The sequence below is a fragment of the Mytilus californianus genome, unplaced genomic scaffold (genome assembly GCF_021869535.1).
Source record: "Mytilus californianus isolate M0D057914Y unplaced genomic scaffold, xbMytCali1.0.p SCAF_2, whole genome shotgun sequence".
NCBI classification, from domain to species: Eukaryota; Metazoa; Mollusca; class Bivalvia; order Mytilida; family Mytilidae; genus Mytilus; species Mytilus californianus.
The window spans coordinates 107705086-107815843 of NW_026262668.1; the positions used below are offsets into that span (position 1 = coordinate 107705086).

Here is a 110758-nt window from a genome sequence, read left to right on the forward strand (position 1 = left end):
TCAAGAAAACTGAATATGCTTTCTTGTTGCAGAGATCACACCTAGTTTGCAGAATGGGAAAGGAAGTGGCAGATGTGTTTCAATTCTGAAAAAAGCAGTCGTTTCAGGGCGACTTCAACTTTACCAGGCGTTTTGCACACTACTAGTACATTGACACACTGTTGAAGCAGAAGATAATGAAACATACCTTGGGGTCACCATTAACAAAGATATTACCTGGACAGAACATATCAACCAAAACATCGGTAAAGCCTCTAAGACACTTGGCTTGTGACGGAGAAATTTGAGCCGCTGCAATCCAGCAAAAAAAAAGCCAAAGGCATACTCAACCCTAATGAGACATACCCTGTAATAAGCTTCTCCCGTAGGGAACCCATACCACATCACCATCACAAGATATATCGAACAAGTACAGAGGCGAACATCTCGCTTTGTTACAACTGACATCAGGAAAAATCTGGCCAGGTTGTGTTGCAAAGTTACTGTACCAACTTCAGTGGTAATCACTACAGCATAGACGATGGAAACAAAATATTTGGCTGTGTTATAAGATTCAACACCAATTGATTGCCATTGATCCAGCCAAGTACTGCATATCTGGTGAGAGAAGAAACGGAGGCAACCAAAAATGTAAACAAATTAGAATGAAGAGAAATGTCTACCTTTTCCTCTACAACAAGATAATTGAACAGTTCACCAGAATATGCAATGGAGTCCGGGTCATCAGCGGACTTTAGGGCCAGAGTACATACCACATCTCGACTAAACAGTAGGGTAACCAGTGTGCATAGTTGTAAATACATACATCACCGATTTTACATTATGGATTTTAACGTTTGGCCAATTGAGTAGCCTCCTGTCTTTTAGACATGTGCCCGAGTCAATTGACATTTGTATATGGAGGAGCCTGGCATCCAATGGTTGTTGTTGATTGCTGTCTGTCGTAACTGTTTGTCATTAAATGTTGTTTGCATAAATCAGGCTGTTATTTTTCTGATTTGAATTCTTTCAAATCTTGTTCGACCATGATAGTTGTCAATATTACCTCTTTATTTTTATACTTCTAATTCTGATTGAAATTCGAAGTAATCTTTTGGAAGTTTTGTCTAAGTTTCAATTTTTAGTAATTGTGCAGTCATGAAATTTGGCCTATATAGGGTGATACCCATATCATTCCGTCATTCTGAAATTAAACATTATTTCTGATTTTTAATATGCAGTTATATGATTTTTAGTACATAAATGTATAATGAATGAGTTTGCACCTTTGTCCAAGTAAGGTTTTGAAAAGTCATAAAAATTGTACTCGACAGGACTTTTTTTGTAATGCATGGAAATTTCGATCTGATTATTGGGTACATTAGTGTTTAATGATGACTGAATGAACCAATTTGCATTTCCTTCCTCTTGACCGATTTTGTGCAGATTGAGGCCCTGGGACTTAAATTTTTCAAGAAAATTGTTCTTGATCGAATTTATTTGTAATGCATACAGATCTGGAGCTCATTTTCAATGCACTATTGTAAAATGATGACTTGCATGTATGACATTTGTGTTTTGTTTCTGCTGACAGGGCTTTTACTGATTAGACTGCAGATGGGGGCAACCTACATTTTTTGTCTTGACTTGTACAGTAATTGGTGTTGATGACGTCAGATCAATGATTTAGCATCTCACAAATTTCATAGACACTTGACTATTTCTGAAGACCATATGCTGACCCCTTGATGTCTATTTATTTTTGCCTCTTTGGGTTGCTGTCTCATTACTTAAACCCCATTTCTTATTTTATAAATAAAAAAAAATCATTTAAAATGATGTGCACAGTTTATTTTACTATTCTTTTTGCATAATGAAGCATTTACAAATAAAGTTAAAATGCAAAAATCACATATATGAACTACACTTTATTTGGATAAAAGGTATGTACATAAAAAATTAGCACTTGACACAATCTAATATGATATAACGATGATCTGCTAACAATAAGAGACGAAAAGTGAGATTTAAATAATCTTTCTGAAAAAAGGATCATTTATTTATCTCAAACTTCAAGCATGCTCCAAGTATCCTCTCATTCAAGTTCTTACCAATGTATTGAACATATTTTAGTAAAAAGAGCTTTCATGATGAGAGTTCTTGAGATATGCTTCAAGCTAACTTTCAGGAAAAAATATATCAAATTTCCAGTTAAAATCATGAATTTCATAAATTAAACTGTATATTATACCAGATATAACTTAAATAGCAACAACACTTTTAAATAATCATTAAATATGTTCTTGATTAGGTAGTGATTTCAAAATAATGATTTTCATAACTTAGTTAACTATGGTTATTCAATTTACTATTTTAATTGTTTGTAGAACTATTTTCATAATATATATTCTGTTTAGTATTTCATATAAATCTGAATATTCAAAGGGGGTATTTCACTTATAATTGGAATATCTTTAATAATATTGAATTCATAATAAGATTATTTTATTTCATTTCATATTATCATTATACACTATGATGCAAGCTTCTCAGCAGTATAGTTTGAAATATTTGTATCATTAATACACTATAACTCTGAATTTTAGTTTTTGATCTAATTTCACCATTAATTTGTGAAGTTTTTTATTGATTATATTTTAGAAATTTATTGAAGCTGGTTACAGACATTTATGCTATTTCTTGTTTAAGATATTTTAAAACCCAAATTCTGAACACATATGAATAATGCAGTAACATTCATGTAAATGATGCTAGTCTTGTCTTAATATAAGATATACCTTTAAAAGATATTATTGATCTTTTGAAATATTATTAGATCTGAGTGATTTGTAAAATAAATGACTCTTAGCTTTTCTTTTGTTCAAACTGTTAGACATTACAATTTTTCAACAAGTCCACATATGAAATAAAACCGACAGATATTGATACATGTAATACATATGACATGAACAACTTCATATAAAACCAATGCTGTACATCCTCTTTACTGCAAAATAGATATGTACTCTATATAAAAATTGTATGAAGAAGTTAAGCAACATAACATGTTTATTGTTTCTTTTGACACCACAAAAACTTTATACCAAGGACCAATCAAAGTTCAAGTATTGACCGACCTCCTAGTAAAAAATGTTTGGTTGAATTGGGAATTTCTGTACTTCTGCCTTCTACAATTATAAGGTCAACATCTTGCTTTTGGTTTAATAAAAAGATAAACAGGCAAATTAAAGGTTTGTATTTACCAGATCTTGTTAAAAATTATTAGGCTATTTTTAGAATCGTATTAGCTAAATTAGAGAAGTCAAAAGACATTGCCACAAGAAAATTCAGACTAGAAATGATTGCACATTAATTACGGTTTCTAAGATTATAACACTACTACTTTAATAAATTTGAACAAAAATATCAGAACAATTTGCATTGTTTGCATTGCATTAGATACAACAGCATCATTGAATAATACAATTGTTTTACAAAAGAAAATATCGTCTCCACAACTGCAAAACAGCTACTGCATTTTTACTGATAAAAAGCATGCTAAAGTTCCTTATATTAATCCTGCTTTGACATGTAAAAATATAAACAATCTGATTTTTGTTCCATATAAATAAAAACTGTCAACACAGAGATATGTCTTGTCTGTTTTGCTGCAATGTCATGTCAAATTACTGTATGAGAATGGATATTCATTTATAATCTGTTTTGTTATTGTCCTGAAATTGCATGAAATATTTGTTACTTAATGTTAAGCAAACAACAATCAATCAATCTATCTAATTCATTAAAAAAGAGAGAAAAAAAAAACCATTTAAACAATGTAAAAAGTCCCTGGCGCATGATTATGGGACTGAGCTTCATGTTATTGTTAATTCTTCTTCATAAATATGCCTAATTAGAAAACTTCACATTTGAACAAAATGACAATTTTAGTTATCGGAACATGAATGGATGGAGGGGTGTAATCCTGTACTTCATGCATAAAATGAGATCCATGGATGCTAATGCCTCTGTCTGTTACATGTCAATTGTTCATTCTGAAACGCAACTTATTAAAAAAGTTGACAGTAGGTGTTGTTCACTATGATTATGCAGAAAAGCAACACCAATATTACACATTATGACTATTATGTTCCATATAAATAAAAGAAAATATCCAATTTGAAGTGCCAAACAGGAGAATTACATAGATGAACATATTGAATAATTATACAGCAAATTTTACCTTTTAATTATATATGATGTACTATATATGTTTATATCAACCAAAATATATAAACCCTGAATTGAAACATAATTTATACATAAAAAATGCTGATGAGCAAATATAAATATTCTCAGTACAACATTATGCACAATGTACTATGAAGAAAAATAAACATATGCAGATGACAGGGTCAATATATGTCCAGCATACTAAAATAACTGTATGAACTCTGAACCAGAACACAAATCATCATTAGAATCCACTGAGTTCTACATATCAATTATATGTTGAACTGGATCCATGTCCGACTGTGAATTCTGGAACCAGACTAAAGTAATGTGGGAATGTGACATTAGTTACAAATCACAATAGAAATATTTACAACAGGTGGGTTAACTTAATGACTATCTGTTTAAAAAAAAGCTTGTAGTGTAAACAAATGGCAATGAATGGATAAAAATTGCAGAAAATAAGTGAACTGAGCATTTAACTTTCTGAATATATATTGTCAACAAGCAGATAAATAACAACAATTAGTACAACAAGGTTTAAAATGTCCTACACTTATTTTACGAACTTAGAACACAACAATAACAATTAAATATTAAAACAACACATCTGTGTAGGATAATACTGTACAATAGTAAGTCTGCCAGATAGTGGGCATCTGAAAGCTGTTAATATCATAAAAGGCATCCGTACTGATCATACGATCACTGAATGAACATCGCATTATAAAAATGATGACATGACTTTGGTAAACTTTGGAAACAGGAAATATTTAGTGTATTGTAGTAAACTTTTCCACTTACAACATATACTTTGCCTATGTATTTAATATACCTATCAAAATGCATTTACCTTGGATTTTTCTGGTGAAAAGATGATAATGCAAATTGATTCAAGTTGCATCTCATATAATAAATGCATTATTCATCCAATACTTACATTAAAATACCACTTTGTTTGTCAATCTAATACAGATAACTTTTTAGATGAAATACCTTTGTGAAATATAATTATCTTTAATATAATTAATAATTGCACAGAGATTAATAGTTTATAGAATGACAATGATAACAACAGCATCATAACCCAAATAACTTATAATAATGGTGTTACAACAATATGTCAAGTTTTCTCAATGTTTCACCATATAACTTATCTGGCTTAACAGCAGGATGAAACAAGTGGTAACACTACTAGTACAATAATGCAACATAAAATTTTCCTAACTCCATCTTCCCACCAGTATAAAAAGTTGGTCTACTAATTCATTATAATCTTATCTTTAAAAAAAAATAGTAAATAAATTTACATATTACAAAACCACCTGCCACACCACAAATATAATATCATACTATGAGAGCCTACATTTTCACAGTCAGTGATCAACTAAATTCATACAACTTACATTAATACAACATCTGCTAGAGATGAATGACCCACTATCAAAGTGTAACCATTTTGGATCTTTGAGATATAGACCTCACCCTAACAATTCAAACATGTCCAAATGTTACAGATCTATGTTATACTACAGAAAACACTGATATACCATACTGGGTTTCTGACTAATGTCAACTCAGTGTGACAGACAGGCCATGTCGAAACTTTGCTGAACTATGTTGTTGCATCTTAGTAATTATTTATCAATGTGTTTCTGAAGGACCAAATTTATTTCAAAACTGAATTGTTCATATCCTCCTAAACCAACTACCCTGTTTATACCATATACCATTAAATAAGTATCTTTGCTAAGACTTTCCACCCAAAACCCCTTATCTGACTACAAATTGCCATTCCATGTGTTATCAGTAGTCATATGAGTCTACATGTTGTCCTATCTGCCTTAGATGCCATGCAATAAAACGCTATAGAAGTTGAAATTTCAATAGGTATCCTCTTCTACTGAACACCGGTAGATTAAAATACAGTTTTACAATCCATAATATATAGAACTACTGAATCTTTTGTGCATATACATTTGCACCATATATAATGCAACATATTATTATCATTTTTGCCTTTTTGATATTTTTTCTTCTTTTCATTGAAAAAAATTACTTTTAAAAATTTATTTAAATTCACAGCAATAACAGTGAAAATCAATAAAATAATAAAAACCAATTTACTAGAAAACCTATCAAAACTGCAACAAATGTTTAGACTTTATAAACATACAATCTTTTCCTAACAAGTAAGGCTTATTTTTCCATTGCATCTTGTTCAGGTCTTTTTCACTTGAAAAATTAATATGAAATAAAAAAATAGGGCATTACTACTATTAACTGATTTACTGTTAACCTCTAATAATTATTTAATATTAGTCATATATGTTACAAGTATACACCAAAGACCAGTTCTGTGTTAACACTACCAAGAACCTTAGAGATACTAAAATGGTAACAAATAAATAATGGCAACTTTTGAAATCATAGCACAGATGATGCATCAGTGTTAAAACAATAATTATTATGAATGATTATCAAAATAAAAAAAGATGAAAACAATAATGTTGTATCAAGTTCAATAGATGCATTATATAGCTAAACAAAATATCAATTCCAATGAAAACTGCATTTGTTTTTTAGACAAGTTCTATAATAGGATTTCTTTCTAAGAATTTAGTTGTATTTATGCTAAATCATGACCACACATCAGTTTTTCATTAAGCTCATAACATTCAAAACTTTTATGCTCATGTTCTATGGGACTTTTAAGATTTTATTTGCTAAATGGTGTTATGACCTTAAATCTTAATACAAGGCTTACTTGTGTCCAAGCAACAAAGAACATTTGATTAAGAATTGGATGCAAGAACAGACATTTATGATGCCCACAGTCTTATCAATGCCCAGTCGCATAATGCTGGTACTATTTTCTTGCAGCAGTATAATTGTAAATTGTGTTAAAAAGTGACTGTGCCATCTTGTTGATAAAGTTTTCAATGTTAAAAGTCGTCCTTGTTTATGGCGACTGAAGCCTGTTAGTTTCCTATATGCTTTCATTTCCCTCATATTGATTTTCTAAAAAAAAAAAACACTTAAAAATGTCAGTCAATATTTCATTATTTTCAATTTTTTTAATAGTTTATACATGTACATGTATATATATATGTATAAAGGTATGATAATGGCCAAAGAGAATTTTATCCAAACATAAATAGATAATTAATTGACTGTTAACAAAAACTTCATACAGTGAAAAGAAAAATAATTTTGATCAATATATTCATTATCTAAAATAAAAAAAGTCATGTCTCATAAAGTGGTTTAACTATTATGAAATATAGTGGAAAATATCATTGTTATTGTGAAACAAAGCAAATACTAAAAATAATGATCTTAGAACTTACAATTAAGTCTTCATAAATTTAAAAACAGCAACATGTGTCCTCTTAATCTATGAAAAATAAATAATTCCTTCAGAAAATGAATTTCTATAAATTCTTTTGCCATTCCTCAAATTTGTTTTAGGCTTTACTTTTTTAATTTAGTCTGGGCTTTTCTTTAGGTATGATAAATAAAATCTGACTAAAGACTAACTTAAATCTTAACTTTTTTTATCAAAGCTCATTTAGCAAATTCAATTTTTTTCTCACAAAAATAAGTTGTATTTATGAGTCTGCTTTTATGGTAAAAAAAGATGTTTGTGGAGACGACAACTTAACATGAGGTAGTACTGTGTCTTCAGGATTTTTTGTTTTAAAAACTGCAACAGTTCCCCCTATAAGTATGCAAAGATCTAATAAATAAAGTAATAACATATCAAAGAAAATAAAATCCTCCGATGGGCACAGCTTGATACGACCGCAGAGGTCAAACCCTGAACAGTTGGGACAATATGGACACTACATTCAAGCTTGATACAGCTCTGAATTTTGATTGGGATTAAATATTTGACACAGCATAGGTTTCTGACACAGAATTAGTGTGGCCAAAGAACTGAAAATTTTGATATTGAACTTTTACCTATTATAGTCCAATATCCAAAATCTAAATACATGGTTAGATTCAGCAAATTAAAGAACCCCAAGAATTCAAGACTATAAATTAATCCCAATTGAAAATGGTCAAGAAATAAGCAATTTATACAAAATATTAAGTATTGTTTTTTGGCCCCTTTTTTCTAAACGGTTAGGGCCATAACCCCCAAAATCAATCTCAATCTTTCTTTTATGGTATTGTACAATATCAGAGAGATCCATAGACTTATACTGAAGCTATTGTTTGGAAACATGAAAATCCTAGTTTTTTGGCCCCTAATTCCTAAATGGTTAGGCCATAACCCCCAAAATCAATCCCAACCTACCTGTTGAGATATGGAACCTTGTGGTACAATTTCATAGAGATCCATACACTTATACACAAGTTATTGTCCTGAAACAAGAAAAATGCTTGTTTTTGGCCCCCAATTCCTAAACAATTAGGACAATAACCCCAAAATCAGTCCCAACCTTCCTGTTATGGTATGGAACCTTGTGGTACAATTTCATTAAGATCCATACACTTAAACTTAAGTTATTGCCTTAAAACCAAATGTCTTTGGACAAGGACAATGACGGAGACAACGTCATAATACCATTAGATGACTGCAAAGATTTTGTGGTCTATAAAAATAAAATAATTTATCAAAAATGTATAAAATCTAAATCAAGATAAGAGGTTCGTGTGAGCCTGTATTGCCTACCTTGCCTAATGATGTCAAATCAAAAGGATTTATTGTACAAGATCTCAAAGTCATTATTCCTAAAAAAATTAAATCTGTTTTACCTTGTTGTTTCAGTCTTTAAAATTTTGTTTCTTACAACAGTGTATAATGGGTGTATCTATGTGCCCCAAAACAGCCATGCATTAATCTTGTTAGTAAGAAATCTTTGATCTTGATACAGGCTGTGCTAATCTTGGTGAAAGTGGAACATGGTAAGAGATTTAAATAAATGGGGAATGTGTCCATGGGACACAGATGATGCCCCCACTTGCATATCTAATAAAGTTATAAAGGGATATAACTGAAGAACGGTCAAAGTGACGCTACCCTAATTTGTACTTGATCTGAGTTTTGTGGTAATAAGTATTGTGTATAAGTTTCATAACATTTGGTTGAGGCAAACTAAAGTTAGAAAACGGAAACGAAAAAAAATCAGCAATTTTTATGCTTATATAAAGGGGCTTAAATTAAGAACAGTAAAAGTGACGCCACCCAATTTCAAACTTGATCTGTATTATGTGGTAATAAGCATTGTGTATAGGTGTCATAATATTTGGTTGAGGCAAACTAAAGTCAGAGAACAGAAAGGAAAAATTCAGCAATTTTTATGTTTATAAAGGGCATAACTCAAGAATAGTACAAGTGACGCTACCCATTTTCAAACTTGATCTGTGTTTTGTGGTAATAAGCATTGTGTATAAGTTTCATAACATTTGGTTAAGGCAAACTAAAGTTAGAGAATGGAAACCAGCTTTGGGACGTTCGTACATACGGACGTACAGATGGACAAGGGTAAAACTTAATAGTCCCTCCGCTGCGGCGGGGGCATAAAAATACACTTCTTATTATTTGTGCCAATTTATGTTTCAAATGAAACAGAAATTTTAGAGGAAAAATTCTAAATGTTAATACATGATGGTCACAAATTAAAGTTTATAACTCATACTGGCTCTATTAACTAGGTGAACCATAATAGACTTGTGTGACCACGTGTTTCACTTAATCGTATCAAACATTTTAGGATTCTTTTTTTCAAATTCTTTACCCATTTTGTTTTAAAGAATAAATAATTTACTAAAAGAGTAATGCTGAAAGTAAATAAGCATTAAGGCAACATGCAACAGTATACATCATGATACAAAATATTTTCTTTACATTCTTTTAAATAATAAAAGACAATGCTTCATAAATTAAATGACATTAGTGCTTCAAATGACTGAACTGAAGATATTTACAATGTTGCAATCTCATTATCATTATATACAAAATTTGTCGTTGGATATTCTACAATCAAAACATGGGATTTTCTCCAGCTGGAATTATATAAACCTGACGTTCAGACTCTTATTAGTTATGATGTTATGGAGTCATTGACAAGGTTTTTCACAACCTTTGTTTAGGCACTGAGTATCATTTATCATGATGATTACAGGCTGATGATTGGTCGGTGGGTAAACAGTCATCAACTGATGCCTTTGAAGTTGTATTTCTTGACAAAAGTTTCAAAGCTTTTTTGCCATCATGATGATTGGCTATATGATTAGAGGAAGCTGTATCATTACTATCAGCTTCAGCTTCTTCGCTTACTTCTTCTTCTGTAGAGCTCCGTATATCTGTGATTTCCTGTAAATAAAAATAATAATCAGAATAAAAATATAAACTATCTGCTCATATCTATAACTAGCTTGACTAAATTGGTCTATATCATATTAAGAGCATCTTCTGAAATGGTCAGATTGTCAATTTGTCAGATCTAAACCACTGAACACTGTAAACAGCAGAATACAATAATGGTAAAGTGCAAATGATGACAAATAAATATGACATCTTTCAAGTAACTGTTCTTAGAAGAGTAGATTGTTAAGGACAGACAACAGAGACTGTTACAGTGTGGTGGGGGACACAAATCATTCCTTTAAATCATCTAGTCATAATGAGAAATGTCTGGACAACTTTGGGATTTGGAATAACAAAGTGACATTTATATCACAAGAGTTCACCCTATGCTTGTCACGCCTGCTTTAAGGATCATGATTGAATTTATATTAGCGTCTTTAAGATAAAGGTTTTACTACAAGTATCACATAAACTGAATTTATAAATGATATATGTAAATGAGGTCAAGGTCAGATAAAACCTACCACACTAACATGTACTCTTTACAATCATTCCATACACCAAATAAAGTTGACTAAATGCTTAAAAGTATTTGAGAAAATTACTTAACAAAAAAATATAAGGTTGACCTTCCTAAAAATTATGAACCCTACCAGATGGACATTAACACTTTACAAACATTCTATATACCAATTATAGTTGACCTATTGCAACTCAAGTTTTTGTGGTTAGGTCTTTTTCTCAGATACCATACAGGTACAGATGCAATTACAGTTGACCTATTGCATCTGTACCTGTATGGTAATTATAGTTGACCTATTGCATCTGTACCTGTATGGTAATTATAGTTGACCTATTGCATCTGTACCTGTATGGTAATTATAGTTGACCTATTGCATCTGTACCTGTATGGTAATTATAGTTGACCTATTGCATCTGTACCTGTATGGTAATTATAGTTGACCTATTGCATCTGTACCTGTATGGTATCTGAGAAAAGGACCTAACCACAAAAACTGGAGTTGGCTATGGAACCATGCATACGAGGTCAAGGTCAGATGAACATTGCTAGAAGTGCATGTGCACCTTACAATTATTCTATATGCCAAATACTGTTGTCATTTTGCAGTATCTGAGATATGGACCTAACCATAAAAACTTAATGTTGACCAATGAACCATGAAAATGAGGACAATATCATATAAACCCAGCTAGATGGACATGTACACCTTACAATCTTACTAAAACAACTACAAAAACATAATGTTGATCACTGATCCATCATATGAAGCTGAGGTCAAGAGAACCCTGTCTAACATGTAGACCTTGCAAGGATATGGTTATCCTATTACTCATAACAAGTAAGAAATTCAGTGGATCCTGAAAATTAGGTTAAGGATGTGTGAGTGCTTACAATGCAATGTTCAAATTAATTGACATTTCAAAGAGACATGATTCATGGAAAAACATTAACTATGCAATTTTTGATAAAATTTATATTTCCAAGGGTCAAAACTCCTTGAAAAATAGGTTATCGGCACAGATTTTCTAAAGGGGCCTCAGTGGCCAAGTGGTCTAAGTAGTTCACCTACTGTATCACTATCCTGTCAACACTGAGGCTTTGAGTTCAAATCCTTGTCGACTTTAATCTTAATTGACTATATTATAGGATTGTCCTTATTCCTGCTGAAGGTCAGTTGATATCTCCGGGTCCTTCCACAAATGAAAACTTAGAGCCAGGAAACAGCCGAAAAATTTGGCAAGAATTGTACACGAAATTTTGTTTACAAGACCAGACAGACAGAAAGATCTCTGGTATTTTTATGTCCCCCTACACCTCATCCAGGGGGAAAATGAAATCTTTACAGGAAATATTGCATTATTGTGCAACCACCTGTCAGTGATGTGCTAACAGATCATGGATATCAGATTTTTTTCATACAAACCAGTGTAAATGCATAGAGAAAAGCATCCAAGGTCAGTTTTTGGAGGCACTGAAAAAAGTCTAGCCAACTAATGGTGGATTGATGAACATTAGAATACAACTACATGCCTTGGTTATTTAGCAGCAGAAGCATAGAGGAAGTCAAGATAGGAACACTATTCATGAAGTTTCTGTCAAAAGGCCAATGTTCCATAACAAGTAGGTTAATTGGAGTGAAAATCAATTCAAGCTGTAATACCTAGCTATCCATATAAAAAAATTGAGACTATATAATTCCCTGTTTTGTCGTTGGAAGGAATTCATGCAAATACAAACTAAAACAAACCTAACTTAAGCTATCACTAAAATTTTCTATGTTAATTGCAATGTTAAATTAAACAATACCATGCTTGGACCTGCATATCTGCATACAATTGATTGAGGTAACATGTATACTGAAGCATAAATGATCATTTCCTTTCACTGAAGGCAAGAAATCTTTGATGAAAAATTTGAATGAGCACTGTAAAATTTACAGCTATCAGTAAACAGGAGGAGTTTGCACGGCAGATTTTATATTTGCTTACTGTATACCCTATAACTCAACAAAATTAAGCTGGAGACATATATAAAATCATTCCCTTGCACAGAAGCCAAGAAAACTTTGACCAAAAAGTTTTCTACACAAGATCTTTCAGATGGATGGAATGACAGACTGAGTGGAGCAGTTTCTAGACCTGCTTTTGCCATTGGTAACGCAGGTCAAAATGCCATAACCTTTTTAAAACCTCATTAAAAATTATGAACAAGGGATTCATATTAATTTTGGTCAAATGTTTCATCCTATCTAAACTTATATAATATTTACAACTACATACACTTATTAGGCAATAATATTGTTATGTTATTTGTTTTTAGGCTTTTGGTCTTGGCATGCCTGAGGAAGGTTTACGTTAAAAAAATTCTGACTGTGTCAAAGTTGGAGGTGATATAACCGAATTAACTAGACATCATTGAGATGGGATGCCATCTTTGTGGGCCCCGCTGTGAATAAGGTGTGGTAAAAAATTTGTATCTTTACCATAGGACATGGGGTTGTCAACTGAAACCAAAGTTTTTGACCTTGACCTTTGACCTAGGAAGTTGTACATACATTATGACACACCCTCTGGTGTTGGTTAATATACATGTCAAGTATAAACTTTGATTTCATTACGGTTCTCAAGATATAGAGCGGACACAATCTTTACCATAGGACATGGGGTTGTCAACTGAAACCAAAGTTTTTGACCTTGACCTTTGACCTAGGAAGTTGTACATACATTATGACACACCCTCTGGTGTTGGTTAATATACATGTCAAGTATAAACTTTGAAATCATAACGGTTCTCAAGATATAGAGCGGACAAGATCTTTACCGTAGGACATGGGGTTGTCAACTGAAACCAAAGTTTTTGATCTTGACCTTTGACCTAGGAAGTTGTACAAACATTATGACACACCCTCTGGTGTTGGTTAATATACATGTCAAGTATAAAGTATGAAATTATAACATTTCTCTAGAGCGGACACACCTTGTTACAGACGGACGGACAGACTGTTCACAATAGGGTGACCTGCCATTAGGTGGGGCCTTAATAAGCTGAAATTTTACACTGAAATTTGAACATTACTGGTTATTAAAGATTTCCCTTTTTTTGGCTATTCTAAAGTTGAGGTTATACCAACAAAAAAAAATGCTCTCCACCTGGAGCAGCTGGATACGACTGCAGAGGTCGGACTCTTAACAGTTGGGGCAAGTACAAACACAATATTCAAGCTTGATACAGCTCTGAATTTGAATAGTGATTAAAATTTAAAGATTTGACACATTGTTGTTTTCTGATACAGAATAAATGTGGTCAGATAACTTAAAAATTTGAAATGGGACATTTAATCTACAATATCCAAAATCTAATTCCATGGTTATTTTCAGCATATAAAAAAAAAACCATGAATTCAAACAAAGTTTAATTTTGGACCCTTTGGTCAGCAATATGGACGAATTTGAAAAAAGGGCCCACATTAAAAATCCAAATGCACAGTTAGATTCTGCATATCATAGAACCACCAGAATTCAGTTTTTGATGAAATCAAACAAAGTCTAATTTTGGACCCTTTGGACCTCAATGTAGACCTATTTAAAAATGTCCAAATATCCAATATAGTAGTACATGGTTAAAACCTCAAACAATTCAAGACTTTAAATTAATCCTCATTGAAATTGGTTAAAAGATTTGTATTTATTTTCAATTGAAGATTTCTTTCTGTTGTGCAATACTTTGCTGTTGCACAATACTTAGTAAATCTGTTTACAAATAAATATAATAATACTTGTTTGGTGTGTATCTCCTACCATATCAGTATTTGTTGTTTCTTTATATAGATCAGAAATAATTTATGTTAGAACCAGCTTAGACAGTATTAGAAAAGTCTTGTTTTTGGTCCCTATTTGGCCTCTAGTTTCTTAACGATTAAAGCCACAACCCACAAAATCTTCCCAAACCGTCTGTGTGTGGTATGGAACCTTGTGGTACAATTTCATAGAGATCCATTCACTTATACTAAAGTTATTGTCTGGAAACCAAATGTCTTCGGATGACGACGACATGATAGCAATATATGATCGCAAATTTTTTGCGGTTGTATAAAAACCATATGGTTTACAATCCATGACATAATAATAAAGGCATTGTTGTAAAAAAAATCATAGATATATGCAAATACCAACTTAACAATTTACCATGATGTTTTTCTATATGAACAACACCACTCATGTCAAAATCTATTTTGTATTAATTAACATGCATGCTAGTGGCCGTCTTAAAGTTGCAGTGAGGTGAGAGTTTTTTTGCTCTGTGTTGAAGGCCTCCCTGTGACTTTGAGATGAAGAACAGCAATAAAAGTGCTGTTCCTTTGCTTTTTGTGTGTTTTTTGCTGTGCATGTACTGATTTTGTGTCATGGATGGATATTCCATATCTTTTGTTTTTCTATCAATATTTCTGACTCACAAATATGTGTCAAAATATGCATTTTTTGTTTAATTTGAAGAAAATCAAATGTATGCTAATTTTCTGCCTCAAAATTTTCGTCAACTTTCATAATATTTTATATTCCTTATGATTCAAACTTTCCACATACTTATCAATGATCCTTACGCAAAAAATCTACTCATATGGTAAAAATTATCATTTGGTCAATAAGCCCCTTAGCACACCTCTTTAGAAAGTTAAAGGGTCATAATTAGTAAAAAAAAAAAATCAGTTGAAACAAAACTCATGTACGGTATTAGATTTGTTAATATTCAATACACTAAAACATATAAAACACCAGCACAATATCCACAAGAATGTATCACTCACCTGGCATTATTGAATACAAAAGATACAATGCAACAATAAAATATGTGTTACATCAAAACTGTTGTAAGAGAACGGAAACCAATTTCGGGACATACGGACATATGGACAAAGGTAAACTCAATGCCCCTCCAGTACGGCGGGGGCATAAAAATAGGTTTGAATTGAAATTTAGGCACAAAAATCCCTGCAAGGAGTTAAATTGACATTTCATTTATATTGACTTATTTGTAGATCTTGTGTTACTCATCATATTTTGTGGTTCAAAGTTTCAGTCTATTTATTATTTTTTCAGATACAGTCTTGGGTAAAAACACTAAAATTGGTCAAAAATCACCAATTGAGCAATAACTCCTGTAATTATAAGTTGACTGAAGACTTGGGTCATTAGACTTATAATGGTAGGTCTTATCTTCCTTATTATTTTTGCAATTTAAATTTTCTCTCTGTCTTCTATAGCCTGCACCAAATAACCAAAATACTGTTATCACAGAGATTATAATATAATGTCTTGCTTTTTTGTAATTTTGATTATGTAAATGTTGAAATTAAAATGGTAATACTTAACAAGTTATGCTAATATTCACAGTCAATGAACCATGACTGAGGTACATGGCTAAACCATCTCCATGTAAATGAGATGCGCCAATGCTAATACAACTGCATACCAAATATCATTGACTTATTATAAGTTGTTCCCTTTAAACAAACCTAAACACAAACATTAACTTGTAAACTATGTAAATGTTTCAAAGTCAATGAACCATGAAGATGGGTGGAGCTATATAATCTCCATGAAAACGATACTTACAAATGCTAATAAATTTGCATACCAAATATCATTGACTTAACATTAGCAGTTCATCTTAAACTGATCTTATCACAAACTAATAGTAATACATGTAAACTAAGCAAAAGTTTCAAAGTCAATAGGCCATGACTGAGGGGATGGGGCCAAATATTCTCCATTGAAATGAGATGTGCTAATGCTTATACAACTGAGTACCAATTAACATTGGCCTACCACTAATGGTTCCCCTTGAACTGACCTAATCACAAACTAATACATGTTAACTAAGCAAAATTATGAAAGTCAATAGACCATGACTAAGGTGGCTGAGCCAAATAATCTCCATGGAAATGAGATATGCCAATGCTTATACAACTGCATACCAAATATCATTGACCTACCACTAATGGTTCCCCATAAACTGACCTAATCACAAACTAATACATGTAAGCTAAGCAAAAGTTTCAAAGTCAATAGGCCATGACTGAGGGGATGGAGCCAAATATCCCATTGAAATGAGATGTGCTAATGCTTATACAACTGAGTACCAATTAACATTGGCCTACCACTAATGGTTCCCTTTGAACTGACCTAATCACAAACTAATACATGTTACCTAAGCAAATAATCTCCATGGAAATGAGATGTGCCAATGCTAATACAACTGTATACCAAATATGATTGACCGACAACTTGTGGTTCACCACAAACTAGACCTAATCACAAACTAATACATTGTTGAGGCTGCCAACGCCGTGGACGCCGGAAACAGCATACCTATGTCTCGCTTTTTGACTCTGGGCTGACTAGTCTTTGCTCTCAAAAACTCATAAATGCCATATGATTATATAGCAGAGAAGTAGCAAATACCAATTTTCAAAGCTTAAGTTGGACTCAGTCAGAGATTTAAACCACAACCTCCCTCACTGGAAGTATGCACTCTCTTCTAAGAAACCCTCATTTGGAGTTAATCATTTTTCGATATAGTTGTTTAAATATAAAAATAAGGAAATGTGGTATGATTGCTATTGAGATAACTATCCACCAACTTTCAAATGAAGTGGATGTAAGCATGTAAATGTCCAGTAGCATTGAACTCTATGGGATATCATTGTCAACTTCTTTCAATGAAACTACTGTTGTAAATCTTGGATAAAAACATGGCCATTTTTTCTAAATTATTCTTGATCACATTTTCATTAACTGAGTTGACTGAAAAGACATTACTAATTACAATATGTCTGTTGTGAACTATTTAAAAGATCTCTGAAACCAAAAGACATATTGGAACCAAAGCCACAATCATAAAACTATTGTCAATGATACATCTGACCATCTAATAATATAACAAGAGTGCACACGCTGAAATGTCTCGCCTTTTTTACTAATCATTGATATTATGTTGATAGTCCTAAATATAAAGCTTTATTACAACTGTCACATAAACTTAACATTAACCAAGTAAACTAAACATTGACCAATGAACCATGAAAATGAGGTCAAGGTCAGATGAACCATGCTAGGCAGGTATGTACAGCTAACAATTCTTCCATTCAACAAATATAGTTGACCTATTGCTTATAGTTTAAGAGAAACAGACCAAAACACAAAAACTTAACACTGAGCAATGCAATGAACCTTGAAAATGAGGTCAAGGTCAAATAAAACATGCGTGACTGACATATAGATCATAAAATATTTCCATACACCAAATATAGTTGAACTATTGCATATAGTATTAGAAAAAAAGACCAAAACTCAAAAAACTTAACTTTGACCACTGAGCCATGAAAATGAGTTCAAGGTCAGATGACACCTGCCAGCTAGACATGTACACCTTACAATCATTCCATACACCAAATATAGTAGACCTATTGCATACAGTATAAGAAAAACAGACCAAAACACAAAAACTTAACTATAACCACTGAACCATGAAAATGAGGTCAAGGTCAGATGACACCTGCCAGTTTGACATGTACACCTTACAGTCCTTCCATACACCGAATATACTAGACCTATTGCTTATAGTATCTGAGATATGGACTTGACCACCAAAACTTAACCTTGTTCACTGATCCATGAAATGAGGTTGAGGTCAAGTGAAAACTGTCTGACGGGCATGAGGACCTTGGAAGGTAAGCACATACCAAATATAGTTATCCTATTACTTATAATAAGAGAGAATTTAACATTACAAAAAATTATAACTTTTTTTTCAAGTAGTCACTGAACCATGAAAATGAGGTCAAGGACATTGGACATGTGACTGACGGAAACTTCGTAACATGAGGCATCTATATACAAAGTATGAAGGATCCAGGTATTCTACCTTCTAAAATATAAAGCTTTTAAGAAGTTAGCTAACGCCACCGCCGCCGGATCACTATCCCTAATCCCTATATGTCGAGCTTTCTGCGACAAAAGTCGCAGGCTCGACAAAAATAAGGAGATGTGCTATGTCATATCCCCCAAAGTTCAAATGAAGTGGATGTAAGACTGCTATTACCAAAAATATGACATATTGACTGTAGAATGTTATGTCAAGATGTAAAAGTGATCACCACCTCAGTAATAAAATCATTACTCGTACCAACATTACTAATCTTAATGCTATCTGATCAACAAATTTAAAACAAATCTTTGTTGAGGAGAATCCATCCATCAATCGCATATATAAAAAAAAATGGACTATTGTTCAATCAGAGATAATGGAGGAATAAAAAGACCATCTTAACATTTTTCCTGGGCAAAGTATAGTTCATCTTATAGTTCATTTTGGCTAAGTAATTTCAGATGTCAAAATGAAAATGTTAAAAGTTAACGTTAACTTAAGTTAGAAATTCTCTAAATAAATATTTGTAGTAACAACAAAAAACTCTAAAGACAACTTTTGTAATTTGAAATAGCCATGGGTTAAAATATATATAGTGGCATAAATATCCATTTTTATTAGCATCCAAATTAAGGTTAACCATTACAAATCTGAGATATCTAGGTAATAAAATGCTTCGCTGAGCACAGCCAGATACGACAGCAGAGGTTTAACCTTGAACAGTTGGGGCAAGTTTGGATACAATATTCAAGCTTGATACTGTCTGAATTTGGATTTTGATCAAATTTTTGACATAATATAGGTTTCTGACACAAAATAAATGTGGTCAAAGATCTTAAAAATTGGAAATGGGACATTTAATTTACCTAGAATTGTCTGATATCCAAAATCTAACAACATGGTTAGATTCAGCATATAAAAAAAACACCAAAAATTTAATTTTAGTTGAAATCAAACAAAATTTAATTTTTTACCCTTCAAACCTTAATATGGACTAATTTGAAGACAGGGCCCAAAATAAAAAAATCTAAATGCACAATAAGATTCAGCATATCATACAGCCGCAATAATTCAGTTTTTGATGAATTCAAACAAAGTTTAATTTTGGACCCTTTTGACCTCACTGCAGACCAATTTAAAAATGGGGCCTAATATCCAAAAAAGTAATACAAGGTTAGAACTCCCAAAAATTAAAGACTTAAAATTAATCCCATTGAAATTGGTTAAAAGATTTGTATTTATTCTCAATTGAAGATTTCTTGCTATTGCGCAATACTGTGCAATTTAAGATTTCTTGCTATTGTGCAATACTGTGCTATTGCGCAATACTGTGCAATTGCAGATTTCTTGCTATTGCGCAATACTGTGTTCAGGGATGGGCACGATTACTGACAAATGTAATCGATTAATAATCGATTACATGAAGGTATTTTGTGCAATCGATTAATAATCGATTACTCAGATTTTTGTATGTAATCGATTGCAATCGATTACTTTATCAAAAGTAATTACATTACTTTTCGATTACTGTCAATTATATGCTTCAAAATTAAAAAAAAAAATAAAGTAAGTTAAACACTATTATGTTGATCAACGTTTGTATAGTAGATATCTAGAACTTTACCAAAAAAACAGCATTTAAATCATTGTTTCCAAATTATAAGTTGACAGTTGTTATCTAGATGGAATCTCTTACTGAGGATCAGAATTATTAAAAAAATCTTGAAATTTGACTTTCAACATGAATTAGAGATGACATTGCATTCCATCAATCACTTATATATATGTTTAAGGTTTTTTTCAATAATTTTACTTTCATACTGACTTAAGTTAGCTTTTTTGTTTTTATTCATTTAAAGCAGGTATATTTAAGCATAGTTATTTACAATGTTGGAAGTTTTCTCTGAAGAAAATATAAAAAAGTAGAATTATTAATTAGTTCAGCTAATTTTAAGGATCAAAATTTATAATTATAATGACAGACATGATTTAATCCTTTTGTTGGAAAACCACCTTAATTATAGGTTATAAAACTGCCAATGGAGTACAATTTATTACCTGGGGCAAAATAATGTAAATCTCCATCTTAATTAGACAAACAGTAATTGAAATAAAAACAAAGTGTGTGTCTTATATAGTGATTAGAAGACTTTGATCATCTGATAAGTAAAGACAAGAAGTTTGTTAAGATTTTTTTATTCTATAATAAAATTATAAACAGTATATATTTATAGTGTCAACGAGGGATACATGTATCTTTTTCTGAAAAAAATTTCAATGCATAGGCATTGGTCATGTTGGTTCATTGTTAAAAGGATTTTGTGTACTTATTTTTTATATACATGTATATCATAACATTATAAGAAATCAACTGTTTATCTTTTCTAAGCTTAAATCTTATTGAAAATTATGCTTTTAGGAAATTTAATACAAATAAGCTTACTACTTTAAGGAAGTACAGAACTTAACTTAAGACACATTCCTTATTTCAAATCTATTTTCTTATTTTGATATAAAAGGTGTTGACTTATTGACAAGCACATTTTGCTTCAAAAGCTAGATATAAAGTAAATTATGGTAGGGGATCTGGTTGATCATAATGCAGCTTGAGACAATAGATAGAAATATAAAGGCAGTTGATAAACTCTTAAGTCATATCAGTACTTCAAAGTGATGAATACATACACATATTTTCATTTAAAATAGGTTATATTTCATCAGACTATTTTACTAAAGTAATCGAAATGTAATCGAAAGTAATCGATGATTACATCATGATTTTTGCTGTAATCGATTAAATTACGATTACATGTAATCGAAAATGTCTTCGATTACAGATTACTGTCGATTACTGGAAAAAATGTAATCAATTACAATCGATTATGATTACAGATTACGATTACCCCATCCCTGACTGTGTTGTCACCCAATACTGTGCTATTGTGCAATACTGGCCAATTGAAGATTTCTTGCTATTGCGCAATACTGTATAATTGAAGATTTCTTGCTATTGCATAATACTTTGTTGTTGTGCAATACTATGCTATTGCGCAATACTGTGCAATTGAAGATTTCTTGCTATTGCGCAATACTGTGCAATTGGAGATTTCTTGCTATTGCGCAATACTGTGCAATTGAAGATTTCTTGCTATTGCGCAATACTGTGCAATTGAAGATTTCTTGCTATTGCCCAATACAGTGCAATTGAAGATTTCTTGCTATTGCCCAATACAGTGCGATTGTGCAATACTGTGCTATTGCGCATTACTGTGCAATTGAAGATTTCTTGCTATTGCGCAATACTGTGCAATTGAAGATTTCTTGCTATTGCCCAATACTGTGCTATTGCGCAATACTGTACAATCCTTTGAAATTTCAAAAATTTTGAAGAAAAAAAATATGAACCCCCCAAAAAAATCCCCCCAAACTTTTTGAACCCCCTCCACCTTGGAGTAATTACCCCCAAATTAATCCCAACACCCCTTTGTGGTATGGAACCTTGTAGTACAATTTTAGAGAGATCCATACACTTAAACACAAGTTACTGTCTGGTAACTAGAAAAATGCTTGTTTTTGGCACCGTTTTTGCACCTAATTTCTGAACCATTTGGACAATTACCCCCAAACTCAATCCCAGCCTTCCCTTTGTGATATGGAACACTGCGGTACAACTTCTGAGAGATCTATACACTAACACACAAGTAATTGTCCTAAAACTACAAAAATGCTTGTTTTTGGCCCCTAATTCCTAAACTGTTGGTACCATAACCCCCCAAAAATCAATCCCAACCTTCCTTTTGTGGTATTGAACCTTCTGGTAAAACTTCTTAAAGATCCATTCACTTTAACTAAAGTTATTGTCCGGAAACCAAATGTGTCTTCGGACGACGCCTGAATTATTTATTCGGACAACTACACCATAGCATTATACGACGCAAAACATTTTTTGATGTCGTATAAAAATGATGGATAGAACAATACAAATATGAAACATTTGGTCAATTCTTTCTTTTCTAAAATACAATTTGTACATTCAAACTGAGCAACTAAGGGTAGAGGAAAAAGGAGAAAGGGATCATTTATATACTGTAAATTCATATGTCTGCAAATACAGTTTGAAACCTGAAAAGTACAAGGATTTGTGTAGTTAAAGAAATTGGTTTCTGCCAATAGTCAGTGAAGAATGATCTTTTGTTGGTTTATGCATCATGCTTAGTGACAAAGGTCGTCACTGAAATTTGGACAACTTGAACTTCATTGTATTGATAAAAGGCTTTGGTTAAGTTTTGCATTAAGGTCCAGATCTAAAGAACTACAAATCAAAAAGTAATGAACTTTTGTCTGAGTCAATGCACCATGTTTTGTGACAAAGTTCAACATTAAGATTAGATTAACTTAATATTCATTTAACAAAAGAATGGCCTTGGGTTAAGGTCCAGATCTAAATCAACTGTCTTCATAGAGAATACACCTAGATTGATCAGACGTCTACTGGCCTTTTTTAAGACTTGTTGGGGCCCTAAAAAGTCCAAAAAAGGCCAGCAGACATCAGAGTATCTCAGACTAATAGAGGAATGATCTTTTGTCATTTGATGCATCATATTTGGTGAACTAAAATATGGTACACTGACCTTCATCAATGATTAAAAAAATTCAAATAAATAAATTATGGATGTGGGGATAAGATGTTGTTTAAGATTGCTCTATTTCTTTATTGGACTCAGTTATCCTTTATTTATGATGCAGAGTTATACATTTCCAAACAAAATATACTAGTGATTTATAATTATTAAAGAACAAGAGTTGAAGTAAAATAGATTATAACTGTTTCTTCTTCAAATATTCATATATATTATTAGTATTCAATGTCATGGAAAATAAAAACTAAGATATTTTGTATCAAGACTATCAAAATCTTTTACATTCATATATATAGAAGCAGTTGATAGAGTACTGTATAGAGTACTGTGGATTCATTATTATTCGTGGGATACCAGTTATAGTGGATTTCGTTGGTAATCAAGAAATCAAATAAATGTTCAACAAAGAACCAAGTTTTTATAGGCTTGTATGCAGACTTTGGCGAAATCACGAAATCAAATATCCACATTAAATACCAATTTTCCTCAATCCACAAAAATTGATAACCATGAAAATTGATGATTCCACAGTAACTGTCAAAGAAATGTCACCATGACTTAAATTATATCTTAACCCTTCTTTTTTCAAAAAAGATATTGACATAAAGTATTAGATGTTTAGATGAATTGTGGTTTATTGTTCAGTGGCCAATATTACTTGCATATCAGGATGAGAACATGTTGATATTATATGAATATGAACCCTGCGTTGTACTATTCCAACACATTGAGCAGGATTTAAAACATGTCAGTACACAAGGTTACTGTCTGTAGTCAGACATGTCATCCTACCCAGACATATAATTCCGAGGCTGTGACGACCAGTCTTTGTTCTTACTCCTAAATGCCATGTTGTTTGCGGAAAAGCACCAAATACCAATTTTTACTCAAGGCAATTCACAAAGTATTAGAGTTTACTTGCAGATCATTTCATTACACCAAGAAATTCTTTTTACATGATAGAAAACTATATTTTTTAATTCTAAATGATAAGTTTATATAAGCAGTCTGATTTGTGTAAAAAATGTGATTTTGTTAGAAAATGTTAAAAATTTCTAGAATAAGTCAATATAAAAATATCAAGTATCTTAACATGCCATATGATTTTAATGTATAAATGATCCCTTAAATATCTTCTCACCCATAATTTAAAGTCTTTTTACTAAATTATCTAAATTCTAATTATTAAAACAGACTTATATCATATTAAGACTATTGAAAATATGCAGAGAGACTTCATTAATATAACACTGCAGTCCACTATTTAGAAGAATTTTGTGTGCTCAGTTTAAATGTGGGTGAGTGAGATAGGAAGGTTTATTACTCTCTATCTCACCTGATTGTCCTGTAAATAAAAATAACAATCAATTATAAACTGATCAAAACAAACAACAAAAGATTCTAACACACACTTTTACACTGATATACACAGTTCTTATATTAACTGATCATGTCATATGTTTTTACAAAGGATTGTACATTAACATTCTCAAATTCTGACAATGGGGGCATTTAAAACATGGTAAATATTTCATTGATTTCAATATAAAAAGATTTAAAAATAAATCTAGAGGGAGTTTAATAAACCAATCTCAAGTTGTTTTTTAATGAATGAGTTACAATGGTCGATAAGAGGTCAATTGGCATAAACGACCTCACCAAACAATCTGTTCTTACTGTGAAGTCACAACATAAGCATTGTGACATAGGGAATTTACAGGAAAGTGCACAAATTCGAAAGTTGTCTATAGCTTACAATGAAAAAGAAGATGTCTTTCAAGGAAGACATGTGTTGTCTATACCGTTTACTAATACTATAAGCAGAATTGGTGAAGTCCACATTTTGGTACAGAAACCCAAAAATTCACTCGGATCAAAAATCAAAATATCAAGTGCACAACTTCAATTAGATATAAGAAGATCTGAACAATTTTCCACCCTGTCCAGAAGAAGATTCTTTGCAAAAATGGTTTATTTTTAGCTGTTTTACAGTTTTGGATAAACAAACTGATATATGAAGAAATGGCAAAGTCTGTGTTTAATGGAATTGGAAACCACAAAAATTACTTAAAAATAAATTAAAATAGCTGGTGCACACTTTCATGTCCTATAGAATCTGTGCAAGTTTGGTTGATTTCTGTCCAGTCATTTTCAAGGAGCTGTGGATTAACATAGTGTAACACAGACACCAATGATGCAAGAAGACAGAAATTATTGCTACGTGTCACTACAAAATTGCTGTCAAGCAAAACAAGTTTAAGTTCAGTTCTCAAATTTTCACTGACCTACAATCATTTAACTTTATGTTACAATTTATCAAAGGAAGTATAACAGCCTTTACCAAAAGTAGATAATTTGACCTATATTTATCACTTCAGGGACATAGGATCTGATCTCAGTTACTAAGTGACCTACAATCATATAACTTTGTGTAAGGACAAATAAGCGAGAATAACAGCCTCCAACCAAAAATTGGTCATCTTCATGTACTTAATTTACTTTTGAACTCAGTTGTGAGATACTAACTGACCTACAACAACATATCTTGATGTAAGGGTATACGGTGGATTCATTAATATCTTGATGTAAGGGTATATGGTGGATTCATTCTTATTTGTGGGATACCAATTTTCGTGGATTTCGTGGGTTTAGGTAAACCACAAATTTAAATATTCAAAGAAGTACAAATTTTATATGCAGACTTTGTAAAAACCATGAAATCAAATCTCCACTAAAATACAATTTTTCCTCAATCCACGAAAATTAATGAATCCACAGTAACAGCCTCTCTCCAAATAAGGTCACTCTGAGTTACATTTGATGCTTCACTAACCTTGGTCAAGATTAACGTCTGATCTTAGATTTCAGATATCAAGTAAATAATAATCATACAACTTGGTATTAGGGTGGACCTATAGGAGCATAATCGTCTCCCACCAACAGTTTATAAACCTTTTGCAATAAGGATTATTACTGAGATACCTAATATATTATGAAATTGTTGCTCTGCCACATTTTGTTCATAATAACTTTCATTTCATGCTTTTGATAAAGGTGCACTTCTCAGAAACATACGGTAGTATACCTATGTCATTGTATCACACAACATCATGTATATAGTAAAATGTTGTTCAGCAATGTAGGAGTCACCATGACCTACATTTCAAGCTTAGTTGCTGTAATAAAGTTTTGCGTTTCTGTCCCTTTAAAAGTAAACTGTTGATACAGAGATATGTCTTGCCTTTATGTAACTTGTATAGTATAATGCAATTGTTGAAGTTAAAATAGCAAAACTTAAACATGTTAACTATGCAAAACATTCAAAGTCAATGAACCATGACTAAAGGTGCAGGGCCAAATAACCTCTGTGGAAAGGAGAAATGACAATGCTTATACCATTGCATACAAAATACTATTGACCACTAGTGGTTACCTTTAAATTGACCTAATCACAAACTAATGCATTGTAGCTATGGACACTGTCTTCGCCATTGGAAACAGCAAGCCAAAGTCCACTTTTCAACACTTCAGCAACATTTTGGTAACTATGACTGATGATAAAGACTATAAGAGTAAAATGATAACAAGAAGCTGTCAGAGTGACAGCAAACCAGATTTTCCTGCAGAGGTCGAACCCTGAACAGTTGAGCAAGTATGGACACAACATTTAAAACAGCTCTGAATTTGGATTGTGATTGAATATTTGATACAGCATAGGTTTGTGACACAAAATAAATGTGGTCAAAGAACTGAAAAAAATGAAATTGGACATTTACCTATTATGGTCCAATATCCAAAATCTAAGTACATTATTAGAATCAGCATATCAAAGAACCCCAAAAATTCAATTTTTTGATGAAATACTTATTAATTAAAACAATTTCTGTTCAAAGGGAAATAACTCAAACCTCTTTCAATGAACCAGTAATGCAAATCTAAAATTAGATATGGTTTCGCCACTAAAAAATTGTTCTCTAAAATTAGATATGATGTTTTCAAATTATGATCAAATATAATTAATAGTTCCCAATATTTTTTCTTTCATTTGTCACAAACTAATATCTTATCTGCAACTTATCTATCAACGTCAACAACTTTATCTACACAATGTAATGTAATGAAATATATCCTTTAACAAAAATAGATTATTACCTAATGAAAATGAAATTTGCAAATCTGGACACCCAAACAGGATCAAGTAAAATTTAAACATTAACACACACAACAAAAATAAAATACCACATAACAACTGTGACATCTACCTTCAAAACACACATGACTTAAAAAAAAATAGTTATGAAGAAATTTTTGACAACTCCTGACTAATCAATTGAACAGATACAATCATTGATAGACTATCTATACATCTCAGCTATACATAAACTTATTAATTTCTGTTCAAATGGAAATAACTCAATCACATAATAAGTAAATTTGTGGTTTCTAAAAGGGTCCAAAATTCAAGAACGAGATAAGCTAAAGTCGTGAAAATTGAACTTGACCTTCATTAAGTCACAGGAAACAACATATAAAAATTTGAAAAAATTTTCATCAAAGCGTTTTCATGTAAATGAACGGACACTGTTTGGCAGCCTAAGGTTACCATGCTAAAATTTATTCATTTGTACATGTATTTTCAAACACATTTGAAAGTATTTTGGAGCTACACCCCTTGATTAATCTTTTATCTAAATTATACACTTAAAACTGTGCTTATATGGTATATGATATTGAACAATTATTACCCGTTTAAAACTAACCCTGTTTAATGGAACACTTTCTGTGAAAGAGTTATCTCCCCTAACACTATTTTTCTTGTTATAGTATCTCCTTCATAAATGTGAAAGATTAAGCAACCAACAATCAATCAATTACAAGAGGCTCTCAAGAGCCTGAATCGCTCACCTGTATTTCAGAGGAGAAGATTTTTAAATGTTAGCAAACTTGAACAAATTGTGTAAAATTGTCTTTAAAGGGCAATAACTCCTTAAGGGGTCAATTGACAATTTTGGTCATTTAAATTTTTTGTAGATCTTATTTTGCTGAACATTATTGCTGCTTACAGTTTATATATCTCTAAAATAATATTCAAAATAATAACAAATAAAATGCTTTGCTGGGGCGCAGCTTGATACGACCGCAGAGGTCGAACCCTGAACAGTTGGGGCAAGTATGGACACAAAATTCAAGCTTGATACAGCTATGACTTTGGATTGTCATTAAATATTTGACACAGCATAGGTTTCTGACACAGGATGAATGTGGTGTAAGAACTGGAAAAAATTTAATTTACCTATTATGGTGGAATATCCATAAACTAAATTGTTTGTTAATTTCAATATATCAAAGAATATGTAGAATTCAATGTTTGATGTAATGTAATAAAGTTGAAATTTGGACCGTTTTTGTTCAATGTGGACCAATTTGGTAACATGTATAAATAATCAAAAATCTAAATACATGGGAGCCCATTTAAATACATCATAAAGGTATTAAAATAGAAAGTGACATTATAGTCATGGCTAAAAATAAACAAAAATCCTTAATCAGCAACATTTAAAGTAATATCTAATAAAATGCTTCGCTGGGGCGCAGCTTGATACGACCGCAGAGGTCGAACCCTGAACAGTTGGGGCAAGTATGGACACAACATTCAAGCTTGATACAGCTCTGAATTTGGATTGTTATTAAATATTTGACACAGCATAGGTTTCTGACACAGAAAGAATGTGGTCTAAGAACTTGAATTTTTTTAATTTACCTATTATGGTCCAATGTCCAAAATCAAAATACATGGTTAGATTCAGCATATCAAAGAACCCCATATATTCATTTTTTGTTAAAATCAAACAAAGTTTAATTTTGGACCCCAACTTGGACCAACTTGAAAACTGGGCCCATAATCAAAAATCTAAACACATGTTTAGATTCAGCATATCAAAGAACCCCAAGAATTCAATTTTTGTTAAAATCAAACTAAGTTTAATTTTGGACCCTTTGGACCTTAATGTAGACCAATTTAAAAATCAGGACCCAAAATTAAAAATCTAAATACACGGTTAGATTTGGAATATCAAAGAACCCCAATAATTCAATTTTAGATGAAATCAAACAAAGTTTAATTTTGGACCCTTTGGACCTTAATGTAGACCAATTTAAAAAACGGGACTTAAAATTAAAAATCTAAATACACGGTTAGATTTGGAATATCAAAGAACCCTAATAATTCAATTTTTGATGAAATCAAACAAAGTTTAATTTTGGACCCTTTTGACCTCAATATGAACCAATTTGATAGCGGGGCCCACAAATAAAAAATCTAAATTCATGGTTAGATTCAGCATATCAAAGAACCCCTTATATTCAATTTTTGTTGAAATCAAAAAAAGTTTAATTTTGGACCCCAACTTGGACCAACTTGAAAACTGGGCCCATAATCAAAAATCTAAACACATGTTTAGATTCAGCATATCAAAGAACCCCAAGAATTCAATTTTTGTTAAAATCAAACTAAGTTTAATTTTGGACCCTTTGGACCTCAATGAAGACCAATTTAAAAAACGGGACCCAAATTAAAAATCTAAAAACACGGTTAGATTTGGCATATCAAAGAACCCCAATAATTCAATTTTTGATGAAATCAAACAAAGTTTAATTTTGGACCCTTTTGACCTCAATATGAACCAATTTGATAGCGGGGCCCACAAATAAAAAATCTAAATACATGGTTAGATTCAGCATATCAAAGAACCTCGTATATTCAATTTTTGTTGAAATCAAACAAAGTTTAATTTTGGACCCCAATTTGGACCAACTTGAAAACTGGGCCCATAATCAAAAATCTAAATACATGTTTAGATTCAGCATATCAAAGAACCCCATATATTCATTTTTTGTTGAAATCAAACAAAGTTTAAATACTGGACCCTATCTTGGACCAACTTGAAAACTGGGCCCATAATCAAAAATCTAAACACATGTTAAGATTCAGCATATCAAAGAACCCCAAGAATTCATTTTTTGTTAAAATCAAACTAAGTTTAATTTTGGACCCTTTGGACCTTAATGTAGACCAATTTAAAAAACAGGACCCAAAATTAAAAATCTAAATACACAGTTAGATTTGGAATATCAAAGAACCCCAATAATTCAATTTTAGATGAAATCAAACAAAGTTTAATTTTGGACCCTTTTGACCTCAATATGAACCAATTTGATAACGGGGTCCACAAATAAAAAATCTAAATACATGGTTAGATTCAGCATATCAAAGAACCCCATATATTCAATTTTTGTTGAAATCAAACAAAGTTTAATTTTGGACCCCAATTTGGACCAACTTGAAAACTGGGCCAAAAATCAAAAATCTAAATACATGTTTAGATTCAGCATATCAAAGAACCTCATATATTCAATTTTTGCTAAAATCAAACAAAGTTTAATTTTGGACCCTTTGGACCTTAATGTAGACCAATTTGAAAACTGGATCCAAAATTAAAAATCTAAATACACTGTTAGATTCGGCATAACAAATAAATAAATGTGATCAAAGATTTTACAAATCTAATGCGCCATACTGTGCAATTAAAGATTACTTCTTGAAATTTTTCAATATTTGAAATTTGAAAAAAAAAAAATAATTCTTTTTAATTTCTGAAATCTGAAATGAGAAAAAATTGACCCCCCACAATTTCTTTTTATCCCCCCCCCCCCCCCTCCTTTTTTTCCCCCAAAAAATTCTTTCCCTCAAGATATGGTCATAATCTCAATTCAAATTTCCAATGGAGTTGGCAACCATAATTACCCATTTAAATTTACCATAGTGCTAACTTAATCTATTTTATAATAGAATATAGTGTCAAATCTTTCATATGGATTTTTTTGTAAAAAAAAAAGATGCAACATTTGCAGATATTTTTACTGGTCTTCCTTTATAAATATGCATTTCTTTAAACATAATTTAAAAGCAGTGTAAGGGAAGTAACCAAAACGTTGTATTTGGATTACCTCCCTTACACTGTTTTAAATTATCTTTATTGTTCATTAACCATTACTTTATACATAATTTAAAAGCAGTGTAAGGGAGATAATTTCAATGATGTATTTGATTTATCTCCCTTACACTGCTTTAAATTATGTTTTGTACTAAAGTATTTGTCCATTAACCAGGACAACCTTGTTTTTCCCCCTTTTTTGCCCCTAATTCCTAAACGGTTTGAGCCATAACCCCCCAAAGCAAATCCTAACCATCCCTTTGTGGTATGGAAACTTGTAGTATAATTTCAGAGAGATCCATACACCGTTCCACAGTTATTGTCTGGAAACTAGAAAATGCTTATTTTTGGCCCCTTTTTGGCCCCTTATTCCTTAACTGTTGGTACCATAACCCCCAAAATCAATCCCCACCTTCCTTTTGTGGTATTTAACCTTATGGTCAAATTTCAAAAAGATCCATTCACTTAAACTAAAGTAAGAGTGCGAAAACCAATGTGTCTTCGGACGACGACGCCGGACGACGACGACGACGCCGGACGACGACGACGACGCCAACGTCATACCAATATACGACCACAAAATTTTTTTGCGGTCGTATAAAAATAAAATTCCTTTGTAACCATAAAAGCCCATTTAAATACATCATAAAGATATTAAAATAGAAAATGACATCATAGTCATGGCTAAACATAGCAAAAAACCCTTAATCAGCATCATTTAACAGTAATATCTAAAAATGGAAATTACATCATAAAGGTATTAAAATAGAAAATGACATCATAGTCATGGCTAAAAATAAACAAAATCCTTAATCAGCATCAGCAACATTTTATAGTAATATCTAAAAATAAAATTCCTTTGTAACCATAAAAGCCCATTTAAATACATCATAACAGATATTAAAATAGAAAATGACATCAAAGTCATGGCTAAACATAGCAAAAACCTTAATCAGCATCATTTAACAGTAATATCTAATAAAATGCTCCGCTGGGGCGCAGCTTGATACGACCGCAGAGGTCGAACCCTGAACAGTTGGGGCAAGTATGGACACAACATTCAAGCTTGATACAGCACTGAATTTGGATTGTAATTAAATATTTGACACAGCATAGGTTTCTGACACAGAATGAAAGTGGTCTAAGAACTTAAAAATTTTCAATTTACCTATTCATACATGTGATGGACTGTGAAACTCAAATCAGGAGATTGGGAAATTTTGGTCAGGAGATTAGGACTCAGATCAGGAGGTTTTTAATCGACATTAATTTTGTTGTAAATGTAACCGTGTGCTGTAAAAATGGTCTTTTAAAGTGTGTTTTCTTCAACTTTCCAACCAATTTATTATGTTTATAGTTCCCTTGTACTTATAAAGTTTCTCCATCTTTATATTCTACATGTTCAATTTAACATTGTTTTTTTCCAGTATGTTCTTTAAATTTTTTACTTCATATTCTATAAAACAATCATTGCAACCAGAACATTTGTTTAGCTGTCTGCAAATAGTTTTTATTTTTTATTTTTTTCTCTTGCAAATAGTTTTTATTTGCAAACTCAGAAATTCATTCTATCTGTAAAATTCGGGTCATAGTTATTATATAAATTTCAATTTAAGCCTTAAAAGGAAGTATAGAATCCTCAAATAATTTTCAAATTATTATTTTTTTATTTGTCCTAAGACATTTAAAATCATTTAATAACCATCCTTTTATGATTATTTGTTCAATTTATATTTTATTTATATTCTTTAAAAAATTTTCATTATTAAAAGGAAAGTAACTTAAAACAGGATAAATCAAGGGAAGTAACCCAATAAATACACAGTTTTTGTTACACAACGGCAGTTAGCCTGAGGTAAAAATCGTTGCTTACCAGTATGTTTGACACCCAAGCTGACAAGTGAAGCCATATAATTATGCATGTTAATTGATTTACAGGTAAAATATAACTTCAGGTAATGTCAGTTACACCAGATGCCTGAGATGTTATGTTGGGCAGAAATTTTTCATTCATGAAAAATTTCATACACGGGATTTTTTCAACGGGAGGTCGGGAGGAGACCCCTGAAAACGGGATTATTGTACTCCCATCGGGAGGTTCACATGTATGCCTATTCAAACCATATCATTATTATTTGCTTTTATATATAAATCAGAAATAACCAATTTAAAATGGAAAATGTTAAAGAAAAAAAAGGAAAAAATAAATCCCCCCCCCCCAATTTTTTGAACCCCCTTATGATTCATCGCCCCCAAACTCAATCCCAGCTTTCCCTTTGTGGTATGGTACCTTGCAGTACAATTTCAGAGAGATTCATACACTTGAACACAAGTTATTGTCTGGAAACTAGAAAAATGCTTGTTTTTTGGCCCCTTTTTGGCCCCAAATTCCTAAACGTTTAGGGCAATTACCCCCAAACTCAATTCCAGCTTTCCCTTTGTGATATGGAACCTTGCAGTACAATTTCATAAAGATCCATACACTTACACACAAGTTATTGTCCTGAAACTAGAAAAATGCATGTTTTTTTTGCCCTTTTATGGCCCCTAATTACTAAAATTTTGAGGGAAAACCCCCAAAATCAATCCCAGCCTTCCCTTTGTGATATGGAACCTTGTAGTACAATTTCATAAAGATCCATACACTTACAAACAAGTTATTGTCATGAAACTAGAAAAATGCTTGTTTTTTGCCCCTTTTTGGCCCCTAATTCCTAATATTTGGAGGAAATTACCCCAAAAAATCAATCCCAGTATTCCCTTTGTGATATGGAACCTTGTAGTACAATTTCATAAAGATCCATACACTTACAAACAAGTTATTGTCATGAAACTAGAAAAATGCTTGTTTTTTGCCCCTTTTTGGCCCCTAATTCCTAAAATTTGGAGACAATTACCCCCAAAATCAATCCCAGCATTCCCTTTGTGATATGGAACCTTGTGGTACAATGTCAGAGAGAACCATACACTTACACACAAGTTATGTCTGGAAGTTACAAAAATGCTTATTTTTGGCCCCTTTTGGCCCCTAATTCCTTAACTGTTAGTACCATAACCCCCAAAATCAATCCCCACCTTCCTTTTGTGGTATTGAACCTTATGGTAAAATTTCAATGAGATCCATTTACTTAAACTAAAGTTAGAGTGCGAAAACTAATGTGTATTCGGACGACGACGCCGGACGACGACGACGACGACGACGCCAACGTCATACCAATATACGACCACAAAAATTTTTTTGCGGTCGTATAAAAATAAAAATTTCTTTGCAACCATAAAAGTAAAATAGAAAATGACATCATAATCATAGCTAAAAATAAACAAAAAATTTTTTTATTGGCAAATTTTAAATGGAGTTTATTATACTAAAACAATAAATTTGCAACCATAAACATGATAAAACCCCATTAAAACACATCATAAAAGTATTAAATAATTCAACTACATCATAAGGCTATAAAAATAGAAAATGACTTCATAGTCAAGGCTAAAGGTAAACAAAAAACCTTCATCAGCAAAATTTTATATTGGCAAATTTCCAATGAAGTTTATTACACTAAAATTGTTGGCAAATTTCCAATGCATTTATTAACAATAAAGTTATTGGCAAATTTCCAATTTACATAATTTAAAAGCAGTGTAGATGAGATATTTAAATGAGTTTGAATTACCAACCTTACACTGCTTTTAAATAATGTTCTTTACTCAATTATTTGTCTATTAAAATGGAAACCCTTGTTTTTTAACCTTTTTTCCCCTTATTCCTTAAACATTAGAGCCATAACCACCCCCCCCCCCCCCCCCCCCCCCCCCCCCCCAAAGCCAATTATTACTTTCCAATGTAACCTAAATTTCCAATATACATAATTTTAAATTTCAATTCCTCATGATATATAACCGTATCATTATTATTTTCTTTCATATATAAATCTGAAACAACCATCTTTAAATGGAAAATTTTAAAGAAAAAAAAAGGAAAAAAAAAAATCCTACCCCCCACACATTTTTTCAACCCCCTTTTGATTCATCATCCCCCACCTCAATCACAACCTTCACTTTGTGGTATGGTACCTTGCAGTACAATTTCAGAGAGATCCATACACTTGAACACAAGTTATTGTCTGGAAACTAGAAAAATGCTTATTTTTGGCCCCTTATTCCTAAACTTTTTGGGCAATTACCCCCAACTCAATTCCAGCTTTCCCTTTGTGATATGGAACCTTGTAGTACAATTTCATAAAGATCCATACACTTACACACAAATTATGTCTGGAAGTTACAAAAATGCTTATTTTTGGCCCCTAATTCCTTAACTGTGGGTACCATAACCCCCAAAATCAATCCCCACCTTCTTTTAGTGGTATTGAACCTTATGGTAAAATTTCATTGAGATCCATTCACTTAAACTAAAGTTAGAGTGCGAAAACTAATGTGTCTTTGGAAGACGGCGACGATGGAGACGCCAACGTCATACCAATATACGACCACAAAAATTTTTTTGCGGTCATATAAAAACTGCATTTGACCCCTATGTTCTATTTTTAGCCATGGCGGCCATGTTTGCCGATGGATCAAAACTACGGATACAATTTATAAACCAGATACCCTAAGGAACATTTAGTTAAAGTTTGAAGGTATTTGGCCCAGTAGTTTCAGAGGAGAAGATTTTTGAAATAGTTTATGACGACAGACGACGACGACGATGACAGACGACGGACGACGAGGGACGCCAAGTGATGGCATAAGCTCACATGGGGCCCTTCGGGCCCCGGTGAGCTAAAAAGTGAAAGATGTCAGCAAACTTATTTTTTTAAAATTGTTATATCCTCAGTCATCTTGACAGAAGCCATCTGCTGAAAGATAAAAGGAGTTATTTCCCCTTTGTTATTTTAGTTAGCAAAAATGTTGATGTAACTCACAAACCATTAGCCGTAAAGATCTAGGATTTTTTAAACCTTAGGCCATAATCTGGAAATTGAATTTAAGGTCAAGTTCATGTTTTAATTTTTGACATTTGCTTGTAATCTCGTCTCCTCTGCAAGATCAAAAGATAGCTTTAAAAGATTGGTGAACAAAGTTTTGGTTATTTGGGAATGATGATGATGGATTGCTGTTTAATGTTCAGCTGCAAATAAAATATATATTCAGGAGGAGAAAATTTTTATGCAACATGAATATTCACCTTGTTTTGTACAAGAGTACAAGACCAACCCGCTATGCAGGATTTATAACATGCTAGTTTACAAGTGAACAATCCGCAGGAAAACATGTCACCCTACACTGACACCTTATTCCGACTCCAGCTGACCAGTCTTTGCTCACATTCCTTAATGTGGCGTGCTTAGCAGAGAAGCAGCAAATACCAATTTTAAAGTCTAAGATTTATCTGGCCAGGATTTGAACCCATGACCTCCTGCACTTGAGGCGAGCATGCTACCACGAGACCACAGAGGTGATTACATTTTGGATGAAAACATCGTAATTTTTGTCCAAATTGATCTATGAAATTTTATAGGAGTAATTGCCCCTTAAATGTTTAATTAATCAAAGATTTATTGTTTAAAACTTCAAACTACAGCATGACGAAGCCTTGGGGTCTTTTGGATAAAGATTGAAGGCATTGACTGTCAACCAGAAGTGACCTTCTGCAAACAGGAAATAGTAGTTTTTATTACTTATTTCAAGGAAAAGTTCCTAGAAACCATATATATATTAGAAAGTGTAAGTAAACCACATATGACGCAAAAAGTGACCTTAGTAAACTGGGAATAACTTATCATCTCCACTATTTTACAGAAAAGTACTTAAAGACCATATATTTTGGAATCAGTTTGAACTATCATTTCAAATAATGCTTGAGGTGACACAGGTTGAATTGGAGGTTGCAAATTATCTCCCTTCTTTCATAAAATGAACTACCATCTATGTTTATTTGGAATAGGTGTAAGATAAGCTGCAGGGATCTCCATGGGTGAAAATTTAACGATGGAAAAACTCTCACCAGGACGAAACCCTGCGTGTCATAATCGAAAATATTTCATTCCTACATTTCATTGTAAAGAATAGTGAATAGACTTATATATTATTAATTGTCATTTTTAACAATTCCAATGTCAAGCCTGCATGGCTCCTCTTAGTCAAGGTTAATCGCAATTCAGCTATCCTGTTAACCTAGTTAACGTCAAAATTTTTTTCCCTCAGAATTTTCCCAGAGTCGTCTCGCTATTTTGGTAATTTTGTCACGACCAGGATCAATGATTTGCAGCATCAACAAGAAGTTTCTTACCCAATTTAGTAAAATATTGAATACAGATTTGTGGAGGGCAAAAGATTAAAACTTAAATGGTTTTAATGACTTAAAACTGCAAATTCCACAGTAATAGAGCATATGACATGCATCTTCCATTCTGAATGTAACCCAGATGTATTAATTTGATTGTTAACTTCGAAATGAATTCCAAATTACGAAAAGAAATTTCTTCAGAATAATCAAGTTGCAGTTAGTATTCGAGTATTTACGTTTAAACTACTAAAGTGAATCATTATGATTGATAATTGTTGTTATTTGGCATGAAATTATGTTCTGTTTTACGATTAAGAGAATAATGTTTAATGGTCATGTTACAAAAATGGGAAATATGTAGTTCACTAAAAATAAACAGCTGCGCCATGAGTGCATGATACGAACGTCGCATTTTTAACGAATAAAGTTCAATAACTTCTCAATGTCATATCAGAAATTTGTGAAAAACTAAAGGGAGGTTATCTTCATTGATATAAACCAGTCACCAAAGTTTAATGAAAACTGCTAAAAGCACTTTAAAGGTATTGTCCGAAAACTAGAAAATCACCACTTTTTTATGAATAAAAATGGGGAATGTGTCCATGGGACACAGATGATGCCCCCGCTTGCATATCATATAAAGTTATAAATGGACATAACTGAAGAACGGTAAAAGTGATGCTACCCAAATTTGTTATTTTTTTGTTTTGTAGTAATAAGCATTGTGTATAAGTTTCATAAAATTTGGTTGAGGCAAACTTAGGTTAGCAATTTTTACATTTGTAAAGGGCATAACTCTAGAAAGGTAAAAGTGACACCACCCAAATTCAACTTGATCTGTGTTTTGTGGTAATAAGCATTGTGTCTATGAACCCCAAAAATAAAATTTGAACCCCCCCCCCCCCCCCCCTCAAAATTTTTTTTTGAAATTTTGAAGATTATTTTCTTTTCAGGAAAAATGTACAATTTCAGAGAGTTCCATAAACTTTAACACAAGTTATTGGTTATTGTCTGGAAACTAGAATAAACTGCTTCGCTGAGCACAGCTGGATATGCCCACAGAGGTCCAACCCTGAACTGTAGGGGCAAAAATGGACACAATATTCAAGCTTGATACAGGTCTGAATTTGGATTGTATCAAATATTTGACATATTATAGGTTTTTGAATAAATGTAGTCAAAGAACTTGAAATTGGTTATATGAATTGAATTTATATTCAATTAAAGATTTCTTGCTGTTGTGCAATACACTGTGCTGTTGCGCAATACTTAGTAAATCTGTTGTCAGACTATAAACAATTAAAGTTCAATTTATTCTCAATGTCATATTAGAAATTTATGAAAATGTAATGGGAGCTTACATCAATAGATATAAACAATTCACCAAAGTTTCATGAGAATTGCTGACAGCATTTTAGAGTTATTGTCTGAAAACTGGAAAATCCCCCCTTTTTTAATGAATAAAACCCCATAACTCAGAAATGTAAAATGTAAAATTTATAAAATTCTAAACAGAGCTTACATCAATAGATATAAACAATTCACCAAAGTTTCATAAGAACTGCTGAAAGCATTTTTGATTTTTTGTCTGAAAACTGGAAAATCCCCTTTTTTTATGAATAAAACCCTGTAACTCGGAAACGAAAAATCTAAAATATATAAAAAACAAAAGGGAGCTCATGTCAATAGATATAAACAATTCACCACAATTCCTTGCAAGTTGGTGAAAGCATTTTTGAGTTATTGTGCGAAAACTGGAAAATCCCCCTTTTTTTAATGAATAAAACCACATAACTCTGAAACGTAAAATCTAAAATTTATAAAAAACGAAAGGGAGCTCACGTCAATAGATATAAACAATTTACCAAAGTTTTATGCAAATTGGTTAAAGCGTTTTTGAGTTAATGTCCGACATGTTGACAACGGACGGACAGAGGTATTCCATAATACGTCCCGTAAACGGGCGTATAAAAATGCTTGTTTTTGGCCCCTTTTTTGCCCCTAATTTCTAAACGTTTGGGGCAATTACCCCAAACTCAAACCCAGCCTTCCCTTTGAGGTATGGAACCTTGTAGTACAACTTCAGAGAGATCCATACACTTAAACACAAGTTATTGTCTGGAAACTAGAAAAATACTTGTTTTTGGCCCCTTTTTTGCCCCTAATTCCTGAACGTTTAAGGCAATTTACCCCAAATTCAATCCCAGACTTCCCTTTGTGATATGGAACCTTGTGTTACAATGTCAGAGAGATCCATACACTTACACACAAGTTATTGTCTGGAAACTAGTAAAATGCTTGTTTTTGGTCCCTTTTTAGCCCTAAATTCCTAAACTGTTGGCCCCATAACCCCCAAGATGAATCCCAACCTTCTACTTGTGGTATTTAACATTGTGGTACAAATTCAGAGCAATCAAAATACTTATACACAAGTTATTATCCTGAAACTAGAAAAATGCTTGTTTTGGGCCCCTTTTAGGCCCCTAATTCCTAAACAGTTGGGACCATCATCCCCAAAATCAATCCCAACCTTCCTTTTGTGGTATTGAACCTTCTTAAAAAATTTCATAGAGATGCATTCACTTAAACTAAAGTTATTGTCCGGAAACCAATGTGTCTTTGGACGATGACACAGACGACGACATCATACCATTATACGATCCCAAAAATTTTTTTGCAGCCGTATAAAAAAGTGCAACCAAAAAATCCATACTTTTCATGGCAAAGGAAAAATAATGAGTATTTACCTCGTCACTCTTACATATAGCTCTGTATGCTACAATCACTATCAGCTTGAACCAGTATACATGCAGTATAAGTAGAACCAGCAACATTGCATTGAAAACGTATAATGACGGGTAAATTCCAACAATAGACTTGCACTCAAACCAAGATGTCTTTAACACCCTATAAAAATAGATCAATAAAAATAGTCTTTAACAGCATAAACATGATAAATTCAAAATAAGCATAGCATGCTTAAAGCAATATATCTTAAATAAGGTCAAAGACAAAAGTCAAGGTCATATTCTCAATTTTGTCCATTGTTTGTATGTGCATCTCCTCTTAAACTATAAAAGCTAGATAAAAAAGAACTAATGCAAAATGTTTAGGTTTTTGAGAGGAAGAAATGGTACATTCTGTCCAAAGCTATCGGATGACATCTTATTTGAGTTATTGCACCTGAAATGTTTAAAGAGGTAGGCCCGGTAAGACCCCTTCTTGGCCCCGAAATATAGCATTTTTACAAATTTGTTGAAATGTAAACTTTTATCTATTCATTGGAAAGTAGAATACTTTAGCTCCATAAATATGAACTGTTTTTGACAAAACAATGCACATGCATCAGGTACTAGCACCATAAATTCATGCAAAATTACTGAAATCTTCACAAATTTAGCATTTGTGCTTATTTTAAGACAGTTTTTGTCTAAAATGGAAGTGGCCACATTTGTGTTCAGTCTTAATATTCAAATATATGTTGTATTTGAAGATAATACATAACATATATAAAGGTTGAGACTGAACACGAATGTGGCCACTTACATTTTAGACAAAAACCATCTGAAAAGTGACATTTTATGGCATATTTGATAGATTTTTCATATTTAAGCTTGAATTAGAGCATCTTTACAGTTCAAATCTTTTACATAAACTAATTGAATCGACTGAAGTAGACATTTAAGTGTTTAAAAAATATCAAAAATCTAATCTAAAACAGACGGTCAAAGGTATACCATAATACGTCCCGTAAACGGGCTTATAAAAATAGTTGATCGGCACTGATTTCTGAACTTGTCTGAGACTTGTGAGATTGCTGACAAGACAGATGCCTTGTATTTTTATGTCCCCCAAACTTGTCACGTAGGAGACAAAAACAGAAGTTCTTCATAAAAAATAATTTTTTAACAAAACCTAAGTTTTCACCACAATTTTGATTGATTTGGAATGCATATTGTACCTATGCATCAAATTTTTTGAAATCCTTACACAAAAAAATGTTTCTCAAAATTTGTGATGGGACCTTCCTTTTAAAGGTATAAACACTGTGAAATTTGGTGGAGCAATCTTGACTGAATCCACAACAAAGAAGTGCTGACAGACAGATGGTGGAGGTAATCTTGACTTAATGTACAAGATAGAAGTGCAAACTGACAGATAGACGGACAGACAGAGTGATCACAATAGAGCACCCACAGACTAGTCAATGGGGATCTTATAATGCAGTAAAAGGAAATCAGAGAGAATTTCCAAAGGCTATTAACTTACTTGAAAGGGTATATAACTTACTTGAAAGGGTATATAACTAATCTTGTGACAAACCAAACTATACCCATGATGGCAAAACCAGCATCACATATTTTCTGGAATCCAGCATACTTTGCACACTTTGCACCCTGAAAATATATAAATTTAACTTTATTCTCCTAGGGCCTGTATTGTCAATGTTACATTAAATATTTACTTAAGTAGTTAGGAATTAAAACATATGGATTGCTAATTCAGAAAAAATTACATTTAATAATGCAAAAGTTGTACACATGCGAGATTTAAAAAAAAAAACAATATGAATTCAGGAAACCCTGCATACCAATGATATCATAATTTAAAATATTCTGTTTAATTATTGCAAAACTCATCATTAATAAAATTAAATTATTTTATAGAAGCAATTTTAGGTGGGTATGTTCCTCAAATTTGGAAAATGATCCCAATCAAAGGTTCATGCCAACCTGTTTTAATTATTTGGCACTTATGTATTATGTGTCCAGCCTTACATCAGAAAAAGTGTTATTCTTAAGACTTTATCAATTCTCTAGGTTGACCAAAAAAACTAATATTTCCAAAGGTCCCAAAGAAAGACTACAATCTATATTTAGAAACATCCTCACCACAAAAATATTCAAAAAATATAAGACATTAATAGTTATGCAAGAAAATTAACAATAAAACAAATCTGATAAAAATTTTATTCATTCTTGTAGATGCCAATTTCTTGAGTATTGATTCTGATTGTACTTTAAGGTACAAGACAACTCAGCCTGTCTACAAGATAGAAAACTTTGATCCTCTAGGAAAAAAGAAGAGTCAGCAAACTCAAAACAAAAAAGGTTGATCAACCATGGTCTTAAGGAGAGATCAAGTGATTAAATTGGTCTTTTTTTTCTAAGACAAGGCAAGTTGTCTAAAATTCCTTTTAAATGTAATCAACCAATGCATTCTTCCAAATTTCATTAAAAACATTTGGCTACAGGAGAAATATGGAACATTTGTTTTAATAATTGTTGGAAACATGAAAAAAATGAATGCAAATAAATAGGGGGAAACATCAAAACATGTGATTTGGGGTAAGTTAAATAAAGGATAGTTGTTTCAGGCTGATCTAACCATTTGTTGTCCTTTTTTAAAATCAATTCACATCCATCTGAGGAATACTTGCTGTTTCCTATTATAAAACACAAAATAAGTTTCTGTAATAGCCTTTGAACACAGAAACTAGGACCTGCAGTACAGGTCATAACCTCTCACAAATTTATACACCCTCTCCTTCATTTGTATAGATGTGACAAACTCCATGTTTATCTGTGTAAACCACATTTTTTCAGATAAAAGAATATAATAAAATTATGCACGACTTTATGTAAGAAATATTTTATAAGAAAGTTCTATAGCTATAAGGTAATTGTAAGAAGTGTTATGCAAAAGAAGATGTTATAGTGGAAATCATTATAGACACAGAATGTATCTCCTTATTTGAATAAGAATCAAGTATTATATTATCCAGAATAGAACTTAAAAGCAAACTTACCTCTAACCAAAAGTCTACTGCATCATGTATCACTAAAACTAGAGTTCCAACTCGTGTAAAATTTAAACTCCAAGAAAAAGTCAGTAAAAATATTGTAGCTAGATGGTGAAAAAACATTTCCCAAAAATCCTGAAATAACAAATGAAATTATAACCAATATACAAGTGATATTTCAATTATTGAATGACTGAGTGAAATCAAACGCATTGGCAAGCAATTAAAAGCATTAATACATAACAAATCTTTTACAAATTTATTACGCAGTGTCTTATTTTTTTTTTAGGAGATATGTATCCAGGCCAATTAAAAAGTAAAAGATGTGGCATTTGCAGTAATGAGTTAAGAATTGAACAACACAATCAATCAAACATATATCATGATAAACAGAAGTTCAAATCCCATTCTTAATCATTCCCAGTCTAGACATGTTGTCAATGTACTCCTCAGATATCAACAGGCTGTTCCATCAAAAAAACCATGTACCCAGGAAAGGCACTTTAAAAATGGGGTAACCATAGTGGCAATCAGTTTTTATTGGTGGATGAAGCCAGATTGACCCAAGAGAACCAGCAACCTTCAGCAGAATAAAATGCTCCCCTGGGGCGCAGCTTGATACGACCGCAGAGGTCGAACCCTGAACAGTTGGGGCAAGTATGGACACAACATTCAAGCTTGATACTGCACTGAATTTGGATTGTAATTAAATATTTGACACAGCATAAAGAACTTAAAAATTTTCACATGTGATGGACTGTGAAACTCAGACCAGGAGGTTTTTAATCGACATAAATTTTGTTGTAAATGTAACCGTGTGCTGTAAAAATGGTCTTTTAAAGTGTGTTTTCTTCAACTTTCCATCCAATTTATTATGTTTATAGTACCCTTGTACTTATAAAGTTTCTCCATCTTTATGTTCTACATGTTCAATCTAACATTGTTTTTTTTTTCAGTATGTTCTTTAAATTTTTTACTTCATATTCTATAAAACAATCATTGCAACCAGAACATTTGTTTAACTATCTGCAAATAGTTTTTATTTGCATACTCAGAAAATCATTCTAACTGTATAACAAGGGTCATAGTTATTATATAAATTTCAATTTAAGCCTTGAAAGGAAGTATAGAATCCTCAAATAATTTTCAAATTATTATTTTTTTATTTGTCCTAAGACATTTAAAATCATTTAATTACCATCCTTTTATGATTATTTGTTCAATTTATATTTTATTTATATTCTTTTAAAAATTTTCATTATTAAAAGGAAAGTAACTTAAAACAGGATATATAAATCAAGGGAAGTAACCCAATAAATACACAGTTTTTGTTACACAACGGCAGTTAGCCTGAGGTAAAAATCGTTGATTACCAGTATGTTTGACACCCAAGCTGACAAGTGAAGCCATATAATTATGCATGTTTACTTAATTGATTTACAGGTAAAATATAACTTCAGGTAATGTCAGTTACACCAGATGCCTGAGATATGTTGGGCAGAAATTTTTCATTCATAAAAAATTTCATACAAAGGATTTTTTCCTCTTCAACGGGAGGAGACCCCTGAAAACGGGATTATTGTACTCCCGTTGGGAGGTTCACATGTATGCTATTCAAACCATATCATTATTATTTGCTTTTATATATAAATCAGAAATAACAAATTTAAAATGGAAAATTTTAAATAAAAAAAATGAAAACAAAATCCCCCCCCTAAATTTTTTTAACCCCCTTATGATTCATCACCTTCAAACTCAATCCCAGCTTTCCCTTTGTGGTATGGTACCTTGCAGTACAATTTCAGAGAGATCCATACACTTGAACACAAGTTATTGTCTGGAAACTAGAAAAATGCTTGTTTTTCGGCCCCTTTTTGGCCCGAAATTCCTAAACGTTTAGGGCAATTACCCCCAAACTCAAACCCAGCTTTCCCTTTGTGATATGGAACCTTGTAGTACAATTTCATAAAGATCCATACACTTACACACAAGTTATTGGATGGAAACTAGAAAAATGCTTGTTTTTTTGCCCTTTAATGGCCCCTAATTACTAAAATTTTGAGGGAATTACCCTCAAAATCAATCCCAGCCTTCCCTTTGTGGTATAGTACCTTGCAGTACAATTTCAGAGAGATCCATACACTTGAACACAAGTTATTGTCTGGAAACTAGAAAAATGCTTATTTTTGCCCCTTTTTGGCCCCTTATTCCTAAACTTTTTGGGCAATTACCCCCAAACTCAATTCCAGCTTTCCCTTTGTGATATGGAACCTTGTAGTACAATTTCATAAAAATCCATACACTTACAAACAAGTTATTGTCATGAAACTAGAAAAATGCTTGTTTCTTGCCCCTTTTTGGCCCCTAATTCCTAAAATTTGGAGGAAATTACCCCCAAAATCAATCCCAGTATTCCCTTTGTGATATGGAACCTTGTGATACAATGTCAGAGAGATCCATACACTTACACACAAGTTATTGTCATGAAACTAGAAAAATGCTTGTTTTTTGCCCCTTTTTGGCCCCTAATTCCTAAAATTTGGAGGCAATTACCCCCAAAATCAATCCCAGCATTCCCTTTGTGATATGAAACCTTGTGGTACAATGTCAGAGAGATCCATACACTTACACACAAGTTATGTCTGGAAGTTACAAAAATGCTTATTTTTGGCCCCTTTTTGGCCCTTAATTCCTTAACTGTTAGTACCATAACCCCCAAAATCAATCCCCACCTTCCTTTTGTGGTATTGAACCTTATGGTAAAATTTCATTGAGATCCATTCACTTAAACTAAAGTTAGAGTGCGAAAACTAATGTGTCTTCGGACGACGACGACGACAACGCCGGACGACGACGACGCCAACGTCATACCAATATACGACCACAAAATTTTTTTGCGGTCGTATAAAAACTGGCAAATGTAGTCAATTAAAATTTGATCAACATGTTTTGTGTATGGACATGCGATATGAGTTTTCTAACTCACTATTCACACATATATATAAAACACTAGGATGTTATAAAGTTACTGATATAAATATCAAAGACAGCTGTGTAGCTGTATGTATGTCTGATAAAATGAATGAATACTTACTTTTCTCTTTATATCAAAAAACTGTGAAAACAGTAATGACCAGTAAAAGGACATCTCTATTTGATAATACCAAAATATTCCAGAAGACAGGTACTGAAATGTAAATTTATTATGGTTGACTACACTTGATATTAACAACAATTCTACAAAGTTTGAAAGTTTTCTGTCAAATCTTCCTAGAAGAGTCTTTTTTACAAGGTGTCGTTGTGGTGCACTAGTAACAAGATTGCTTGTGATGCTGTGCTAACCACACACCTAATCGTAATTCAGAGTATCAGAAAACAGGAAGTAGGTTTCTGATAGAGTCGTAAAAGAGCTCACTCCATACAATTCATCACTGCGAAGCTGCTGACTAAATATGAAGTCATTTTGTTCAGTATTACTTGAGAACAGTGTGAAAAGAAATTTAAGTTCATTCAACATACTGTAAAATTTCTCCGATATAAAATCGACAAACAGAAAGTAGGTGTCTGACTGATCTGAAAAAATGGTCACAGGTTACACCTGATTACTGTCCAGCTGCTGAACAAATATGAAGTCATATTCCGGACAATAGTAATCTGATAAAAGTGTGATAGAAATATTTGTTAGACAAAGTGAATGCCATTAGAGTGCACATGGGAGTATAAAATGATCAAATTACAGCACGTAACTCATGCAAGAAATTGTCAAAAATCAAAATAAGGATATATATATGACCTTTGCATTACCAAACATTGTTCGTTTGACTTTGAAAATACTCATATATTTATTCTCTACAAAATTCACTATAACATATATTTGTTAATAGGTAAAACATCAAACATTTTTTATTTCTTATTTTAAGACATGGTTTCTAAGTAAGGAGTAGAAGATACGACTTTTTCTAAAAAAAACTTACATGATAAGGATATCCTTTCCAGCAATAAGTAGAATCTGCAAACCATTCTTTCTGGAAAATATCATCAAATTTGTACATGAGTGTCCCCATTTTTTATAACAAATTTTATTAATAAATTGCTTGCTATGGCCATTGATAGAATCTAAATATTGTACTGATCACTTCACTTTATTGTGGGTACTCACAAAATACAGCTGGAGAATAGTTTGAAATACATGCTTAGTCAACTAGACAGTGCCTATTGAGACTGTATAGCACTGAAAGACATGAAAATTGATATGGCATTTATTCTTGTAATACATGTTCATATCTGAGACTATTTATTTCTCATTAGTTGTTTCATGAACCTGTTGTTTTGAGGAGTTTAATGTCATACTTACATCCCATAAAACCCATATTCCATACATAAAGATACTGAAATAGAAGGTAAACCTCCATCTGCAAGAGAAATATATGAAAATATCAATATAAAGTAACAAATGGTTGCTGTCTCCCGCATTTGTTTTTCGTTTATTGTTTTAAGCATAAATCAGGCAGCTGATTAACTCTTAAACTGTATCAGATTTTGTCACACTGAGATTTTTTTAGCTTACTTTATGGAATTGGTTTTGCTCATTGCTGAAGGCTGTACAGTGACCCAGACTTCTCAAAATCTTTATTAGCCTAGTGGTTCTCAAGACTATGAACCAAGTGAACATTTGTTGGTTTGTTTTTGCAGAAATGTTTTTGCTATCACTTATTTCCATACATGTTAACGTTAATATAAATAAGATAAAGACAAATTTGCACAATAACTATATGGTTCCATTTCAAATATTGATATACAATGCATTGTAATCAGGAGCTATACTAAATACTAGACAGCCTAAAAAAAGAATAAAACCACAACAAACTTTTGTTAGACATCAGGACCACCTCTACACTCCAAATTGGTGAATGTATATTTGGTGGTCAGAATCAACAGGACAGACAGTCTTCAAGAACACTGAGTGACCTATAGTTGTTTACATCAATTTTATTTGGTCTCTGAAGGATACTTGTCTCATTGGCAATCATACCACATCTCCATATTTTTATAAATATATAAATGCATATGGTCTGGGGACATAAGGTAAATATACTTGTCAAATTTTTTAAATGTTTGCTGACTGCTAAATGCATCTTTTTCTGTTTTTGCTTTTTACTGTCTAAAGAGTTAAAAATTTAGCAAAAACATTAGAGACAAATGTATTTATATTTTACAACAACTGTACTTATTGCTCCAATTTTTTCCCCCGCATTTTCATTTTGTCTGCACTGTAGATATGTAAATACAATTATTGTTACAAAAATATAGAAATAAGGAGACGTGGTAGGATTGCAAATGAAACAACTATCCACCTAATAACGTGGATATCCTTCAACAAGAGAAAAATGCCATACCTTATAGTCAGCTATAACAGGCCATGACATGAAAAATGTTAAAAAAAAAAAATAAATAAATAAAGCTTTTATAGCTTACTATGCAGTATGAGTTTTGCTCATTATAGAAGGTCTGCTGTGACCTTTAGTTGTTAAATTCGACATATTTGGTCTCTAGTGGAGAGTTGTCTCATTGGCAATTACATTACAATTTAGGCCACACCAAATTAATTTCTAGTTCTTCGGACTCTTTCCTTAAATAAACTGTTGACACAGAGATATGTCTCACCTGTCGACATAAAATTCAGAAAAAGACAATCTGATGGACAGCAACAGTGCTGATTAATTCAAAGTTGCTGGACCAACTAGTGGGTAAGATCTCGAAATGGTTGATAAACTGAGATGTACAAACAGCAATCTAACTTGAACAATGGCCTAGGGGGCAGGGTCCCAAAATAGTTGTCAAACTGATATGTACTGATAGCAATGCAACTTCACACAAAATATCATTGATTTGTCACCAGTACCTATCAATCTAACTTAAGCAGAAAACTTATCTTTTAAAATTGTTAATTAATTCAAAGTCACCTGACCATGGCCTAGGGGGCAGGGCCTCAAAATAGTCGTCAAACTGATATATACTGATAGTAATGCAACTTCATACAAAATATCATTGAGTTAATACAAGAAATTCCTATCAAACTAACTTAAGCATAAAACTTAACATTGAAAATGGCTAATAAAATCAGTCACTGGACCATGGCCTTAGGGGCAGGGCCTCAAAATTGTCATCAAACTGATATGTATTGATAGTAATGCATCTTCATATAAAATATCTTTGATCTATCACAAGTTGTTTCTATCAAACTTACTTAAGCAGAAAACTGAACAATTGTTGACGCCGTCATAGCAGCCGTAGCCGGAAAAGCAATCCCTATGTGTTGCTTTCCGCAACTTTTGTCGCAGGCGAGACAAAAAGGGTAGCGAGCGAGAGAAAAAATTTTTTTTTTCAAAGTTTGATTTTTGGCAGGCGAAAGAATTTTTTACTAGCGAGCAATATTATTTTTGAAATATAAAAAAAATAAAATCTATGAAAAGCATTTTATGCAAGCTAGCGATCAGAAATTAACATAAATTTGGTGCTTCATGTTTTTATATATCTCAAATCCTAGTTCTTATATTACCCTTCTTTGCTTCTCAATTTGTTCTCAGACACCCTGTTGAATCTTTTCACAACATTTCCAGTACAAAAATGGTAAACTAGTAGCCGGCTCAAATAAAGATCCTGCTGAACATGAAATAGTACAACAGCTTTGAACAGGTAGACATCCATGTTTGATGTAAGTGAAAATTGATGCATTATGAAAATAAGGAGATGCAGTATGATTCCCAATGAGACAACTATCCACCAAAGATCAAAATAAATGGATATATGCAATTATAGGCAACCGTATAGCCTTCAACAATGAGAAAACCCATAACGTATAGTCGGCTATAAAAGGCCCTGACATGCAAAATATGAAACAATTCAATCGGACCGTCTATAATTACTCAGACACAGTATTACAAGAGGATTTAAACTATTCAAATGATCATAAAAGAGAGGCGAAAGATACCAAAGGACATTCAAACTCTTTTTTTTAAACTTATAAATTATTAAATGATATATTATACATGACAGTATCATTAACATGTTGCTGAATTTCCAAAACATGATATATTTATAATAAACAGCTGCGCCAAGAGCGCATATATGCCCGTTGCTTTTTCAAAGAATAAAGTTCCATTACTCCTCAATGTCATATCAGAAATTCATAAAAAAACTAAAGGGAAGTTATTTTAATAGATATAAACCAGTAATTAAAGTTTCATGAAAACTGCTCGAAGCACTTTTGAGCTATTGTCTTAAAACTGGAAAATCCCCCCCTTTTTATGAATAAAATCCCATAACTCGGAAACGTAAAATCTAAAATTTATAAAATCGTAAGGGAGCTTACATCAATAGATATAAACAATTCATCAAAGTTTCATGAAAACTGCTCAAAGCATTTTTGATTTATTGTCTGAAAACTGGAAAATCCCCCTTTTTTAATGAATAAAACCCTATTACTGGGGAACATAAAATCTAAAACTTATAAAAATAGAAAGGCAGCTCATGTCAATAGATATAAACAATTCACCACAGTTTCATGCAAATTGGTTAAAACATTTTTTGAGTTATTGTACGACATGTTGAGGATGGACAGACAGATGAACGGACGGACAGACAGACGGACAGAGTGCAAACCTAAAGTCCCCTTCGACTTCCTAGGTAGGGGACTTATTAATTGCATGACATTGGGTGAAATGCATGGATCTAAAGAATGTTCGTGAACCTCACTGCACTATATTGTTTTAACTATCAAAAGGAGTGCTAAAACCTGGAAGATTTAGAGATTAAGTCAGTACCAAAAGGGTTTTAATTGCATTTTATGCAATCTTTACTCCAACAATTCATATCCACTGTTAGCTCAAAAAATATAATAAAACTGGAGGTCAAAACAGAATTTATGTTAAAAAGATTCTGTGTTAGTATCATTGAATTGTAATTAGTGGTTTAGAATGAGATATGGATACATAACGCCTACCAAAAATTGTAGAAAAAGGCAAAATCAATGTTAACTATGCATGGTAAATCCTAAACAAGAGGCTGTCGAGTGACAGCAAACCGGATTTTCCTGCAGAGGTCAAACCCTGAACAGTTGAGCAAGCATGGACACAACATTTAAGCATTAAAACAGCTCTGAATTTGGATTGTGATTGAATATTTAAAATAGATTATTATCTAATTAATAATGAAAATGATATTTGCAAATCTGAATCATGTAAAAATTAAACATTAACACATACAACAAAAATAAAATACCACATAACAACTGTGACATCTACCTTCATAACACACATGACTTAAAGAAAATAGTTATAAAGAAATTTTGACAACTAATGACTAAAATTAATTGAACAGAATCCATATACATGTACTTAATTTATCATTACTGGTTCAACTTCATGGAATAAGTTTGAGTTATTTCCCTTTGAACAGAAATATGGTTTAACTCTTTATCTACCACTGACGGATATCTACGCGGTTTTTATCATCGTTCTGTCCGCAGTGCAGTGACTGATAAATCCGCTTGCATAATCAAGTGTGTATTCGCAGTGACTGATAGATCCGCTGTAAACATACACTTGCGCAGTCCCAGTGACGGATATTTCCGTAAAATATACCACTGTTAAAACCCTTTAGATTGGACAAAACTGTTGGGGAATCCCGAAATGAACCAATTGCAATGAAATTCGGTTTTACAAATGAATAATCTTTCAACTTGTACATTCCTTTTCTATAAATTGTGTGTGTTTACATTTAATTATGATGAAATTTACACTTGTTTGGAATGCGATTAAAACAATGGCGGATGAATGGGCTTCTTATTCAAATCGGATAGCGAAAGTGAAGAATTTGAAGGATTTATGCAATTAGAAAGCAAAATTGGAAGTATAGGAATGGATAGTTTAGTTTGTCGGAACAAGATTGCGAGTCTCCAGAGGATGAACCAAACATGGACAAATACTTTGAAATTGTTTACGTCCGTTTACGGCAGCTTTCAAGCTTGATAAGGAAATGAAACAAATTGATTTGGTATTTGTTTCATTTTTAAATTAATATACAATAAAAACTGATTAATTAAATATTTAATCAGAGTACTCATAACACAGCCTTAACAATTTGTGAAAAATTCTCTCACTGCAAATTATCTCTGGTAGTTAACCTACAATTCAGCTGCAGTAGTTAACTAATCAGCAGTGTGTAGTAGTGAACTGTAAAGGTACCTGTGGTAGATAAGAAGATAACTAATAAAGCAAACATAGTTCTCTAAAATTAGATATGATTTAACTCTCTAAAATTAGATATGATGTTACACAATGTATATCTATTTTCAAATTATAATCAAATATAATTAATAGTTCCAAATATTTTTTCTTTCATTTGCTACAAAGTAATACAGATCTGCAACTTATCTAACAATGTCAACAACATTATCTTCACAATGTTATGTAATGAAATATATCCTTTAATAAAATTAGATTATTATCTAATTAAAGGAGTTAACTTCATAAAAAAAAATCATATATATAGCATTCAGAAAATTAGCTTATACAGAATAACAAACAAATCTACCACAAAATTCTTCAAACAATTTACCAAAGAAAAGAAAAAAAATCCAAAATGTCATTTATCATTAATACAATGTCTTTTAAAAATCTTTTAAAAAATGAGTTATTTCCCTTTGTACAGAAATGGAATAATTCATCAAAAATTGAGTTCTTGGGAAAGGGCTATAACTCAACAACAAGAAAAGCTGCAATCATGAAAATTGAACTTGACCTTCCTTTAGTCACAGGAAACAACATATCTAAATTTGAAAAAAATTTCGTCAAAGTGTTTTCATGTTAATGAACGGACACTATTTGGCAGCTGCCCGCCTGCCCGCCGTACATCCCCAAATCAATAACCGATTTTTCCTTCGAAAATCCGGTTAAATATAATGGGAGAAAAATTAACTAGAGGCTCCATGCAGCCAAAATCACTCAAATGGTATCTATACATAAAACTGACATATGTCTCTGTAAGATGTTAATCAAAATTGTTCAAACTGAATCTAAGAATGCCTTTGGGGTCAGTTACTTTAACCCATACATCAGAACCACATGAAGATCCTTTCAAACAATATTCCATTCATCAATCCTAATACATGTGTAAGTTTGCAGATATATAGTTTTTCAAAATGTTAGCTGGTTGTCTCAGAGAATATTATTTTTGAAAGTGCCCATTTAAAATCCAGGATTGCCAATCTCACTTACCAGTACTTGGAATACAACAGGCCTGCTCCCTAAAACCTTTATTTTAATTTGATCCTTATCTACCAGATGCATCTGAACCTAAACCTGACTAGAAGAGATATCTTAAGTTTGTAGATGACTCACAACCAGTTATTTGAAATGCAAGGCATCGCTGATATATAACAACTTACGCTGCCTCTGTGAAGCGACACATCATACTGGGACGGTCTTGATTTCTTCGAACACGAAACCATCTTTCTATCTGTCTTACTGACAAATCTGTTTGTTTAGATAATTGCTGAAAGAAACAAACAATAATACAGAACTCTTAAACTATTATAAATTGATAAAGAGAAATCAAAAAGTCCACACACACTGAAATGTCTCACCTGCTTTACTGATAATGATTGAATTTTATGTTAAAAGTATAAGATCAATACTTTATTACAGATATCATATAACATTTATAAGCCTTTCCAATAATCCATGAAAATGTGGTCAAAGTTAGATAAACCCTTTCAGACTTAAACTTTGAAGTTAATTAATAACTCAGTCTCAGTTTTCTTAATACAGGAGGTATCAGACTGATTTGTACACCTTAACATCACTTTAAACATGGAATATGGCTGACCTATCAATTCAAGTATCTGAGAACAGAATAATAAAAAAAAATTAATGCTAACAAATGAACAATGAAAATTTAGGTCAAGGTTAGAAGACCCTGTCAGATTAACATATACATTTACATGTATAATTATGCAATGCACAAATTAGAGTTGATCTATTGCTTAAAGTTTAAGAGCAACAACTACTCTGATACTCAATTTATGGTTTCAGTCATATTACCAATTTTGTAGATCTTGTATTGATGATAATTTTTGCTCATAACAATTACAGTCAGCTCTCTAAAATAAGGTTCAAGATAAAAGGCAAAAAGGCATATATGTGTCCAAAATAAAATAGTCTTCTAAGAGCAATGACTCTGTAAGGCAATAAATGGTTTCAGTCATATTGGCATTTCTGTAAACCTAGTATTTCTGATCATTTTTTTGCTGTTTAACAATTTCTTTCTAGGTGTTATAGTTTCAAAATTATAGGCAAAAATGCAACAATTTGTAAAAAATCTTCATTTAGGGACAAATTGATATTGTATGCCTGGCTGCACATCTTCATTAGCCAAGGGTTATAATTCGATCACCTCATCTTCACCTTTAGCAGATAAATTTTTAACAATAAACAGCTGGGCCATGAGGGCATGATACGCCAGTCGCATTTTCAAAGAATAAAGTTCAATCACTTCTCAATGTCATGTCAGAAATGTATGACAATCAAAAGGGAGCTTTTGTAAATAGATTTAAACAATTCACCAAAGTTTCATGAGAACTGCTGAAAGCGTTTTTGAGGTATTGTCAGAAAACTGGAAAATCCCCCCTTTTTTAATGAATAAAACACCATAACTCGGAAATGTAAAATCTAAAATTTATAAAATTCGAAAGGGAGCTTACCTCAATAGATATAAACAATTCACCAAAGTTTCTTGAGAACTGCTAGACGCATTTTGGAGTTTTTGCCCGAAAACTGTAAACTGGCCCCTTTTTTAAATGAATAAAACCCCATAACTCAGAAACGTAAAATCTAAAATTTATGAAAATGGAAAGGGAGTTCATGTCAACAGATATAAACAATTCACCAAAATTTCTTGCAAATTGGTGAAAGTATTTTGGAGTTATTGTCCAAAACTGGAAAATCCCCCTTTTTTAATGAATAAAACCTCATAACTCGGAAACGTAAAATTGGAAATTTATAAAAAAAAAAGGGAGCTCACGTCAATAGATATATATAATTCACCAAAGTTTTATGCAAATTGGTTAAAGCGTTTTTGAGTTAATGTCCGACATGTTGACGACGGACGGACAGACGGATAACGGTATACCATAATACGTCCCGTAAACGAGCGTATAATAAGATGTGGTATGATTGTAAATGAGACGACTCTCCACCCATGACTAAATGACATAGGAGTTAACCGTCACCGTACAGCCTTCAACAATGAGCAAAACCCATACCACATTGTCAGCTATAAAAGGCCCCAAAATGACAAATGTAAATTAAAACAATTCAAACAAGAAAACTAATGGCCTGATTTATGTACACAACAATGAACAAAAAATCAGAATGAGTCAAAATTTCGGATCAATGAGTTGGTTGCAGTCGTAACTGGCTGAATCTAATCAATAAGTGCATTTAAAATGATCAGGTGTAAATGTAGAAAATGCAAATAAACAATTGCCATCTGCTGATTGTTCCAAAAGTCTTTAACCCCAAAATAAAGGGTGATTTTTAGTGACACTTTAAAAGTCAATCAATTGAACTTCTTCGGTATGCTCCTCATGCAAATAATGAAATGTCAACATACATATCATGCATATGAGGTTTCTGCGAACGAACAATCGAACGAACGAAGGAACGGATGTACAGACCGAAAAACATAATGCCCCTGTACTCTTGTAGGTGGGGCATAAAAAATGTGCTGTGAATTGTTAAGAATTATGTATTTGGAGTTGGCATGATTTCTATCTGTCCTAAAAGGCACAATACTGTATACACAAATTCTGACTTAGTCTTCAAAAGCTGAAGAGGGAGAACCATAGGGTAACCCTTGGCTATTAAAGATGGCCTGATTATGACTTTGAGATCAAAGATCAGCAATAAAGTGTGTTGAAGTATTATACTTTGTATTATGAATTAATACACCTTATCACTTCTTTTCCATTAAACATGTTAATGTAAGAAATGGAGCTAAAAAACTAAACAATGCCACTGAATCATGAGAATTGTGTCCAGTAACTTTCATCTTATCAGACTAATGGCACATGATGATATAAATGTCTCCAAGAGTGTCCAGTAACTTTCATCATATCAGGCTAATGGCACATGATGATATAAATGTCTCCAAGAGTGTCCAGTAACTTTCATCTTATCAGACTAATGGCACATGATGATATAAATGTCTCCAAGAGTGTCCAGTAACTTTCATCATATCAGGCTAATGGCACATGATATTATAAATGTCTCCAAGAGTGTCTAGTAACTTTCATCTTATCAGGCTAATGGCACATGATGATATAAATGTCTCCAAGAGTGTCCAGTAACTTTCATCTTATCAGGCTAATGGCACATGATGATATAAATGTCTCCAAGAGTGTCCAGTAACTTTCATCTTATCAGGCTAATGGCACATGATGATATAAATGTCTCCAAGAGTGTCCAGTAACTTTCATCTTATCAGGCTAATGGCACATGATATTATAAATGTCTCCAAGAGTGTCTAGTAACTTTCATCTTATCAGACTAATGGCACATGATATAAATGTCTCCAAGAGTGTCCCATTACTTTCATCTTATCAGACTAATGGCACATGATGATATAAATGTCTCCAAGAGTGTCCAGTAACTTTCATCTTATCAGGCTAATGGCACATGATGATATAAATGTCTCCAAGAGTGTCCAGTAACTTTCATCTTATCAGACTAATGGCACATGATGATATAAATGTCTCCAAGAGTGTCTAGTAACTTTCATCTTATCAGGCTAATGGCACATGATGATATAAATGTCTCCAAGAGTGTCCAGTAACTTTCATCTTATCAGGCTAATGGCACATGATGATATAAATGTCTCCAAGAGTGTCCAGTAACTTTCATCTTATCAGGCTAATGGCACATGATGATATAAATGTCTCCAAGAGTGTCCAGTAACTTTCATCTTATCAGGCTAATGGCACATGATGATATAAATGTCTCAAAGAAACATCTGCATACAAGATTAAAGGCAGCAGTCCTTTTGTGCCAATTGTTATTTTTGAAATGTATCATTTGCGCCAATATAGGGAATTCTATTGCACCAATTTACCTGTACACGTATTTATCATACATAAAAATCATAAATAAAATGTGGTACCTTTAAAAGTATACTAGTATACAATTTATGGAATAAATGGGACTAATATTGTTGCTTGAAAATCAATTGAAAGGAGAGCATAAAATTGCAAATTGCATAGAACATGAATAAATAATCTATCGATATGTTGTAACTCAAAATATGTACATAGATTAAAAGATAAACACATATTATGCAAATTGTTCACTGAAGGGAAAGGCATTTCATAAGCACTAAAATTATCTGTTTTATTCATCACATCCATCCATGTTTGCATTTTTGGACAATATCTTGAAATTTCAAGCCACTACCTTCATTCAATACCTTAGTACCTTTGAAGCAGCAGTTGGAAGTAGGCATATCTCATAAAAGGAAACAATTGCCATTCAAAAGTATTAGTATAAGATTGATTGATTGATTGATTGATTGATTGATTGATTGTTGGTTGCTTAATGTCCAGTGGCCAGAATTATACCAAAGTTGAACTAAGCCTTATATACATGATGTTTGTGCCATGTGCATGTGTCAAATTCCAGCCTGTAATATAATTATGAAGTCTGATTATAAAGTTTTATGTTTTAAAATGTGCTATTAAATGACTAAAATTACTTTAACTTTGCCAATGTAAACTGCTGGTCCAAAGCACAGATAAAGGAGAGAAGTCATTTTTTTAATTGGTGCAAATGATGCATTTCTGCAAATAAGTTGAGGTGAACTAAAAATATCACAAAATATTAAGGATTCATGTATGAACAAAAAATGAAACTTTAGAATCCATATATATAACGAGTGCTGCATGTTTGAGGGTGATATCAAAATAACCTAAGGAAACAACACATTTAAAGATTTTCTTCCGGTTGCAAAAAGAAAGAGATTAAGTTTTATCATTAAATACTGAATAGATAGTAAAACAAGGAAAGCCTTATATTATAAATGTAACCTGAATATATACAGAATAAAATAACAATGAAGCTTCATAAATCTTTTTCAGCTTGAAATACAATTTTTTTATGTTTTTATAGATGAAACCATTGTGCACATTTGGGAAATCTTTTTTAAATATTAGAATTATTCAAAATGAAAATGCATTTGTTCATTGAATTCAGAATTTCAATTCTGCCTATCTAACAAAACACAGCAACAAAAAAACAAAAGTGTGTACTTCTTAGCCTTCTGATTGTCATCAAGCATTAATAGGGGTCAATATTGAAGACAGTTGGCTAGTAAGAGACAAAAATGTAATTGAATTTTTAACAAAACAATCCTAGGTAACAAGATATTATTGTTTATGAAGGCAAGCTATTTCCTCAAGAGACTAATTAGTTTTTGTGGATACTTCTCACACAACAATTTAATATCTTTATTCAACAGCACTACTGTCAGCGAAAGCATGGTTCAAAGTGACTTGCATGTTGGACTCTCATTTTATGTATCCAATTAATAAATTTCTACCAGAAATTACAACCAGTACTACCTTAATGAAGAATAACACTTAAAAACATTCATTATTGTATGTGTCATTGTGTGGAAACTAAAATAACAAACAACTGTCAATGTAAAGCATTAAAGCTCAGAGATAAATTTCAATTATTTTGGTGTTTTATTACTGGTCAGCATGGTTTTTCTTATCTCCTTAACCTCAATATATATATAATTAGGATATCCCTACTTTGTACAGAGAAATTGGCCAGATGAGTTAAATAATACTTTATAGGGATAATCTCCTCTAGTTATCAAATTTATTCATGACACTTGAATAAACAAGACCAAATTTGTCTTCTTTTCCTAGTTAAGCTTGGTATTTAACCTTGAGCTTGGTATTTAACCTTGAGCTTGGTCAATAATTTAATTTTTGGAGCAAAAACATAAACACTTTTCATGGATTAATATCATCGACTGTATTTACCACAAACATTTGAAATTAAATGCATTAGTAAACCATGATTAGATATAATGTTTAAAAAATCATAAACAAATTCAGACCATATGTGCCATTCATAACATTTACTTTGTTTTAGTTGATATACATATACATATATTTGCACCCTCTTAAGGCTTAAACTTTAAATTTACAAACACTTCTTGTTTCAAGCCAAATTTGACTTATAGCAGAGGTACATTGGACAGACTGGTCTACTGGTCAAAAAAGAGATGTGACTTTGGGTGGAAGAAGATTCAGATGAAAATTTGTAGAATATTTTTTTTTGAGCTACTTAAATCTACCCTTCTCAACTCATCCAATATAAATATATTATGTACAGCAATTATATGTCTGCTTTGTCAAACATATTCTAACCATATTTTTTATTAAAATAATAGATACTATTAAAACTACTTCAATTTCCATTGTTGACACTGTTACATGTATGATGGGGAAAAAGCTTGAGGGATATTAATATTTGTTTTTAATCAGATTTATAAGATAAAACTGACACATCTACAAGAGAGTCTATATAGCTAATAATACAAATCTTATTGTGCTACTGGACTGGACTGTATCACAGATGTGAAAGGACCTAGTTATATATAACTAACTGTATTTTATCCCTCAACCCCTTATCACATGTGTAGATTGTAGATATCTATAACTATTTATAAAACTTACATTATCTGAATACCACTTTATATTCATGAAATTGACATCAAATTTCTAAATATGGTGACAATTTTACCCATAGTTACAATAAATATAAAATAGATGGTGATTTGATGGCTTCATGCACGACACTAGTACTGTCTATAGAAGTTACTTTATATTACAAATGTTTTCTGAGGTTTCACAAACAGAAAGGAACTATTTGGTTAAATTGATATAAGACCAAGAGTTCTCATTCACAACTTTTATCCGAGGTTGGATAAAATTCAAGCATTATCTATTCTTTGAAAACACTACAAATGATTCAAAACTATTAAAAAAAAAATGCTCACATTTTTTCAATTTTTAAATTAACATACCACTTGGAATAATAAAGAGCTTGAATTTCATTAACTATCCCAGATATCTGAGACATGAAGGTGTCTGTTCACCATTAAAAATTCGTAAGGGTTCCACGGAACCCAGTGTCTCGCCTACTTTTTCTGTTAATCGCAGGCTCAACAAAAATGAGGAAGTAAATCAATAAAAATATTCCTCTTGATACTATCTTTTGATTGTAAGAAGCTTCTGTCCAAGTTTGGTAAAAATCCAGGATAGTTTATGAATCTAATAAATGTTTAAAAACTTTAACTGCAGACTGAATATTATGTTAACTGTAAGAAAACAAATTTCCTTCTAGATACTAGCATTTGATCATCAAGCTTCTGTCTAAGTTTAATACAAATCCAAAATAGTATAAGAAAGTTATTAAAATTTTAAAAACTTTAACCACAGAGTGAATATGTTGTTTCCTGGCAGAAAATCTAAGTCCATTTAAAAATAAAATACGAAAAAAATGGATTTATTTTTTTACAAAATTTCCTTCTAGATACTAGCTTTTGATCTTAAACAAGCTTCTGTCCAAGTTTGGTACAAATCCAAAATAGTATAAGAAAGTTATTAAAATTTTAAAAACTTTAACCACAGAGTGAATGTGTTGTTTCCTGGCAGAAAATCTAAGTCCATTTAAAAGTAAAATAAGGAAAAAATGGATTTATTTTTTTACAAAATTTCCTTCTAGATACTATCTTATGATCATAAACAAGCTTCTGTCCAAGTTTGGTACAAACCCAGGATAGTTTAAGAAAGTTATTAAAATTTTAAAAACTTTAACCACAGAGTGAATGTAATATTTCCCGGCAGAAAAACTAAGTCCATTTATAAGTAAAATACGGAAAAAATGGAATTTTATTTTTACAAAGTTTACTTCTGGATACTATCTTATGATCATAAACAAGCTTCTGTCCAAGTTTGGTACAAATCCAAAATAGTATAAGAAAGTTATTAAAATTTTAAAAACTTTAACCACAGAGAGAAAGTGTTGTTTCCTGGCAGAAAATCTAAGTCCATTTAAAAGTAAAATAAGGAAAAAATGGATTTATTTTTTTACAAAATTTCCTTCTAGATACTATCTTATGATCATAAACAAGCTTCTGTCCAAGTTTGGTACAAACCCAGGATAGTTTAAGAAAGTTATTAAAATTTTAAAAACTTTAACCACAGAGTGAATGTAATATTTCCCGGCAGAAAAACTAAGTCCATTTATAAGTAAAATACGGAAAAAATGGAATTTTATTTTTACAAAGTTTACTTCTGGATACTATCTTATGATCATAAACAAGCTTCTGTCCAAGTTTGGTAGAAATCCAGGATAGTTTAAGAAAGTTATTAAAATTTCAAAAACTTTAACCACAGAGTGAATATTTGTGGACGCCGACGATGCCGACGGAATGTAGGATCGCTATGTCTCGTTTTTTCGACTAAAGTCGATGGCTCGACAAAAATCGTATCAAAAAGGATTTTTATACTATTTTATATTTAAATTCAGAATTAAAATGAGGAAGTCAAACAAATTAATGGCCTTTTTGGCTCTCACTAACACTCCTTTTATTCTAAACAAAGTTTATGTCAGGATTTATCTGCCTTTATTGTCTATAAATCACAAAATCCCTAAATGACTTTTTATGTATAAAATTTAATTGAACCAAACCTGGTTAAACAGGAGCCTGAATAAACCTGTTTCCTGTCCATTCCAGTCGAAAATTGAAGTCCAATTTTTTTCACTTCAAAGACTTTGTAAAATTACTCTCTGGACGGTCCCTGTGTATTCAAATTCCAGTCTAAAAATGCATTCCCAATGCTCTTAATTACATTAATTATTACCTGTAAAAATTGGTTTGTTCAATTAATTTAAAATGATAACAGTATTGATTGATATGCAATCAAACCAATTTGATTACACAAGATGTTTTTTTTTTAGGATAAATAAATAGCAAGGTATTAAAACCGTGAACTTACGGTAGTGAGCAGTTTTTATTGAAACACTTTTTTTTTCATTTTAATAATTGAAAAGAATCAATTGAACACATCATCGCTGAATATATATCTCGGAAAGAACTGATGGTTTTACTTTGATACAATTTTTAAATCATGGAGTGAGAAATTTACATTGCGTTTTCGAAATGCTGGGTTCCCAATTGTAAACTTCGAAACAGATGACACTGACACGACTAAGATTGATCGTAAGTCATGAACAATTAAGTATGCTTGCGATCAATCTTAGTTGTAAGTTTTTTTGTGAAACTGACTCCAGGTTTTACACTTATTTTCCAGTAAATATGAATTATTGCTGAGAATTCCATTTAACAGTCCCAATATCCTCACAATTCTAGTAAAAGTAGATGTGGCCTGATGAAAAATTGGTATGTGCTGCTTCTTCCCTAAGGACCAGCTTTCATTCAAAAGGAAGAGAAAAGACTTGTCAGCTTGGAGTCAGACTAAAGTGTGACTGTCTGAGAAGGGTTACATACCTTCATGCATACTGTTGCCCAGAAACAGTATGTAAATATTCAGACTCAGCATGGTGCTCTAGAACAAGGCAGGTCAGTATCATATTACATAGACATTTTCTAATATTTGCCATTGGAAATTAAACGCCAATTCACCAACATCATCATATGTCCAAGAGTCACTTCTAAATAAATTGCTCAAACAGAACTCAAACTTGATCTGTTGGCTATATATTGATAATCTAATTGATTCAGGTATTCCAAAAATAAATGCAAAAAACAAATAATTTCAGTAGATTTTGTATGTCCAATACTGGCAATAGCCACAACTTCTGCAGCATTCAAACTGATAAAACCTCAAAATCGTTCTGTAATTTTATATAATTAGACTATAAACCAAATATCTTATTACAGATTACAGAAAAAGTAAGTAAATTTTCTCCAACAGCTTGAAAGACTGAGTTGTAACCTATTACCTATAGTCTTCTTCAGCTTTGCCAGTAGGGGACTACTAGCATTGACTGTTTGGTTAAAGCTTTGTAAATCTAAGCTGAAGTTCTACCTTCAATAAAAGAGTCACTTAATAAGTAATCATTTATATCATACATGTAATTATAATTACTGCTAGTCCCACTGCCTGTTATGACCCAATCAGTCCTGACACAGGCCGACTGAGACGTCAGAGCAGTCTAATACACATTGTAACATTCAACAAATACTTATGAGACTTGAGACATCAGAGCAGTCTAATAAACATTGTAACATTCAACAAATACTTATGAATGTGAAGTTTTCTTTACAGGATTCATGTGTAAGTTCAGGTTAGACTATAGTATGTAGCTTTCTTAATAGAGATAATTATAGAAAATCTTCAATATGCTTGTAATTAACTGTTCAAGTATTTAATTCACACATATAATTGAAATTTTATAATTGCATATTTTAATTCATCTAATGTATATCACTGATTGGGTCATAACAGGCAGTGGGACTAGTCACAAGTAACAGTTTGGCATAAATAAATCTTTCAAGATCACACTGAACAATTTCTAAAATTGATTTAAGTAGGAAAGTTTTAAATCTTGTTTTGAAATGTAAGAAGTGTTGTCCAGACAATAGCCACTATACAGGAAATAAGTACAACAAGCATTCTGAGAGTATTGCATGGCAATACATAGTCCCCTTCCGGTTAAAAATTCATTGTACTGGAAGAAAATGCTAACTTGATCTATAACTTGTCATGATGTAAACTTTATAAGAAATATTAAATCAATATCTTCAAGCATCACGAAAAAAATAAATGTGGATAGTGTCCACATGTGGACACAGATGATGCCCCTGCTTGCATATCATATAGTTATAAAGTGACATAACTGAAGAACGGTAAAAGTTACGCTACCCAAATTTGATCTAGATCTGAGTTTTGTAGTAATAAGCATTGTGTGTAAGTCTCATAACATTTAGTTGAGGCTAACTTAAGTAGAGAAAAGAAACTAAAAATTCAGCAATTTTTCTATTTGTAAACATACATAACTCTAGAACGGTTGTGTATAAGTTTTATAACATTTGGTTGAGACAAACTAAAAAATTCAGCAATTTTTATGTTTATAAAGGGACATAACTCAAGAATGGTAAAAGTATGGCCACCTTTTTTTGGTACTTAATCTGTATTATGTACTAATAAGCATTGTGTATAAGTTTCATAACATTTGGTTGAGGCAAACTAAAGTTAGAAAACGGAAACAAAAAATTTGTACTTGATCTTAGTTTTGTGGTAGTGAATATTGTGTAAAGTTTTCATAATGTTTGGTTGGGGCAAACTAAAGTTACAGAATGGAAACTAAAAATTTTGCAATCTTTTGATTTATAAAGGGGCATAACTCAATAATGATTCAAATTTAACTTGATCTGTGTTTTATCAGTGGAAGTCAAAATTAAACATTGCATTGTATAAAGCATTGATTATAGTTGATTCAACTATAATCATGGACAAAGGAAGATAACTCCAATTCTAAATATTACTTGATAGTTAGAAGAAAATAAAAATTTTGCAATTTTTCCATTTATAAAGGGGCATAACTCTAGAACGGTTAAAGTGACGCCACCAAAATTCAAACTTGATCTGTGTTTTGTGGTAATAAGCATTGTGTATAAGTTTCATAACATTTGGTTGAGACAAACTTAAGTAAGAGAACGGAAACTAAAAATTTTGCAATTTTTCTATTTATAAAGGGGCATAACTCTAGAACGGTTAAAGTGACACCACCAAAATTCAAACTTGATCTGTGTTTTGTGGTAATAAGCATTGTGTATAAGTTTCATAACATTTGGTTGAGACAAACTTAAGTAAGAGAACGGAAACTAAAAATTTTGCAATTTTTCTATTTATAAAGGGGCATAACTCTAGAACGGTTAAAGTGACACCACCAAAATTCAAACTTGATCTGTGTTTTGTGGTAATAAGCATTGTGTATAAGTTTCATAACATTTGGTTGAGGCAAACTCAAGTTAGAGAACGGAAACCAATTTTGGGACGTACGGCGGGGGCATAAAAAGTGTGGAAATCTGACTATTTAGATATATGAAGATGTGGTATGAGTGCCAATGAGACAACTCTCCATCCAAGTCACAATTTAGAAAAGTAAACCATTATAGGTCAAAGTACGGTCTTCAACAAGGAGCCTTGGCTCAAACTGCACAGCAAGCTATAAAGGGCCCCAAAAGTTACTAGTTTAAAACCATTCAAACGGAAAAACCAACGGTCTAATCTATATAATAAACGAGAAACACTCATGAACCACATCAACAAACTACTGAACATCAGATTTGCATGAATTTTCTAAGTCTGAGGACTCTAACTCTGTAAAATAATCAGCGGAACCGAACAAAATTCGAACTTGATCTGTAACTTGTCATTGTAAAACTATATATACCAAATATCAAATCAATATCTTCAAGCATAACAAAAAAAGTGTGGAAAACTGATTATTTCCATGAATTTTCTAAGTCCAAGGATCATTACTTTGCACAAAATCATCAGACCGGAACAACATTTAAACTTGATCTGTAACTTGTCAATGTTCATATTTATACCAAATATCAAATCAATACCTTTAATTAAGCATGACGAAAAAAGTGAGGAAAACTGATTACTTGTGTAAATTTTCGAAGTCCAAGGACCATAACTTTGCACAAAATCATCAGACCGTAACAAAATTTAATCTTGATCTGTACCTGGTCATGATAAAACTATATACCAAATATCAAATCAATATCTTCAAGCATGAAGAAAAAAAGTGTGGAAAACTGATTTGCTGGACTGATGGATGGATAGATAGACAGACAGACAGACAGATGAATTTGGATTAAAACCATCAGGGTTATGATAGGGGCTGGAGATAACAAATCTTTTTTACCTGAATTCAATTATAAATTTCGTCTAACAAGCTCTATTTTATGCAAAACCCAATTCAAGGATGTCAAGCAATTTGTAGTCCACTTTTCCCTACTGACTAGTTATCTGTCACATGGCCTTACAGCAATTAACTACTCAATATCTTCAGGACTACTGTTTTTAGAGTATTTATATCATAAAGCCCTACTAACTAGACACCTGAAACATGGTCTGACTTTTATTGCAGTAAATCGATGGATACATTTCTACTACAACTGTAATGTTACATTCTTAAATAGATACCTTGACATTAAATTACACCTATTTAAAATAGGATTTAGGTACCTATATGTACAAAGGATAATTGATTTGTGATATTAAACTACTTTTACACTAACAAGATCCAAAAGATAATGTAAAATCCTGTGTAAACTTTATATTTAATAGTGGACACTGGCTTGCTATCTGATTTAAACTTGACCAGTCACACCTTTAGTTACTGTTATAAGGTCAAAATATTTGTGTGGAAATACAGGAAATGAAATGGTTTATTTATGAAATTGTTGTTTTATCATATAAATAATCTTATTTTTAACTCACATCTATGAGTCATGATATGAAGTAGTTTGTCCCGTTAAGTGCCGCAACTACTAGTCACATGGTTTTAGTGAAAAATACTTCAATATTTAGAACTGACATGTAAAAGTTAAGAAAAAAATATAACAAGAGAGCACACTCTGAAATGTCTTATATAAAAATAAGGAGATGAGGTATGATTGCCAATGAGACAACTATCCATCAAAGTTCAAATAAAGTGGATGTAACAGTAAGCAACTATAGGTAACCGTACAGCCTTCAACAATGAGAAAAACCCATACCATATAGTAGGCTATAAAAGGCCCCAACATGAAAAATATGAAACAATTCAATTGAGAAAACTACAGCCTAATTTATTTTATAACAAAACAATTAACGAAAAACAAATATGACAGACATCAACCAACGATGTAAGCAATTACAGACATGAACCAATGAAACCTCTGAACTAAAGGCTCCTGACTTGGGATAGGCACATAAAGGATGTGGCGGCATTAAACATGTTTGTGAATGCTCAACCTTGCCTGTTTTACATATCATTGAATTTATGTTGAAAGTCAGTAATATAAATGGTTTTACTACAAGCTTAATTATCACATAAACTTAACATAATCAATGTTCTAAGAAAATGAGGTCACAGTCAGATGAACCATTGTACACCTTACAATCATTCCATACACCAAATATAGTGGCCTTATTATTAATAGTATCTGAGAAACAGATCAAACCACAAAATCTTAACATTGGCCAATGAACCATAAAAATGATGTCAAGGTCATATGGCCTTGCCATAAAAACATGTACACCTTACAATCTTTCCATAAACCAGATATAGTGACCCTGTTTTTTATAGTATCTGAAAAATAGACCAAACCACAAAAACTTTATATTGTCCAATGAACCATGAATTAGAGGTCAAGGTCAGAAGAAACCTGCCGGTGGGACATGTACATCTTACAATCATTCCATACAGTTGACCTAATGCTTATAGAATCTGAGATACTGACTTGACCACATAAATTTAACCTTGATCACTGATCCATTTAATGGTGTTGAAGTCAGGTGAACCCCACCTTTTGGACATGTAGATGTTGCAAGGAATCCATATAAATGTACAAAATAAAATTATCATGACAAAAAACAAGTAGTCACTTAACATTGAAAATGAGCTCAAGGACAATGGACATATCACTGACGGAAACTTCGTAACATAAGGTATCTTCATAGTAGTTATAAAGCATCTGGGTCTTCTAGTTCTGAAATATAAAGCTTATACAAATAGTTTATGTCGTCTTCACCTGAATACATGTCTCTCATTTCATCGCAGGCATGACAAAAACGAATTGAAATTGGTTCTTCATCAGATCTACCAATACAAAAATACACCCAAAATGAAGATCTCCATCTTATGTTGCCCCTATAACTTCAATCAATTTTTAAATTTCTACAAAACAGATCTAGAGAGAGCAATGGAGGTCAACAATCACCTATCAATTAGTGAGTGTCTTACAAGCATGTGATTCATAGATTAAGGTTTGTGCAGTGTTCTCAATAAGTGCCGGCAACCGGCAAAATCCACCGCCTATTGCATGTTTTGTGCCAGCTATTAATTTATTGTCAAAAATATGACATATGGGAAAATCGCATAGTTAGGATCTGTAGTACATCTTTATTCTACTAACTAGTTCCGAGTCGTCCGCCAGGCGTAAATAATACAATAGTAAATGTAAACCAGTTTCATATCATTTGAGCCTTTGAAACAAAGTGATAAAATCTGTACAAATCGAAATTGATGTTGACGAGGATTGTTTAGACAGCTTGCAAACTCAAACATGAAGAGAACGATTAGTGATTACTTTTAGCTTGAGCCGGATTTACAGTAAAGTAAAGATATTAAGAAAGCTCGGTTAATGTATCTTACATGGATTTAAACTTGTGTGCATTTATGTATTTTATTGTAGAATCGCCAGAGTATAAAGTAATATAAAACACGGTGAAATCAGTCCGCATCTGACTGTTAAATCGGAACCTGGTATCATAGGTACTTGTGGACAGGATAACCTTTGGGTGCCCCTGAGTGGGAGTATCCCGAATGACCCCCCATGTAGTTTAATTTTGATTTATTTTTTATTAAATGTTTATTTAAATTGTTTTCGCTTGGAATATATATGGAAGTTACTGACAAACAGCATTTGAGATTTTTGCCGGTCGACTAACTGTAAATTCAGAAATTATTGCGTGCATTTATTATTGCGATTTTGTCATTTTAGACTAAAATGCGATTTTAACTTTTGCGATATTTAGAAAAATACTGTTTAATTCATATTAAAAATTTTAAAATGCGAGTTTAAATTATTGCGATTATAACCCTGTCGCATTTTTTCGCAATAATAAAAACATCGCAATAATTTCTGAATTTACAGTATATGTATATAGAGAGTGTTTTAGTATTTAAAGCAAAACGATTGAAATAAAGAAGGGGGATGGCCAGAATTAATTATTGTATAAAATCAAGTTCTTTTTGTTTCTTTGTGTATTTTCTTTCGGTCAACTATATGTGTATTCAAGATAATGGATATTTAAAATGCACGTTTTAAACAGTTGAAATTGATAACAGGGACTCATATTTGCCCTTTTATTGCTTATTCTTTCATGATTAAATAACAGCTTTGGTAATGGTTTCATTGGTTTTTATTTAAATTTTGGAAGAAAAAACATCAATAACTACCTGTATAGAGTTAAAACAACAAACATGTTAATTTTCAATTGCTATAAGTTATTGAATAATTAATTGAAAAAAAACAAATCAAGTCAAAACATCATAGGAGTTTAAAAAAAAAAAACTTCAAACATTTTACTTCTTAATAACAAAATTATTTATAACTATATACTGAACAAAATAAAATCCAACCCCAATTTTTTTCTAAATAATTAAAAAGCAGAAAACAGATGAAAATTATTATTTGGTGCGGAACTGACCAACTAAATGCCCAAATGACTTTAAAATAGGTGCCTATTTGATCAGATGCCGATTTAACTTTTTCGATAGGTGCCGATTTAACTTGTACCCTCTGACCAAGAGAGAGGATTGTGTGTAACCTGATAAACTGTTGACACTACATAGTTCCTATTTCCTGGATTTAAAATTTATTATTTTTCTAGCCATATTTTGTCAGTTGTTTATTGCAGGTTGACAGTTTCCAAAGGGAACTCTGGTTTCCTCTAAATATAAATCTTACCAGTTTTTGAATGACTGAATAAAGCATAAATTAATGTTCTCAATGAATTATATTTGAAACTATAATACAAAACACAAATTTTATTCAAATAAAAAGTGCTTTTCCCTCCCCATGCAATCAATTCTGGAATAGCCCTTAGTGATAAAGAATTGCAATAAGAAGAACATTGAACATGGAAAGGGGTGAAGCAAGCCGTGTCATATAAAATCTGCAAAAAAAAAATCACATTAATTTTCAATTTTTGAGCAAAAATTTAAATGAGCTACTAAAAATGAACAAATTAACATGAAGAATAAGAGGTCAAAATCTACTCAGAACAGCCAGCAATCTTGATTTCCAAAATTTTCTCGGGGGAAAAAACAAACCGCCAGCTTAACGAGAAGGGGGGATACCCCCTTTCGAGGTCACCCCCTCTCGCTCCTGCGACGCTCAGTTTGGGCCTTACGGCCCTCATGATTGCCTGCTACTTTTATTTTTCTTCCTCTTATTCAAAAACTTATCGAGAACACTGTTGTGTATTATTTAAAAAATAAACTGCTTCGCTGAGCACAGCTGGATACGCCCGCAGAGGTCCAACCCTGAACAATTGGGGCAAAAATGGACACAATATTCAAGCTTGATACAGGTCTGAATTTGGATTGTAATTAAATATTTGATATATTATAGGTTTCTGAATAAATGTAGTCAAAGAACTTGAAATTGGTTATATGAAAGATTTCTTGCTGTTGTGCAATACACTGTGCTGTTGTGCAATACTTAGTAAATCTGTTGTCAGACTATAAACAAATAAAATCTTATAACTCTGAAATGCAAAATCGGAAATTTATAAAAATCAAAAGGGAGCTTACAAAAATAGATAAAAATTTATCAAAGTCTCATAAAAAATGCTGAAAGCATTTTTGAGTCATTGTCCGAAAACTGGAAAATCACCCTTTTTGTAATGAATAAAACCCCATGAATATATATTTTGAAATTTATAAAAATTAAAAGGGAGCTCATGTCGATAGAAATAAACAATTCACCAAAGTTTCTTGCAAATTGGTGAAATTGTTTTTGAGTTATTGTCTGAAAACTGGAAAATCCCCCCTTTTTTAATGAATAAAACCCCAAAACTTGGAAACAGTAAATCTGAAATTTATAAAAAACGAAAGGAGGCTCACGGCAATAGATATGAACAATTCACAAATGTTGCATGCAAATTGGTGAAATTGTTTTTGAGTTATTGTCTGAAAACTGGAAAATCCCCCCTTTTTTAATGAATAAAACCCCAAAACTTGGAAACGGTAAATCCGAAATTTATATAAAACGAAAGGGAGCTCACGTCAATTATAGATGTGAACAATTCACCAAAGTTTCATGCATATTGGTTAAAGCATTTTTGAATTAATGTCCGACATGTTGACGACGGACGGACAGCGGTATACCATAATACGTCCCGTAAACGGACGTATAATTACTAAAAAAAAAACTTCAGATTACTTCAATAATTCTACTACAACATTCATTTCACACTGTTGCAATTTTTCGTCTCTTAAAAGGAATCTGTAAAGCAACCTTTCCTGATAATAATGAAGTCTATGGGTGAAAAGATATGATAAATTACATTCTGTATATGTCATATGTTCTGCATTTATCATTGAAAGTGACTTATCATGGGCTTTGAGCAACAGGATGGGTGCAACTTATGAAGCAGAAACTAATGCCAGGATTTTGATATGTTTTGTATTGGTTAATCATTAGTTTTCTGAGTACCGGCTAGTGATTTGTGGACTTGTTTATCTGTTCATCTTTTTCCTGATTTCAATGGTCGGTCTTTGACTTAGGAATATTTTTTTATTACCCCTTCGTATCTTCTATCCTTCTTTACAATCCAAATAAAAATCAAGATTAATGTCAGTATCAACAAGAATATGTCCATAGTACATAGATGCCCCACTCGCATGATCATTTTCTATTTTCAGTGGACCGTGAATTTGGGATCAAAACTCTAATTTGGCATAAAAATTAGAAAGATCATATCATAGGGAACATGTGTATTAAGTTTCAAGTTGATTGGACTTCAACTTCAGCAAAAACTACCTTGACCAAAAACTTTAACCTGACTTGACCAAAAACTTTAACCTGATCATGAAGCGGGACAGACGGACGGACGAACAAACGGACGCACAGACCGAAAAACATAATGCCCCTAGGTGGGGCATAAAAATAAATCACTAACAGGACAAAACCATTAAAACAGGAAGTTTAAGCTTAAAGTTATCAGAGATCTTTTATTTCTACCAGACTTGTCGATTCTACATGACTATTTTAACTGATTCCAGTTGCTAGACATTTTAAGAAGAAATACTTCTTAGTATCTAAGTTGCAATTTAAAATTTGTAAACATAGAAATGTAGGGCATATTTCATATGGCTATTCTCCATCCAAAGAGTGTTCCTTTAAATGAAACAACTAAATTTGAATCACAAACAAAATATCTTGAGAAACGGTGCTGTTCCCCAGTTGGTTATTAGGTTATAAACAGACAGATAAAAATCATATCATTTTCAATGCAAATAAAAATGAATATTGACCATCCACATATGAAATTGATATTTTACACTTTGAAATGCATAAATATGCACCCTGGTATAACACTGATGCTGACTGACCAGTGACTGCAGTATTCATTACACTCTTCCCTGCCACTGTGGTTAGGGGACACAAGCAAAGAGACATTTTGACCCATTTCTATTTCCACAATGACAAATGTACATGAGCAACTGGACTTAATTCATTAAGATTTAAAATCTAATACATATTTCATTACTGAGTCATTTTAAAGATAGATAAAACTCCAAAGTTCCCGTGCGAGGAGGAAATTGTTATTTCAAACTATTTGAGCTCAATACATGTTATAACTCTAGAACAACAAATCTGAAAATTGTTACATAGTATGAATTTTATCTTCGTGGAATCAAATATTGTGTAAAAATTCCACATAGAATCATTTAACAAACTTGAGTTATGGCAAGGAGCTTGTCTGGATGGACATATACACAGACAAGCAATGATATATTGTAAAACATTTGTCATATACATACATATAAAACTTGTGGTCACTTTGGACAATGTAGAATCCAGTCTTTTGCAAATCATTTAGGATAAATGTTGTTTACTTTTATACTGATTTAAAAACAGTCTTATATAAATATTTGAGCTATGGGCAAATTTAACTGCTTTACCGTACTAAAGTTCAATTGTTTTCTCTTGAAACCTTTTATGTGTGATATCTATGTTTCACATACAAACTTTAATCTTTACTTACCAGTAATGCATCCTCTTTAGGAAATTTACGTATTTTATAACTATTCTCACATATAGGATTTTTTGGTGCTTTTTTTGGAACTCTGTCTCTAATACTAAAATATTCTCCTATCTTTGTAAACAAAAATCTGGAAATAAAACAGATGAAACTATGGTTTAAAGAAATCTCAAATCTCAATACTTGAATCTGAAAATACATGTACATTAATAAAAGATTTATGATAAATATCAATGAGGTGCATAAAACTTATTACCATTGTTCTCACAGCACTTAGCTTGTTATATATTTCAAAGTTGTCATTATTGTATAAAAGAGCAGGTAATGTGTCTAAAAATTAAATACTCCGGAGTCAAGTGTTGGTAATATACAAATCGTCTATTGATCTACATTTTGAATGCCAGCCCCCCCTTCCTCATGGAGATACATTTATGGTTAATTCAGGTTCCACTCCAAATGTTGCCTAGTTTGGGGGCCCCAGGCCCCCCTTTTTCAAAATCCTGGATCTGCATTTGAATTTTGAGGCAGAAATGCAATTCATTTGTAATGCTTTTAATTTCAATGAAGAAATTTATGTGATTTATCTTATTATTACAACTATTTTACAAATGTAATATTTTTTGATTGAATGATTTAAAAGTTTTAAACTTAGCCTTTCAAAGGGGTAATTAAATTTTTTATAATTTTAATTTTATAAGGTGTATCTAGTCTTAATTATGTAAAATAAAATTTAAAATTCCTTGATATTTCATTTTTGTAGTACATGTATGTTCGTACATTGTACTTTTAAGTTTTCATCTTAAAGAATTTCAAAATTCTGACATTGAGCTTTCCTTCTATTTATTTGGTGATGCTTTTTCCCTGTATACCCGGTAATCTTTACAAATGTGGCAATTTTTCACACAGTTTGGTTGTCACCATGTAACCAATGAGTATCTAAGATCTGAACTAAAACGTACATAAAATATAATTCAAGGAAGCATACAATATTAGAAAGCAACCTACTATTTGTAGGATGCTGCTATATAAGAACAAAAAGAAGACCTCACACTTTAATATGGGTCAAAGATACATAAAATGTAGGTCAAACTGATGTACTTAGAGCAAGAGGCTGTAACTCTCATGAAGACGCACATTTGCACAAAGTTACAAATGTATTTGAATACAATGTATATGCGACTTGGACACAGTGATTCATTTATTAAATTAATTACTCATGATGATGGGTCCTAAAACAGAAGTCTTTTACAGTTAAATCACAAGCTTAAGGACACCAAATTTTCCAATATGTATTTCATATACCCCAGCAAAGTTTTTTTAACTACATGTAGCTACATGCATGTACTACCAATTCTTTATATATTGGTACCCCTAAGTTTGGCTTTGAAAAATTAATAACCGACCACATGACTTGATTCAGATGCCATAATTTCTCTTGCACATGATACTTATGTTATGACAGGAAACCAAATCAAAATACCCTTTTTATGATAATTTAGGGCATTAGTCCAAATTCCAATAACATCAAAATTCAATTTGACCTGTATTTTATGGTTCATGATCAATGACATTGTGATAAAATGTAAAACAATTTTGTCAAGTGATACTCCTATCATCACCCAGAAACAAAACAAAAATTCTAATTTCACGAAAATCAGTATCACAACTCTAGAATGGTAGACGCAATAAAATGCTTCGCTGGGCGCAGCTTGATACGACCGCAGAGGTCAAACCCTGAACAGTTGGGGCAAGTATGGACACAACATTCAAGCTTGATACAGCTCTGAATTTGGATTGTGATTAAATATTTGACACAGCATAGGTTTCTGACACAGAAAGAATGTGGTCTAAGAACTTCAATTTTTTTAATTTACCTATTATGGTCCAATGTCCAAAATCAAAATACATGGTTAGATTCAGCATATCAAAGAACCCCATGTATTCAATTTTTGTTGAAATCAAACAAAGTTTAATTTTGGACCCCAACTTGGACAAACTTGAAAACTGGTCCCATAATCAAAAATCTAAACACATGTTTAGATTCAGCATATCAAAGTACCCCAAGAATTCAATTTTTGTTAAAATCAAACTAAGTTTAATTTTGGACCCTTTGGACCTTAATGTAGACCAATTTAAAAAACGGGACCCAAAATTAAAAATCTAAAAACACGGTTAGATTTGGCATATCAAAGAACCCCAATAATTCAATTTTTGATGAAATCAAACAAAGTTTAATTTTGGACCCTTTTGACCTCAATATGAACCAATTTGATAGCAGGCCCACAAAATAAAAAATCTAAATACATGGTAAGATTCAGCATATCAAAGAACCCCATATATTCAATTTTTGTTGAAATCAAACAAAGTTTAATTTTGGACCCCAACTTGGACCAACTTGAAAACTGGTCCCATAATCAAAAATCTAAACACATGTTTAGATTCAGCATATCAAAGAACCTCAAAAATTCAATTTTTGTTAAAATCAAACTAAGTTTAATTTTGGACCCTTTGGACCTTAATGTAGACCAATTGAAAAAACGGGACCCAAAATTAAAAATCTAAATACACGGTTAGATTTGGCATATCAAAGAACCCCAATAATTCAATTTTTGATGAAATCAAACAAAGTTTAATTTTGGACCCTTTTGACCTCAATATGAACCAATTTGATAGCGGGCCCACAAATAAAAAATCTAAATACATGGTAAGATTCAGCATTTCAAAGAACCCCATATATTCAATTTTTGTTGAAATCAAACAAAGTTTAATTTTGGACCCCAATTTGGACCAACTTGAAAACTGGGCCAAAAATCTAAAATCTAAATACATGTTTAGATTCAGCATATCAAAGAACCCCATATATTCAATTTTTGTTGAAATCAAACAAAGTTTAATTTTGGACCCCAACTTGGACCAACTTGAAAACTGGGCCCATAATCAAAAATCTAAACACATGTTTAGATTCAGCATATCAAAGAACCCCAAGAATTCAATTTTTGTTAAAATCAAACTAAGTTTAATTTTGGACCCTTTGGACCTTAATGTAGACCAATTGAAAAAACGGGACCCAAAATTAAAAATCTAAATACACGGTTAGATTTGGCATATCAAAGAACCCCAATAATTAAATTTTTGATGAAATCAAACAAAGTTTAATTTTGGACCCTTTTGACCTCAATATGAACCAATTTGATAGCGGGCCCACAAATAAAAAATCTAAATACATGGTAAGATTCAGCATATCAAAGAACCCCATATATTCAATTTTTGTTGAAATCAAACAAAGTTTAATTTTGGACCCCAATTTGGACCAACTTGAAAACTGGGCCAAAAATCTAAAATCTAAATACATGTTTAGATTCAGCATATCAAAGAACCCCATATATTCAATTTTTGTTGAAATCAAACAAAGTTTAATTTTGGACCCCAACTTGGACCAACTTGAAAACTGGGCCCATAATCAAAAATCTAAACACATGTTTAGATTCAGCATATCAAAGAACCCCAAGAATTCAATTTTTGTTAAAATCAAACTAAGTTTAATTTTGGACCCTTTGGACCTTAATGTAGACCAATTTAAAAATGGGACCCAAAATTAAAAATCTAAATACATGGTTAGATTTGGCATATCAAAGAACCCCAATAATTCAATTTTTGATGAAATCAAACAAAGTTTAATTTTGGACCCTTTTGACCTCAATATGAACCAATTTGATAGCGGGTCCACAAATAAAAAATCTAAATACATGGTTAGATTCAGCATATCAAAGAACCCCAAGAATTCAATTTTTGATGAAATCAAACAAAGTTTAATTTTGGACCCTTTTGACCTCAATGTGGACAAAGTTGATAACGGGGCCCAAAAATCAAAAATCTAAATACATGGTTAGATTCAGCATATCAAAGAACCCCATATATTCAATTTTTGTTGAAATCAAACAAAGTCTAATTTTGGACCCCGATTTGGACCAACTTGAAAACTGGGCCCATAATAAAAAATCTAAATACATGTTTAGATTCAGCATATCAAAGTACCCTAAAAATTCAATTTTTGTTAAAATCAAACTAAGTTTAATTTTGGACCCTTTTGACCTTAATGTAGACCAATTTGAAAACGGAACCAAAAATTAAGAATCTAAATACACGGTTAGATTCGGCATATCAAAGAACCCCAATAATTCAATTTTTGATGAAATCAAACAAAGTTAAATTTTGGACCCTTTGGACCTCAATGTGGACCAATTTAAAAACGGGGCCCAAAATCCAAACACTTAATACACGGTTAGATTCAGCATATTAAAGAACCCCAAGAATTCAAGAATAAAACCCCATTGAAATTGATCAAGAAATAAGCAATTTATACGAAGTATCTTCTTTTGCACAATACTGTGCAATTGAATATTTCTTGCTATTGTGCAATACTGTACAATTGACAATTTCTTGCTATTGCGCAATATTGTGCTATTGGATATTTCTTGCTATTGCGCAATACTGTGCAATTGAAGATTTCTTGCTATTGCGCAATACTGTGCAATTGAAGATTTCTTGCAATTGTGCAATACTGTGCAATTGAAAATTTCTTGCTATTGCACAATACTTATTATATAATAATTTACACATCCTGTTTGGTGTGTATCTCCTACCATATCATTATTATTTGCTTTTAAATATTAATCAGAAATACCCAACTTAAAATGGAAAATTTTAAAAGAAAAAAAAAAGGAAAAAAAGAAAAACTAGAGGCTCTCAAGAGCCTGTGTCGCTCACCTGATTCTACTTTGGTTTTGGAAATCATGTAAAAATAGATTAAAATCATAACAGATACCCTAATAATTAGTGAGGCCAAATTTGGTTCAATATTGGTCCTGTAATTTAATAAAAAAATCCTGGTGGCCATCTTGAACAGTAAATCGGCAACAAAGTAGCAACACTTAATCAGCACCTCATAAGAAACATTTATGCCATGTTTTGGTTTCATTCCATTCAGTGCACCTCTAGAAGAAGCATTTGTATGTATTTCCCATAGGGTCTTATGTTAAAGGAAGTCCCCCCATTGGCGGCCATCATGGATGAAGGATCAGCTTCACAGTAACAAAACTTAGTCAGCACCTCATAAGGAACATTCATGCCATGTTTGGTTTCAATCCATTCAGTATGTGGTTCTCTAAAAGAAGACATTTGTATGTATTGTCCATAGGGTCCTTTGTTAAACATTGTCCCCATCTGGCGGCCATCTTAGATTATGGATCTGCTTCATAGTAACAACACTTGGTCAGCACCTCATAAGGAACATTCATGCCATGTTTGGTTTCATTGCATTCAGTGGTTCTCTAAAAGAAGACATTTGTATGTATTTCTCATAGGGTCCTATGTTACACTAAGTCCCCCGCTGGCTGCCATCTTGGATGATGGATCAGCTTCAAAGTAACAACACTTGGTCAGCACCTCATAAGGAACATTCTTGCCATGTTTGGTTTCATTCCATTCAGTGGTTCTCTAAAAGAAGACGTTTGTATGTATTTCCCATAGGGTCCCATGTTAAACTAAGTCCCCCGCTGGCGGCCATCTTGGATTATGGATCAGCTTCAATGTAACAACACTCGGTCAGCACCTCATAAGGAACATTCATGCCATGTTTGGTTTCATTCCATTCAGTGGTTCTCTAAAAGAAGACATTTGTATGTATTTCTCATTGGGTCCCATGTTAAACTAAGTCCCCTGCAGGCGGCCATCTTGGATTATGGATCGGCTTCAAAGTAACAACACTCGGTCAGCACCTCATAAGAAACATTCATGCCATGTTTGGTTTCATTCCATTCAGTGGTTTTCTAAAAGAAGACATTTGTATGTATTTCCCATAGGGTCCAATGTTAAACTAAGTCCCCTGCTGGTGGCCATCTTGGATTATGGATCAGCTTCATAGTAACAACACTTGGTCAGCACCTCATAAGGAACATTCATGCCATGTTTGGTTTCATTCCATTCAGTGGTTCTCTAAAAGAAGACATTTGTATGTATTTCCCATAGGGTCCCATGTTAAACTAAGTCCCCCGCTGGCGGCCATCTTGGATTATGGATCAGCTTCAAAGTAACAACACTCGGTCAGCACCTCATAAGGAACATTCATGCCATGTTTGGTTTCATTCCATTCAGTGGTTCTCTAAAAGAAGACATTTGTATGTATTTCCCATAGGGTCCTATGTTAAACTAAGTCCCCCGCTGGCGGCCATCTTGGATTATGGATCGGCTTCAAAGTAACAACACTCGGTCAGCACCTCATAAGAAACATTCATGCCATGTTTGGTTTCATTCTATTCAGTGGTTCTCTAAAAGAAGACATTTGTATGTATTTCCCATAGGGTCCTATGTTAAACTAAGTCCCCCGCTGGCGGCCATCTTGGATGATGGATCCGCTACAAAGTAACAACACTTGGTCAGCACCTCATAAGGAACATTCATGCCATGTTTGGTTTCATTCCATTCAGTGGTTCTCTAGAAGAAGTTCAAAATGAAAAAAAGTTTACGCCGACGACGGACGACGCCGGACGACGGACGCCAAGTGATGAGAAAAGCTCACTTGGCCCTTCGGGCCAGGTGAGCTAAAAAAGAAAAAAAAAAATCCCCCCCCCCCCCCCCCCAAATTTTTTGAACCCCCTTATGATTCATCACCCCCAAACTCAATCCCAGCCTTCCCTTTGTGGTATGGTACCTTGCAGTACAATTTCAGAGAGATCCATACACTTGAACACAAGTTATTGTCTGGAAACTAGAAAAATGCTTATTTTTGGCCCCTTTTTGGCCCCCAATTCCTAAACGTTTCGGGCAATTACCCCCAAACTCAATTCCAGATTTCCCTTTGTGATATGGAACCTTGTAGTACAATTTCAGAAATATCCAAACACTTACACACAAGTTATTGTCATGAAACTAGAAAAATGCTTGTTTTTTGCCCCTTTTTTGGCCCCTAATTCCTAAAATTTTGAGGCAATTACCCCCAAAATCAATTACAGCCTTCCCTTTGTGATATGGAACCTTGTGGTACAATGTCAGAGAGATCCATACACTTTCACACAAGTTATTGTCTGGAAGTTACAAAAATGCTTATTTTTGGCCCCTTTTTGGCCCCTAATTCCTTAACTGTTGGTACCATAACCCCCAAAATCAATCCCCACCTTCCTTTCGTGGTATTGAACCTTATGGTAAAATTTCATGGAGATCCATTCACTTAAACTAAAGTTAGAGTGCGAAAACCAATATGTCTTCGGACGACGCCGGACGACGCCAGACGACGACGACGACGACGCCAACGTCATACCAATATACGACCAAAAAATTTTCAATTTTTGCGGTCGTATAAAAACATCAAAATCTAATTTATATGCTTACTATGGGGTATAACCCTAAAACAGTAAATGTAAAACTATCACATAGAGAACTTGACTAGTATGGTACATGACATTGTCATGATTGTGACAAGCTTTTAAAAGTGCTCAGAACACAGAACAAAAGGCCCCTAAGTGCCTGAATCACTCACCTGGTAAAGATATGTCATTTTGATATTTATTGCTACTTTTATTTCAATCAGTTATATTTTTTTAGATCTTGTTTTGCTGCTCATTTATGCAGTGCACAGTTTGCACCAATCTTTTTTATATAGTTGCTGAGATCATCAAAAAACACAAAAATTAGTCAAAACCTGTCATTTAAGGGCAATAACTTCTTAAGAAGATTACCTACATGTATGGTTTCAGCCACATTTCTTGTGTAGCTGATCATATTTGCTATTTATAGAAGATTGATTTAAGGGCATCAACTCCTGTTAGGACTCATTCAATGGTTTCAGTCATTTTGGGTTTTTGGTATATATCCTGCTGATAATTTTTGCTGTAAACAGTTTTTATCTTAATTTTATTGTTCTTGAGTCATCTGAAAATTTTGGTGCAAACAGGAAGAAGGCAGACATTCTGATCATTTTGCCTTTGTCAGATTTTCTGTATCTATTATATAGGTTTCAAGAAGCCATGATGGACATGTTTGTTGACTGACTGGAAAAAAATTCCACACAAACTTTGTACTGGACACATATGAATCATTCATCCAAAGTTTGGTTGAAATTGGTTCTGTAGTTTTAGTGGAGAAGATCTTTGAAAAATTTACGATGACGACAGATGCCAAGTACATGTAATAGCAATTATTGGTACATTCTTTTGTACTTTTACAAATTTAAAGACATGAAATTAATCAGGAAATCTTTTTTCATTTTGAAAATCTTTGAGTAAATGGTAAAAATGACGAGCACTGGCATAATCACTGCCAATAGCATTAGGTCACATGGCCAAACCCTATGGGCAATGAAAGCAGCTCAAATGAACTTCATTTGAACTAACAACAGAATGGTAGATATTGAGACTTATCAAAATAAATATATCTCTTAAAATAACAAAAACAAGGCTATTACTCCTTTGTTACTGCATATACCATAGAACATTTGCACACTGTCATTTGATTATATACTAAACTGCAAGTCACTAAAAATAAGTACATACTCCCATACATTTATCCTTCAATTCTTTGCCAAAACATTTATCTAATTAAATATCCAGACAACCAACTATATGTGCACACACTTTAACTAAAAAAGGATTAAGTTTTTAAGTATAAAAATATTTGAACAAGAGATGTTTTCTTTCAACAATAGCAAATTTGACCATAATAAAATCCTGGTGGTAAAACACTTGAATAGGTTCTAAGAATGCTAATTCAAATTATTTTAGTTTTTTTGCTGATAAAATTAAATATCCTTACTATAGTTTCATTTTCCATGTACATGTTTACAACATGTACACTCAAAAAATTACTTTTTACCAAAATTTAGGCTAAAAACACCTTATAAATTATAAATATAACAAAAATGTTAACACATAGACAGAGTATGGTAAAACAAGAGGCTAATGAATAAAAATGTGTTACAAGAGTCAGTAAACATCTTAAATTGTTAAACATTTATTAAATAATTCAAAGCCTTCAAAACAAGTGTAATGACATCTGATTGACTATTCATCCTAGCCGGTTATTGGGTATATACATATATATATATTATCAAGATATTTGTCACTGATGTACAAAAGGTTTACAATTGTTTTACTTAACTAGTTACCAATCTGACAGGACCTTTCAAAGGCTTTGATGTACTTATAGATGGTACTAACCACATGTATTTAAAGAATCATTTAAATGACAAACTGCTGTATTTTTAAATTTGACAGTAATTATTTTTTTAGATAGATCTATACATGTAATACTTATAAAATTTATTTATATTAGTGAATAAAATTTAAATTCTGGGAAGAAGATAACTAGTTTCTCATGTCCAAGGTTATATAAGAACTGATGACACCATTATACTTATTGAAAATGTGCTCTTTAAAATTTAAATTGCTTAGACTATTATACTACTAACATGTAGGTACTTTTGTAGACCTGCCATACTAGGCCAAAAATAAATATATGTCTGTTTAAGGTTACATACTTTAAAAAAATAGGGTAGGTAGGTCAGTTTTCATTTTATTTTTTGTGACATGATTTTGAGTCATGTGGTTTCATCTTGTCGTGGTCCAAGTTGATCATGGGCCGATTTTACCCGTATTTTTAATGATTGGATTATTTCCCGTTGTAACAGGTTGGAAAAATGGCGGCAAAGTGTTTATTTCATCACAAGAGTCGTGAATTTCCTTAAAACAGCTGTCATATTCACGATTGTGAACATTGGGATGTATCAGGCAATTGATTTATATTATTTGCAACACTAACTTCACTTTGGACACGAGTTCAGTTTATTTTTCACTTTACAACGGAAATAAAATGACTTAGGGTCGGCGCTCAAAAGTAGGGTACGTCAGGTAACCGTAAACAGACATATATTTTTTTTGGCCCTATAAACCAGAGGCTACAAGGAGTCTGTATAGCTCACCTGGCATTTTTTGCCAAAAAAAATGATACAATGCAGAGTTTATGAGTGTTGAAATAAACTGTGTGGGACAAAATCTGTCTAGCTGTTCATTTTGGCTGGACCAAGTTTCTGTATATATCCATATCGTTTTATGCAATAATAACAATTCCTGTTGCCAATTTCATTCCTAATGATTAATTTGCAGACCTTGTATTCAGTATTCCTGATCATTTTTGCTCATCAAAGTTAAATTTCACAATGGTTAATTAAAGGTAATTATAAAAACACTAAACTTCATCCTAACAGAAAGACTTCCTTTTGAGTCCCTCTTATCAATGGAATGAACATACACATACATGTACATGAAGGGGGTTCAAATGGAAGTATTGTCCCTATTTTGCAGATCATTTTTATTTATTTTAGATTCTGTTGAAAATGCAACTTAATGGGCAAAAATGATCATCCAAAGGTAATATCTTCTACAAAATATCATATCAGGTCAATTACCCCTATAAGCAGTCCACTGAAAATTTCAGATATGTTGAGTTATTTGATTATCTCAATCATGTTATTATAATGATAAATTTTGCCTTCTACAGTTTTGACAAAAAAAGGGTTAAAATTGTTATTTAGGAGCAATACTCCTTAAAGCAGTTGGTTGACCATTTCAGCCATGCAGACCTATTTGTAGGCCGATCATCTTATTTTGCTGAACAGATTTACTATACTAAGTTACTCATTATGATCTATTATTCTGCAAAAAAAAAATTTGGTAAACTGTCTTCTTAAGGATAATAACTATGTGGTTGTTTAAGGATTTCAGATATTTAACTTATTTGTAGATTTTTTTTCTGCAGCGATTTTTCAACTAGAGGCTCTAAAGAGCAAGTGTAGCTCACCTAGGGTTAAGTCAATGTGCATCTTCAACAATGGACACTCTTGAACATTGTGGACTAGAATAGAATTAATTACAAATAAAATGCTCCACTGGGCGCAGCTTGATACAACCGCAGAGGTCCAACCCTGAACAGTTGGGGCAAGTATGGACACAACATTCAAGCTTGATACAGCTCTGAATTTGGATTGTGATTAAATATTTGACACAGCATAGGTTTCTGACACAGAATGAATGTGGTCTAAGAACTTAAAAAATTTTAATTTACCTATTATGGTCCAATATCCAAAATCTAAATACATTCACGGTTAGATTCAGCATATCAAAGAAGTGAAAGAACCCCAAGAATTCAATTTTTGTTAAAATCAAACTAAGTTTAATTTTGGACCCTTTGGACCTTAATGTAGACCAATTTGAAAACGGGACCAAAAATTAAGAATCTAAATACACGGTTAGATTCAGCATATCAAAGAACCCCAATATTTCAATTTTTGATGAAATCAAACCATATCATTATTATTTGCTTTTATATATAAATCAGAAATAACCAACTTAAAATGGAAAATTTTAAAGAAAAAAGGAAAAAAAATCCCCCCCCCCCCAATTTTTTGAACCCCCTTATGATTCATCACCCCCAAACTCAATCCCAGCCTTCCCTTTGTGGTATGGTACCTTGCAGTACAATTTCAGAGAGATCCATACACTTGAACACAAGTTATTGTCTGGAAACTGTAATAAAATGCTCCACTGGGAAGCAGCTTGATACGACCGCAGAGGTCAAACCCTGAACAGTTGGGGCAAGTATGGACACAACATTCAAGCTTGATACAGCACTGAATTTGGATTGTAATTAAATATTTGACACAGCATAGGTTTCTGACACAGAATGAATGTGGTCTAAGAACTTAAGAAATTTAATTTACCTATTCAAACCATATCATTTTTATTTGCTTTTATATATAAATCAGAAATAACCAACTTAAAATGGAAAATTTAAAAAAAAAAAAGGAAAAAAAAATCCCCCCCCCCCCCCCAATTTTTTGAACCCCCTTATGATTCATCACCCCCAAACTCAATCCCAGCCTTCCCTTTGTGGTATGGTACCTTGCAGTACAATTTCAGAGAGATCCATACACTTGAACACAAGTAATTGTCTGGAAACTAGAAAAATGCTTATTTTTGGCCCCTTATTCCTAAACGTTTTGGGCAATTACCCCCAAACTCAATTCCAGCTTTCCCTTTGTGATATGGAACCTTGTAGTACAATTTCATTAATCCATACACTTACACACAAGTTATTGTCATGAAACTAGAACAAGAGTGCACACGCTGAAATGTCTCGCCTTCTTTACTAATCATTGATATTATGTTGATAGTCCTAAATATAAAGCTTTACTACAACTATCACATACACTTAACATGATCCTAGAAAATGAGGTCAAGGTCATATAAACCAAACAAGAAATACATGTACACCTTACAATCATTCAATACACTAAATATAGTTGACCTATTGTTTATAGTTTCTAAGATACAGACTTAACCAAGAAAACTAAACATTGACCAATGAACCAAGAAAATGAGGTCAAGGTCAGATGAACAATGCCAGGCAGACATGTACTACAGGTTGCAATCCTTCCATACAACAATTATAGTTGACCTATTGCTTATAGTATTAGAAAAACAGACCAAAACACAAAAACTTAACACTGAGCAATGAACCGTGAAAATGAGGTCAAGGTCAAATAAAACCTGCAAGACTGACAGGTACATCATCAAATATTTCCATACACCAAATATAGATGACCTATTGCATATAGTATTAGAAAAAAAGACCAAAACTCAAAAACTTAACTTTGACCACTGAACCATGAAAATGAGGTCAAGGTCAGATGACACCTGCCCGCTAGACATGTACAGCTTACAATCATTCCATACACCAAATATAGTAGACCTATGGCATACAGTATAAGAAAAACAGACTAAAACACAAAAACTTAACTATAACCACTGAACCATGAAAATGAGGTCAAGGTCAGATGACACCTGCCAGTTGGACATGTACACCTTACAGTCCTTCCATACACCGAATATACTAGACCTATTGCTTATAGTATCTGAGATATGGACTTGACCACCAAAACTTAACCTTGTTCACTGATCCATGAAATGAGGTCGAGGTCAAGTGAAAACTGTCTGACGGGCATGAGGACCTTGCAAGGTACGCACATACCAAATATAGTTATCCTATTACTTATAATAAGAGAGAATCTAACATTACAAAAAATCTTAACTTTTTTTTCAAGTAGTCACTGAACCATGAAAATGAGGTCAAGGACATAGGACATGTGACTGACGGAAACTTCGTAACATGAGGCATCCATATACAAAGTATGAAGCATCCAGACCTTCCACCTTCAAAAATATAAAGCTTTTAAGAAGTTAGCTAACACCGCCGCCACCGCCGGATCACTATCCCTATGTCAAGCTTTCTGCGACAAAAGTCGCAGGCTCGACAAAAATGCTTGTTTTTTGCCCCTTTTTGGCCCCTAATTCCTAAAATTTGGAGGCAATTACCCCCAAAATCAATCCCAGCATTCCCTTTGTGATATGGAACCTTGTGGTAAAATGTCAGAGAGATCCATACACTTACACACAAGTAATTGTCATGAAACTAGAACAATGCTTGTTTTTTGCCCCTTTTTGGCCCCTAATTCCTAAAATTTGGAGGCAATTACCCCCAAAATCAATCCCAGCATTCCCTTTGTGATATGGAACCTTGTGGTAAAATGTCAGAGAGATCCATACACTTGCACACAAGTAATTGTCATGAAACTAGAACAATGCTTGTTTTTTGCCCCTTTTTGGCCCCTAATTCCTAAAATTTGGAGGCAATTATCCCCAAAATCAATCCCAGCATTCCCTTTGTGATATGGAACCTTGTGGTACAATGTCAGTGAGATCCATACACTAACACACAAGTTACATGTATGTCTGGAAGTTACAAAAATGCTTATTTTTGGCCTCTTTTTGGCCCCTAATTCCTTAACTGTTGGTACCATAACCCCCAAAATCAATCACCACCTTCCTTTTGTGGTATTGAACCTTATGATAAAATTTCATAGAGATCCATTCACTTAAACTAAAGTTAGAGTGCGAAAACCAATGTGTCTCTGGACCACGACGAAGACGTCATACCAATATACGACCGCAAAAAAATACATTCTTGTTTTTTGGCCCCTTTTTGGCCTCAAATTCCTAAACGTTTAGGGCAATTACCCCCAAACTCAAACCCAGCTTTCCCTTTGAGATATGGAACCTTGTAGTACAATTTCATAACGATCCATACACTTACACACAAGTTATTGTCCTGAAACTAGAAAAATGCTTGTTTTTTGCCCCTTTTTGGTCCCTAATTCCCAAAATATTTTGGCAATTACCCCCAAAATCAATCCCAGCCTTCACTTTGTGGTATGGTACCTTGCAGTACAATTTCAGCGAGATCCATACACTTGAACACAAGTTACCGCCGGAAACTAGAAAAATGCTTATTTTTGGCCCATTATTCCTACACGTTTTGGGCAATTACCCCCAAACTCAATTCCAGCTTTCCCTTTGTGATATGGAACCTTGTAGTACAATTTCAGAAAGATCCATACACTTACACACAAGTTATTGACATGAAACTAGAAAAATGCATGTTTTTTGCCCCTAATTCCTTAAATTTTGAGGCAATTACCCCCTAAATCAATCCAAGCATTCCCTTTGTGATATGGAACCTTGTGGTACAATGTCAGAGAAATCCATACACACAAGTTATTGTCTGGAAGTTACAAAAATGCTTATTTTTGGCCCTTTTTCCTTAACTGTTGGTACCATAACCCCCAAAATCAATCCCAACCTTCCTTTTGAGGTATTGAACCTTATGGTAAAATTTCATAGAGATCCATTCACTTAACTTAAGTTAATGTGCGAAAACCAATGTGTCTTCGGACAACGACGCCGCCAATGTCATACCAATATACGACCGCAAAATTTTTTTGCAAATCGTATAAAAATCTCTTTTTTGTTAATGATTTCATTTCATCTTCATTCTTGTATTGCTGATTATTTTTTTTGTATGTAGTTTCTCTCTATCTCCTTTAGTTTTTGCCAAAAACACAAAAAAGGGTTAAAAAAATATCATCATTTAATTATATATAAGGACAATCACTCTGATAAAGTGTATACAAGGATTAACTAGATCTTGTCTTGCTGATCATTTTAGTTTCTATATTTCTATTAAAATTTTTTAGATATAAGGCAAAACAAAAAAAATTGATGAAAATTGTCATTTAAGGGCAGTAACTCCAATAAAGAGTCGTCAGATGAACCTTGCCAGACAAACATGTACAAAAATGTACACCTTACAATCAATTTATGCATTAAATATAGTTGACCTATTGCTTATAGTATCTAAGAAACAAACTTAATCATGAAAACTTAACATTGACCAATGAACCATGAAAATGAGGTCAAGGTCAGATGATACTTGCCAGACAGACATATACACCTTACAATCCTTCCATACAACAAATGTAGTTGATCTATTGCTTATAGTTGAAGAAAAACAGACCGATACACAAAAACTTAACACTGAGAAATGAATCGTGAAAATGAGGTCAAGGTCAAATAAAACCTACGAGACTGACATGTACATCATAAAATATTTCCATACACCAAATATAGTTGACCTATTGCATATAGTATTAGAAAAAAAGACCAAAACTCAAAAACTTTACTTTGACCACAGAACCATGAAAATGAGGTCAAGGTCAGATGACACCTCAGTGTTCTCCCCAGGATTTTTGGATAGCACCAGGGTAACGCGTGTCAAAATGATTTGTACAATATGTTGTGTCGCGTTGCATCGCTTTTTTTTTTCTTGTTAGTTTTTGTGTCATTACCTTTTTGTCTTTGTTTTGTTTACTGTATTATGTAGACTTTGGGTCAAAAAATTACTGGTAAAAAAAGAAGTAAATCAATAAACAGTTTGTATACTTTAATTTCTTTTAAGAATAAATAAAAGAAAGCACTCTTAGTCTTTAAACTAAAGTCACTTTTTATATTTTGATCAAGCCAATTTGTCCTGATACTTGTAGTTACACTACACATTCCCCATTTTTGTTAGATTACACCATAACAATTAAATTTAAACAAGATTAAATTTTAATGCAGAACCTTTAGTAATTTAAAAACTATTTTCCACAGCTTTACTTGACATGATTCTTTTAAACAACAATACAATTAATATTATAATCATTATTGTGTTACTTGGTAGACAGACATGAAGAGTAAATTTATATCATATATCTGTGCACCCATGTATCATATCTAGCTCAGTTCCAATCAGTGTCTAAACACTTGGACTAGTTTCAGTTACCAATTGGAAACTACTACCTATTTTTTATAATATGTCTGTGCATTAATGAAAGTATGATTATCAAAAATAATTTGCAATATATTTTTGTTGGTATGTTCAAAGAAAGTTTTTATCCTTAAAGTAACATTCTTATATAATTTTGCATTCAATTTGTACTTTATTTCTATTTTCAATGATAGATAATATATTAGGAGCACTTATTTGTAATAAGCTAAATCAGGGGAAGTAACTCCAACATGTTTAAAATACGCAAATTATTTATGACCAAAGGCTGGAGTGATAGAGTTATTTAACAAATGTCTGCTTGTCCCTCACAAGTGTGATAATTAATTATGATCTCTTTATTAATTAAAACACAAAAGAATCATGTACATCGATTAAATCCAATCATCAAGGTTAACCTCAAAAGGTAAATCGATCACGTGGTGTAAACAATCTAGTTGTAAGAACTGGATTGAACTGGTTTGAACTGGTCAATTTTCATCTGAAATTTTATACCCACGGAAAAGGTTTAACAAGTCGTTTAAAACTTTACCGATTTACAATTTTTTTCCCGAAAATTTTAGCACCACGGAGAAAAATTATACATCGCGGCAAGAACGATACCACCACGGTAGAAAATTATACATCGCGGGCCCGCGGTCCTTTAAGGGCCTAGGGAGAACACTGCACCTACCAGTTGGACATGTACACCTTACAATCATTCCATATACCAAATATAGAAATACAGTAGACCTACTGCTTATAGTATCTGATATATGGACTTGACCACGAAAACTTAACCTTGTTCACCGATCCATTAAATGAGGTCGAGGTCAAATGAAAATTGTCTGACGGGCATGAGGACCTTGCAAGGTACGCACATACTAAATATAGTTATCCTATTACTCATAATAAGAAAGAAATCAACATTACCAAAAAAAATGACTTTTTTTTCAAGTAGTCACTGAACCATGAAAATTAGGTCAAGGACAATGGACATATAACAGACGGAAACTTCGTAACATAAGGCATCTATATACAAAGTATGAAGCATCCAGGTCTTCTAGCTTCTAAAATATAAAGCTTTTAAGAAGTTAGCTAACGCCGCTGCCATATCACTATCCCTATGTAGAGCTTTCTGCGACTTTTTTTGGCTCGACAAAAACCAGGACAGGTTCAAACAGAAAGGTTTTGAAACAGAGAAAACTGTGTACCTTATAATCAACATGACTTTATCAGATGGCAATATGAATACTAAAAGTCCAGGCAAAAAATAAGGCAAAGGTACGTATACTTTCCAATTTGTTAGCCGGCATGATGAAAAAAAACAATGAATCAAAGAATTCAACTTGTTAATAATATATAAATAATATAGGACAATGGTGTTGATTAAAAATTACACCATTCCAGGCCCTTTTGTTTGAAAATCCACATAATTAATATTACCAATAACAAGCATTCCGAGAGTATTGCATGGCAATACATAGTCCCCTACCGGTTAAAAATCCATTGTACTTGAACAAAATGCTAACTTGATCTATAACTTGTTATGGTGTAAACTTTATAACAAATATCAAATCAATATCTTCAACATGTTTAAGCATAACAAAAATAAATTGCTTCCCTGAGCGCAGCTGGATACGACCGCAGATGTCCAACCCTGAAAAGTTGGGCCAAAATGGACACAATATTCACGCTTGATACAGGGCTGAATTTGGATTGTAACTAAATTTTTGACACATAATAGGTTTCTGACACAGAATAACTGTAGTCAAAGAACTTCAAATTGGTTATATGATTTGAATTTATATTCAATTTATTGCTTTTGTGCAATACACTATGCTGTTGTGAATTGACCCCCCCCCCCCCTACCAAAAAAAATTTATTTTACCCTGGTTTTTTGCTTTTGTGCAATATACTATGCTGTTGAATATTAACCCCCCAAAAAAATATTTGAAGAAATTTTCTTTTAATTTCTGAAATCTGAAATGAGAAAAATTGTCCCCCCTCCAATTTTTTTCACCTCCCCCCTTTCCTTTATTCCCCAAAAAAATTCTTTCCCTCAAGATATGGTCAGTATCTCAATTCAAATTTCTAATGCAGTTTGCAACCAAAATTACCCATTTAAATACATCATAAAAGTTTCAAAATATAAAATGACATACATAGTCATGGCTAAATTTAATATTAATTAATAGTAACTGCTAAAAATAAATTGACAGCTAATCACCTCAAGACAATCATAATTTCTTAATACATAATTTACAAGCAGTGCAAGGGAGGTATTCAAACAGTGTTCTTTAATTTGAATTGGATTACCTCCTTACGCTGCTTTTAAATTGTCTCAATTGTCCTTTAACCAGAAAAACCCTTGTTTTTCCCCCTTTTTTTGCCCCTAATTACTAAATGGTTTGAGCCATAACCCCCCAAAGTCAATCCTAACCATCCCTTTGTTGTATGGAAGTTTGTGGTATAATTTCAGAGAGATTCATACACTTTAACACAAGTTATTGTCTGGAAACTACAAAAATGCTTATTTGGGCCCCTTTTTTGGCCCCTAATTCCTAAACAGTTGGGACAATAACCCCCAAAATCAATCCCAACTTTCCTTTAGTGGTTATAAACCTTGTGTTAAAACTTTATTGATTTCTATTTACTTATACTAAAGTTATTATCCGGAAACCATTTGTCTTCGGAAGAGGCTGACGACGACAACGTGATACCAATATACGACCAAAAAATTTTTAATTTTTGCGGTCGTATAAAAAGTGTGGTTAACAGATTATTTGAGTGAAATTTCTAAGTCCAAGGACCATAACTCTGCCAAACAAAATCATCCTAACTGAACCAAATTTGAACTTGATCTGTAACTTGTCATGGTAAAACTATATACCAAATATCCAATCAATATCTTCAAGCATATTGAAAAAAAATGCGGAAAACTTTACTTTCTTGAATTTTTTTAAGTCCAAGTACCACAACTCTGCTCAAAATCATCAGACTGGAACAAAATTTGAACTTGATCTATAACTATATAGCTAGTCACGATAAAACCATATACCAAATATCAAATTAATATTTTTAAGCATGACAAAAAAAAGTGCAAAAACTGATTACTTGCGTGAATTTTTTAAGTCCAAAGACTATAACTCCGCACAAAATCATCAGACTGGAACACAATTCGAACTTGATCTGTAACTAGTCATGATAAAACTATATACCAAATATCAAATCAATATCTTTAAGCATGAAGAAAAAAAGTGTGGAATACTGATTTGTCGGACTGACAGATGGCCAGACAGATAGAGTGGAAACCTAAAGTCCCCTTTGACTCCTTCAGTAGGGGACTAATTAACAAGTTCTGGGTCGAATCAGATAATGATACCAATAGTATATGTCACATGTAGTTTCCAGTTGTATAATGAAAATCGAGACAGGTTCAAACAGAAAGATTTTGAAAGCAGAGAAAACCTTATAATCAGCATGACTTTATCAGATGACAATATGAATACTAAAAATACAGGCTAAAAATAAGCAAAGGTACTTAAAATAAGTCACGGACACCCGATGTCGTGGGTGTGTTCTAGTCTATTATATTATTTAAGAAACATGTTTACGGCAAAAACGCAAAACAAACGATAAAAATTGTCATTAAAGGGCAAAAACTCTAATAAAGAGTTGTCTGAAGATTTCAGCAGTGTTTGACTTAATTGTAGATCTTGTCTTGCTGATCATTTTTGCTCTTTGAAGTTTCTCTCCATCTATTATAGTTTTTAAGATATTAAGCAATATTGCATAAAATTGGTAAAAATCGTCATTTAAGGGCAATAACTCCTATTAGATGACAGTTTTGGGTAAAGAGACAATATACAGGTATAGTGGTTTTCAACATAATTGACCAAACTTGCATTTTACTCCTTTTCTATTTTTAGCCATGGTGGCCATGTTGGTTGGCAAGCAGAGTCATCCGACACATTTTAAAAACTATAGCTAGATACCCTAAAGTTTGGTTATATTTGGTCCAATAGTTTCAGAGGAGAACATGTGTGTTCGGCCAGTCTGAAAATCGCCCCAGACAGGCAATCCCAAAAAGGGATCTGGATTAATCAGCTGTTTACAGAACCAAATGTTTGTGATATATATCTGAGCCCTTTGGGGTAGCTGTTAAAACCTTTTTCCAAAACATTTGGATGATGTGTTTTAAATGTCAATGGGTGTTTTTGTTCTTGTTTTTTTTATCTATATTCTTTTCTGATACACATGTACGAGTCATTTTTTATTTGCATTTTCTTCTTTTAACAGTTTACAAAAAATCAATATAAGTGGAATTTCATACACACCCTTGTATATATTTCCCACAACTGAAAAATAATATGTATGAATGATAATTTCATTCAACAAAAGATGCAGACATTGGACTTGCGCTGTGCAACTGAAGATCACGCCACTTACCGTTCGAGTATTTTTCGTATTAGGAACACAAAAATGGCTAGATATAGTACTATTCTTAAATCTTTCACTTGTGGTTGATATTTCTCACTCTCTTCGCTATTTAAATCGTTCCACGTTACTCCTTCTGGGAGCCAAAACCATTCATTCCAAAAAATAGATGCCATTTTGTACAATGACTAATTCTGGGAGCGGTGACGGAAACTATCTCAAACTCGGAATCTGTTACGGTCAGTGACCTGACTTTTCGGTCGCAGCATGACAAGCTTTTCATTACTTATTAAATGTAATCTACAAAAGAATGAAATAAAATTTAACTAACTTATAAAGAAATAATCCTTTTTATTTTAATACACATAAACAATAATAGGCATCGGGCCTTCTAGAATAGACGATACTACACAGATTATACTGTGATATATTATATTAGTATAGAATGTTTACGAGATAAAAGTTAACCGGTGAATATGATTATCAGTGGCGGATTTAAGGGTGACGAGTGGTCCGGGCCCCATACTCTATACATATATGGTTAATGCATAGACTTTTTACAAGTCCTGTTCCTTAAATGTTGCCTTAGTGCCCCCGTTCCCCTTTTTCAAAATCATGGCCTGCCGATCCGCAACGTTAACGGTGGTCAACGATCATACTTACGATGGAGGGAGTCTGATTTTTATGAGAAACGATACTTTTTTGTGTGTGTGTGTGTGTTTGGTTGGGGAGGAATACACTTTTAGTTGTATAGTGATCACATAAATCACACAACTAGTGGGTTAAACTGAACATAACGTTTTGGTTTTTTAGTATTGCGGATGTTATGTTCAATATGACATGTCTGAAACTGAAACGTTTAATTACTTTAAACAGAGACTTTTATTGTATGTCTCTGCTTTAAAGCAGACTTCAAGATTTAAAAAATCTGAACTGGAAAGAACTGCAAGAAGATAAAGGAACAGAAGAAATGGTCAGTTCGTTAATGGAAAGATTGCCAGTAGCAATTAATAAATGTATACAAAAAGAAGGTTTCGAGGAAGAAATATAATAATGAACCTCTAAACTGGTATAGAAGCCAGAAGGGTCACTTGGAAGAAACTGTGACAACGGTATGAAAGAAGTATTCGAGCAAAAGAGACAATAATAGTTTTTGGGAATATACCAAAGCTAGAAACAATCTTGAGATTCAGTATCAGATAGTTCTGCCTCAATTTTTATATATATAAGCTTGCTAGAAATTTGTTTATTTTAGTTGATGCATGCCTGTATTCGCTGAGTTACATGTTTTGTATAGGTCCATAATACTTTTTTTGTTTGTCTTGTTTAACTAGTATATGTTTTTATATTCTGCAAAGAGCTCACCAGAGCTAAGGTTTATATGTTTTATACTATGCCAAATTCAAATAAAGTTCTCCATGTGTATGTCTTAAACCAAATCAATAATCACAATTGATTTTAAAAATCATGAGAAATACACATAGCTTAGTAAGTTGAAACAAACTGCAAACAAATTTGGTCATATATGAAAATCTAAAAGCGGCATATCTTAGTTACATGACAAAAGAGATGGTAAAATCATACGTGTATGCCAATTAACGATGAAGACAAAGCTTCGGCATAGTTTTTCACAAGTGTATTTACGAAGGAAGCAGGTGAAGACGGTAGAATTGGATAGAATATAAAGTATGCGGAAGCATCCATAGCGAAGAAGATTTCAAGTAAAAAAATATAAATTAACTATAGATACATCAAAATCACCAGGACCTGCAAGGTATCATCCACAGCCATATTTGAACTTGCAGACATAATTGAAACTTTACTTTGTTTTATATCAACAGTTCATTACACGGCTGTCATTCGGTATGTCGAGAAAAATGATCGTGAAAGAATAAGTAACGCTGATCAAGTATTGCGATTGGATCGTGAAAGATCTGGTATAGGATCGTGAAGAAAATCTTATCGAGAAGACACATGCAACTTCAGTAAATAATCTAAATCAATCAAATGTAATAACAAATATTGGAAAAATAAAACTGTCTGTCAAAATGGTTCAACATTATGATCAGTATCCGAGAAAAATCAAGGCTTAACAGTACACCGTTTTAACAAAACTACACTGAAGGGCAGATTGCTCTTCGAAATTTCAGAGAAATAAAAATGTAAAAAAAACATGATTTTTTCAAATTTTTAAAGCATAAACTACTTTTCTCTTACGATTATCGTTCAATATTACTGTTTAAAATAGCTCTTAAATTAAAGTTATTTTGATTTACAAATGAAGTTTAATTAGAAACTTTGCAAAAAGGGTAATATTTGTAAAAATTTGATATTTCGGATCGTGAAAGATCGGGTACCGCATTTTTGAATGATCGTGAAAAGGATCGTGAAAGATCTGTTGTCGTTTATTCGTTATTGCAAAAAATCCACGAAAACGATAAAATCTTTCTTTGAACAAATGATAATTTATATTTGTAATTGGTATATCAAAAGATTGGATTTGCATGACTTATTCCGCTTCACTTTTGTTTAGGGCTATGATGGTTTCAATGCCATTGGATCTGATTATTTGATAATACCACGCCGACTAGTTTTCTTATACCAATATCAGTCCGTCTGTCCGTCCTGCATAAGTTTTATGTCATTTGAAAAGTTAAGATTGTCTCGTCTGATTTCCATTAATTTTTTTTTTATAAAATCTATAAAACGAAGATCCTTCCGTTAATGTTTGTAAAAATTGTAAAAAACCAGCAGGAAAACAACTGTCATATTCCTGACTTGGCACAGGCATTTTTCTAAGAAAATGGTGTGTTAAATCTGGTTTTCTAGCCAGCTTATATGCTCAAATGTATGACAATTATTTAATGTTCCGTAATATTGTCAAATTGGGTGAGCAAATAATACAGACATAATTAGTTAACGTGGCACTCACAATTAAATCATACAAAGACGCCTAAAAAAAGTTTTTTAGTAGATAATGCAGCCTCAGTGTAGTAAAGCATAATACGGAGCACCTTAAGTGTCATGTAAATATAAATATTTTCGTTTGCCGGAGATTGCATCTGGTGCGCACCAGTTTGAAAAATCGTGCGGGTGACTTAGAAACTGTCAAGTGCGCACGCCCTTTCAGCTCGTGTGCACGACTTTCAAACTTGTGCGCATGACTTTCAAACTGGTGCGCATGACTTTCAAACTGGCGCGCAGACATTTCAAAATTGTGTGCACGACTTTCGAAATGGTGCGCATGACTTCCAAGCACTGGTTCGCACAACTTTGAAACTCGTGCGAGCACTAGTTTGAAAGTCGTGTGCACCAGTTATAAAGTCGTTTTCACCAGTTTTTGAAAGTTGTGCGCGGCAGTTTCCAAATGTCCTACGAAATTAAATCTGGTGCGCACTTGTTTGAAAAACAAGTGCGCACCAGATTAAATCGCCGGCAAACGAAAATATTTCTATTTGCTTGGCACTTAAGGGGCTCCTTACATAATGACATATACATTTTCCCGATAAAATACAAAAAAGGAAAATATAAATACAAGGGTTTACAAAATGAAACAACACTATAAAACCTCATGTGTCCGAATTGCATCTCTGGACCCACCTACATAAGGAATGCCAAAAGCAAATAAAATGCTTCGCTGGGCGCAGCTTGATACGACCGCAGAGGTCGAACCCTGAACAGTTGGGGCAAGTATGGACACAACATTCAAGCTTGATACAGCTCTGAATTTGGATTGTGATTAAATATTTGACACAGCATAGGTTTCTGACACAGAAAGAATGTGGTCTAAGAACTTCAATTTTTTTAATTTACCTATTATGGTCCAATGTCCAAAATCAAAATACATGGTTAGATTCAGCATATCAAAGAACCCCATATATTCAATTTTTGTTGAAATCAAACAAAGTTTAATTTTGGACCCCAACTTGGACAAACTTGAAAACTGGTCCCATAATCAAAAATCTAAACACATGTTTAGATTCAGCATATCAAAGTACCCCAAGAATTCAATTTTTGTTAAAATCAAACTAAGTTTAATTTTGGACCCTTTGGACCTTAATGTAGACCAATTTAAAAAACGGGACCCAAAATTAAAAATCTAAAAACACGGTTAGATTTGGCATATCAAAGAACCCCAATAATTCAATTTTTGATGAAATCAAACAAAGTTTAATTTTGGACCCTTTTGACCTCAATATGAACCAATTTGATAGCGGGCCCACAAATAAAAAATCTAAATACATGGTAAGATTCAGCATATCAAAAAACCCCATATATTCAATTTTTGTTGAAATCAAACAAAAGTTTAATTTTGGACCCCAATTTGGACCAACTTGAAAACTGGGCCAAAAATCTAAAATCTAAATACATGTTTAGATTCAGCATATCAAAGAACCCCATATATTCAATTTTTGTTGAAATCAAACAAAGTTTAATTTTGGACCCCAACTTGGACCAACTTGAAAACTGGGCCCATAATCAAAAATCTAAACACATGTTTAGATTCAGCATATCAAAGAACCCCAAAAATTCAATTTTTGTTAAAATCAAACTAAGTTTAATTTTGGACCCTTTGGACCTTAATGTAGACCAATTTAAAAAACGGGACCCAAAATTAAAAATCTAAATACACGGTTAGATTTGGCATATCAAAGAACCCCAATATTTAAATTTTTGATGAAATCAAAAGAAGTTTAATTTTGGACCCTTTTGACCTCAATATGAACCAATTTGATAGCGGGCCCACAAATAACAAATCTAAATACATGGTTAGATTCAGCATATCAAAGAACCCCATATATTCAATTTTTGTTGAAATCAAACAAAGTTTAAATTTGGACCCCAGTTTGGACCAACTTAAAAACTGGGCCAAAAATCTAAAATCTAAATATATGTTTAGATTCAGCATATCAAAGAACCCCATATATTCAATTTTTGTTGAAATCAAACAAAGTTTTATTTTGGACCCCAACTTGGACCAACTTGAAAACTGGGCCCATAATCAAAAATCTAAACACATGTTTAGATTCAGCATATCAAAGAACCCCAAGAATTCAATTTTTGTTAAAATCAAACTAAGTTTAATTTTGGAACCTTTGGACCTTAATGTAGACAAATTTAAAAAAACGGGACCCAAAATTAAAAATCTAAATACACGGTTAGATTTGGCATATCAAAGAACCCCAATAATTAAATTTTTGATGAAATCAAACAAAGTTTAATTTTGGACCCTTTTGACCTCAATATGAACCAATTTGATAGCGGGGTCCACAAATAAAAAATCTAAATACATGGTTAGATTCAGCATATCAAAGAACCCCATATATTCAATTTTTGTTGAAATCAAACAAAGTTTAATTTTGGACCCCAATTTGGACCAACTTGAAAACTGGGCCAAATATCAAAAATCTAAATAATGTTTAGATTCAGCATATCAAAGAACCTCATATATTCAATTTTTGTTAAAATCAAACAAATTTTGGACCCTTTGGACCTTAATGTAGACCAAATTAAAAAATTGGATCCAAAATTAAAAATCTAAATACACGGTTAGATTCGGCATAACAAATAAATAAATGTGGTCAAAGATTTTACAAATCTAATGTGCCATACTGTGCAATTAAAGATTACTTCTTGAAATTTTTCAATATTTGAAATTTGAAAAAAAAATAATATTTGAAGAATAATTCTTTTTAATTTCTGAAATCTGAAATGAGAAAAAATTGACCCCCCACAATTTCTATTTACCCCCCCCCCCTTTTTTTCCCCCAAACCATAATTACCCATTTAAATTTACCATAGTGCTAACTTAATCTATTTTATAATAGAATTTAAAATATAGTGTCAAATCTTTCATATGGATTTTTTTGTAAAAAAAAAAGATGCAACATTTGCAGATATTTTTACTGGTCTTCCTTTATAAATATGCATTTCTTTAAACATAATTTAAAAGCAGTGTAAGGGGGGTAACCAAAACGTTGTATTTGGATTACCTCCCTTACACTGTTTTACATTATCTTAATTGTTCATTAACCATTACTTTATACATAATTTAAAAGCAGTGTAAGGGAGATAATTTCAATGATGTATTTGATTTATCTCCCTTACACTGCTTTAAATTATGTTTTGTACTAAAATATTTGTCCATTAACCAGGACAACCTTGTTTTTCCCCCTTTTTTGCCCCTAATTCTTAAACGGTTTGAGCCATAACCCCCCAAAGCAAATCCTTACCATCCCTTTGTGGTATGGAAACTTGTAGTATAATTTCAGAGAGATCCATACACCGTTCCACAGTTATTGTCTGGAAACTAGAAAATGCTTATTTTTGGCCCCTTTTTGGCCCCTAATTCCTTAACTGTTGGTACCATAACCCCCAAAATCAATCCCCACCTTCCTTTTGTTGTATTGAACCTTATGGTAAAATTTCATAGAGATCTATTCACTTAAACTTAAGTTAGAGTGCGAAAACTAATGCGTCTTCGGACGACGACGACGACGACGACGACGACGACGTCATACCATTATACGACCACAAAAATTTTTTTGCGGCCGTATAAAAAACCTGAAAGCTGGATGCATATATACCGAACCACGTCAAGAGACATTAAAGATCAAATGGGACATAAAAGTACAAGGACAAATAAAGGTAAAACTGTAAAGTAGAATAAATGCTACAAAGAGTCAGCACCTAGAATCTATAACTCAAGACCATCCTGTATATTATTTGTTAAGTAGACACATGGGATGTTGGATGTGTACTGATTGATATTTTAGTCTTAGATACATGATTTTTTTTATTAGTAATTGTAATTGGCTTTGAACTAGCTTCTTTATGTGCCTGTCCCAAGTTAGGAGCCTGTAGTTCAGCGGTAGTCGTTGGTTCACGGCTGTCATATTTGTTTTTCGTAAATTGTTTTGTTATAAATTAGGCCGTTAGTTTTCATATTTTTCATGTCGGTGCCTTTTATAGCCGACTATACGGTATGGGTTTTTCTCATTGTTGAAGGCCGTACGGTTGCCTGTAATTGGATTCCATCCACATTATTTAAACTTTGGTGGATAGTTGTCTCATTGGCAATCATACTACATCTTCTTATTTTTATACTGAATATTATTTTAAGTTATGTCTTAGTACTTTCCAATGAATGTTTTGAGAAAAAAGACGTCACGAGATGTTCTCACACAAAACCCTGGCTCATTATTTGTTTGCTAAGGCACTGATAACGTTTTAAAAACTCTGTATAACAGCACCAAGCACCAAGCTCCTGAAAATCGTATGACTTGAGTTTGTCATAGACTTTGAGATGACCCCTGTAGTCAAATTCAGGGTATATGTCTAAAAATGGGGCCGAGGAAGCTGTATATGTGGTGTTTGTAATCTCTAATTTATGACTTTTAATGGGACCTAATCAGAAAAGTTTATATTGTTAATGGAAAGAACATCTTCATTACACCTGTATGCAAAATTAAATGATATAGCTTATTTGATCTAACCATTACGAAAACAAAAACGTACACATTAATATATTTCCAGGGAAGACCACCAGACCCTCTCTAGATTCAATCATTTGTTGGTGCATTACGCATTATATATACATATACAAAAATATTTACTTTTCGACCGTTTACGCTCCTGGAGGTCTTATCATCTTGGATGCCTAGTTACATGTAGCATTGTATCTTAAAAATGAAAACAAGTCTAAGTATGGGTATATAAGTTGTCTCGATATCCCAATAGCATGAGTTCGAATCCCTGTGAGGGAAGAACAAAAATTTGCTTCCGCAAATTTGCAGATTTAATATTGTTGTGCTGATATTTAGAGTAATTATGTGTGTATATATATATATACGAAGAAATTTCTCTACCAAGAAATTTGTTTTGCATGCACACGTATAAAAATTGCGGTTCATAGGTTTGAAAGTTGTTTTCAATTTAGACTTGTTTATATATATATATATATATATATATATATATATATATATATATATATATATATATAATTCGTCTAAATAACAGCCCAACAATATTAGATCTGTAAATCTGCATGAGTTCGAATCCCGGCCAGGGAAGAACAAAAATTTGCTTCCGCAAATTTACAGATCTAACATTGTTGGGCTGTTATTTAGACGAATTATGTATACAGATTGTGTTTTCAGCCTTGTATCACCATCACTTGTGATCCGATGGATAAAATCTGTCGTAGAGTTGTCACTGATTCAGACGTGGTTCAGACGTATATATCACGAAAAAATAGATAAAGCATTAATATAGTTCTTAGTAAATAAATACATGCTTCAACCAATTACAAGTATATCAACTGGTAAGAGAATGCTGTTTTCTGATCCTTAAGTCTGGTCACGCCTTGTCTTTCACGAGCAAAATAATGCGTTAAATGATCTTTCACGATCAATTTTGATTAAAAATCAACAATAATTTACTTTTTCAAAATAAATTTGAACTTTTTCAAGTATTAACCTACTTTTATTTTACTTGACTATCTGATAAATTAAGGATTAAGTTTCAAATATATCATGATATATTGGAATATGAACATTATAGATACAAAACGTGATTTTTTCTTAATGATTCTCATAGGATTGCGTGTCGCCTTTTGTGTTTTCTTAAAAAGTACTACATTTTTTCTTTAACTAAGTGCACAGTATTATTAAGGAAGTTGAATCTTTTTGACAGACATATTTTTTTTTTCTGATTTGTTCCACCTTTTGAAAATACAGCAAATTTTTCACAGATTTAGAAGTAGAATAACACTTAATTGCATTCACGATCCGATACCAGATCTTTCACGATCCGATCGCAATGATTGACCACTTTTAGTTATTCTTTCACGATAATTTCTCTCGATATACCGAATGACACCCGTGATTTACATAAGGTGTCTTACCAAAATACTGTAAAATTGGCCAGATTACTGCGTTGTAAAAAAACTAGGAAATAAACAACTAGCTTTGTTAAGCAAGATGATGGAAAATCTGACGAGGATAAGAAATGTGGACCACATGAACAGATATGGCTACAAATTGGATTTATTGGTGGACCCTCAACGGCATTACAATAATTGAAAGTGCTAGACCAATGTACGAATATTTTAGATAACAGCGGGGATAAATAGATGATATCAAGGAATTGTATATTTTAAAGGAATGGAGGCGCGGCTCGAGATCAATCGAGATTCCCGCGGAGCGATAATTCATGTCTGTTTCGGTCGGAAGTATGACAAATAATATAAAGAATCATAACGAAGGTCCATTTCCTGTTATATTTATCGGTCATCTAAATTCATAGCGTCATCTTCCTTGAGAACATATAAAGGAGGATAAAAACCAAGACAAGTAGAAACTACTCAGTCTTCCGTGTAAAAGGGAACCCCCGTCTTAGGTATCATCAGAGACATATATACACACATGTGTATATATGTCTCTGGTATCATTGTAATGCCTTTTAGACCTAAGTTTGCATAAAACTTTAAATAAAAAGTCAAATTAAAATAGACCTCGTTCGTCAAATTAGCGAGAGTTTCATCCGGATTATAAAACAAAAAATACAGTGTTTTAGATTTTTTTCTAAAGGCTCGACAACCATGAAAGGCAAAACAGAAATAGTTGATATCATTATGAAGCTGAAACCTTATTCTAGAACTTGTACTCATTTTTTTATGTTTCTGGTATAATTTCTAAATTTTCTACGATTTTCCAATATTTCAGTTTGGTATAATTTCAATATTCTGTCAAAACGTGTCTTTCAATCTGACAGTGTAGTACTAATTTTCAAACTGTTGAAAAGTAGAAAAGAACAAAGTGTCAAAATGAGATATAATTTCAAAGAAGGAAGATTTTGCTACAATTTGGTGTAAATTACAAATGTTAAATGTTATTGGTATATTGTAAATGATTTTCTTTTGAAACATGCTGAACATCTCAAGTAGTGCGTAAAAAATACACCACAATGTTGTGGTTAAGGTTAATTTAATAACTACTTGAATTACTAGAAACGTAAATGAAATACAATTCATATAACTTCGTGTTGGTTTTATGAAAATGGTAATAAAAATGAATTTTCTATGATTTTTCAAAAAAAACATGTTTATAATTTACTTTGCCGCCATTTTGGTCAGCCAAGTTCCATACCGACGAAGTCTGAACGTACAGATAAATTATAGAAGTATAATAGATCTTCCCTTTGGTTTTATTTTATGTCACAGTTAAGCGTTGATATAAAATTACCACAAGACAGCATAGTCTAGAGGTCCGCCGAGAGGTCCGCAAATTAATTCCCAAGTGTTAAAAAAAATGTCAAATGTGTGAATGTGTGATATTTTAAACTGTTTCTGATGAACATGTTGATTGTACCAAGATATTAATTAACATGTGTTTTTCAAATCTTAAATATACGATACGAACTAGCATATCAATGATACCTTTGTCCCGTTAAGGTAAGTTTTTAAAATAAATGTTAGATTATACCTGCAAATTGGAACAATCCATACTGGTGTTTATAATAACGCCTCTGCATGTACATCTTCCTTTCAACTGATAAGCTACATTTTTACATCAGTCATATTCCAAAATAAACCAAATTTTGAAAAAGTGATTTTTTTTCACTTTTTGCATTACCTTTGTTTCGGATGAGACTCGTATGTCTGATTTCATCCCCCATCATATTTCATACTTTCACGAAATATCAAGGTGAAAACAAAGATAAAGGCGTTTTTCATGAGTGACTTTGCATGTGGTTGCATTGTTTATTTTTTTGTGTATTAAATTATTTTCTATATTTATTCATGATTAATATATCACCCAATATACTCCTTTCGAACTGCACAGTAACACTGGTGTTAAACTGATAATCGTAACTGGAATTACGACGATCCCAATATGGCGACGGCAGAAATAGGTAAAATCTTTCCATTCATTTTTCTCAAATGAAGCCCGTTGTTGTCAAGAGTTACTCAGCTGCAAGGTTTTTCTATACCATTACATCATATTTGAATCGTAACGGTGCACTATAATTGTTTAAGCGCTTAGAAAATTGCATTCGAAAAATTCGGGATGATAATCGTAACTCGCAAAAATGATAATCGTAATTTCGGTATTAATAAATAAGAAGATAATCGTAACAGGATAGTGTTTGATTGGTATTGACACGAAAAACGTCTATCTAATAGCATATGATGAAAATATGGTGATGAATTAATCACGAAAACGTTCCCACATCTTATGACATTTCTTTTTGTGCATATATGATTAACAGTTCTAATGTAAACAGCTACATACTAGTATATATCATAAAATTGGAAGGGGGACCAGCTTCAATAAATTTGTAAATGGGGAAACACGAACTATGTTAAAATACTGAAAACTCCAGGAACTAGGACCGTCACAAAATATGGGAGAACATTTTTAAAAATGTCATCATGATCTCTTCATGTTTAGAGTTAAAAAGAAATATTGTTTGGTATTCTATTTAAATACGGACTTGAAAACAAATGTCACACCTTTTTGAATGTGTAAAAAGTTGTATAGCCCATAAATACTATAAAAATGCTTAGCTACTTCATGACCGTCACTGACATTTCGATATCTCAGAAAATAACTATAAATTTTAACAACACCAATTTAGTTTGGCATTCTAATAATATGACATCCTTAAAACGTTTAATGATAATTTAAGAGTAGAGAAAAGTTGGAATGCTTTGTGTGTTATGGAGTTAAGCACATGGTGACGTGGAGTTCATTGGCAAACATGGATTTGTGTTCTTTAATAGTTTGGCCAAAAGCCCGAAGATCAAAAAATCAAATTGATGTGGCCTTAAATTACCTTACAAGCTATATTTATTCAAAGAATGACTGCAACTTTAAGAAATCATAGCGCATATTCCGCCATATCAGAAACAAACTGATTCAAGAAATCATAAATACTTGGTATATGAAAAATATGCTGCATACATATAGATATAAGAAGATGTGGTATGAGTGCCAATGAGACAACTCTCCATCCAAGTCAAAATTTATAAAAGTAAACCATTATAGGTCACAGTACGGTCTTCAACACGGAGCCTTGGCTCACACCGAACAGTAAGCTATAAAGGGCCCCAAAAATTGCTAGTGTAAAACCATTCAAACGGGAAAACCAACGGTCTAATCTATATAAAAAACGAGAAACGAGAAACACTTATGAACCACATCAACAAACGACAACTACTGAACATCAGATTCCTGACTTAGGACAGGTGCAAACAAATGCAGCGGGTTTAACGTTTTAATGGTACCAAACCTTCACCCTTTTTCTGAAACAATAGTGTAACATCACAACATAGAAATACACACTATAAAATATCAACTGAAATAGCTTAACTCAATCAAAGGACATATTAACACCATTGAACATACACTGAACAAATAAATTTGACCTATGATACAATGTAAATACGCATGGAAGTTATTGTAGAGAAAAAATATTAGAGATAACAAAGAACATTTTTGTACTTGCATAATTACCATATACTTAGTACTTTTCTATCAAATGAAAACAAAAATTAGCCTTTCATAATTGTCATGCATTTTTCTGAAGCACAAAATATTTGTTTGATTATCTATTAAAGTCTTTGTAATTAAACCAGTTTCGACCGTGATGATCTACATATTATGCCTTCTGAGGACCAATACACATATATATATAATATATATTTGTGTTTTTTTTTTCAGTCCTTCAAATGCTTCGCAAGACTATACGCTCCATTTAGTTAAGGCTAATAAAACAATAAACACAAGTAACAACAAACACAAGTAACAATAACACATGGAACAATAAACACATGGAACAATAAACACAAGGAACAATAAACACAAGTAACAATAAACACAAGGAAAAATAAACACAAGGAAAAATAAACACATGGAACAATAAACACAAGGAACAATAAACACAAGGAACAATAAACACAAGGAAAAATAAACACATGGAACAATAAACACAAGGAACAATAAACACAAGTAACAATAAACACAAGTAACAATAAACACACACAAGGAACAATAAACAATAGTAACAATAAACTGGTAACTATTCTAGATCCTTTACCATCCACCCTGTTTAAAGAAACGTCTTAAAATAAAATGTTTGAATTTAATTTTTAAAATCATATAAAATATCAGTGTAAAACAAAACAAAGGTGAATTCACTTGAAAAATATGAACGGCTATTTTAACCGGGATACATTTCACTCCAAAATTAAACTATATGTATTTCTATTGAAATATAAGGAAAAGGGCAAAATGAAAACTCATATCCACCAATCAACATGATCAAAGTATTAACTGTTAAATCCAATAATGCAGTTAAGTAACTGATGGAAAATTTTGTTCATTTCTCGCAGAAATGTAGTATTAACGTTCAGTTTATAGCACCCTCCCCCTCCCCCCCCCCCCCCCCCCATTTCCCTTTTACATAATTTGTGGACCCATCCCCGAATATAAACAACAGGGAACTCAAAACTGACAGCGATCTTATGATAAATGAGGTCTGTATAAGGCACGGGGGAAGGGGTGGTGTCACTTCTGGCGTGCTGCTGAAATTAAAAAAAAATATCCCCTTTCATATATTGCCAAAGTCCAAAAATCTGATCCATGTTATAACTTATATATTTATATAGGAAGTAACCCACAGCCACACCCGTGGTATAGGGAATATTGAGATAGTGGAGGTTAACTTGCCCTTTTTATTGATTTAAAAGTCGATTGGATATATGCAATATTTGAGGCAAAACATATGGCATATTGAAATGTGGTATACGGGACTTTCATTTGAAAGGATTGCACTTTTGGGATATGGGATAATGCTAATACCCCCCCCCCCCCCCCCTTTTCCCCACTTCCAAAAAAAACCTAAACGCGAAAACAACATTGAAACTTTGAAAGAATTTAAATTATCTATTTACTACAACAACTGACTCGACAGCTGCTTCACTTTCCATATCTTTAACAGGTACATGTATATATTAAAAGGTTATGCATATTGTTGTCAGTTATAAATCGAGAAATATATTTTGTCCTAAATATTAACCTGTAAGTTGCTTCATTATTTTTTATTTTGCGCGTTAATGTCATCGTTTAACTGGACATTGCCGTTTACACACAAAATACCATTGACAAGCTGGAAGACACATTTATTATTTTCAGTTACTATTATCCCATAAAGAAATTACGATTATCAAACAAGAAAAATGCCATCGAATTACGATTATCATCCCGAATTTTTCGACGGCAATTTTCTAAGCGCTTAGACACTTATAGTGCATCGTTACGATTCAAATATGATGTAATGGTATAGAAAAACCTTGCAGCTGAGTAACTCTTGACAAAAAACGGCTACATTTGAGAAAAATGACTGAAAAGAGTTTACCTATTCCTGCCGTCGACATATTGGGATCGTCGTAATTCCAGTTACGATTATCAGTTTAACACCAGTGAGCCAAAATTTGTTCCTGTGAAAAAAGTTCCAGTGGAACTTATTTCACAGGAAATATGTTCTGGGAGAACTTTTTTCACAGACAATTTCTATATAATTTGTTCCATCTCTATAAAATAAGTTCCTCACTTTACCTGGTGAAATAAGTTCTGGGTTGTGAAATTTGTTCCTTACCTAGTGAAATAAGTTCCGGGTTTGTGAGATTTGTTCCTTACCTGGTGAAATAAGTTCTGGGTTTGTGAGATTTGTTCCTCACCTGGTGAAATAAGTTCCTTGTCTGTGAAATATGTTCCACTGGTTAAACAAGTTTTCTTATATACTGAGCATTTGTCATCAGTAAGCTTTAAGTTATCATTCAAGTACAGTATAAAAACGTATTATATTGATAATGTAATAAATAAAAAGTGTAAACATCCAATTTGGATCCTGTGAAGTAAAGCAAATGTTTAATAACATACTCATTAAAAAATACCAAAATGACACTTATGAGCCAGAAAAGAGTAGAGTAAGAATAATCATTCAGAAAAAAGTATAGTTAAAGATGAAAATTTGTACTAATTTGAAAAGGACAAAGTGACTGATAAATTATATTAAAAGATATAAAGAATCAAAAGACACACACTTTTGAAACTGTGCCATGACCTTATAGCTAAGTACATGTATGCGGACTAGAACACTCATGACAGATTAACAGGGAGGGGGAATACCACATAAAACATAAATGCAAATTATGATACATTACCATCGCTTTTATTTCTTATCTTCATCCTACAGTCACAGTCATGCCTTCAATTGCAAATTTACCCCATGCAAGCACAGTACAGTATCCAGCTTGCATTATATTTTTTAAGTATAACAAGAAAATTATCTCTGTGCAATATGTTGCAAAGGTACTTATTTTCTTTGAAATATGTTTGAGCAGAACTTATTCATTGATTTCTATGAAATATCTTCATACAAAACTAATATCACAGGAACTTATTTCACTTTTTTTTTAAATTTTAATATTGGAACAAAATTCATGGAGCTGTGATTTTTGTTCCGGGACGTATTTCTCATTTGGTAAAAAAATTAGTTCCGGAACAAATTTTACAGTGCTGGAACATATTTTCTGTGATATAAATTCCAGTGGAACATATTTCCTATGAAATTTGTTCCGGCGGAACAAATGTCACGCCGGAACAAATATTTTGTTACCTAAGTACCAATTTACAACAAAGTCAGACAACTGGTGTCAGATTCAAGTTCGATAACTGATGCAAGACAAGTAATTTCTGAAATCAAACAAAATTATCTTCAGATCAGTTTTTTCACCCTGAAATTCGCTAAATCAAACTATTTAATGCTTCCTTCAATTGTTTTGTTCGTATATTATATATATTCCATTTTTTTTTTTTAAATAGGAACTGTAATTTGTTTTTACAGAAATAATATAATTGCGAACTATCAAGATGGTTGTAGGCGAGATAACTCGACCTTTAAATACCGTCCACGATAATAAATTTATTGAAATTAAAATGCACACTCTGTATGTTGAACATGTAGAAAGCTAAAGATTCAGCCTTGGACAGTTAAGTGAGTGATATCACTCAAAATAGTACACTTAGATTTTTGATAAATATTTATACAAACCAAATGAAATGACTCCCGTACGGGGTATACATCAATGAGACAGCAATCCAACTCATGATAAAAATTCTTTTGGTAATCTCGATTTTTATTCTAA

General features: G+C 32.5%; 1 protein-coding gene and 1 long non-coding RNA gene across 3 annotated transcripts; both read right to left on the reverse strand.

The window, feature by feature from the left end:
- Window positions 1-4211: 4211 nt before the first annotated feature.
- Window positions 4212-94757, reverse strand: LOC127730687 (ceramide synthase 6-like). Its single transcript, XM_052239211.1, has 10 exons — window positions 94558-94757; window positions 73861-73987; window positions 54151-54257; window positions 48058-48115; window positions 47678-47728; window positions 46798-46890; window positions 43710-43838; window positions 42191-42297; window positions 40648-40807; window positions 4212-10540 (listed from the first exon to the last, which is right to left on the reverse strand). The coding sequence occupies exons 1-10, from the start codon at window positions 94719-94721 to the stop codon at window positions 10328-10330; spliced, it is 1209 nt and encodes a 402-aa protein (XP_052095171.1). The 5' UTR covers window positions 94722-94757; the 3' UTR covers window positions 4212-10327.
- LOC127730705 (uncharacterized) lies at window positions 31859-36053 on the reverse strand. Of its 2 annotated transcripts, none has more exons than XR_007995254.1 (2): window positions 35987-36053; window positions 31859-32050 (listed from the first exon to the last, which is right to left on the reverse strand). It is a non-coding gene; the product is annotated as an uncharacterized LOC127730705 (long non-coding RNA). The 2 variants fall into 2 exon arrangements; XR_007995255.1 differs by lacking the exon at window positions 35987-36053 and adding an exon at window positions 34714-35675.
- Window positions 94758-110758: the final 16001 nt, after the last annotated feature.

Bases quoted from the DNA above. Each gene is read 5' to 3' on its own strand.
- LOC127730687 (XM_052239211.1), bottom strand. From the start codon at position 94,721: ATGGCATCTATTTTTTGGAATGAATGGTTTTGGCTCCCAGAAGGAGTA. The intron at 40,808-42,190 runs GTAAGTTATATA...CTATTTTTATAG, and splicing joins TTAGTTATATACCCTTTCAA to GGTGTTAAAGACATCTTGGT. The intron at 10,541-40,647 runs GTAAATACTCAT...TTTTATTTACAG, and splicing joins CTATATGTAAGAGTGACGAG to GAAATCACAGATATACGGAG.